The 144,179-nt window shown below is 37.3% G+C and overlaps 11 protein-coding genes, 2 long non-coding RNA genes and 1 pseudogene across 17 annotated transcripts; 5 read left to right on the top strand and 9 right to left on the bottom strand.

Annotated features, from left to right (window-relative positions):
- Window positions 1-2,759: 2,759 nt before the first annotated feature.
- LOC126783867 (uncharacterized) lies at window positions 2,760-18,547 on the bottom strand. 2 transcript variants are annotated; one of them, XM_050509392.1, is made up of 31 exons: window positions 18,452-18,547; window positions 18,250-18,372; window positions 17,972-18,129; window positions 17,834-17,878; window positions 17,599-17,677; window positions 17,430-17,503; window positions 17,151-17,263; window positions 15,985-16,143; window positions 15,569-15,772; window positions 15,235-15,451; window positions 15,062-15,136; window positions 14,630-14,973; window positions 14,097-14,286; window positions 13,752-13,989; window positions 13,333-13,666; window positions 12,869-13,046; window positions 12,634-12,774; window positions 12,010-12,271; window positions 10,603-11,064; window positions 9,906-10,369; window positions 9,554-9,690; window positions 9,288-9,469; window positions 8,806-9,198; window positions 8,449-8,574; window positions 8,203-8,268; window positions 6,381-8,104; window positions 6,028-6,307; window positions 5,148-5,375; window positions 4,143-4,664; window positions 3,878-4,010; window positions 2,760-3,458 (listed from the first exon to the last, which is right to left on the bottom strand). In XM_050509392.1, exons 1-31 carry the CDS (start codon window positions 18,518-18,520, stop codon window positions 3,187-3,189), a joined length of 7,992 nt encoding a protein of 2,663 aa, XP_050365349.1. In that variant the 5' UTR covers window positions 18,521-18,547; the 3' UTR covers window positions 2,760-3,186. The 2 variants fall into 2 exon arrangements, with proteins under 2 accessions (XP_050365349.1, XP_050365350.1); XM_050509393.1 differs by lacking the exons at window positions 17,151-17,263; window positions 17,599-17,677; window positions 17,834-17,878; ... (1 more) ...; window positions 18,250-18,372; window positions 18,452-18,547 and having other exon boundaries at window positions 17,430-17,500.
- Window positions 18,548-56,236: 37,689 nt separating this feature from the next.
- LOC126783873 (beta-galactosidase 3-like) lies at window positions 56,237-62,342 on the bottom strand. Of its 2 annotated transcripts, none has more exons than XM_050509402.1 (19): window positions 62,091-62,342; window positions 61,886-61,981; window positions 61,685-61,797; window positions 61,523-61,589; window positions 61,324-61,416; window positions 60,972-61,115; window positions 60,613-60,701; window positions 60,432-60,537; window positions 60,013-60,100; window positions 59,752-59,870; window positions 59,307-59,471; window positions 58,893-59,071; window positions 58,686-58,795; window positions 58,435-58,544; window positions 57,748-57,858; window positions 57,550-57,663; window positions 57,157-57,362; window positions 56,726-57,062; window positions 56,237-56,638 (listed from the first exon to the last, which is right to left on the bottom strand). In XM_050509402.1, exons 1-19 carry the CDS (start codon window positions 62,250-62,252, stop codon window positions 56,525-56,527), a joined length of 2,523 nt encoding a protein of 840 aa, XP_050365359.1. In that variant the 5' UTR covers window positions 62,253-62,342; the 3' UTR covers window positions 56,237-56,524. The 2 variants fall into 2 exon arrangements, with proteins under 2 accessions (XP_050365359.1, XP_050365360.1); XM_050509403.1 differs by having other exon boundaries at window positions 58,435-58,538.
- Window positions 62,343-63,301: 959 nt separating this feature from the next.
- On the bottom strand, window positions 63,302-71,615 carry LOC126783869 (uncharacterized). 2 transcript variants are annotated; one of them, XM_050509395.1, is made up of 19 exons: window positions 71,462-71,615; window positions 71,320-71,380; window positions 71,196-71,232; window positions 70,948-71,075; window positions 70,371-70,463; window positions 70,097-70,189; window positions 69,926-70,004; window positions 68,814-68,947; window positions 68,274-68,413; window positions 67,628-67,678; window positions 67,462-67,544; window positions 67,321-67,375; window positions 67,130-67,244; window positions 65,716-66,346; window positions 65,423-65,636; window positions 65,222-65,292; window positions 64,649-64,817; window positions 64,389-64,518; window positions 63,302-64,294 (listed from the first exon to the last, which is right to left on the bottom strand). In XM_050509395.1, the coding sequence occupies exons 1-19, from the start codon at window positions 71,567-71,569 to the stop codon at window positions 63,612-63,614; spliced, it is 3,075 nt and encodes a 1,024-aa protein (XP_050365352.1). In that variant the 5' UTR covers window positions 71,570-71,615; the 3' UTR covers window positions 63,302-63,611. The 2 variants fall into 2 exon arrangements, with proteins under 2 accessions (XP_050365352.1, XP_050365353.1); XM_050509396.1 differs by having other exon boundaries at window positions 67,166-67,244.
- Window positions 71,616-79,487: 7,872 nt separating this feature from the next.
- Window positions 79,488-84,913, top strand: LOC126783877 (BEL1-like homeodomain protein 7). Its single transcript, XM_050509409.1, has 5 exons — window positions 79,488-80,232; window positions 80,937-81,906; window positions 82,864-83,243; window positions 83,363-83,423; window positions 84,021-84,913. The coding sequence occupies exons 2-5, from the start codon at window positions 81,004-81,006 to the stop codon at window positions 84,657-84,659; spliced, it is 1,983 nt and encodes a 660-aa protein (XP_050365366.1). The 5' UTR covers window positions 79,488-80,232; window positions 80,937-81,003; the 3' UTR covers window positions 84,660-84,913.
- A 2,036-nt stretch (window positions 84,914-86,949) lies between these two features.
- LOC126783874 (beta-galactosidase 3-like) lies at window positions 86,950-90,897 on the bottom strand (annotated as a pseudogene).
- Window positions 90,898-91,658: 761 nt separating this feature from the next.
- LOC126783872 (protein CHROMATIN REMODELING 35-like) lies at window positions 91,659-96,780 on the bottom strand. The gene is given in 9 exon segments (XM_050509401.1): window positions 91,659-91,887; window positions 91,978-92,797; window positions 92,800-93,739; window positions 94,606-94,679; window positions 94,682-94,757; window positions 94,912-95,052; window positions 95,194-95,723; window positions 96,324-96,396; window positions 96,763-96,780. Coding segments are annotated over 8 exon segments (2,634 nt in total). The 5' UTR covers window positions 96,373-96,396; window positions 96,763-96,780; the 3' UTR covers window positions 91,659-91,883.
- Window positions 96,781-98,659: 1,879 nt separating this feature from the next.
- On the top strand, window positions 98,660-102,152 carry LOC126783870 (uncharacterized). Its single transcript, XM_050509397.1, has 3 exons — window positions 98,660-99,750; window positions 99,852-101,456; window positions 101,540-102,152. The coding sequence occupies exons 2-3, from the start codon at window positions 99,856-99,858 to the stop codon at window positions 102,150-102,152; spliced, it is 2,214 nt and encodes a 737-aa protein (XP_050365354.1). The 5' UTR covers window positions 98,660-99,750; window positions 99,852-99,855.
- An 821-nt stretch (window positions 102,153-102,973) lies between these two features.
- On the top strand, window positions 102,974-108,846 carry LOC126783878 (SUMO-activating enzyme subunit 2). The gene is made up of 11 exons (XM_050509410.1): window positions 102,974-103,300; window positions 103,409-103,498; window positions 104,237-104,320; window positions 104,406-104,624; window positions 105,392-105,493; window positions 105,929-106,387; window positions 106,499-106,728; window positions 107,346-107,439; window positions 107,541-107,723; window positions 107,813-107,910; window positions 108,176-108,846. The coding sequence occupies exons 1-11, from the start codon at window positions 103,268-103,270 to the stop codon at window positions 108,507-108,509; spliced, it is 1,926 nt and encodes a 641-aa protein (XP_050365367.1). The 5' UTR covers window positions 102,974-103,267; the 3' UTR covers window positions 108,510-108,846.
- A 459-nt stretch (window positions 108,847-109,305) lies between these two features.
- Window positions 109,306-110,046, bottom strand: LOC126783897 (protein OXIDATIVE STRESS 3 LIKE 3-like). Its single transcript, XM_050509437.1, has 2 exons — window positions 109,859-110,046; window positions 109,306-109,713 (listed from the first exon to the last, which is right to left on the bottom strand). The coding sequence occupies exons 1-2, from the start codon at window positions 109,930-109,932 to the stop codon at window positions 109,488-109,490; spliced, it is 300 nt and encodes a 99-aa protein (XP_050365394.1). The 5' UTR covers window positions 109,933-110,046; the 3' UTR covers window positions 109,306-109,487.
- A 708-nt stretch (window positions 110,047-110,754) lies between these two features.
- Window positions 110,755-111,105, bottom strand: LOC126783868 (cysteine proteinase inhibitor 1-like). The gene has a single exon (XM_050509394.1). The coding sequence runs from the start codon at window positions 111,103-111,105 to the stop codon at window positions 110,755-110,757; it is 351 nt and encodes a 116-aa protein (XP_050365351.1).
- An 8,331-nt stretch (window positions 111,106-119,436) lies between these two features.
- LOC126783866 (senescence-specific cysteine protease SAG12-like) lies at window positions 119,437-120,223 on the bottom strand. Its single transcript, XM_050509391.1, has 2 exons — window positions 119,923-120,223; window positions 119,437-119,654 (listed from the first exon to the last, which is right to left on the bottom strand). Exons 1-2 carry the CDS (start codon window positions 120,221-120,223, stop codon window positions 119,437-119,439), a joined length of 519 nt encoding a protein of 172 aa, XP_050365348.1.
- Window positions 120,224-125,960: 5,737 nt separating this feature from the next.
- On the bottom strand, window positions 125,961-128,246 carry LOC126783902 (uncharacterized). 2 transcript variants are annotated; one of them, XR_007670902.1, is made up of 7 exons: window positions 128,114-128,246; window positions 127,766-128,038; window positions 127,458-127,673; window positions 127,139-127,374; window positions 126,523-126,869; window positions 126,227-126,321; window positions 125,961-126,089 (listed from the first exon to the last, which is right to left on the bottom strand). It is a non-coding gene; the product is annotated as an uncharacterized LOC126783902 (long non-coding RNA). The 2 variants fall into 2 exon arrangements; XR_007670901.1 differs by having other exon boundaries at window positions 126,060-126,321.
- A 3,862-nt stretch (window positions 128,247-132,108) lies between these two features.
- LOC126783903 (uncharacterized) lies at window positions 132,109-132,996 on the top strand. Its single transcript, XR_007670903.1, has 3 exons — window positions 132,109-132,369; window positions 132,462-132,676; window positions 132,755-132,996. It is a non-coding gene; the product is annotated as an uncharacterized LOC126783903 (long non-coding RNA).
- A 2,650-nt stretch (window positions 132,997-135,646) lies between these two features.
- LOC126783888 (probable carboxylesterase 18) lies at window positions 135,647-136,674 on the top strand. The gene has a single exon (XM_050509428.1). It carries the CDS (start codon window positions 135,647-135,649, stop codon window positions 136,661-136,663), a length of 1,017 nt encoding a protein of 338 aa, XP_050365385.1. The 3' UTR covers window positions 136,664-136,674.
- Window positions 136,675-144,179: the final 7,505 nt, after the last annotated feature.

Here is a 144,179-nt window from a genome sequence, read left to right as displayed (position 1 = left end):
TCGAAACAGTTTTCAGTTTTGATTGACAATTATGCGCATATCTGGTGATAGCAACGTTCATGGTTGAGGTCCCTTATTCCTATATAGGTCGGGAATGATCGATAAATCTATTATCCTAACTTCACTAAGTTTTGTTGTGTAACAGCCCAGTTTGCTTGATAAAATTAAAATTACAAAATCAAAAGTTGAAATAATTTCAGATCCCTATCATGAATTCATTTAAATTTGTTTTTCAAAGGGTATCTTAATTAAGAATGTACGTGAGTTCTTCTGTTCTTGTATGATGAGTAACCCCGGCCCCAACCCCAAAAATATGAAGAATATATGGGTTTCTAGTATAATTCTGGTCTGCTGTAGTACTATGGATCGAGAAGTTCCCTCTGCAGCAAACTTTTTCTTCTCATGCATGCATCTTTTTTTTTTCTAGCTCGGTCCGATCTGAAGTACGTCATAGGGCAATGATCAAGACATAGATGAGGAATATAATTATAATCAAGTTGTCGGACAGTCGGAGGATCGGACCTGCAATTGTGATAGATTTTGAAGCTTCAATGCATGGAAAGCTCGAGTGACTGAGTGAGAACGTTCTAGAAAAACAGAAGCTGCCTTTTGATACAGTGAGCTGGATAAATTAGTTACAACAAAATTAGGTATCTTATACTAGCTGCGCTACAATGTATACATATGGCAAGATAACGCAACAGCTAATTACGTACAGAAGCTATATATAGTCTTGGGCTTGTGTCCAAAGCCACTGCTGTTATCTGAACCCAAACGCACTTTCTATTCTTCAGTTAAAGAAATAGATACGTAGTAATCACCTACGTACGTACAACGCATGCAGACATGCAGGAGCATATGCATTTGGCCTGAAACAAGGTACGTAGCGAAACTGCACCTTATGAGCTACGTACAGTACAAATGTAGACCAAGCTATGGGACGCGCACAAGTTAACCTTAAATGGCGAAATTAAAGCAGCGATCACATCTATTATATGAAATCCAGCTAGCGACGCTCAAGTTAAAAAGTATGATATATATCCAATGGGGTGTAGAATTTCGCAACTACTAGGTTCCATCTGTGGCCGTAAAAATCCTGAAAAAAGATGCGCATGCAACTGATCGATGCAAGGTAAGGCTCGTACGTTGAATTGTGACTCCAGTTCCAACCCGATCGAATAGGCCGGTTATGAAGCGGACTTCTGCAATTCTCCAAAAGTGTGGACGTCGCCGCTTCCGGCGACCGGCAACGTTCGCACTTGCGGACGTCTGCTCTCGATCTTATATATATATAGTCTCTATTCAGAGTGAAGCTTCACTCTAAAATTAAAGAGTGAAGTTCCAATTTTGACACACTTTTCGGTCAGATTTTTTCACCATAAGCAATTCAATATTTAGATATGTTATTCAAGATCATCTATACAAAATTTCATCCAATTCGGACATCGTTAAGGTATTGAAATTAGATTAAATCAATGAATGAATTAAAATTGTTCAACATGAACCGTTCGTGTAAATCTCAATTTTAAAAGCTCAAACCAATGTCGAATTAGATGAAACTTTGTAGAGATGATCTTGAATAGTATACCTAAATATTGAATCACTTATGGTAAAAACATTGACCGAAAAGTGTGTCAAAATTGAAACGTCACTCTGTAATTTCAGAGTGAAGCTTCACTCTGGATATAAACTCTATATAGATATATATATATATATATATATATACAATTTTTCTCAGCTGCGGACGTCCATACAGGTTTTCCGTTATGATTTCCGCCATTTCTCTACGATTCGGACATCAGTGATGCCGTTTCTTATCGCCAGAGTGACATCACAAATTCTTAAACGCTGCAATAATAAAGAAGAAAACGAAAGAGATCGGGATAGGAAGATCTGTGCAGCAACCTCACTCAGAACTTCACCATTGATCATGGTGGACCTCCGATCCCGATCTCTTTCGCCTTCTACTTCCTCGTAGCAGCATTTATGAATGTGTGATTTCACTCTGACAAGAAAAAACGGTCTCACTGGCGTCCGGATCGTGGAGAAACAACGGAAATCCGGACGGATAACCCGTCCGGACGTCCGCAACTGAGAAGCACTATATTTTCGCAATGTAATGCAAGTCCAATAGTTGTGGTGAATTAAGTAATGGAATGTGAAATTTTGTAGAGATTATCTTGAATAACATACCTAAATATTGAATCGCTTATGGTGAAAAAAATTGACCGAAAAATGTGCCAAAATTGGAACTTTACTTTGTAATTTCAGAGTGAAGCTAAGTTATTCAAGATAATCTCTATAAAATTTCATCTAATTCGGACATCGTTAAGGTATTGAAATTAGATTAAATCAATAAATGAATTAAAACTGTTCAACGTGAACCGTTCGTGTAAATCTCAATTTTGAAAACTCAAACTATTGTCAAATTAGATGAAACTTTGTATAGATGATCTTAAATATCATATATAAATATTAAATCACTTATGGTGAAAACATTTGACCAAAAAGTGTGTCAAAATTAGAACTTCACTTTGTAATTTCAAAGTAAAACTTCACTTTAAATAATGACTATATATATATATATATATGTGTGTGTGTGTGAGAATTAAGGGTATTGAGAAACGAATTGAATTGTTCTTACTATGATTAAGATTTAAGAATGTGGGCTCTTCTATGATTAATTGCGGTCGGTAAAGTGAAAAATCTGAGGGTGATTCTTGTATGATAAATTTTAGCTAATGAACTCAAACACAACATACAGCAAATGAAAGCAGAAAACGACAACGCAAAATTTCTAGTAACTCAGTCACACAACACCGAAATAAAATGTGGCCTCAACTGATATGAATTCAAACATCCATTCATCAGAAGTAGTTTCTCAATGTTCAGCTTTTTTCTACTCCAATTATTTTATGGGGTATCCACTATCCACTCCCTAGCTTGACTTTGACGAATGATCAGAGCACGACTCCTTTCTCTACATACAACAAAATGGCCCAACAGGAACTCATCTGACCGGAATCCGATCCCTTTTCTTTAAAGTTCAATGTGTTTCGAATTCAATCGAATAATGATAAAAGAGTTGGAGACTATTTTGAACTGGGCTGCATCCGCAATTTCTAGCAGTCCTCAGTTTGACTTGGACTTCGTAGTGCCACCCTGTCAAGGTCATCTGTAACAAAATCACTTTGACTTGGACTGATGTGCCCATATCCCCATTTTCATTGTCATAATCTTCCTTTTCTTGTTGACCCGATGCTTCTCTGCAATCCTCAGTTTCCTCTTGGCATTCTGCATAGGATTAACAACAGCCAAGCGCTTTACATCCTGTTTCCTCTTATCCCTTTTTGCCTTGAGTTGTTTCCTGATGTCATTGTAAACTTGTACATGATTTTGGCTGCCTACTGTACTTCGTACACGTCCAGAAACTTCTTCTGCTAATTGCTTCATATTTTCTGTAATATATGTAAAGCCCATTTAGAAACATATTTATAAATATAAAAAAAACAAAATGGAACATGAATTTGTGTTTTATATTCTCATTATTCTGGCCTATCAACCAATACACCATAATCAAAAGATAACCACAATTGCAGTGGCATTATATACTCTCTAGAAATTGATGGAGCAGAGAAGACCTTAGGAGAAAAGTCAACTCTCCAATACAATTTTGCATAAAGGCCTCTTAACATACAATAGAACCCAAAATAATAATTTCTACCGGTATAACTATGATTGAATATGACACTAAATTGTCCGTGTAGCAACTTTCAAGTGCAAGCTCTGTAAAGAGGCAATGAGAATGAATATCCCCTATAACGCTATTTGTAATTAACATTGCAACATGGGAAATAGTATGAGACAGAAAACTCACCAGGGATCACAGTCCCAGAAAATCCTTCGCAAACTTTATACAAGGGCTGCAACATTTCATAAGCATAAAGCATGCAATCTTCCCGACTCATTTCAGACACAATTTTCCCAAAACAATCAAAGACAATTTTCATCTGCAAATAACAGAGAATTACAATATTAATAATCACATGGTACATAAGAGATAAACAAAACGAAACTGAATTGGGAAATGTTTCACATATTATCTCAAAATAAGAGTATAAATTCAATCCTTTGATCCAAACCTGGATAGGCTCCATCTGAAGGGCAATCTTTGCCATTTTCTTGAGCAAGTTAGAGACAAGCAAGCTTCGAATATTCTTAGAGAGATTTTCAGCATTCGCGTCACAGATGCCAGAGGTAAGAGATAAAAACATCGCCATTCCTTTTCTAGCTTCGAGCAACTCAAATGCTTTAACAAATCGGTCTTGCTCATGCTGTTCAAGGTTAAACCAAAACTGAACAGAATCCGCATCAGTTTTTCCCATCAAAGAATGCACACCACAAACAGTGAATGCAAGATTATGTGCAATCAGTTTATTGGCTGCATCATCACTGAGTTGCGTCTTCAGTTGGCAGCATAGATACACAGCTATAATGAAAAGTTTATTAGGTTTTATAAGGTAGTAAGTGCCAAATGGAGTTTCATGATCTCCTGAGCAAGACTCTTTTACAGAAGCAAAGTAAAAGGCTACAAGACGGCTTGAAATGCAACGTAACCACATGTGTGGATGCACAAGTAACTCGCAAATTGCTTCCCATATATCCTGGATTCATGCAAAAGAAGAGTTACTTGAGAAACAGAAAAACAAAAACAAAAACTAGTTTTTTCCTAATTCATGCAATACAATATACCGAATTCCCACAAGCTAACATAGAAAACCTACAGATATTGGATTCAAATACCAGTTCATAGATAACTGTCTGTAGATAAACTTAAACTTCATGCTCTTGGGACCTCAAATAAATGAAAAAAATTATAGCCATCCTAATACAATTTGGCATTATGTTAATTTATTTTAAAACTTGAGAGTTCACGTCCTTTCTATAACAGTGATTGACATAGAGGATGCAAAAGAATATCGACCAGAAATTTGGCATTGTCCTAGGATACATCGGCAGTTTTTATTGAATTTGTACTAAACTGCCTGAACTGCTATATTTTGAAGCATCCCACCCAATTCCCACTCCCCCATGGTAAAAATAAATATGTAGACCTAAAAAAAAAATTAGAGAGTGGTGGAGCATACCTGAAGATCTCTATCAAAACACAAATCATCAAACTGATTCAGAACCTTTTCCAGCATTACCAATGAATAAAATGCCTCTTTCCACAACGGAATGACAGTTTCATGAGAATCTTGAGTGACACCCCGAATGGCAGACTGCAAGATGCTTTTAGTCACTTGTAATACACTGTTGAGATGCTTGTGAAATTGTTTCTTCATGGCTTCCACTTCAACCAGCAACCCCAAAACCTGTTTGTGCAAGTACAACAAACATTCAAAACAAAATACGCCAGCCAATTTAAGGCAAATCAATTGTGATATTTTCTTCAATACTTCATATTTTTTTATAATAGCTGTACAAGACATCAAACCCACAAATGACTTGCTTGAATTTCAAAACAATTTTCTTTCTGCATGACTATATGAAATGGGTGCTTGAATGTTTTATGGACTACCTTTGTACTAGTACATTCTTCAGTTAACACAAGATTATAGTATTTCTTATTCCCCAAAAAAAAAGAGCAGAAAAAGCACAGCGAGAGAACAAAACAAGCCAAAAACATAATAATGAATGAATAAAAAATTTGCTTACATCAAGAGAGAGGGCTATGTGAAATGGGTGCTTGAATGTTTTATGTTATATGGACTACCTTTGAACTAGTATATTCGCAGGTTAACACAAGAATATTGTCTTTCTTATTCCCAAAAGAAATAAAACAGCAGAAAAAGCACAGCGAGAGAACAAAACAAAAGCCAAAAACATGAAAATAAATGAATATATAATTTGCTTACATCAATAGAGAGGTATCCATGACTATGAGACAAGGGAAAGAAATTGTGTCCTCTAAATCAGTTGGCTATGTAATTTTAAGTTCAGAAAGAGCCAAAAAGAAAAATTTACCTGTGCTGCTGCACCCCACAGTTGCTGCTTCTCACCCAAATACCACGACAGACTGTACTCAAGAATGGAGAGAAGTGACCGTGGATTTACACACCCAGTGAGACGTTTTATAGCCTCACCAGCCATCAAACGAACTTCATTATCCCGATCATTAGCCAAGCAAACCACCAAATGAACAAAAAACGTCTGTGACTGCTCATCTACAACATTTCGTGGATTTTTAACAATAATTGCATGGAGCATTTCAAGCACAGTTTTTCTTCCACTAGCGTGCTCATACCTGTTAACAGTTAACCAGGATTAAACAATGAAAATGGTACATATAAGTTTCCAGATATATATTAGACCCTCACCTCAGATTAGACAACAAAAAATCTAAATGCTGTTGCAATCGCTTTTCTGAAAGAGGATAATCGTTTAAGAATTGTGAAAGAATCTGGCTACACTTGTGGCGAACTGGTTCAACCTGACTTGTTACCATCAGTTCTGCAACTCTAGTAACAAGATCATATATCTCTGGAACAAGCAGCTTGCGTTTAACTATTGCCTTCAAAAGTGAAAGAGCAACAAACGAAGGGTCCTTTTCAATATCAACAAACACCGGAAGCTGAATCAATAGATGTAGATGATCAGAGGAAAGAGTCATTTTGTTGCCCCGCAAAAGTACGGTTAATAATCTCAGACATGACTCCATCAGAGAACTGCCATTTTTTAACCAACTATGAGCTATATCAAAAAGCACTGCTTTTATATTATCTGCTTGATCTTCAATAGCAGGTAAATTTAGCCTAACCAATGATGTTAGGCATCTAAGTGTTGCAGATAAGACATCTTCATACTTGGAAGTCAGACACTTCCCCAACAGTATGACGAAAGGATCCAACAATGACAATATCTGTACATCATTTTTACTCACTTTCAACTTCTTTATGCGGTTCTGCAATATCCCAAGAGCAAACACAGAAATAAGATGTGAACACACTGATTTTGAACCTGCAAAACGGCCGGAGGAATCAACTTTTCCAACCACATCCTTTCGACGACGTCTGTCTCCCCCTGTAATGATCAAACTCTCACCCTTACCACTTTCTTCATTTATTCCATCTTCAATCAGGCCGTGTACAAATATAAAGAGGTCAGTCTGATCAACAGTTGGATTACACTCAAAACCAGCTGCTACATGATTCAGCATACTTTCCAATTTTGACTTAGCTTTTGGCGTCAGATGTTTCCCAAATTGAGCTGTAATTGGTGATAGAAGCTTCAAGGCATGACTTTTGAAAGTTATACTTTGAGCAATCAATTGTACAGTTTCAAAGGACTTTTGCTTCTTTGTTTCTTTCATTTTGGAAGCAATCTTCTCAACCTCTTTTTCCTCCGCAACGTCTCCAAGAATATCATTCTGAGCAATAGAAAGCAGGTCTTCCAAACAGTAGTCCAATTTCCCGCTGATAGGGGTAACGAGAAACTTCGATAAGATAAAGTTTAGAGTATATCCCAAGACGTGCAACTCAAAACCACGTTTTAAAGTACTTCGCAAAACCTTGACTATAAAGTGCAAGTATTCCAACCCAAGCTCTTTCAAACAGTCAGCCAAAGCACTCCTAGCTTCATCACGGATGCTTTCTAATCTATTCTTCAAAAAGTTTGAAATGCGATGAATAATGCTAGGAAGCTGCGAGTCCATTACATCTCCAGGTAGCAACTTTAGTACTCTCAGTGCAGCAAGACTGATGTTAACATTGACCTTTTCAGAATCACTGAGTAACTTCTGAATCTTAGGAAGCACTGTTTTTTGAAGGCATGTTTGTATTTCACTGACAGAACCAGTGTCAATGGTCTCTGAAAAGTGAAACTGGTGTAAGATAAGGCAGATCAGCCGCAAAAGAAGTTTCTGTTTCAGAGGATTTTTGCTAATCTCATTGAAGCATCTCATCAGCAACATGTAAGATGAACTCCACTCCCTGCTTGAAATTGAAGCAAGCACCTCTATGCACATATTTTTCATATACTCTCCTTTTTCTTCCTCCATCAATATCGTGAAAAAGAAGGGAACAAACAGTTTCTTTGTGATGCCCTGGAATCGTTATCAGCAATATATGTTTCAATGACTTGCTAAAATCAGAGGTAAAAAAAAAAAACAGAACATTCCTAAGAAAAGGAGAAAGCAAATACCTCAGCCAAACAGCTATCAGTCACAGCATTTTTAAAGCGTTTCATTGCCCTTGCTCTCCTATGTTTCTGTGGAATCAAAGGTGATAAAGTCAGATTAAACTGCTCTTATGCAAGACAAGCAATTATCTATATTGACGAACAAATGATTAATGAATATTACATTTAAAGGTTCCAAATCCATAATAAGTAAATCTTAATTCTTCGAAGACATATACATCCTGAGAAGATAATGACTTGAAAGTTCACCTGTATGTGAATAATATTCTTGAAAAAATCTATTTCAAGATTTTCATCCTGAAGATGTTTCAATGAACCAAGATTTGCCACTTCCGGAAGTTTAAACACCATTTCTCTAAGTAACTCGACCCATTCCTGAAGTCACAGCAGTCCATTATGAGCGAAATTTTTTGAGCACATATAACTTGAGGTATAATAACTTAAGCAGGTATGTCAATATTTTTCAATCTCTGTTTGCCTAGCGTTAATTACACAGGCGCACGCGGCAGCATCTGTGCACAACATTTCTTTGTGTAACTTTAATCACGTGGTTAGTTGACTCTGATATATCATTGGCCTTATTAAAGGACATAATAAAATTAATACCTCTCTAACAGCCGTCCCTCTCTTCATAGCATTAGCCATATGCTTCAAGAAAAATTTGCTAATTATGCGCTGAATACAACCTTTTGTCCAGCAATGAATTTCAGAGGCTAACATCGTGTCAGGCATTTCAGACTCATCTTTGCCCACTTTGCTGAGTATGAGAGAAGAAAATTCAACAAATGAAAGCAATGTATCATACGCTCTATGCCTCAAGGTTGATTCGCCAGATGACATGTCATAGACACAGTGAGACAATATGACTAATGCATGATCCTCTCGTATAGTACTGAACATATCAACCGTGATCTTTTCATAAGCATCGAGCACCCTATCATAATCAAGGCTATCTACTTCCGTTTGAGAGATTGCATTCAAGTCCTGGACAAGTTCTGCCTGCATCCCTCCAATTTATAAGAATATAAAGACAAAATAGATATAACAAAATGTTGGGAAGAAAAAGAGCAACAATGTTGACAAAGTACCACAAATTGAACGGAAGGGTTTGTTCTGGCAAGAGCATCTAGAAGATCACAGATAAAATGACGCTTATCTAGACAGGTAGAAGTAAGTAATGGATATACTGCAATCAAGATACTATTTGTAACATCACTCCCTAGTACTGGAACAATATCACAAAGGATTTGCACGGCTTCAAATCGGAATTCTGCACGGTATATAGAAAAAAATTAGCAGTACAGGTCAAAATGGATGATTAAGTACGAAAATGAAGTTGACTAGATATTTGAACCTGAATCTTGAGCTCCATTTGCTAAAACAGGGAGCAAAATATCCACAAATTTCCGGGCCGACAATGGATCATTTATATACTTTGGCAATATTTTAAAAATCCTCACTTCTGTCTCTCCTGGGTGCTTAAGCAATTTCCTAGCACCAATTAAGAGCTGTTAAGTGCTAATGGCCATAAGGTATTAAAAGGAACTAAGACCACTTAACATCAGTTAGGTAGCATTATAATCATCAGTACATTATGCAAATATAAGAAAATTAGATAACAATAATAATAATTGAAGCAAATTCCAGCATATCGTGACAGTGAAGTTTCGTGTGTGTACTACAAAAAACCAAGGCAACCACATTACCTTTTGGCTGCAACATTATTTTTGAAGAGACAATGCAAATTATCAACTAGTGCTTCAAGGTACAGAAGTATAACTCTTTTTCCAGCATTGTCTTCAGCACCCAAGTCATCATCCAGAATGAACAAGTTCTCAACAAAGTTCAGAACACAAGCGACAATAGCTTCAGATGCTGACGTGACAGTTAAAATTGAGAGTATATCAGGGACAAGGTTCTGCTCCCTACAGAGCAGTGATACTAGTTTTTTGCTTTGAGACATAGCAAGAAAGCATGAGAAGAGTGAACTAGGTTTCTGGCCACTGAATCCCTCCTGCTTGAAACCATCAATTAAAGGCTTCGTAGAACCAAAGAAAAGATCCCAGAATTCACAGCTCAAGTCATGATCTTCATACTTATTGAGAACAAAAGACACAATTTTCAAGGATAAAGATCTCAAATCCTTCAACTGCCCCACAGCCGTAGGTATCTGCAGATAGACGAGATGTTTAGTAAACAAGAATGAATTTGCTAAGTCAATTAACAGCATAAAGTATATTTATATTGGAAGCAACACAAAATCATAGCAACACAACAAAAATTATTGCGGCGCTGTATATATGATGGACATCTTCTCCACGACTTTAGACAAATGGTAATCAGCTTATCATAGAAGATATGAAAAAGTTGACCAATAAAAAAGTAACATATATGATGTACTACCAAATCATTGTTATCAACTGCACCATCATATCCAAGTGAAGCAAGATTAGCTTCAGAATAATTTTGAAGGGATGAAGCACCTCTGCCTTTTGCCACATCAAGACCTAAAGTGCTGCTTCCCAATATCCGAACAACACATCCCATTATGAAATCAAGAAAGGGACCAACACGTGGTGCATCAAAAACTCCAAGAACATCTTCTATGACATGCAGGAAAGCACTTCTTTTCTTCCAGGACAAGGCTGTAATATTGCTAAACGTGAAATATTTCAAGAAATTCAATGCTCGAAACTCTTCCAAAGAACCATTTGATGAGCTCCAAAACCAGTTGGCAGCACCTTCACTTCCTATTGAAATAATATGCAAGGGCTTTATCAACATTGCAAAGAAAAGAGGCAGCTCTTCAACATCAAGTTGAGCTATGAAACTGAGCACTGCCTTGCGATGATTCACTCTCGAGTGCTGAAATAAAACATTAAATAAATAAAAGACTAATAAATGTCATTTGGTAGCATGTCATAGAGAACATGCACTGCACATCAGACTGTCAGACTTGTTGAAAAAGTTATAGTAAGATATTAGGAACTGTTCCATCAATAATCAATGTATTAATTATAAAGCATATCTAATACAGGTAAGTGATTTTGGTAGTCCACATCTACACATCTTTAGACTTGTATTTCACCTTGTTGAGTGCACATGTGAAAGTAGACTGCCAAAATCAGTCCTATTTCAATATAGGGTGCGTAATCGAAAAACAAACTTGCAAGTTTGAGTGTCTGACTTTGAAACACAACAATAACATGCAGCGTAGTCTTAAATGTAGCCAGCAAAGTTGTATACCCAGCATCTAAAAATTTATCCTTCAATTCCTGAAATTACCCTTGGTTCCAATCCAGCCAATTTGTTCCACAATCGTCCATCTTCATTTCTCTCTTTTGCTAATTTGAGCAACAACTAGCTTTCTACAATCAAATACATGTAGTTCGAGGACAGACCAATAATTGTAGAGGTTTTGAAGATTGGAGAGAAGAATGGACAATTATGGACAGTCCCTGAAGAACCCATAAACATATAAACTTTATAGATATAACGACACACGCAAGACCCTTGACACTCAGACTTCATTAAACTCTTAAAACACTAGACTCATAATCATTATTCACAAACTGGAAATAAACTTGAAAAGACCCTTAACCAAAAAGGGCTGGGCTTAGCCTTTGGCTTCCAAAGAGGATATTTATTTTCCAGCCAGCTTATGGCTGCTCTATGAGGTTTATTTTTTCTAAGGTATACTTAGAACTTTGCTGGAGTCAAGTATACTAAGAACTTTGCTGGGTACATTTAATAACATCAAACATGCACAATAAAAGGTCCAAAGTTCAATAATTCAGTTGCTAAACGTACCTTCTGAGAAGCATGTTTCTTCAATTTTCGGACGTTGGGAATCAGAAGACGGATGACAATGGGCACAAGGTGAGCTCTATGCTGTTCTTTAATTAGACCAGACTCTCTGGATAAACTCCATCTTGTTAGTTCTTCTCTCAAATTATGGAAGCTGACAAGGTTTTTTAACTGTTGGCTATAAGGGAGCAGGAAATCATCTTTCCATATTAAGAGGCAATCGAGAACCTTCATCTGTATTTCAGCATCATTTTCATCCAAGAGCCTGTCAAACAAAACAACAGGAAAATTAACCAGCTAGTATGTTTTTAGTGAAAAGGAGAAACATTACTTAAACAGTTAAATGAGCCCAATCTTGCCAATTTATCCAACAACCAAAAAATAGACCCTGTCTAAATATTACAGCACCATGTCTATATGATATATATTATGGCCACCAGCGTTAATGTCAATAGTAAGTAAATATTTTTAATATGAAACATTATAAAAAATGAGAAAACTGCACCAACCTATTTTGCAAAACCTCTTTAAGAAACTGATTCTGATGAGAGTGCTTAGCGTTAATGTCAATAGTAAGTAAATATTTTTAATATGAAGCATTATAAAAAATGAGAAAACTGCACCAACCTATTTTGCAAAACCTCTTTAAGAAACTGATTCTGATGAGAGTGCTTAAGGTTGTGCATCAGTTTCAGCAAGTTTAACCATTCTTTCAGGACATGTTTCCACTCTTTACCTTTACAAACATTTGAGTTGAAAGACCCCACACTGCAATCACAAAGAAAAAGAGAAATGAAACCTTAAAATGTAATGCAACATAAGTCAAAGATCCAAAAGCAAGTATTCAGTACAGGATGATTACCTTGCAAAGTTTTCACAATTATAGCCCAAAAATCTCATAAATAAAGGTGCAATCTGATGACACTTGGATTCAATGATTGGGAACTTTTGTAAAGATTGGAGCAAGGAAGATAACACTGTTGCAGGTGGTGTACCATCAGATGTTGGGGTAGCAAACAATTTAAAACGTTCAACAAGATCTGCAAAACAAAAACATGTTAAAGTGAAAATCCAAAGCAATTACCTTGTATCATTTCAATTAAAGGAATCTGCAGCATACCTTACATGTAAAACATGGGTAGACGTCATCTATTATCAATAAACATAACCTACTTATCCTATCAACCACATACAACTAGCATATAGGTTTTCCTCAACTCGGTGACTAGAAACCTACCAAGCAAGAAGACTCTAAAACTAACCATAGTTGTAGGTCAAAATCATTCTGAATAATACCTTAATAGCATGTATTAAGTTGTTACATACCACTTGACTTGCTGGTCAGAACAGTATCTTCAACTTGATTAATAGATGCTTGAAATATGGACTGGCATTGCTCAAAGTACTTGAGAAAAGCTTCCCACACAAGTCCTTTACTTTGGCTTATTAGAACTGCAAGGCACTCTGATACAGGCTTCCAAAGATGACTAAACCGGTTATGGAAGATACCAATCATTCCATTTAAAACAAGGGGAAGATAAGCATCACATATTCTTCCAGCAGAGAGACCCATCTGGATTCTAGAAATGAGTAGAGTAACTTTTCTGCTGGTAGAAACGGAAAGGGGAGTTGACTCTATTGAGAGAAGGATCTGAAGAACCTGATATTTAAAGCAAAATCAGTACATAATTACCCAAATAAAAAGATGGACTTCCAGCAAGACGAGCACAAATAGAGAGGCCTACATTTAAGTCTTTGTTATCTACATGAGAAGTAGGAGAAAGCTCAGTTTTCATCTTTTTCAGGACTGGCTCATCACAGCTTAAAGTTTCAAAGTGGCATAATATTCTAAGAGTTGAAACACGAATCCCTCTGTCTGAGTGACACAAATTGTCAGCGAATATCTTTAAAGCATCAGTAGCCATATCTGCACTAAGTTCTGGATGACATATTTTAAGCTGGGAGTCGACATCCATCGCAGACCTGATATTCGTGATAACAGGAGTTATATTACACAACCAGTTGCAACTATTGGTAATCAACTATAAGAATGTGGCAAAAGAATATCTACATTTAAGCACATTTCTTACCCATACAAAGAGTCCAAAAAATCAGCAACAGCAACCAACACATGTGCACATGATTTGTGTCTTTTTCCAAGAGCTAAAAATCTGCTTGTTTCTGGTTCCAAATTTTTGCCGCAAGTCAATTTGTAATAGGAATTTAAGGAAGTACCAATTAGGCTTTGCCAAGTGTTTTTAGGAAAACCGGCAATATTCCCTGCAAGAGTAGCAAGTGAACATGAAGACCTACAACCCATGCATTTCTGGAAATTTTGTACTTGTATAATTGAATAGCAGATCTGATTCAGCTAGCCAGCTAGGCGTACAGTTCTATGTATTACTCAAACTGCTATGGCATACTAAAGTATTGACAGAAATAACTATCCAGGCATCCAAGAAACAAACCTGAACCATATACTCATTTTCTACAGACACAAGGAATTTTGTAATACCAATTTTTATAGCATTCCTACTCAAACACGATTTGAATAGCAATATAATATTGCCTATTAGTATTCAAGCAATATAAAAGAACGATGACAAAACATGAGGTAGCTTACCATCTTCAATTTTGAGCAGGCAATTGATTGCATCTGTCAAATCGAATAACAATGATAGACCTTTTTGGGAATCTACTATTAGCGGAAAACAGTTTATAACTCCCCACAGCAAGGCCAAGTCAGCTTCATGAATGGAAGTGGATGATAACTTCCCATGCTCGACACACTTTAAAACCCCAACCCAATGACTGACCGTGCCACTCAGAAAACTTTGGATCCTTGAAAATGCGGGTGCTCCATCTAGTAGCGTAAAGCTTTGCACTCCCAGTTGTGGTTTTTCACAGAAAGTGAGTAACAGAGATATGACATCTTCTTTGGAGGTTTCTATTAAAGCATTCATGGCTCTGAAATTTTAATAAGAAGAAAGTGAATAGAAATGCGATATATCATTACTATAAGAAATTCCATAAATTATTAAATGTTCGTCTTTACCTTAAAATGTTTATTCGGAATGTATTTACTGTATAAATATCCTTTTGTAGCAGTTGTTGAATGAAACCCAACAAGCTGTTAGACAAAGTCTCAGGTGTGTCAAATTATCAACCATAAAAAGGGAATTCAACAAAGCAACTCAACAGGCTGAAATAGTATATTGAAGGCAGCACCTTGATTTCTGTAAATCAAATACAGGAGCCCATTGCAACGAACAGTCGGTGATGGTTGACAGATCATCACAAGTGTGCAGCCCACTAAGAATACAGAGAATTAACTGAAAGATCTTATCAACAACTTCACATAAATGTTCTTCTCCCATCTGAATGCTGGAGGGTATAATATACATCCGCACAAGCAACTCCACAATTTCAAGCATTGGTTTGTAATCTGTTGGGTGGTAAACTTGGTCATACAAGGCAAATGCAGAGAAATCCTTACTAAACCAATGGAATGCTTTTTTAGTAATATATAGGAATCAGCAAAGCAAGACATCCTATCACTCACCAGAAACCATTTCGCCGTTCTTCACCTGAACAGTAGAGATAAGCAGTGACAACAGGCAGTTTAAACGCAGTACACCTCCATTAGACACGGAGCCCTTTATTTCCTTATATAAGCTTTTGAACAATAAGTCCAACTCCTTGGAGTCAAAATCCTCGCACAATCTCTGTAAGGAAGAAATTATGACTTCAATTACTGGGGCTGGACCTGCAATGTAGAGAGAGAGAGAGAGAGAGAGAGAGGGAGCCAGATTTTATCATTTATCATATTGATGCTTCTGATGAAATAAGATCAAAGTGATTAATAATCATTTATCAAATTAATGCAGAGCACATTGGAGAATCAAATGCAAATCTACTATACAATGCCAGGTTTACATAACTATAAGAATTAGTTATTGAACAAGCAAACAAACATACCAATCATTGAGTTGTCCAGCAATAAATTTAACACTTGCTTGGCTCTAGAATGGAATCTTGTTGAGGTTCCTGTCATGGCATGATATAGTAAAGCACTAACTCCATATTTTCTGAAAGGTGTTGATTCCTCCACAACATCAAGGATCAGTTTCCGAACACCTGTTCAAATATGGTGGTGAGGAAAAACTACTGTCAAAGAAATCAATTTGAAAAATAACACAGTAATGACAAATGAGACATATGACCAACAATTTAACCTCTGGAGTTCTTTTTTCATATGCTACAGACAGGAAAGACTACTACATGTGATTATTCAGTCCTTGTATAGATGACTAGGATGGCAGGAAACACAATAAAGCATTCAATGACCACAGCCACAAAACCTAAGGGCTTGTCTATGTTAGATTCGACAGAACTGGGTCCAATTTAAACTTTTTTATCTGGGGGCTGGCACAGTCTAGACAATAATAGCTGACTAATTAGGCATGAAATGAAAAATCATGTACATCTTTTCAAATGCATGAAAGATGTCCTTCCATACATTAACAATAAATGATTAAATGTGATATGCTTCTAGTGGACTCGTAAACATAATCATATTAGTTCTTACAAGGCTAAAGCTGGGTACATGTGTGTCAAGGTTCCACCTCCCAGGTGGAAAGAAAAGTTCCTCCAATGATTAAATCATATCTTGCAGAAGTTCTTACAGGTAGGCTGGGGTGACTTGAGAATCAGCACAGATTACTGCTCTAATTTCTCAAAACCATTCTAGCTTTGGAAAAGGGAAGAAAGCTAAAATGTAGGGGCACCGCGTCCTTGCAGTCTTCTGGTTGTTGATGATCAAAGGAAATAAAAGAATCTGGAGTCTTTTTCTTTTCTTTTGAGAAAGAGAATTTGAAGTCTTTAAAAGGGTAAGGGTTGAGAATCTTTGGGAGAGAACTCTGGGCGGTTCCTTGGGACTCATCTAAAGGGATCAGAGAGTAGCAGTGATACAGGAGTACTTTTTGTTTCTATTTTGATGGTTTCATGAGGGACCTTTGTTTCTATTAAGTTTTTAATGCATCGTTGTTTTGTAAACTCATTAACTCATTATCCACTGCGTCTGTATTCATCACCTTTTCAATAAAATCTTTCTTTTTTAAAGAGGAATTATATCAAGCTTGTACCTTTATCAAGCTGCTCAAATGGTGCAGTTCTCGTTCTCAGCAAGAATCCCATCGCCTGTGACATAAATTCTTGGACATATTCCTTTGGGTAATACCTCAACTTTGCAGTAACCCTACCACAATATACCGATGATAGTTTAATTATGTATGCATACAGAAGGAAAATGCAATTCTGGCAGTATGAAAGACTTCAGCAATTTACAACAATTATTGGATCAATCAGTTATAATGAAAGGTAGACTAGAATGACAATGTGATACAACTCATGCAAGTACTTACTCTAGCATATCTACAAGCCTGTGCACAAGATATTTCTGCAAGTCCCTCATAATGCATGACCAGGAAGTAAAGATCTGCATAAAGACACCACAGGCTGTGAAACCCAAACAAACGGAAACCACAACTGGCAAACATTACACAAAGCAATAAATTAAAATAACACTAAAACCTGCTCGACAATCTCAGGCTCCCTATCGCCACCACTTTGTAAGAGAGACACTAGAGAGTCGACAATCCTCGGCAAGAAGCTGGCACAAAGACGACATACAAAACTAACAATAAGTACACCCACAAAAGCGCAAAAGTAACATAACACGGAATTCTCCAACAAACTGAAATATTCATTTCTAATGACCAACACACATCATGATAAGAACATCTTAAAGTCAAATGGTACGACTCACGGGATAAAGTCTTCCAGGAGATCTCTTGACAGAGCTGCAATCAACCTGCGTGGATTGAAAAAGCTACTAAGTCCTACTCTCGAAAATAATTAAAATTCAGATAGCTTCAACAACAGGAAGGCAGCAGCTCACACACACCTGAGAATCGGCTCGACGGAGAGCCTGGCATTGATTTGCAACCTGGAAACCAACTCGGCGAAAATGAACTCCTTGTGCAACAAAATCAAAGGCAATGTCTGGACCAACGGTGTCATCTGCTCGTGGAAGGAGATGAAATCCTCCGCCGTATTCAATTCCTATACACAGAATCCACCAAAATTCAATAAGAAACAAATCGGAATCCACCAAAATTCGATAAGAAACAAATCGAAATCCACAGAACGAATTAAATTGAAAATCAGCGGCGAAAATCATACTCTCCATTCGACGAGGCAGTCCTTGAAGAAAGTGGACCCGGGGGAGGGCTCGTCCTTGACCTTATCGAGGCTCCGGAAGACGTCGATTTCGACTTCGTCTAATCTCTGAGCGACGCTCTTGAACTGCACACAGATAGAGAGATGGATTAGTAGGGGGGAGGGAGAAGAAGAGAGAAAGAGAGGGTGTTGAATCGGAGCTTACGACGAAGCGGCGGCGGCCGGCGGAGTTGTTGAGGGACTTGACGGCCTGAGCTTGGGAAGAGGTGGCCATCGCGACAAGCGAGAAGAGAGAACTAAACCTTCCTCGGCGCCGTTGGTTCTATTAAGAACTATCAATTAGGGGTTTAACAACCCGCCAACACAAGGTTTGGGCCGGCTCGGGTCCTGGGTCTTCAGGCTCGGGTCAAGCTGGTTATTTACTTGTAATGCTCAAAGTATTAGTACTCTGAGGTGTTAATAATATAATAACCGTTGTCTGTTATTAAAAATTCAAATTTAACTATTGAAACAGATGTCAACATGGCATAATATTAATGGCGGATTCTCAATATAATAAAGAGAAGCAGCATCCCTCAACCAATCACAAAAATATATATATTAGTATTTTTTTCTTAAGTAGGAGCATCTCATACACTCACACACACCCAATTCTATCACCCATACTTAACTCTTTCACATGCACCGAATAACAATTAATCAAATTATATTTTCTCTTTGTCTTCTTTCTCGACCCCAAAGACTAAACCCCTAATTTTTAAACTTAATCACTAAATTAGATTGTCTGATTCCACTTGAGGCCTTGGGCCTTAGCTCCACCACAACACCACAGTTGTCCGTTGACGACTCAAGTGCGGCTATGCAGCGCTGCTCGACCTGCTCTCTAGATTGAATTGGGTATTTGGGGTTTCTGTTTCTGTTTGGCAATCTCAAGTGATTGAGATGATGGAATTGAGATTTGGCTTAGTTTTACTTCGTTTAATTGTTTTGGCTCTTTTGATTGAGTTTGGGTTGAGTTGATTTATGTTTACTACTTTCTAGAAGAGTCAAGGGAGAGAACAGAGAATATGCATGTTTTTTTGTCCATCCACTCCATCAATTCAAACTTTAATCATTTAATTAACTTAATTAAGTGTTGATATATGAATTGATGGAATAGAATTATAGATTTCCAAATTGATCTATGACTTTTATGTTCTACTATTTAATTGAATTGTTTGGTTATGTATGTGCATTTATCAATTTTGGTAGCTAGCTGTAATGTCACATTTTAGTAGTTGTCTAATACAAGTATTGTTTTTCAATGATTCTAGGTTATTAGACTAAGATCATATAATGTCAAAACTTTATTCAAAACGGAAGCGTTCGAAAAAAAATTACTTCATGGTTTTCAAGCACCGTTGAAATTTTCATTATTTGCTCCTTCTTCGGTTTAGAACTTCAAGCATCTCCAAGGTGACTATCCAGGATCCGCCACTGCATAATATCTAAACTATAGGTTGGAAGAACTAAGCGAGAGATGGAAAATGAAGCAAATTTTGAGGGCAATTAGGCTTGTGCTTCGGTTGTCAATTGGCAGTCAAGAAAAATGAAGATTTCCAAACTCAAATACTACAAGATACGATCAGATAATCGGCCACAAATGCAACTAACATAAATATATTGATCGATCTCGATTTGTACGTATATGGCTATCATGCATATCTCTGGCAATGCCGCAATGGCGGTACGTGGTTCGAAATATATTCTCAGTCGTCGAACTGAAACCCTAGGTAACGACCCTATATATTATTGATCTTGGGGAGAATCGATCTAGGTTTTTGGGTCGTGATTCGTGACTATTATACATGTTAATTGGCATGGTTGTTATACATTGTCACCTGGAGCAAACCTTAGTACAAGTTATATTAGATCTACCGACACTACCTTTAGCGATATGTGCTTCTATGGTTGATGGTTCTTATATACAAAGATTAATTTACTAATCCGATTAATGAGTTTTAGGGTATTATATTGGAAAAAATATTATTGACGTATTTTGTAGTTGAATCGATTATTTGATATAGATTAGTACGTCCAATTGAGTGAAATTGCATTGCATAACTTTGAACTGCATGAAGTGAAAATGCATTGTGTAACTTTTTCAGTATTTGCACACATCTATTCTAGTTCTTCCTCTAGTTGCAGCAATATCTTGTATGTTGTCATAAATAGTAATCGACATCATGCATTTGGAGCCTTTTGTTATTATGATATGATGATGTCCTATATCATTTTTCTTGTAGTCTTAGGTCTAGAAATAAGCAATGGTCTGAGTGTAGCATTGCTGACTCATTATGCCAATTTTGAGTTATAACTCGAGCCATGCACATTTCCATTAAAAAAATTATGTTAACCTCTAGCTCGCGCTTGTGGTCGTTATACCGTGACAAGGCTATTATGAGCTAGCTGCTTCCTGCAACAGAGCACCACCACATGTGGCCTACCTCCCCGGCTCCCTCACTAGAACTCCACGTACTCCCATTCCCTCTCCGCCGTCATTTCAGAACCATACCTGGGAGGTCATTTTAACCGACCGTCATCTTCATCATCCTAACCAATTCAGTTTTCACCAACACACACCAGTGCCATGATGGACGTCGGCTAACAAGACATACATGGCTGGTATAGATTGGTTCAATGACTCTAACTCCAACAATATCTTCTTTTTTGTGACTCCAACAAGATCAACAACCATGATTTGATCGTCCTCGGTGACAATCACAACTACTTTACTGCCTCTCATCCTCCAGTACACCAAAAAGTGCAACAGACAACAGTCTAGTAACAACGAATGAAAATTCTCCATTGTGTATTGATGAAAATGCATTCCACAACATCTATTACTGTTCATTTGTTGTATAAAACTGTATAAATGGTTAATTTTTATCTACAAGATTTTTGCACAAAGATCATAAAAACGATTTTTTGTCTGATTGGAAAAAAAAGTAGCCACACTTCTCCTTCCCCCAAGCTGCTCAAATGTGCCTGTCTTTTACTATATCACACAACTGTTTACTTATATATATTGTAAGTTTATAACTTTCTTATATTCAGACAATGGTCTATAGTGTTTGTTGTCTAACTTACGTACGTTATTTCGCCATATGCACCAAGCTAACACTCATCATCCCCCTAATGAGTTACATTTGACTCAAAGTTTTATCATCTTCTGCATTCCTTTGTAATAGATTGTACAACAAACACTTGTTTCTATTGTAAGATTAGATTTTGCATGCAATCAGACAATAAACTTTAGTGTTCGTTGTTTATTGAAAGTATAATATTTGCATGCATGCCCCGAAATGACACTCATCATCCCCTAATGAGTTGAATGTGTCTCAAAGTTTTATTATCTTGTACATACCTCTGTAATTCATTGTACAACAAACACTTATTTCTATTGTAAGATTAGATTTTGCATGTAATCAAACAATGGTCTTTAGTGTTCGTTGTTTATTGCAAGTATAATATTTGAATGCATGTCCCGAAATGGCACTCATCAAACGTTATGTTGATCGCCACATCTCTAAAGACAAATAATCTATATATAAGGATGATTTTGTACGTAATGAATCCCACAACAAATGTATTTTGTTCTGTTGTCTGAATATTGACAAATTATACAATCATAAATTGATCCATGTGATTGAGACCTAAACCATGATGAAATTTGTTAAATTTTGTACCATGATGACGTTTCACTACTACGATGGTATCTTACCGTTGAAATTTCAAACTTTTATTTCCTTGATCTTGTTTGTCTTAAAAGATATGCATTTACGTAATCTAGCAATGTGCTTACGTACTAATGTTCTATAACTCGTTCGCTATGTTATATGCAAACAAGATTTTTTTTAAACTAATAAGATCAAGGAAATGAAATTTGAAAAATTTGACCGATAGATGCCATCGCAATAGTGAAATGTCGCTATGGTAAACATTTCACTAAACTTCATTATTGTTTAGGTTTCAATCACATGGGTCAATTGTAGTTATTAGTTATGATCATTGAATTTAACCGAATTCATACAATAGTACAGTATTTACATACGTTGTGTGATTCAGTTTCAGGGTTTAGGATTTAGTGCTTTGATTTTAGAGTTTAGATTTTTCATTTTAGAGTTTAGGGTTTAGAGTTTATGATTTTGTTTTCCAAATATATGTGTTGTTAATCACATAATAAAACCTCATTGGTTTGTTGTATGATCGAAAAATGACAAAATGTATGTTTTACCCTTCAAGTAGCAAGCAGGAATTTTCCCTCTTGTCAAACTTTGTGTTGATCGCTACATATTTGGGACGAGTTTGTATGTAATTAATCCTGCAACATATGTATCTTTGTCTGTTGTCTAAATATTGACAAATTATCCATGCGATCGATACCTATACATGAATGAAAATTGGTGAAATTTGTACTATAGTGACATTTAACTAATACGATGGCATTTACGGTCGAAACTTCTAAATTTGTTTCCTCAATCTTGTTAGTCTTGAAAGATATGCATTTACATATAATCTAGCAAAGTCCTTACGTACTAATGTTCTATAACTTGTTTGCTAGCTATGTTGTATGTAAACAAGAACTTTTTAAGTTAACAAGATTGAGGATATGAAATTTGGAAAATTGAACTGTTAGATGCTACCGTGATATTGAAATGTCGCTATGGTACATATTTCACGAATTTTCATTAAGGGTTAAGTCTTAATTGCATGGGTCAATTGTTATTATTAGTTATGCTTGTTGGTTTTGACCGAATTCATACAATAGTCTAGATTACATACGTTGTGTGATATTTAGAGTTTTGATTTTGGAGTTTAGGGTTTTGATTTTAGAGCTTAAAGCTTTGGTTTTATGGTTTAGAGTATAGGATTTGGGATTTTGAATTGAAATCACACTCTAATAAACTTCAACTTGCAAAGGCGGGAAAATTTCCCTCTTTTTTCCATTACCTGTGTTGCTAGTCACATAACAAAACTTCATTGGTTTGTTGTAAGATCGAAAAATATTAAAAATCTATGGCTTACCCTTCAACTAGTAAGGTGGGAAAATTTTCCTCTTGTTTCTAAGACCTATGTTGCTAGTCGCATAACAAAATCTTGTAAGCGGGATGATGGTGGAAAAATGAGACAAACTAGGTCTCGCATATTCAGCTAGCAAGCGGGAATTTTCCCCCTAATTTCCGAGGCTTGTGTAAATAGTCACACAACTAAAATACATAAATATGTTGTCTGAAAATTGACCTAAAATAAAACCTAACCCACCCCCATTCCCCCCCCCCTTACCATTTGTTCTCCTTTTTTTCTTTCTCGACAGATAGAGAGAGCCTACCTCTCAGTCAATTCCGACCACCTAAAAACCCACTACGTCGTCCCGGTGACACTGGCTAGCACAATACCCTAAAAAGTTATCCCTTCTTCTCTTCTCTAAAACCCTTAAATCAATTTACACACGCACCCACTCTTTGAATAGATCGAAGGATGAAGCGGACGACCCTCTCCTCTGCAAATTCGATCAATTCTTCGATCTCCTACATCACCATGACTAGCATGTGGTATATTCATAATCTCTTCTTCATTTTATACGTCCTTAATCCCTTGAATCATTTTTTATTCAATTGTAATAAAATCTCTCTTCTTTGTCAACTCGGGTGATTCGATCTCTGATTCTCAATCTCATGGTATGAAATTCACATATCTATACACATGCCAGATCTAGGATCGTTGTGATGGCAGAGACGGAGAAAGGCTCCAAGGTCATCAGAGAAACTTTGATTCGAAGACTCTCGAGGCATCGAAATCCTAGTCCTCAAAGCTACGCCATAAGCCATTTGGCAAAGTTCATCTTAAGGTTTATACTCCGTTTAACATTTTTGCATTCAATTTTTGATTTTGTAGTTTTTAATACTTTTATCAGATGAATTGGTTCGTTCGCGTAGCAGGTTGCAACCCAGAATCATATAAATTTCTTACTTTGGAGTTGGTGATTGAGTTTAATCTGACATTGAACAAATAGGAAGTTAGGGTTCTGTGTTGTCTTTGCCTGGGTATATGACATGTTCCTTTTGTAGACACATGAAATTTAATGAAGTAAATTGTCTTCGTTAAATAATTAAATCGACCAAGAGCCCGACAAAACTGCACACGTGGCCTAAAAGTCAACAAAGTTGCGGATCCGAATAAAACTCGTGTCAGCACATAAACGGATGATCGTAATCGAAGCTACGTGATTCCGAATTGCAACAGAAAATTGAATGTCATTGACGATTCGAAATGGTAATCGGACATTTGATTAAATTAATAAATTTCTTAACGGTCATAATTAAATTAATTATTTTCTATTTAATTTAGTTATGAGAATAACTAATTTTAAATTAATCGGAAAATACATATTGATTTAATTATACAATTAAAGAATTTATTATTTTAGTGTCAATAAAATATTCTACAAAATATAAACCTTGACACTATAAATACACCCCTTCAACATGAAGAGAAGAAGAGGATTTTGAAGACTTGGAGAAGAGGGAGGAGAAATCACTTCAGCAAGATCACTCTCGACAAGTCCCGAAGTCTCTCAAATCCACGAAGAATCATCAAGTGGCCAAATCGCTCGTTCTTCATCAAATCCAAATCCAACCTCAAGTCCACGAAGATCATAAAATCCACGAAGAATCATCAAGCGGCCAAATCGCTCGTTCTTCATCAAATCCAAATCCAACCTCAAGTCCACGAAGAATCATCAAGCGGCCAAATCGCTCGTTCTTCGTCAAATCCAAATCAAACTCAAATCCTCAAGATCAAGTGCATGTCACCCTTGAGCCAAATCACATACGGAGATAGAATCAGAGGAGTTCACCAAAGATTGTAACCCCGCGCTTGATATTCAATAAATTACATTTATTTGTACACGTGTCTGCGTTCTTGTTTGGTTTTCAGATTATCGTTCTACAAATTGGCACGCCCAGTGGGACATTTTTGGCCTCTCATCTCATTCTCCGAAGAAATCTTTCATTTGTGCGATGGCTTCCAAGAACAACCAAGCCGTTCCACTGAAGAAATCCAAGTCCACAACCGCGAGGTCAAACGGAGAGACCGAACCGGTGAAGAAATCCAAACAAACATCATCCAAATCAAAGAGTGAACCGATTGCCCTTGTCACTCGGAGCGTGGCTAGAGCTCAACCCACGATGTTCATGGCACTTGCTAGTAAGCCTCGTCAACCAGTCATCACCTTGGAGAGTTTGGGAGCAATAGAGCATGCCTTTCAAAGCGGGAAGAAGCAAGTGTTAAAGGAGAAGGAGCCAAGTGAGCAATCTCTTCTACCCATTCATGGTGATGGCCCTATACTAGAAGACGCTTTCTTTGATGACAAATCAAGCACGGCATCATACCATGGAAGTCCCAAAGGAGATGACCCTATCCTAGAAGACGTTTTCTCTGATGACGAATCAAGCACGGCATCATACCATGGAAGTCCCAAAAAAGATGGCGATAACTTTCATTCTATGACACATGAATCCTCTTCTGACAATGCGCAGGTCTTGGTGACGGGGGCATCCACAGTCGAAGAGCAACTCTCCAATCTGTTGGAGATGGTTGAAAAGCTCACCCGAACGGTTGAAGAAAAGGACGTGCAAATCGCTGAGCTCTATAGCAGGTTGGAAGATCACAATGATGAGAACTCCACCAAAGGATCGCCTGGTAGGAGGAAAGTAAATGAAAAGGGAGAAACATCCAAGAACGATGGCGACTCGCTTGGTTCCTTATCACTCCAACAATTACAGGACATCATCACCAACTCAGTTCGGGCTCAATATGGAGGTCCTTCTCGTGACTCCATCACTTACTCCAAACCTTACACGAAGAGGATCGACAACTTAAGGATGCCACCGGGGTATCATCCACCAAATTTCCAACAATTTGAAGGTAAAGGAAACCCAAAGTAACATGTTGCTCACTTCGTGGAGACGTGCAGTAACGCTGGGACAGAAGGCGATCACCTTGTCAAGCAGTTTGTTCGCTCGTTGAAGGGAAATGCATTCGAGTGGTATACAGACTTAGAGCCGGAGTATGTTGATAGTTGGGACCAAATGGAGCGCGAGTTCCTTAATCGATTCTATAGTACAAGGCAGACGGTGAGCATGATGGAGCTAACTAACACGAAGCAACGGAATGATGAGCCCGCGATCGGCTACATCAATAGATGGCGCTCACTTAGCCTTGATTGCAAGGATCGACTGTCAGAGGTGTCAGCCGTTGAAATGTGCATCCAAGGCATGCACTTTGATTTGTTATACATCTTGCAAGGAATCAAGCCTCGTTCTTTCAAAGAGTTGGCTACTCGAGCCCATGACATGGAGCTAAGCTTGGAAAGTCAAAAGGGAAAGAATGAAACCCTGGTCGACCAACGAATAGACAAAGCCTTCGGAAGCAGATTTGACAAGGTTGTGAAGAAGCCTTCCAAAGAATCAATGAACATCAATACTGCACCAGTTAAGATTTCTATGCGGGATAAGAAAGAGTTCAATAAGGTGGAACCTCCTCGAACCTACGATAGGAGTAAACGCACGTTAATGGAGATGGAGCGAAAGACGTACTCATTCCCAGACTCTGATGTGGCGGGCATGTTAGAGGATCTGCTCGAAAACAAGATAATAGAGCTTCCGGAGTGCAAACGTCCAGAAGAAATGCATCGAGTCAACGATCCGAAGTATTGCAAATATCATCGCCTCGTTAGTCACCCTATAGAGAAATGTTTCGTTCTCAAGGATTTGATAATGAACCTCGCCAAACAAGGGAAGATTGAGCTGGACGTTGATGACATTGCTGAAGTCAATTGCACTACCGTAACATTCGGGTCGTTCGAGCCGGTTCCACTCCCTTTTCACCCGATGAAAGCACTGTTCTGTTTCACAAATGAGGCGTACGAACATAAGAAGACCAAAGAAGTTAAAGAATGTCCTACTTCCACACATATCCTTCAAGTTGCCTCTAATGCCGATGATGAAGGATGGATATTGGTCACCCGAAGAAGAACTCGCAAAGGTATGATGTTAAATTCACCGATTGCCCAACCAAGCCATAAGAAATCACCTCCACGACGGGTGGAGAACGGACGAGGACGTTTTGAGACGAAAGTTGTTCCATATTTGTGGAAGCCTCTTCGCCGGAACTTGTCAAAAGAACACTTGCCGACAAAATAACCGAATGTCACTTCAATGGCCACAAGTTGTGAAGTTAGCTCCAAAGAAGACGAGAAGCCTGAAGCAAGAGAAACGGGTGCAAGTCAAGTGTTAAAGAAGAATGAGGTGTTGAAACAATTGGAGAGTCTACCTTTCCAACTTAGCCTCTCTGACCTAATGCAATTGCTAAGATCAACGAGATGCGTACTTTTGGAGTTGCTTGTCGATGTAGGAAAACACTCTACAAGCATGAAGGAATGTGGCGCGTGTGATGCATATTGTGATACCATTCACTTCACAGATGATGACCTCTAATTGGGCTCTAAGCCACATAATCGGCCTCTTTTGTGACAGGGTACATGCGAGAGCGGAAGTTGAATCGCATGCTCATAGACGGAGGGTCAGCAGTAAATATCATGCCCAAGTCAACCATGTCTCAACTCGGCATCAACGTTGATGAGTTATCAAGAAGTCGTCTCATGATCCAAGATTTCAACCAAGGAGGACAAAGAGCGATAGGGATGATCAGACTAGACATGGACATCGAAGAGCTAAAATCAAACACCTTGTTCCATGTCATCGATGCCAAGACCTCATACAACTTGTTGTTGGGACGACCATGGGTACATAAAAATGGCATCGTACCATCCACTTTGCACCAATGCTTCAAGTTCTATCGCGGAGGTGTGAAAACCGTGGTAGGAGATACCAAACCTTTCACAGAAGCCGAATCGTACTTTGCGGATTCTAAATTCTACACAGATGAGGAGTCAATGAAAGAAGTCATTCCGGTCGGAGTACCCTCCACGGGGAAAGCCACTAAAGTTAGGGAGAATGATGCCAAATCAAAAGACATTGAGCTTCATGGTGAAGTGTCGCAAAAAGTCTCATCTGAAGTGGCAACATCGTCTGGAGAAAGAAAAGCCAGCCATGCCTTTCCGGTCCTTCGCTATGTTCCGAAGTCTAGACGAAGGGAGGGGGAATCTCCATTTGCGGGGACAAAGTCACAAGAGTGTCCCCGAAAATTAGAAGAGGATGATGTGAAATTGTTGAAGGAGGAGTCAACATTGCCATTAATAAATGTGAGCAACCAAAATCCCCCGAAGCAGCCATTAAAGGGGTTTGTCAAACCAAGTCAAGGTAAGACGGAATATGGATCGCTGCCCAAGAAAAGAACAAGTGAAGGGTTCGATCCTAACATATACAAGCTGTTAGAAAAGGCCGGATACGACTTTGGTTCATCAAGCAAAAAGGACGACCAGATCGCAGCAAGGATGGCGCATGAGCTCGATGAGTCACAAAAGAAGTTAAGGGAGCAAGGGGCAATAGTTGATTCTTCTAAAGCTGGTCTCGGTTTCACTTCAAGCAAGCCAATCAGAATTTCAGGAAGGAGGAGGGCGGAGCGAGCCAATGTGCAACATATCAGTGTCGAGGTAGTTGAAGAGAAGAGTCAAGAGGTTCAGTCGACCCCTCGCATTTCGTCATTCGATCGCATTCGTCCAAATTACCAAAGAGCAACATCTGAATGCATTAAAGGATCAATCACAAGGGTGTCGGTTCTAGACCGTGTGAACATGACAACAAGTAGAGGTTCAGTCTTCAATCGCATCGGTAGTACAACAACTCGGCCTTCCGTATTCAATAGGATGTAAAGTTCAGACAAAGATAGGAAAAGGTCAAACCTCATTCCGCGAAAGCCTGCGTTGGGAAGGATCCAAGCACTTGAGGAACGACAGATATGCAAGCGGAAGACAACTTGTAGTCGAGCGGAGAGCAAAGAAATCCGAAGTCTTATCCCGTCACGAATGAAGAGGCATTGTGTGTTGGAAGTGGATTCCACAGATCAACTCAAAGTGAAGCAACATACCATCATTTTCACTGGCCAAAAAGGAGATAACAACACCAGCAACCTCGATAATGACGGTGAGGATGACATTGTTGAAACCTCTTATCATGTCATGGTGGCAGAAACAGATGCCGTAGAGGAAGACGATCATGAAGATTTTGAAATTGAAGTAGACGAAGCTCTTCCAGAACTTGAAGACGGGGGGCAAGCCACTATGGATGAACTTAAGGAGATTAACTTTGGAACAGAGGAAGACCCAAGACCTATTTTTGTAAGTGCGTCTTTAAGTTCTGAAGAAGAAAAAGAACATCTTGATCTGTTGCTCGAGTACAAAGATGTATTTGCTTGGATGTATAAAGAAATGCCCGGCTTAGATCCAAAGGTAGCAGTTCATCGACTTGCTGTCAAACCAGAGGCTCAGCCGACCAAGCAAACACAAACACGCTTTCGAACATAACTTATTCCTCAAATTGAAGCAGAAGTTAATAAGTTGATTGCCGCGGGCTTCATTAGAGAGGTTCAGTATCCCAAGTGGATCGCAAACATTGTTCCTGTCAAGAAAAAGAACGGACAAATCCACGTTTGTGTAGATTTTCGTGACCTAAATGATTTCCCTCTACCAATCATAGAGCTCATGGTGGATGCGACAACCGGGCATGAGGTTTTGGCATTCATGGACGGATCATCAGGTTACAATCAGATAAGGATGGCCTTAGAGGATGAGGAACTCACTGCATTTCGAACTCCCAAAGGAATTTATTGCTATAAGGTTATGCCATTCGGGTTAAAAAATGCCGGTGCAATGTACCAATGCGCTATGCAGAAAATTTTCTGTGACATGTTGCACAAGTATGTAGAATGCTATGTTGATGATTTGGTTGTCAAAACAAGGAAAAGAAGTGATCACCTGCAAGATCTACGAAGAGTGTTCGACAGGTTACGCAAGTACCAGTTAAAAATGAATCCTTTGAAATGTGCATTCGGCGTCAGTTCTGGAAAATTTCTTGGATTCATCATGAAGCACCGAGGCATCGAGGTAGACCAATCCAAAATTAAAGCCATTCAGGAAATGCCAGAGCCAAGAAATTTGCGCGAGTTGAAAAGCCTCCAAGGACAACTTGCCTTCATCAGACGGTTCATATCGAACCTGGCGGGCCGCTGCCAACCATTCAGTCGACTCATGAAGAAAGATATTCCATTTGTATGGGATGAAGCTTGTCGCAATGCCTTTGAGAGCATAAAGAAATACTTGGCGAATCCTCCAGTGTTGGGTGCACTTATCGCCGGGAAGCCTCTTATCCTTTACATCGCGGCTCAAGAGAGATCACTTGGGGCTTTTATTGCCCAAGAAAATGAAGTCAAAAAGGAGAAATCCTTGTACTACTTAAGTCGGACACTCGCTGGACCTGAGCTAAATTATCTGCCGATAGAGAAGATGTGTCTTGCACTCGTCTTCGCCATTCAAAAGTTGAGGCATTACATGCAAGCTTACACAATACACTTGGTGGCGCGAGCCGATCCAGTTAAGTTCATATTATCTAAACCAGTTCTAACCGGGCACATGGCTAAGTGGGCATTATTATTAAACCAATACGACATCGTATATGTGCCCGCTAAAGCAGTGAAAGGACAGGCGCTGGCTGACTTCCTGGCAGACCACCCTATTCCAGCGGATTGGGAAATCTCAGATGAATTCCCGGATGAGGAAGTCTTCCTTGCAGAGGTCCTCCCTACTTAGAAGATGTTTTTCGATGGCTCATCTAGGGCAGACGGAGCAGGGGCTGGAGTTATCTTTGTCTCTCCACAAAAGTAGATATTGCCTTATTCTTTCACTCTTGGGGAATTGTGCTCCAACAATGTCGCAGAGTACCAAGCCTTGATCATGGGATTACAAACAACGTTAGAAATTTAAATCCAAAGTCTCGAAGTGTATGGAGACTCGAAGTTGGTGATTGATCAACTGCTCACTAATTACGAGGTCAAGAAGGAAGATTTGGTACCTTATTTCCAACTCGCCACACAACTCTTGAAGGGCTTTGATAATGTTACACTCATACATGTGCCACAGAAACAAAATCAAATGGCAGACGCATTGGCAAACTTGGCGGCGACCTTGGCATTGTCTGGAGACGAAATTTTGGACATCCCAATTTGCCAAAGGTGGGTCGTGACAACAAAACTTTCACTCCAGTGTGCCAGTTCTCATGTAGTGTCAGTTCACACCATTGATGTTGAAGACTGGAGACATCCTTTTATCGACTATCTTGAGCACAATAAGCTTCCCGAAGATTCGAAGTAAAAGTGGAGCATCAAGCAACGAGCACCGCGCTTCCTCTACTACAAAGAAACTTTATATCGGAGGTCGTTTGACGGAGTACTCCTTCGATGCTTGGGAAAGGATGAAGCGGTGAAAGCCATCGAAGAGGTTCATTCTAGAGTGTGTGGAGCACATCAGATAGGGCCAAAGTTACATTTCCAAGTAAGACGACTAGGGTATTATTGGCCTGCCATGGTCAAAGATTGTATGGAGTATGCACAAAAATGCCAAGCTTGTCAGTTTCATGCCAACTTCATTCATCAGCCACCTGAGCCGTTGCATCCGACAATTGCTTCGCACCCGTTCGATGTCTGGGGAATGGATGCAATCAGACCCATCACTCCGAAATCATCGGCTGGTCATATGTACATTCTGGCAGCCACAGATTCCTTCTCAAAGTGGGCAGAAGCTATACCGCTGAAAGAAATAAAGAAAGAAAATGTTGTGGACTTTATTACTGGAAGCATTATACAACGATACGGCATACCGCGGTGCATCATCACGGACAACGCCAAGTACTTCTCAAATACCGCAACAGAAAAGTTGAGCAAGAAATTTCACTTCAGGCTTCACTTCTCTTCGATGTATAACGCTCCGGCAAATGGATTGGCAGAAGCATTCAATAAAACGCTATGTAACATTTTGAAGAAAACTGTCAGCAAAAAGCAGAGGGATTGGCTTGAGAAATTGGACGAAACTCTCTGGGCTTACAGAACGACGTATCAGACAGCCACAAATGCTACACCTTATTCTCTCGTCTATGGTGTCGAAGCCGTGTTACCATTAGAGAAAGAAATCCCGTCATTGAGAATCGCTTTGCAAGAAGGTCTCACAAATGAAGAAAATGTCAAGTTGCGCCTGCAAGACTTAGAAGCTTTGGACGAGAAGAGGCTTGACGCATAACAACACTTGGAATGCTACCAAGCTCGGATGTCACACGCCTTCAACAAAGGTGTTCGACCACGGTCATTTCAAGTTGATGATTTAGTCCTTGCTGTTCGAAGACCCATCATTATGACGCATAAGTCTGGCTCTAAATTCAAGTCAAAGTGGGATGGTCCTTACGTCGTCAGAGAAGTTTACACCAATGGAGCTTACAAAATTGTGGCGGAAGACGGTTTGAGAATCGGTCCCATCAATGGTAAGTTCTTGAAGAAGTATTATGCTTGAAAACAAAAGAAAATGCTCCAAGTCCGCACGAGTATAAACTGCATATGACAGAAAAAAAAAAACAAAAAAAGAATGCTCCAAGTCTGCATGAGCCTAAACTGCACAAGACACCAAAAACAATTAAAAAAAAGTATGCTCCAAGTCTGCACGAGCCTAAACTGCACAAGACAACACCGACAAAAAAAACCATTGAACTACGTGATGACTTGATTCATTTTTTAGAAGGATACGTAGGCATCTTGAGAATAACAATCTTAAGTTCAGTCACATCAAAAAAAAAAGAGATGAGCAAATCCTGATCATTCAAGTTAGCTGTCACATCCAGGTCAAACCCTTGAAGCTGCTCCGACGTTCTTCAAAACCGGCTCTCAGTTCTGGAATCTCTCGGATTTGGCACTTATTCTGTTCCGAATCAACAAGTCTTGCATCGTGAAGAAACTCTTGAAAGTCGCATGGTGAATGTGATGCGTAAAGTCTAACACGCTTTTATTAACTGCTGTCAAGTCTATGAAATGAGAGCAGTCAAGCGATTAGGTCGTTTACGTTCTTCACACTCTTGAAAGGCGTCATGGTGAATGTGATGCGTAAAACCTAAAACGCTTTTATTGAGTGATGTCAAATCTATGAAGTGAGAGCAGTCACGCGTTTACGTTCTTCAAATCCGACAAAAAAAAATTCCAAAGAGTTTTGAGAATAGTCAAATGGCTGGATTGACCGCAACTCTGTGATCGTTGTCAAAATCCTACAAAAAAAAATCCAAAGGTCAAAATCAGAACATGATCCTACACAAAAAAAAAGTCAAAATGAGACAAAAAAAGTCAAAATCGGTCAATGAGAAAAAAAAAGGGTCAAATGCCGGAGCCGAGCCGAGCCGAAGCATGTCTTCACATGTGCTCCTTCTCCATTCTCTTTAAGTTTGTGGCCGACCATTCCCCTCTTTCTCTCTCCCTCTTCCTTTTCTTTTTTCCCTTTTTTTTCCTCTCTTTTCCCTCTCTCCCTCCAAATCTTCTTTTTTCTTTTCCCTCTTTTTCTCTCTTTTCCCTCTCTCTTCCCTCTCTCCCTCCGAATCTACATTTTCTTTTTCTCTCTTTTCTCTCTCGGCATCTTCTTCTTTTCCTCTCTTTTCCCTCTCTCTTCCCTCTCTTTTCCCTCTCTCTCTTCCCCTCCGAATCTTCATTTTCTTTTCCCTCTTTCTCTCTCTTCCCTCGGCATCTTCTTCTTCTTCTTCCTTTCTCTCTTTCTCTCTTTCCACCAATAAACTCTCTGTCTCTACTTTGAGCGAACATGGAAGCTGCTACATCTACCACTGCAGTTCCACATCTTGAAAAAATTGATTTTCTGAAGCTTCAAAATGGCAGTGATATACGAGGTGTTGCCATTGGCAAGGAATGCGGGAACAACATTCACATTCTCGAGCAAGTCGTCAGGATTATTCATTTGTTGATTGGCGAAATTCAAGAGGGTGATGAATTGATGAGACTGATGTCGAGGAAGAGTACTAACGCCGACGGTAGAGATTGCTTGGATTCTATGCTGGTTGTTCTGCAACAGGGAAGCTCGGAGTCCCAGATCGCCTCGGCTAGTGTTTTGGAATCTATCGTCATCAGCACCGAGTCCAAGCTTCTGATCGCCGAGCGGGAATGAGTGTTGCCGGAATTGCTGGAATTAACAGTCCGAAAAAAAAAGGTGCCAGCTTAATCGAAGCCGGATTGTCTTGCTTGATTGCCGTCTTGGTGCCGAAACGCGTCATGGTGAAGCTGGTGCATCTCGGAGCCGTCAAGTCATTGTGCAAATTGTTGTGTGACTCAAAACTCCACGACATCAACGATTGAGAAGGTTCTGAAACTGCTCAAAATGGTTTCTTCTGTGAAGGAAGGAAGTGCTAAGATTTGCGAGGCGGAGAAGGAGGACAGGAAGCTTCTCGGGAAGTGTATCGAGTTGAAAAAGAAGGAGGACAGGCTGCTGCTGAGGACACCATGCTCTCTTACAAGGCTGCTGCTCAAGACACCATGCTCTCTTACAAGGCTGCTGCTAAGGACACCATGCTCTCTTACAAAGCTGCTCAAGATGACATACGGCGTGCAATAGAGATGTAGCAGTATCAGTGTGATGGTTCAGACAAGAAGGGTATATGTATTTATAAAGAGAAAACTTAGAACATAAAACTAAAAGTTTTGAGGAGAAGCAAAAAGGACATCTTCAACATGTTATTGCCAAAAAAAAAAAGAGTCTAAGTCATGGTGATGCTTTCTGCTTTCGGTGGTAGTGGACAATGATGGTAACCATTTTTTGTAGTGGAATATTGTAGTGGAGAAGGCACAAACAGCTCCATATATTTAAATAACAAGTATGACTTAGATGGAAGGGATCCAAGTTGATATGTTGGTTGCATGTGGTCAATATGCGGTGTTCATGACTAGGGTTGGAAGGAACGACCAATCTTTGGGAAAATACGTTACATGAACTATGCAGGCTGCAAAAGGAAATTTGACGTGGATGGATACATTTCCTATGTGAAGAGTCTTGGTACAACCAAAAAGAGATGTGCATAAATTCTACTACTCAGTAAAAAGGCCAAGGAACTCTGGTCAATGATGAATTTGGATGGAAATATCTTCAAAATTAATTTCATTTGATTCAAATATATGATGGAAAGACTACAAAATTTGCGGAGCCTTTGAAGCTAGCTCTACAAGTTTTCTAAAATCAAAGTACATACTTCAAGCTGCGCTTTCGGCACGTGACAACGACATGTCTACAGCACGACTAGAAGTGGGGTCATTTGTAGACACATGAAATTTAATGAAGTAAATTGTCTTCGTTAAATAATTAAATCGACCAAGAGCCCGACAAAACTGCACACGTGGCCTAAAAGTCAACAAAGTTGCGGATCCGAATAAAACTCGTGTCAGCACATAAACGGATGATCGTAATCGAAGCTACGTGATTCCGAATTGCAGCAGAAAATTGAATGTCATTGACGATTCGAAATGGTAATCGGACATTTGATTAAATTAATAAATTTATTAACGGTCATAATTAAATCAATTATTTTCTATTTAATTTAGTTATGAGAATAACTAATTTTAAATTAATCGGAAAATACATATTGATTTAATTATACAATTAAAGAATTTATTATTTTAGTGTCATTAAAATATTCTACAAAATATAAACCTTGACACTATAAATACAACCCTTCAACATGAAGAGAAGAAGAGGATTTTGAAGACTTGGAGAAGAGGGAGGAGAAATCACTTCAGCAAGATCACTCTCGACAAGTCCCGAAGTCTCTCAAATCCACGAAGAATCATCAAGCGGCCAAATCGCTCGTTCTTCATCAAATCCAAATCCAACCTCAAGTCCACGAAGATCATAAAATCCACGAAGAATCATCAAGCGGCCAAATCGCTCGTTCTTCATCAAATCCAAATCCAACCTCAAGTCCACGAAGAATCATCAAGCGGCCAAATCGCTCGTTCTCGTCAAATCCAAATCCAAATCAAACTCGGATCCTCAAGATCAAGTGCATGTCACCCTTGAGCCAACTCACATACGGAGATAGAATCAGAGGAGTTCACCAAAGATTGTAACCCCGCGCTTGATATTCAATAAATTACATTTATTTGTACACGTGTCTGCGTTCTTGTTTGGTGTTCAGATTATCGTTCTACACCTTTCTCTGTCTTCTTCTTAGTTTCGTTGTTTTGTGTTGGGAAAATGTTATGGTTCAATTAACATTAAGCTAAGAGCCTAAGATACTTTGCTTCTGGTTATGCAACATGCAAGATATTGACGATGCACTTCATTGTAAAAGCTATTCCAGATGGAAATTACGAAGTTACAAAGGGGCACATGGACATGGTTCCGAAGCCTCTGCAGAAGGTCTAATTATCTTTTCCAATGTTATAGTGCCTGCATTATTCATAAGTGATTGTAAAAAGGTTGGGTATATACTGACTAATCAAAGATGATGTCCAACAACTTCTTAACTAATTTGTCAATTTTGAGTGTCTTTTTTTAGGCTTGAATGGATATTTTAGTAGCTTATGGAGCTTTGATTTTGTTGTGTATTAGATTATTAAAATGGCAAAAGTTGATCACAAGGCTACTTTCAAATTATCCAATTTGTGAAGCCTGGAAGCTTTTCATGTGAACTGGACGTCTCCAAATTATCTGAATTCTTCAATTAGGTAACATTTTCCCTTCTTGTGCTTACGTTTGGTACTACTGTGAATTTGAGCTGTGGTGACGTACCTAATTTAGACTTTGGTTGTGATATATGGTTGCGAGGCAACAAACCAAGGAGGCTGCTATTCCATTTTGGGTGTAGAGATAAGTTTTACTTGGTGTGGAACTTCAATGTACCGAATCTTCAAGGAAGACGCTTTGGTTTACAATATTGCAGTGTTGCGGTGACTATTGAATTTGACTTGGATGTTATTCGCTTATTGAAATTAAGTTTTGGCAGCTTTGGATTACACGTAAAGCTTTTTAAGGATGCTACGCCCATTGAACTTGTATAAGTATTCTCAGTATAATGACTATATAGTTGGATGACTATATATGGTCTTCGGTAATTGATTATGACTTGATCTATTTATATAGGAGTTAAAATGTTAGGGACTTGCAACTCCAACATGTAGCAATATAATAGGTATCAACTATTTACTTCCTCAATAATCATCAAACCTGAACAAGGTTGAAGTTCATGGAGTCAATATGAGATCTTTTTTTACACCGGCAAACATACCTACAATGACTCCCAACTGATCTTAGTTATGTCATCCCCCATTTTAACTTAAACTAGCTACAGTATTGTCTTTGGCAAGTTAAAATTAGGAACTCTGATTAGGATAGAGTGATTATGGTAGGTAAACAGCAGGTTTGTATGTTCATACTGAAGTTACTGGTATGAACTCTACATTGATGTATGATAAGTGTTATATTAAGCAAGCTCAGCCTATAACATGATTCAATTGATTTAATTTCCCTTCTATCTATACATGCCTTACTCAAAGGATATGGATGAAAGTTTTGGGGGTGTTTGATGGTATGGTTGCTTATGTATCATGTCTTTGTTTATTAATCTAAAATATATGTTGTTGAAGTTTTGAGAGGGATATCCTGATTACATGACACTAGGAGGTAGCAGTATGACATAATGAGCTTGATATTGGTTTTCAATGTTCATGTACACAAATCCATTATATATAGCACTCTAAATTTATTAATACTGTAAATCACTAAATCAATGTCTGCCACTATTTATAAAAAGTAATTCAGAATGAAGGCCTATAATCTTTGCATTTTTTTTTGCAGAATTGACAGTTCACTGATTTTTGCATCTTCCAAATTGTCGATGGCTTAGTAGCTAGAGGGGAACTGACACGGAAGGCGACAAAGCTCTCTCATTTCTTAAGTACTCTACTATTACTATAATTGTTTCTTTTTGGTTAGAGGTAGTATTGTTTTGCTTTGTTTTTTTTTTTAATGTTAGTTCAAATTGGCTTAAAGCCTTGTGATTTGATGATATATATATATATATATATATATATATATATATATATATATCCTTTCATTTTGATGGATCTCAAAATGGTTATTTTTTCTATATATAAATCGATCTAAAGTAGTGTCACTTCTTTGCATACAACATAATATTAGGCCTCATCATTTAGCCCGCGGAGACCCGCAAGCCCGATGGGCTTTTACCCGACCCAACACGCAACAAAAACCCGCCAAAGCCCGCTTCTGTGGGTAGAGGGCCGGGCTTAAATTAGATGTGTGAAACCCGGCCCGGCCCGTGGGCCCAGCCCACCAAAAGCCCGTAAAAGCCCGCTAAATAATAAAATATTATACATACATATTTTATTAGGTTTAGAATAAAACTATTGCATTATGAAGCAACTATATTAAGGAAACTTCTCGGGATCTATCGACACTAGTCGATATGATCGGTATATATATTTAGTGACCCTGTAAAAATTTCATCCAATTCGGAACTCGTTTGACGGTCGGAATTTCCAGTAAACCGAAAACAACACTAATATGTCATAAGGAAATACCCATTATCAAAATGTGAACACAAAAAGTCGTTTGCATATCTGAAATCACCTAATTTTTGTCACCGATTGTGTGCGGTCGCACCAAGAAAACCCATTTGGCAAAGCCCCGGTCAATGAGGATTTTAATATGTCAAAACATCTTTTTCTTTGTTGACCGTAGGTACGGACGGTCAAACAATATCCAAAACGGACAAAATTTTTACAGGTTCCCTAAATATATATACCGATCACATCTACTGGTGTCAATCGACCATATTTCGAACTAGAGTTATTGATCGCCGAAGCGTCTACTAATGTATTGTAACCTTTATATTTGGTTTATATTAAAACTATCACATTATGAAGCCACTATATGAAAGAAACTTGTCGGGATCGATCGACACCAGCCGATGTGATTGGTATATATATTTAGTGACCTTGTAAAAATTTCATCCAATTCGGACTTCGTTTGACCGTCATAAGTTTTGGTAAATCGAAAACACCACTAATATACCCTAAGGGAGTACCTATTACAAATATGCGAATGCTGAAAGCCATTTGCATATATGAAATCACCTAATTTTTTACCTATCGTGCACGGTCGAACTGAAGAAATATATTTGGCAAAACTCCGGTCAATGAGGTTTAAATATGTTAAAACGCCTCTTTTTTAGTTGATCGTTGGTATGAATGGTCAAACCATGTCCAAAACGAACGAAATTTTTACGGGTTCCCGAAATATATATACCGATCACATCTACTGGTGTCGATCGACCATATTTTGAATTGGAGTTGTAGATCGCCGAAGTGTCTACTAATGTATTATAACCTTTATATTAGGTTTATAATAAAACGATCACATTATGAAGTGACTATATGAAGGAAACTTATCGGAATCAATCGACACTAGCCGATGTGATTGGTATATATATTTAGTGACCCTGTAAAAATTTCATCCAATCCGGACTTCGTTTAACCGTCGGAATATTCGGTAAATCGAAAACACCACTAATATACCATAAGGGAGGACCTATTACAAATATGCGAATGCCGAAAGACGTTTGCATATATGAAATCACCTAATTTTTGTTACCTATCGTGTTCGGTCAAACTGAAAAAATCTATTTGGCAAAACTCCGGTCAATGGGGTTTAAATATGTCAAAATGCCTCTTTTTTTAGTTAACCGTTGGTACGAACGGTCAAATCATGTCCAAAACGGATGAAATTTTTACGGGTTTCCTAAATATATATACCAATCACATCTACTGGTGTCGATCGACCATATTTTGAATTGGAGTTGTCGATCACCGAAGTGTCCACTAATGTATTATAACATTTATATTAGGTTTTATAATAAAACTATCACATTATGAAGCGACTATATGAAGGAAAATTCTTGGAATCGATCGACACCATCCGATATGATCAATATATACATTTAATGATCATTTTAAAATTTCATCCAATTTGGACCTCGTTTAACCGTCGGAATTTCCGGTAAACCAAAAACAATACTAATATGCCCTAAGGGGGGATCAATTACCAAGATGCGAATGCGGAAATTTGTTTACATATTTGAAATCATATAATTTTTGTCACCGATCGTGCGTGGTCGCAACGAGAAAACCATTTGGCAAAACCCCGGTCAATGGAGTTTTATTATGTGAAAACGCCTTTTTTTTTGTTGGCCGAAAATTCCGACGGTTAAACGAGGTCTGAATTGGATGAAATTTTTACACGGTCCCTAAATATATATATCGATCACATCTATTGGTGTCAATCGACAATATTTCAAAACTAGAATTTATTTGTGACTTTTGTTTTAGAATGTTTTATAATAATTCTTTTATTGTTTCGAAACCTTAAATTAGAGTATTATAATATTTTTCTAATACAAGCCCGTAAGGCTCGGCCCGCAAAAGCCCGCAAGGCCCACCTTAGGTGGGCGGGCTTGGATCTTCGTATTTTTGAAAATACCCGGCCCGCCACTTATTTAAATTTATTAAAGTCCGGCCCGGCCCGGTCCGTTGATGAGCCCTACAACACATGTTACCCAAATATGGCAATTGTTGATGTAGCCTTATGGCCATTGTGTGATGTGGATTGTTACATCACACAATGATTATATTTCTCAGACTCAATGTGCAACTCTAAATCTCACAATGGTGATTACTCACATATTCATTGTTGAAGTGTAAATCACACAATGATGATTCCTCACACTCAAGTTGTGCAAAAGTATATCACACAATGGTTTCCTCAAGCATTCATCATGCAATATTAAATCACACAATGGTAATTTCTCAGACTCATTGTGCGAGTTATATCACACAATGATGATTCTATTAAACTTTATTGTGTGAATACCATATCCAACAACATTCACTAAGGAAAATTGATGTATGAATGTCGCGCATGGCTCGGCTTGCATATGCCACGCATGGGTATGGCTTGGCATCTGCCGAGTTTTGTTACAACGGTGATTGTAAACCGTCGACTGTGTACATGGTCACACAATGAAATTTTCACCGTTATCTGATGATTTTGATCAGACAGCGGTCTGATACACAATAGTTGACACTAAAATCAGACAATGGTTTTTCACCGCTATCTGTTTCATTTTTTGTTGTAGTGCTCTTCCACCACCTACCTCCTTAAATCACTACTAGCAAAACAACGTCTCACACTGATTTTAATCAGTCTTAGATAAGGTTATCTCACACTAATATCAATGTGAAAAAACTATTTACCACAATGCAGCTACGAAATGGTTCTTTGTGCAGTTTGGAGGGGGCTAATACTCTTTAGACACAGATTTAAAAGTTCGTGTGAATTGTTAGTGTGAGTCCCATCATTATTGAACCCTATGTCATTTATTTATTAAATGATGGTCTGCGATAAAACTTTTAGAATCCACACCGATTTTTGTGTATAATTATTACATAACTCACTATTATTAGTGTGAAAGTGATTAAATTATAAAAAATATATATGTTCGTCATCAAGACACCATGGACTAGTATACCATGCATACCCTTTTCTACGTCATGACACTCATCAGTCATCATACACCATCATCTTACATACCATCATACACCATGATTAGGGGTTCCTCATTCATACACAACTAGCATGAAACTCAAAGAAATACAAGCTATAAGCTTAATGAAGCAAAACAATATATGTCTTGAGATCCAATCCTTGCTACAATTTGAAACATAAAACGAAAAACAAACCTCATATTAGATCATGGAAATATATAAATCAACCAAAAAATGATTATTAAATATTTTTAACTTGTAGCTTTACATTCAACAATACCTGGAGTTCGAACCCTTTTAAAGAAAAACAAGTTGGGTTTGTTGCAGGTTGGCAATATGAACTGATAACTGCATCATCAGAGAACCAAACAGTTTTTCCAATTACCTATGCATCATTACTGGCAATATGAACTGATAAGTGCATCATCAAAGAACCAAACCGTTTTTCCAATTACCCACGCATCATTACTGTAAAAAATGAAAATTTCTTTCAAGTACTTAACCAAATGAATCAATTCAACAATGAAAAGAATCCATGAAAAAATGGATCAGAGAGTTACCGATTGAGTCTCATGGTTGGATATGGTGATTCCAATTAATCTTAGCAGAAGCTAAACTTGGTATCTCTGAAGCCCCAAGTGGTAGTCGACCGATGTCGATTGAAAAAAGAAATTAATGAATAAGACAATCGGCTTAGTCTAAAATATGAACTCGTTTTGACCGAGAGAGACAACGAATTCTTGAGGGAGAATGATATGAAAACATGCATCTAAAAAATATTTGCGGCAGGTTTGAAAGAAAGGGTGTACATTAGGGTTTAATTAGAGGTTGGTGGTCACAAAATCAGTGTAATTTCTTTATATCGTTACTGTAATATGTGGGGAATGCATTTTAAACTCCAACTGATATTCGTGTGTAGTTAGTTGGGTTTGAACGTAACATGGAGCTCTTACGCGGATGTTTGTGTGTTTTATCAGTTTATACAGAAATCTGTATAAAACAGTATTGTCCACAAAAGTTTGTTACCTTTAGAATTTATTTAACACTTAAAACAAAGTTTTTATACAAACTAATATATTATGCGTACTGAAAATGGTGTGAAATGTGATTTCCACGAATAATAGTGTGAGTTACGTTGATCATAAAATATATTAATTTACACACGAAAATCTCTCTGATGTTTTTCCACACGGATTTTCGTGGTTTTTTCTAGTGCATAAAGTCTTGTGGACCCAAACATGCTTACTTCACATGATAATATATTTGAATTAGTGTTCCACACTGATATATGTGGAAACAAATTTGCCGATTATGTGCCCACCTTTTTTAACTCATGACATGTGTTTAATTGTTCAACTATTATCAAAATATGAGTTGGAAAAAGACACATGTCATGAGTTTAAAAGGGTGAACACAAGAATAGTGGTCGGCAAATTTACTTCCGATATATCTGGCTTATAAACAATTAGTGTGAAGATACTTTTTGCTAGTAGTGAATCTTAATTTCATTCCAATATCCTCCTGATTTCATCTCAACTGCCACTCCCACTTCTAGTGACAACCAGTACCGGTGGTACTTCTCATGATTCGAATTACTATTCTGGTCACGGTGCGGCGGCCACCCAAATGTGGACCTCACCCTGCGCTTATGATCGGGCGACGTACCAATTGATATCCTCTGGGAAACGGCACTACACGTTTAACTGCGCGCCATTCAACGACCAAAAACAAAAGAAACATGCATTTAGTCAGCTAATTACACAAGATATATAGCAAATTAAAAGAACGAGGATAAGGATTACGAGGAAAATTCTAAAAGAGGATCTGAAAGAGCTGAGAATAAATAGTTCCATGTCACCTTTAATTTTCTTATATGTGGAGAACCGATCGATGAAATAATAATAGGGTAAATTATAAAAAAGTATAATCTTTCAAGTTATATTAGAAAAAAATCACTACTTATGAATTAATTATAAAAAAGGCATCATATTTAAGTGAAAATTATAAAAAGGTAAACAAAATTAGAAAAAAGTCACTTTAAAAATATTTTCTAGACTGTTTTGCCATTTCTCACTCTTTATTTTCCTTCTTTTTCTAATTTCGGCTATAACTTTCTCGTTCGGCGATAGATTTTGACAAAATTGGTAATGTTAGAAAGATCTTGCTCCCCTCTTTCATTTGATATACTAGCCACTCCGAATAGACAAACGTACAAGGTGCAACAATCATCGCAAAAGGTTTCCGCCATCGATGGCGGTGCTCCAAGCAATTCCAGCGAAACCGAAGCTCAATGTTCCCTAATTTTAGCTATTCTCTTCATTCTGAGCATACTTATACCAATCTCATTTGAATTTTAACAAAATTTCGCATATTTCCACATTTCCTCTCGGCATGTCACACCTCCTGTCACAACCACTATCACACTACATGTCACAACTGTTGTCACAGAACCTGTCACACTATCTATTTACATTAATTGTCACACTTACTGTCACAACCTCTGTCACACTACATGTTACAACTATTATCACACTACCTATTACATTAACCTTCACACTTACTGTCACACTATACGTCGCACCTGCTGTCACACCCGATGTCACACTGCATATCACACGAACTACCGTTGTCACACCACTTATCACACTATTTGTCACACTACCTGTCACACTCACTGTCACACCCACTGTTACACCCTCTGTCACACCCACTGTCACACCCACTGTCACACCCACTGTCACACTTGTTGTCACACCTCCTATCACACCCACTGTCACACTACTTGTCACATTACCTGTCACATCTGCTATCACACCTCATATCACACCTGATGTCATACTACCTATCACACTTGCTGTCACACTACCTATCACACCTCCTATCACACATGCTGTCACACTACCTGTCACACCCATTGTCACACTACATGTCACAACTTCTATCACACTACCTGTCACAACCACTGTCACAACCCCTGTCACACTACTTGTCACAACCTCTGTCACAACCCATGTCACAACCTGTGTCACAACTCATATCACACTATATACATGTCACAACACCTGTCACAACTCATAACCCCTGTCACAACCCATATCACACTATATACATGTCACAACCATTGTCCCACTACCTATCACAACCACAGTCACACTTTCTGTCACACCTCATGTCACAGCATTTTATGTGACTGTTGTGACTAGAAGAAGAAGAAGAATGACTAGAAATAACGTACCTTTGTTTATTATTATGTGATCTTGAACTTCTTAAATCAACTCATACAATCCAAATATCGACATTAATGTGATGTATTACACTACATATCCTAATAGTTATCACACTGCTTATCACATTTCTTATCACACTACCTGTCACAATTTCCTTTGAATTTTAATATAATTTTGCATATTTAGATATTTCCTCTTGGCACACCCATTGTCACACTACCTATCACAGGCGATGTCACACATGCTGTCACACTATCTATCACAACCGTTGTCACACTTACTGTCACACTCGTTATCACACCTGCTGTCACACCCGTTATCACACCTGCTGTCACACCCGCTGTCACACCCACTGTCACACACATTGCCCATGTCACAACCTCTGTCACACTACTTATCACAACCCATGTCACACTACATGTCACAACCCCTGTCACAACCCTGTGACATGCAAAAAATTTGCATATGGAGGAAATTAGAAACTTCCAACAGAAAGAAGATAGTTATACAAATGAACACATAACTAGCTAATTAAGCCTTAATTATCAAACTCATAGTAGTATAGTTCTTCCATATCAAATCCATGACTCTCTCCCTTACACGTACTCATCTACTCTTTCTTATTCTTCATATCTTTCTGTCCTGAAACTTCTTATTCCCCAAAGGCCAAACTACCACCATCAAATCCTCGAGTATATATATATATATATAATTCAAATCAATCAAGTTGTGTAGTTAACAGGTTGCGGCATAATCGATCTTGACGGTAAGGAATTAAAAGAATAAGGAAAAGCCAGAACTGCATCTAATCGAATAAGAAGACCCAGTAAGCAAGTCTCCCGCTGACGACAATGGACTCTCTGTCTCTTTGAAAAGAAACTACAATGGAGTGACGACGAAGAGATTGAAAGGCTTCAGTGGCGACGGATAAGAAGATACCCGACTCCGCAACGTAGATCTGGTTTTTAAGGACCAGTGGCACTCGTGTAATTATTGCGACTTGTGGGGGCAACGCTTTAAGAAAAAAGAGTTTTAAGACATGATTTTTTTCTAATTTTCAAAACTTAAGTTATTATTTTCTTATTTATTTTGTCAAAATAGACTTTTTTATAAGAAATCCGTAATAATAAAGGTTGCAGTATGTGTAGAAAGAAATAAAAGATATGACAGATCGACGATTTCTTGTGAGACTACATCTTGAATGATATGAAAAATCAATTCAGTAATATAGATATTTATAGATTTTTTGGTGAAATAAAAGCCATGCATACTTGCATGACTCACCCAATAGCACTTATTATTTGGTTGTTCATATGATATGGATGCATGACCGAAAGACGTGATATCACCGGAAAAAAAAAAAAAGCAAAGACGTGCTTAATTACGCTCCATTCGTGTTTTGCTTTCTGGTTCTCTCTTTTGTTAACTTATTCATATTAGAAGTTATATGAATTATGGAAACATGCAGACTATATATATGAAATCGAAAAATTGCACTGACGAATGACTCGATTACTTTAACATTACGTAGCAATTTTAGCCAATACAGGAAATGCTCAAGGCCTCAATATTGTATGTGTCATTTTGCTATTGCAAAGCTCAAGTTCCGTCTGCGAGTACAATATTTATTAGAACAAAAAGCTCTGCTGGAGGCACCCATAAAGAAATCGAGCAAATAGATGACCCTCAGACTGTGGCACACTCTGCTGCCCTAGCCAGTGAGTACTGATCTAATGATATGATCAAGATCTCCTTCCCAGTTAATTTGAATAATACTAAAGGGATCGATCCATTGATACAATCGGAGTCGACCATCTAACGTAGAGAAGATAAGTACTGTAGATCTCTCTAATTGATCGTAAGTAGCTAGTGTATTCCACAAAACACAGTATATACATGGCATTTCATGTGCGGACGTCCGTACCGTGCGGATTTCCCGATTCCGGCGACGGCGCAGTAGATCAGTACAACCGCACTACCCACCTCTCGGCGATCCTATATGTGTTACCGGAGCTCCATCGGCGACCCACGGCAGCCGGAATCTGCAAAAATCAAGTTTCTAAGCAGATTCCGGCGATTTCGCGATTCCGGCCGACGTCCGTCGCCGATGGAGCTCTAACCGGCACAGACGGGACCGCCGAGAGGTGGGGAGTGCGGCTGTCGTGGTCTGCCCCGCCGTTGCAGTCTGCCATCGCCGGAATCGGCGAATCCGTACCTTTACGGACGTCTGCACTTGAAAATTCTCCTATATATATATATATATATAAATTCTCAGAAGCGGACGTCCTGATGTGCTCGTATTATCCTATATTTCTATGCATCATATCCTTAGTTTATTTGTTTAGTTATCTAATTTATGATTGATTTATGTTATTTTAGTGTGTTTATATGTTTGTATCAAAAAGAGAAGAAAAGAGACTAAAATGAGCTAATAAAGATTAAATGGCGATTATGTTCTTCATGTGCAGAACGTCCAACTTTGCCGAGCTACCGTGAGAGTTTCAGATCGAATCAGACCATGAACCTTATACCATTGGAAAGCTACGGATGTCTATTTTCTGTAGGATATTACAGATCTTAATTTCAATACTCTGAGAAAAAGTTATGATCATTTGAGTGACGAGAGGCAGAGCTGAAACCTACCCGGGTTCATTAGCATTCATGGAGAACTCAAGTTTCATGGCACAAATGCATCAATTTTAATACATTATTCAGATGGAGATGTAGATAGTGCATGGATTCCTACTTTTACATGACACATTACAAGGTTTTCCTATTCCATATCAAGATAGGAGTCTGAAACCAAGTCGTACAAGGAAACTGAAGTTAAAGATGAGCAAGAATCTTCCCTATATAAAGGAGCACGAATTTCATATGAGAGGAGGTCTCGAGAGCATAATGTAGACGCCAAAGGAGCAGAGACCATCCATTCATCTTCATTATTCTATTCTTTTATGTTTTTACTATGTTTTTCTTAGTCGTACTTTGTTAAACTTTTTTTCTAGGATTATGATGATGCCTTATCATGGTTGTTTAGATAGTTTGATATTTTATTGATAGATTTATAATTTCTTTATAATGAATGTTTAGTCACTATTTGAATTGATGCTTTATATTTAAGTTCTTTGATTGATCACCTTAGGGCTTTGCATATAGTAATTTGAAGATAAATTTGAAACAGAGATGCAATATAGTTTATGAAGCTTCTTGTGATTAAGTGTGGTGAATTACATTGTCACTCGAGAGAGAATAATGGTTTGCTTGATTTCCTTGTTTTCTAGAACGTAATGAGTCTTGCATGTTTAATTTATACTTGAGAATGATAGACTGCATAGCTAGGATATACGATCTTTAAGATAGCGGAATGGTAGCAAATAGTTCAGAGACAATTAGCAACAATGTGAATAGAACATGTCATCACAATAAGTACGGGCCAATGAGAAAGGAAAGCAAGTCTGAATGCAAATAGACAGACTACGCGACAATGCGTTTATTGAAGAAGGAACAGAGATCGAGAAACAAGGAAATCATACCAGAAGCTGCCTCCTTGGTATCGGAAGTGAACCATGAGCAATGCAACGCCACTAGTACCTAGTCCAAGTCCTCGTAACCCGACTGCCAGGTACCTGAAAAGTAGGGGTGAGCACTCGTCCTCGCTAACCCGATGCGGGTGAGACGACCCAACCGTAGTAGGTTCGAAAACCATTTATGTATACATATATATAAATATAACAGTATATATATAGACCTTTAGTTTAAAAACTCGTAACGAAAGTCAAACCGAGACTATAACAAGTCTCGTAAAGTTTAAGGCAAGTCAAATAAAATCATGCAGATGTAAATTATGCAACTCGGCTCGAAATAACAAATACGCCGATGGGTTATATCCAACCCGACTGGATCTAAGGTTCACCTTCGGGCAAACCGAGAGCTAATAATGTACTACGGTGCCAGACATCATAACACGGTTATCACCGTAGTAATAAGTCACACGGTGCCGGACATCAGGACAACGGATTTACCGTGATGGTGCCCGAACATCAAGACGCAAGATTCACGTTATAATAATAAAACATGTGGTGCCAGACATCAGTACTCGGAATCATCGACTTATAATCATGCATAAAATAAAAATGTCAGTCTCGAGACAATACGACCAAAGTAAAATGCAAGCATGCGATAAAGACGTATAACATATATATTTTATATATAGAAAACCACTAACCCGGAAGGTACCGGCTCACCCTAGCAGGCGGCTCATCCTACCTGAGATGGCAGTGTCGAAGTCCGCGCTCCAAGTCTCGCTCCTCGTGCCTCGCGTAGAATCATGTCCCTCAAGTCACTAGGCAAGTAGCGAAAAAAGAGGTAGTAAGGTTTAAAGTGCTTTGGTCAATTTAAAACAGAATTAACTGGTTTAGTAAGTTGGTTATTCGAGTTGAGGTCTCGAAATTTTCGGTTGTTTACTTAATTGTGAGTGTGAGTTTCCGATTAACATAAGTTCACAGATTAATTTAAAATGTGAGTATTACTAAATTGTTGAAAGTTATTTTATTCTTCCGGCAGACTAATTCTTACATTTACAACCCCTCAATTTCCGATCTGGGCAGAAATCGAGTTTAGCGTTTTAACTGAATTTTAAAATGGTAAAACGTTGGTAAAAACCAATTATTTTTCCTATTTACCGAAGTAAATAGTTTTAACAAAAATTACCTAATAGTGCAAAGTTAAACTGCTTAGGTAAATAGATTTATTACCGAAATAATAAAAAGTAACAGTAAAACGATATATTTGAATTTATTATTGTCAAGGTAAAGTAGTAATAGTAAAAGGGTAATTGCATTGCGGTAAAAACCATGAAAATTACCCTTTCTCCTCCGACGGGTTTCTCCGGCCACAACTCCTCCCACACTCAACTAAATTCGATATGCAACTATACTACGATCATCAGAACAAGATTTCCAACCCAACCACATCAAAAACAAAGAGATTCAAGCTTGATTGATACTCAACCAAGATCCGAAGTCGATCTCGTCGCCTCCAAGCTCCAACACCGCCGGTTCAAGCTGCTGCGACCTCCTCCTCACCTCCCGGATCTTTCTAGTGCTGCTGCAAGCTCTAAAATTAACCCATAAAATGAACCTCGCCTCTAGAATCGACGATTGATGCCGCCAGAGTTCGAACGACATGCCAGAGGCAAAACCCAGAAATGGGTGTGTCCAAGGTTCTAATTTTTTTTTGTTAAAAACTAGCATATCGAATAGTACATGAAGAATGGGGAAGGTTTTTTTACCAAGAGGACTCCCCGAGGTCGTCGGAGCTCGAGATATCGATGTCGGAGTCCTGCAGCTTCAAACCTCGGACTCGCCGGAAGCAGCGTGCATGTCAAGTTTGTGGGAACCGTCGGGGAGAGGAGAGAGGGGAGGTCACGATGGTGATGGTCTTGAGGCGTGGTGACACCCGACGGTGGCGATTCGGCCTGGAGAAAGTGGCACGGTGCTGCTCTGTTTTTGCCACTGAGGAGAGAGATAGAGAGATGTGATGGGGGAGAGAGGAAGGTGGGTGAACAATGATTTTGGATGTGGGCTGCTACTAGAGTTGGGCCTATTTTAAAGAAAAACTAACGGTTGGGATTGAATGATGAAAATCAAGGGCTGAGATTTAAAATGTAGGATATGTATTTTCTGAAAATACAATTTAAGGATGCATATACTTTAAAATGGCGTAGAAAATTAATCGAGCGGCGAAAAAATATTCCGCGAACATTTATGCACTCGTGACGACGCGTAGTCTAATGCAAAAAATAAAATTTTGACATTTCGGAAAAATGTCGGTAAGTATGTGAGAAACGCCGGAAAAATAAAAATAAAAATTGTAGGGGCTCATATATATATATATATGAATATTAGTTCTTGGCTTCTTGGGGAATAGTTGAAGTCTTGATGAAGAGCTGCCGGGAGTAGTTGATAGGAGCACAAAATGTGACGTTCTTAAAGTATATATGTCATATTCTTACTCTTTGTTACTCTCTATTTTCGTATGTTTTAGTTCATTTTGTTAGAATAAGTGTTTAGGCATTGCTTATATCGAATATGTGTGAATATGTGCTGAAAATGTGCTAAGTGTTGAGAATCCTTGTTGAGATATGATTCCTTGTTCGAGTAGGATTTATCCTTTCCTATTTCCTTATTTCTAACTTACTTATTCTTATTAGGAAAGACAAATCCAAGTTGAAGAAGGAAAACAATCCTAGTTGTGCAAAGAGGAGAGAATGAAAATCATATTCCTAGTAGGATAAGGAGAGGCCGTGCGACTTAATGGATTCCCATTCGAAAAAGAAGTTTAAATCCAAGTTGGAGAAGGATTCCCAAGGTGTTAAGGAAGAGATTTTCGTGCATATAAATCAGAATTATCAAGGAGAAGAAGATATGCACTTAGAAGCCCAATCCATATCAGAATCAGAAATTTGTCAGATTCGTAGTCCAACTTCGACTGGCTCCCATGGACAGCTAAGAATGAATTAGAATACGTGCCATATATGGATAGAAAGATCTACGAGTCTAATTTCTGTAGAATATGGAACTGCATCAATATATATTTCCTACATGAAGTTATGACGAAATTATTACTCAGAGATCCAATGGGCTCGGCAGAATTATCTTAGCCATTGATTTTCTTTTGATCTAATGGCTGTGAGGGAAAGTTGAAGATTTATTTCTTCTATATATAGAGGCATGAATCTACATCATAATCATCATCAATCCTATGCAAAAGTCTAGCCAAAGCTCTGCATAAATACATCCTCATCGTTCCAAGAACCCTAGCATCGATTTTCCATCAATTCACCATCTCTTGCTCCGAAACACGAAGCCTAGGACGTTCATCCCCTTAGTAGTCTTGGACATACCCTTGTGAACGCCCCGAAGGATTTCTAAAGTGTAACTGACTTACTATTTATGAATTTATGTTGTGTTCTTGTGTTCAAATGATGTTGTTGTCTGTTTTGGTTTTATTTATCTCGACTTTCTCTATGAAGTTGCTGTGAATTTCAAGTTTATATAATGACAAAGATTCTCAAGTTTTGATTCAATGATTTTTTGGTTTCTTCCGTGTATGTTCTTAAGTGATTTCGAGAGTGCTTAGTTATTGTGTTTGCCTGAAGTATATCATGATATCTAGGTTGTTCGATTTATAACTTGTGCTATGAACATGTTTATCTTCTCTATGTGGCTCATAAATGCATCGTAGGATATGCGTGGCTTTTGAGTTGTATGGTAGGATTAAACATGTTAGATGTTAAGTAAGGCCCAAAGTCGTGCTTAATTGTGTATAACGTGTCTATGTATTTAGGATAAACCTGAAGGCTCCTAATTTCATGATCGAACCTTAATCATTTATGAGTGTGCTCGGCATGAACCTTAAGGAGATTAGAACTTGATTGTCGTTGGCTTTATATTACTTGTTTGGTGAATGCTTGTGTGTATGTTTGATTGATCACATGTATATATTAGTTTAGGCTTTATTTTATGTTCTTAGAATTCGAAACCTATCAAACTTATAAACTCTTTGTGAATTAGTTGTTATTTGATTGTGATTTGGTCTCTGGTTGGATCTTCTATTTGTAACGATATCATCTTGATTTATACTATTAACGATGCTTACAGGGTTAATATTGATGTCGAGTAATCAAGCCGGTCAAATGTACCCCCAATGAATGGCTTGATCGATGAGTCGAAGGAGAAGAGGAGTTTGAAAACGGCAAGGCCAAACAAACTTGATCGAGAAACTCAAAAAGGCTAACCCAGCTAGAAGAATTGAGTCGAGGTAAAAGGAGAGGATGATAATTAAGGAGAACTAATAATGGGAGGAGAGAGATGAATGAAGCTCATGTGTTATGCCCTATTGTCTGCTACGTAATATTAACTACTTGCAGATGCAATGATGTCCGAAGCTGTAGATTTCGTCACCTGCGTTTATTTTCAATCCCTCTTTCGTAGTGCTGCCAGATCGACATCTTTGAAATTATATTGTAGCAAGAAGAGTACTGTAGGTATTTACTGATGTACGTAATTTTTTTGGTACAAATAGGGCCATTAGCCCAAGCAAAAGAAAGCAAATAAAAAACTAGCTAGAGCTACAAGCCATAAACTCCCTAGCTCTAGAAAGACCAACTATGTCATCCAACAAGGCATCAAAACCAGCGTAGGAGGGTCATGTAAGATACATATTTCTCTATCATTTGAGATATTATGCTTAGCAAGGATATCAGCTACCATATTCCTCTATGTGGACATGTTTCACATCAATAAAGTCAAAGACACACATTAAGCTTATGCAGTTCATTATTAAGGTCTCAAGAGGATGCAAATCAGTATTATCATGTTGAAGAAGATTGATAAGCACTAAAGAATCAGACTCAATTTCAAGTCTTGAAATCTTTAAGCTACGAGCTAGGTGTAGACCAAAAAACAAGCCCTAAGCCTCAGTGTGCAGGACCTCCCTAGTCCCCATGTTCACTATAAACCCACCCTGCCAACAGCCAACCTCATCCCTAAGCACACCCCCTGCTCCAATATTTCCATTATTCATCCTGGAGCCATCAACATTCAGTTTAAAATTTCCAACAGCTGGTTTAATCCAATATAGCATCTCCACATGTTTAGGCAAGTTTGTACCAAGTTTAGTATTAGCTTTAGCACATTCATCAGCATAACTAAAAACAACTTCAGAAATATTAAAAGGATACTTAAAGGAGCTGTCAAAAATGGATTTGCACCTCTATTTCCATATGAACCAACAACAATAGATGAAGAAGATATTCCAACTGATATTATTCATATAGTACCCTTTCTGATGCAAATTAACATAGATCTAATTTTCCCAACTCAGAACAAAAGTAGCAAAGATATTAGGGTGAATCTTAAAATTTTGTCAAACCTGTTTAGACTTAGAACATTCCCTAAAAAGGTTAATCATTATTTTTGGGGTATTAGTGTTGAATTTGCAGTGAGGATTGAAGACAAGTTTCATTTGAAACCTATGCTCATTATTTAACAATTTACTTGAAACAAAGGTCCATAAGAATATTTTAATCTTTGGAGGTATAGGAATAGACCATATCTTCATCCAACAATACTTTTGGAAGCCATGTTCATCACATAGCACATTGTAAGTAGATTTTACGGAGAAAATTCCAGTAGAAGTCTGCCCCCATATAACTTGATCAAGAATATCACATTCAGCAATAGGAACAGATAACACTTGAACAATTATTTCTTGAGGAAGATTTTCACCAAGCATGATCATATTCCAGCTACCTTCAATCCAAAATTCATTCACAACAGAGTTAGTATTGACAATATCATGATTAATAACATGGTTGAGAAGGATACCAGAAGGAGCCCAATTATCAGTCCAAAATTTAGGCTAAAAACCATTGCCAACTCTCTAGGTAAGTCCTTTTCGCAATAAATTAGCCACATACACAATACCATACCAAGTACTTGAGCATTGAGCAAGCTTTTTATAAGAATTTTGCATGAGAGAACCAGAATGAAGATACTTCCTCATATAAATCTTGCTCCAAAGCCCTTGGTCTTTTTGGACAACTCTCAAACTAGATTTAGCAAGCATGGTCATGTTCATATTAGCTGACTTTTTAATTCCCAAGCCACCATAGCATTTAGGCCTGTGGACTGTTTCACAATTAGTAAGATGGACTTTTTTTCTGCTCAGTATCGCCCCATAGAAAACCCCTATTTAGTTTATCCAGCTTATCACAAATTGACATAGGAAGCTTAGTAGTTTGCATTGCATAAATTGGAATGGAAGCATTAACAAATTGAATCAAAGTTAATCTTCCTGCCATATTAAGAGTTTTACTTTTCCAACTAGCCAACCTGGCTTGAACCTTGTCAACAATACTAGCATAGGTGTTCTTATTAACTCTTTTATGAAGCAGAGGCATACCAAGGTAAGTTCCAAGATCATCAGTTAGCGGAGAGCCACAGATCTTGCTTATTTCCTCAGCAATCCTAATTGAGACATTAGGAGATACAAAAACCATAGATTTCTCAAAGTTCACAGTTTGTCCTGAGAGGCCACAAAAGAGGTCCATACATTGCTTCATCCCTTTAGCATGAACACTGCTAGCCTCAGCAAAGATAATTAAATCATCTGCTAAGACTAAGTGGGAGACAAAAGGCTCATTTGTAGATGACTGAATTGGGAGCCAATGTTTGGAAACAACCACAGTTCTAATAAGATGAGATAATTTTTCCATGCAAAGGACAAAGAGATAAGGGAGAGAGGGTCCCCCTACCTAATTCCTCTTCCCCCTTTAAAAGGCTCCAATAATTCACCATTTACGATAATTTGATAGCTAGCAGAAGTAATACAACTCATAATCAACTTAATAATATTGCACGGAAGTTTGACCTCATAAGGAACCTGCTCAATGAAACTCCAGCTGAGTTTGTCATAAGCTTTCGAAAGATCAATTTTCCAAGCCATGAAGCCTTTAGCACCCTTAGAGTTCCTGCATTTATATAAGATTTCTTGAGCAATCATAATGTTGTCAGAGATATACCTTCCTGAAACAAAGCTAACCTGATTAGGGCTAATCTATTTTCCCAACATAGGTCTAATTTTGTCAACAATGATCTTAGAGATAATCTTGTAAACAGTACAACAGAGGCTGATAGGGAGAAAAATGTGCATACGTTGAGGGGCTGGCACTTTCGGAACAAGAGTAATAAGAGTATGGTTTAGACCGGGAGGAATAGAACCCGAATGAAAAGCAGTGGTAACAACTTTAATAATCTCAGAGGAACACAAGGGCCAGTGATGTTGGTAGAATAAAGCAGGAAACTCATCAGCTCCAGGAGCTTTAATCTTACCAATTCTGAATAAAGCACTATGTACGTAATCTTTTGTGAAACTGACGGACTCAATTCACAATAATATGAAAATTATAATGCATCAGATAAACTTAATAAGTGATAGCATATGGAAGACCTGTCTTCTTAAACGACGTATATACCAGTTGGATTATGATGCGCCACAAAAGATGACTAAATTTTGTTTGTTACGTGCCAATTGAGGAAATGAACTCAAGTTAGCCCCAGTTAATTAACTAATTAATTAAATCAGGTAATTAAGCAATCTGGTGTTCTTTTTCTTGTTCATACATGCAAAGCATCAACGTTCCATGCCTACTTGTGTAAATAAGATAGATATACTCGTATGTTACTTGCATAAAATAAATACTACATTCAAAATTTCCAATTTGTCGATACTTATAACCTCTCCAATACTACTCCGATCGTGATTCTTCAATATTGGAATTAGCTAGATTTCCTCAACTGACTTTTAAAACCCTTTTATCTGGGTGTGCAATTCTAGTAGTTTCAGGGGGCACAAACAGCTTCAACAGATAATTTTTTCAGCATGCTTGGACATGGATCCATTCCAAAATTTGCGTTTGATATGGTCAAGGAACATCTCTGCTTACCTATACACTCCTGTAAAAGACAAGATAGCAAATATAAGATGCAAAAAAAAAAAATCAGAATCTTGGACTTACAATTCTAATTCAGTCTGAAGAGTACCTTCTCAATGACAGCTTTCGAGTTAGGGGCGTGACATGTACCGTGCTGAAATTTCCCACAGCTTCCAGATGGAGTTCCAAAACTTGAATATCTAATAGCTGAAATAGAGTATCCATCTGTGCAGTGCAAGCTCATTATAGGTTTCATTTCCTCTTCCTGTTGGCCACGACTCTCAGTATGCCCATTCCTGATATGTGGGTGACTTTCAGAAACCTCAGCACAAACAGTGCTCACTGAACTTTTGACAAGAGCAATCCTTGATACATCTCCACCAATCTCCTCAAAAACTACCAATAGGTTTTTAGATTTCTTTACCCAGGACCTGGGAACATGGTACCTGAAAATGTAGGACAATAAATCTATATTATTGAAGCAATTTTGTAAGGCTTTTCCTGATTATTTTACCAAATTGTGGTATAAGAAATATGCACCATTGTTGAGTGGGATGGTTACAACCAAACTGACACTTGTTCTTAGGCCTATAGGTATCAGCATAACTGCATGCACTGCAATCACCGTTTGCGTAAGTAGTCCAGTATCTTCCTAGGCTTTGCCCATTGATCCATAGTTGACCTTTGCCCATACTTCCCATGTCCAAAGCCAAAGGTTCATCTCCTTCAGGTGCATCAAAATTGACCTGAGAGTTGAACTACAACAGTTAACAATTATGTTCCATAGCTATAAAGGAACTAGCCATCAATTTCAGTTAGTGATGGTCCATTGGAGCAAAAAAACAACTCTGATACCCTCTTCAAACCTCAGCTGAGAAACTAATTCTAATTAAATAAATAAGAGCTTCAGTATTTGAAGTTGCATTTCCATACCTTATACCATGTTAGTGGCTGTTGATTCTTTGCCGCTAAATTCACACTTGTCCAATCCACAGCTGAGATTGCACTTGGAGAACCCAGGTTCATGGCTTCTCCTATCAGCCCCACCTGTAGTTGGGAACAGAAATGACTGAGCATTGCTCGAGGACACAAGCAAGTCACCACAATTTAATGAAAGTAGTACTTATAGACCTTGTGTGACCATTTCTGCCATGACAAATCTCTGCTTCCTTGGTCTAGTCCATGTAGAGAAATTGGTCCCATTACTCCAGCATTCCGTGTCTCAAAATGAGGACCATTGTTCTGAGACAAATAAAAAATAAACTAACTGGAATTAGGGACTCAATTCATAGACAATATCAAATAAGCAAAAATGCATAGAGCTGTTGATTAACAGAAGTTCCAAATGCATATGATCTAGAGAAATTCTAGAACCTCCACTAGGATCTTATGACAAGCAGCCAGACCATGTTAGTCCAGCATGTGAGTTTTACTGACTGAACTTTGTATGGTATCGGTATTAAATGAAAATGAAATGTAGCTTCACAGTTGGCATAGATCAGTCAAAGAGTCATGCAGTATCTCACCTACAAACGCTGTCTTCCTTAAAGTTCATCCACTAGATTAACAGTACAGAAATTACAAAGATATAGTACAAATACAAAAATAAAAAAATTGAACCCAATCCCCATATATCCATATACCAAAATTTCTAAGCCAATTTAAGAAAAAGTCGAACAGGTCACAGCTTGGCAGATTACTGTCACCCAGATACAAGTTAGAATATCAAGTCAAACTAGACCAACATAGGACAAATTTATTTTTCCATGTATCAAAATACAAGCAGTTACAACAAGAGGATATATGTGTGGAACTAACCGGCAATCCAACAGCTATACTGAGAAGTGAGATTGTATTCAAGCCAGCATGCAGGAGGACATTTCCGGTAAAAGTAAATCTCTTGCTTTTCCTAGTCCCATACGCTGATCCTAACAGTACAGCAAATTCTTACGTTTAGGCACTGGGGGCATAGTTCTTCTGTTCAAAACTCAGAGATTCAGAGTACTATATTTCTTTTAAGTCATAGCTATGGTGTATTTCTCCAGGAAATAAGCATATCATTGATCTACCTGCGAGCTGTCCATTGATAAAGACATGCATAGCATCGCCAGCTGATTGCACTGTCAGAGTTGGATGTTGACCGCCACGCAGAAATGATTCAGATGATTTTATGTCGACACTATAAACATCAATTATGCTCAATTAGTTGCATTGATAGGATTTACATGTTCAAAGAATAATGTTCAAAGAGCAGGAATCAGATGATTTTATCTTACTTGGTTGAGTACCATAAGTAATCACTTGAGTCTCTGGTGATGTTCAACTGATCTAAGAGACCAATAACTGTCAGTTTTGTATTTCTAGAAACCGAAGAAATGTCTTCACTGAAGGTTTCCCATGACCGCAACTTAGAGTTAGATGGATAAAACTGTTTTTGGGATGTTTGAACTCCCACCTGCAATGAAGAGCATAATGACCGACTCTATCATTACTGTGCATGCACTATTTTAAATAATAAGGAAATAGAGCTGTCCAATAATTCGACACTCCTGACATAATGAATTGTTGGAATGAGACTATTTCAGAGTTTTTGGGAAAGGCACTGGTGGCAGTTTATGCACCAGTGTGGAAATTATACAATGTTGAGTAAGCACTGTAGACAATGTAGTTACCATATTTTATCTACTTACTTGGGCAGTGTTGTATACAACATTCTTACAATCTGGAAGGATGCTGATGGACCAGGGTGGGAGGCTGTACTTCATCTCATTGAAAGTCACCGTCGCAGCTGACTTTGTATTGTAGTTTGAGAGAAAAGCTGCACAGCCTCCTGACTTGGATGAGAAAACGTGTGCCTGGAATTTGAATTTCTTCAATGAACAAGCTCTAAAAATTTTGGAGGCCAGTTTTAAGACAATAATACATATGTTTCTTGAAAAATAACAAATATTATGGTAAAAATTGTTCAGCATAGAGCTCCTTTGACTTCTGATAGCTTTCTCAATCTTTCTGGATAATTTTGTTTATCAACTAAAATATAAAAGCTGAAGCTGCTTTTAACTTGTACCATGAAAAAGAAAAAAAATAATTGTTGTTTTGTAGCACAATTTATTACTTTTGGAAAAGCCAACAAACCTGTTCATAATTCCCCAAGGATGTAACAGTTGAATCAGCGTTTAACAGGGCATGCTCACATAACTTAACAGCCTTATGGAATTCCTTTAAGTGTCCATGTTTGGGTTGCCTGATCAAGCCTATCATGCCAGCCAAGAGTTAAAAGACTGCAAACTTAAAAGTATTTGCATATTAAGATATACCTATGAAAAAAATTACACTACAGAAGAAATTTATTATAATATTTCAAAGCCATTGCCATTACCGGGTCAATGTTCTTACCGTATTCGTCAATGGGAGCGTCATAATCATAACTGGTAGTAATAAATGGACCTCCCGCAGTTCTTCCAAAGTTTGTTCCACCATGGTACTGCAGGCAATGATTAGCAGTTTAGCCCAAATATCTTTTATCTTTTATAAAAAAATTGAGAGAAAGCTCAAATATCTTTTTTCTGTGAGAGAGGTACCACAGAAATATATGAAGATTCAAGAGTTCAAAGTCTAGCTAGACCATAAAGTTTACTTAACCACACATAATGCTTCATTTGATAACTAAAATATTTTAGAGTAAAAAAGTTTAAGCTTCTAATACAACCTTCCTTTTTATCAGACTCAGCTATGATTTCTGAATAGAACAATACATAAATGGCGTATTCGAGGTAGGATTAGTGACAAGTACTTTGTTAAACAAATTAACTCACCATGTAATAATTTATGAAGGAGCCTCCGTTTTGAATGAATCGAGCAACTCCAAATGCCAAATCTTCAACTGGTCGCTTATAAATTGGACCACCGAATTCTGTAAACCTTTAAGGTCACAAATTAAATTGTAATAATCCAATGCAGAAGGTTTTAAGAGCCAAAGATATTTGTAAAACTTACCAGCCGGTCCAAGCCTCAGTCCAAAGTGAGGGTTTGTATGGTTTGTTTGGAGAAAAGTAATCGCAATAGAAACCATTGCAAGTGTTTATCTGTGAACAAGATTATGCAAATGTTTAATCATTACATCTCCCCTTTTCAGTAATTAAAAGCAAAACACTTTAACTACTTCGACATATATTCTTTCGCTTTGTAATTTACGCAACTGTTAGGTAATAACATTACTCAAGTTACCTAATAATGGGATGCATAAAACTCCTAACAGAAAATAAGACAGACAAAGATGGTAATTTAATATAATTTAGTGTGATATATGCAAACTGGTTTTAACACAACTTCAAGGGTAATGTTCATATGCTCACCACTGGGTCTGGGGCATCCTGTTGCTTGCACATGACCCATGGAACACCAGTATCCATCCCAACAGCCATCTCCGCAGCCCATGTCATGTATGCATGACCAGCAGAACCAAAAAGCTTGCTTTCTGGCTCATATTCGTTCTCAATCTGCAATACATAAATATCAATTAATGAGGTTAGAGCAATACCAACCTAATAGTGAAAGCCTTCATATATCCCCATTTATTTTCTCTTTTATCTCAGTTTTATCTTCTAAGCTGATAGTAGTGTCAAGTTAAACCTCACCTCTAGAAGTGTTCTACAACTAAACTGATGGTAATTACTCAGAAATAAAACATTTGTAAGAGAAGACTACCTGAGAAAGGATAATGGGGCCACCTTGGGACTGAAATAGCTTTTCATGCTTCAGCAATTTAACAATCTTCTTGGTAAATTTTTGCATTGCTGACTGCAATACCAAGGCGAGCAAGAGCCTAAGTTAGCTCACTATATTCATGACAACTTGAATTTTCAATCACATATCCTTACTGATCACTCCACACACACAAACAAACCTTGAAAGGCTCATTATCTGTTCTGAAGCTAATGCCTGGAACATACTTCAGCCAAACTGGAAAACCCCTAAGTAATATAAAAAGAAACCATCCAATTTATTAATATATGAAGCAGATAGGAACATTAACCATCACAATTTGTGAGTGAAAAATGATCATTACCCAAAATTCCATTCTGAACAAATATATGGCCCAATGCGAAGATTGACATAGAGCCCCGCCTCTTGGACCGTCTTAATGAAGCGAACCAGATCATTTCTCCCTTCAAAATTGTACTGCAACCCAATAAAGACAAATTGAGAAGAACGAAATGGATAGTTTGAACGAAATGCAGTCTCTAAGAATAGCAGAAAATCACAGTACATTGCCAGGAGAAGGCTCATGAAGATTCCAAAACACATAAGTGTCTATAACATCCAACCCACCATCTTTGGCCTTCTCTATAAGACCCTCCCACATCTGCATTACATTAACACCAATAGGGTCATCAAAACAGTTCACAAATCAATCACATTTTGCTTACAGAATGTGGTACTGAGACTCCAAAAAGATGGGGGGAAGATAATACCTCAGGAGTACTTCTAGGATAGTGTATGGACCCAGAAAAGAGAATTCTCCTCTGCCCATCAATGACAAGAGCCTTCCTGTCATAGCTAACACTGCACTGTATCAGCTGAAAGCACAGTGACAGCAACACTGTGCAGAGCAGAACCCAGCTCAAAGCTCCCATTTTTCTCAGACAAAGAAGTGTGAAGTGTGAGTGTGATGAAGAAAATGGGAAAGTGGATTGGAATATGGTCACTACCAAGCAGCAAAGGGCCAAAAGAGTTCAGTTGTATAATACATGCACAGTGACTCAGTGAGCAAATGGCTCCAAAAGAGAAAAGAACAAGATATTTACTCATTTAAGGGTAGAGGGTATCACCCAAACTGTAGCAAAGACCAAAAAGTCACTTCGCTCAGATTCACTCTGTGTTACAGAGAATGTATGGAGCGCAATGGGCAATGATAATGGTAATGGGAGACTGGACAGAACCCATTTTCTGATAAGATATGACTGACAGAGGTCGAGACACTTTAGTTTGTATTTCTTGGTGGCTGCATGCAGAGATATCGACCTGGGTAGATTTTCGAAAGCGCCATGGCTATAGCCCATAGGCAACTCCTTGTTTACTATTTTTACTGCTAACCAGTTATGGTGAATTACTGGAAGACCAGAAGTCATTTTTTTGTTTCAGACTTCAGATTGTAAATTAAACCCCCCCATCCCAAGTAGCGTGAGTATGGTATTGAAGTATGATGCCCTAGACTGATCCATCTCGCTAGGATGTAACTATCATGAATTGGTCACTTAGTTGAAGTCATGCTACCACGAGTTCATTTGTTCATCTGAGAACATTTTGCACTGCTGATTAAAAGCAAAGCCATGAAGAGTTACCAGATGGGGACGAAAATGATAAGAGCTTTTCTGTCTCTGACCATCTACCACATTCAATCTACAGACACACTCATAATGAGTAAAGACACACAGATGCCCTATTATAAAATATAAAGTGTGTTCGTAAGACGCACCATGCCTTTGTCTCCCTTGGCCCTTGCTCTTCATCTTGCAGTTAATAATTTGATATTACAGCTGCTTTCATGACATTGGTAGTGCTATACAGCAAGTTACCAACTCAAGCAGCCTCCAATATTAATACCCTGTTTGAGACTTTGAGCCCCATGCGAATGTCAACAAAGTTATATCGCATTCTTGTGTTTGTGTGTAAGTGCGCGATATTCCTCTACAACTGGTTCATCGATTGGATAGAAATGGCCAACATTTTGGCATACAAATGTCCCAAGGATCAGATGGAGCGTTATTTTCCTGTTTTGGGCACTACATAACACACGTGCGCAAATGTCCTAGGCCTCAAGGTGGCCGTGGCCTAAACAAAAAGGGCTTGAAATAATGTTGACAGTGAGAATGGAGCATATAACAGATTACATCTCAATCAGTATTGTCAAAACTTAACAAACACAATTTATAGCAGTTGCTTTCTAAACTGATAAGACATTCATCATGGAATTTAAAATAATTGACTCACAATTAATCGATCCATTTTCTAATGCTTCCGCCACCTTTTTGGAAGGAGTTCTGATGTGAGAACGTGGATCTATATTTTTCAATCAGCAGGTCGAGTTTATCTGTAACATCGCGCCCTATTGGGTCCTTATTCTTTGGCCGCCGTCTCGTCATGTTCTCTCCTCCCTGCATGTAATTTTGCTCCTGCAGCTTCCTCTTCTTAGGTTCCACATTCGTCTTTCTCAAAGATGCTGATGTGGTCGCATCAACTGCCTTGATTTCATTCTCAAACGATCTGCTACCACCAGCCTTCCTGCCATCCGGATGTTGGCTTTTACGTTTTAAGGCTTCCACTGATGAGCCTCCCAGTTCTGTTGATGATATCTTTTCTGCTTTTTTATCTGACCCATTCTTCTGCCTCTTAGGAAATCTCTGCCTTTCAGTGGCAGCTCCATCACTTGCCCTATTTTCCACTTCACCTTCTTTATTTGGAAATACCTCATCCAGTTTCCGCTTGTCACCTTTGTCTCCCCCTTTTTCAAACTTCTTACCAGGTTGGGCATCTGCTCTATTTGAGGGATCAAATTTCCGCACCTCTTTCTGATGGCCATGCTGCTGAGTTTGTTGTGAAACCTGACGTGCTCTCAGTTTCTGGACATTATCAATTGCAAACTCCACAATTGGACGATGTTCTGGACCAAAAGTTTCTGCAAGTATCACAACAAATTAGAATATGTTGACGCAGTTACCAAAAAGTCCAACATGATGAAGTGGTCAATAACATTGACGATGTAAACTTGCCAGGATTGTTGTTAAGAACTCTCAAAGCCACAAGTGCATGCTGATGCTCTGTAAACTCAATGAAAGCAACACCACGAGAGTGATTCTTTGTGACAATCTTTCCCTTTTTCACATCCTTCAAGCACTTTATCTGCATGCACATATACGAATGAAAATTTCAAATTATATGTTTTTAGACAAAACCAGGAAATTTTTCACAAAACAAAAATAAAAACCACCATGGCACCACTCATAAAAAACAAATGTAATCACAATCTGACCTGTCGAATCACTGGTTTTTGTAGCTTAGCTCGTGAGGTTACAGCGTCCATACAAAGTTTCTTAAGCTGCTTTTCAGTCATGGACTTTGGCAAATTGTACATAACTAATCTTGTTTTCGAAACATGAAAATTTGGAGATTTAAGCTTCATGGCCTTGCTCCTCTCCAACCTGCATGGTTTCAGAAAATCAATAAATAAGAATTTTGAAACTTTGGAATACACCATCTTAATGCCGAAGCAGCACCAATACAATTTTCTCATAACCTGATAAGAACTACAAAGCAAGATAATTCTCTCGTTGTCAAACTTCTAATCAAAAGTCTTTTCCCTTTTAGACAGGATACAGGATGTTCCTAAGCTTGTGTAAGTCTCAAATCCGCGGATAAAACTCATTAGGAAATATGGTTAAAAGTAGATGAAAACTCTAAACAGAAGAAAAAAAATGAGTACATGTTTTTTTTCTTCAAAAATGTAGTTAAAAGTTAAAATAGAGTTGATAATCACATGAAAACTGATTTAGAGATCTGTGCAAAGAAGACTGGTAAGAACCAACAAATCAACAACAAATCTTACATTTGGCGTTTTGACATATCAGTAGTTGAAACCCCTTCTGCGGCTGGAGTTCCAGAAAGAATAAGACCTTCCTGTTATGATTTGAAGGAACAATAATTCCAACCATTCAGGACGGTATATTACAGTTAGAATGGGACACAGAAAACTACAAAATAGAAAAACCAAGTAAAGAAAATGAAGGTGGTTTCTAGAAGTAAAAACCTTTGCCAGATAAAGATTGCGCTGGTCTATATCCTCCTTCTTTGCCATATTTTCTTCCTTCTCGTGAGCTGATTTTCTATCCAAAGCCTGGAAAACTGTCAGTTGTCTACCCTTGAGAAAAATTCCCAAGCCAGATGCAGCGCTACCAGCTGAAACAGCAGAATTCACTGCCTCTACTGTCTTAAACTTCAGAAAGCCTGTTCCTTTTGGTCGCCTGCCACAACATATTTCATGTTCAGTTTCCATTTTAATAGAAAATAGTTAATATTATATTAACAAGGAATAACACTTACTTGGTAAGTGGATGAAGGACTGGGACAAAAGATTGCACTTGCCCAAAAGCAGAAAACCGTTGTTTGACTTCATCATTAGTGATCTCAAAAAGAAGGTTGCTGATGAAAATTGTTCTATGCAAATCATCTTCTTCTTCAGTTTGTGGTTTAGCAACATCTGATGCACTAGCACCTTCAGAAGATAATTTATCAGACAGAGTCTCTGGAGCTAATTTACTTGGCTCATTAGCAGATTCTTCAATAGTTGGCTCCTCGTCTCTTCTGGGCAATGCAGAATCATCAACAGCAGTTACTGTACCAGAGGACATGGTAAACTTTTTTAAAACTTTTCTGGCAATGTCTGATTCCTCCTCAAAATCAATAGTCTGCTCATTGTTCCATTTGGGCAAGGCAGAATTATCAACACTAGTTACAATTTCAGAGAGAGTGGTCAAGTTTTTGAGAACTTTTCTTGCTATGTCTGCTTCCTCCTCAAAATTATTTTCAGTAGGGTTCATCTCTGAAGTATTAGAGTCATCTGAAGCACTGTCAATCTCATCAAGGTTTTGGGATTTTTTACATGCATCTCCAGCATCCCCCTCAAAATCATCACCGCTGCTATCATTTCCTCCATCTCTTCCATCCTTTTCTCCTGTACAAACCAGTGTTTTACTTAAGCCCACTCATTGTTCTTTGCACATAGACACTCCTAGCAATTCCAAACATCTAATATAAATTTTGAATGAAAATTTCAATATGTGGCCGTAAGACGTCTTACTCGTCATAAGCCATACAACCAATATTTAAATAGCAGTAGTGATCAATATATAACCATCACAATAACGAAAAAGGGGGGAGTATCAACTGAACCCAGAGTAGTTCAAGGCTACACTGAAATAATTAAAAGTCTAAATACATAGCGTGCGGTTTCATTTAACAAAAAGGAAAGCCTAGAGACATCCAACCCCTTCATGAACCAGACTAGGCATTCCCCAAGTCCTTTCTCTATCAGATATTCAGATTTTAGAAGAACTCAAAGAGAGAAGGGCATAGTAAATGTTTATTTTCCATCTTCATTTTTCTCTTCCTTTTTCATTTTGCCAGTTTTTTTCCTTCATCTTTTTGGGGATTTGGGCCAACATATCAAAGTATCTCCTATATTTAGGCCATTTGGGGAAGTTCTGACTTATTGCTGGGTGGACTCATCAAAACAACAGAACATTGGCTATTACAAACCTAGGTCATGACTATTTACTGTAAAGCTTGGATGTACTTCTAGAGTATGAAGAAACAAGGACCACAGTCCATAAGAACAAATCTTTTTTTTTTTACAAAGCACGAAATGCCCATGAATTGGTTATTATTCATGCAAGATTAAAAAAGAAAAAGCAATACTGAAAGCGTACTAGATAGGAATGGAGTTACGGTACACTACCATCTTCTGAAACAAGAAGGGCGTCATTGCCACTACCATATATCTGCTTTGAAACAGCCCAGTCCACAGCTATTGGTCTTTTAAGAAGTTTTTGTCCATTGAACTTTTGTATTGCCTAAAAAAGGAATAAAGTTAATGCATTGTAAACAATATGAACTCTACTCTAAACTAAGTATCAATCCCACACATACATTTTCTGCATCTTGTTTGCGTGTGAATTTGACAAATGCAAAACCTTTAGACAACCTGCCAACAATTAAAAAGATATGAATATAGACAGAAAGTTGTATTGCAACAAGAATGAAAATCAATACATGACGGTAGAAGAATACCCTGTATCAGAATTCTGTGGTATATAAACATCCCAGACAAATCCTGCAGATGAAAACATATCTTTGATATCACTGACTTTGGCCTGCATTTGTGTTGGAAAACTTGTTCAGATAATGCTTCTCATCATGAAGAAAATTGCATATGACAAAACAAGTAGTAAAAGACCTTGAAAGGAAGATTCCTAACAATGAGCTTCCACTTCCGAGTCTTGGAACCCTGGCCCAAAAAACAATCAAGCTGTTAGACTTTCTACTGTTATCTATAACAATTACCACATTGCCATTGACTAAACATCAATAAACAAACATCTTCTTTACCAACCCTTCACTTCCCAGAAAAGATAGAAAACTCCTGCATTTCTAATAAATTTCTCATTATTATTATTATTATTATTTTGCTCGGAGGCATTCCTAATCAATAAACAAAATAATTTCCTAGGATATACACACACCCCGTTATGTTATGGAAGAATTAAACAACTGGTTATTCAGAGCCAGCAATAGAAAGTAACCACTTTCATAAGGAAAGACAAAAGTATTACAAACTTATCAGAGCCATGATATAGTAATTCAAAGTAGCTTATCATTTGGTTGCCAAAGCAGCCATACACACTAAGAAAGTAATTGATTTCCGTATTCAACTTGTTTCATTTTCCTATTAGCATCCGAATTCAGGAAGAAAATATAGTGTGAACTTGATCTGATAGCAACATATTCCGAGACTAAAATTTACATAAGAAAACACAACAAAAGAATTACAAGTAGTTGTACAGATAAAAGAGATGTGATTGAAGCAGTTGACATTCCATTACCTCCCCACCAAGTTGACGTGCCCAGACAATTCCTCCTTTTATTTCCTTTTGGTGTAACATTGCAACAGAAGCATGAGCTGATTTAACACTGTTGTAAAGTACAGCTGAAGCATCCATTTTACATCCATCTTGTACAAGACCTGAAAAGACACCAGAAATTATGGTCATCCCAACATTCCAAATAATAATATTTTCTGAAATTACTCTCAACAAGGATGGAAACTGGTTCATATATGTTTAGCAACATTCCATTGGAGAAATCTCATCTAAGAGAGCCGTATCCCAAATACGACTACAAAAGCCAAAAGTATCAAGTTTTATGCAATAATCGTGAAATCATAATTGTTGTGACAAAGTTGTCAAATCTACTGATTTAGTCATTCTATTTGTCAATGATAGAAAACATCTCAATGATGTCAACAGAATTTTATCTAATTTGAATGTTAGGGACTTCAAACGCGTTTCCAAGTTAATATATTAAACAAATCATTACTTGGACTACGTTAAAAAAGGACCTCCATAAGGCGAGAAAACTCTTACCGTGTTGTTGAAGCTCTTCTTTGGGAAAAGGATATGTTATCGAACACACATCGCCAACCTCCCTGGCTTGGCGATGAACATCTTCTGCCATACCAGCATTGATAAGGCCACCAAATACAACAGTCCTAGCAACCCTTCATACCAACAAAAAACTCAATACATCAGGATACCATATGAAGATAATAATTTTCATAGGATCCCAAACACTTGCAATAGAACACATTAATTCGGGGACAAATATCATTTATCAAATCAAATTAAACTGCGAACCAGGAACTTGGTAAAGTAAAATCCACTTTTGACAGGAATTTTATCAAATCACAACTACACAAGAATGATTTTTATTGTTCTCTTTACATCAAGTTACTTGATGGCCCCGTTACGTAGTGATGAAATGTGAATTGGAATACAAACCAAGGAAAACACATAGCTACCTTACTAAGTAATAATACTTGAACATAAAGAAGACAAGTCTTAGAACTTAGATGGCTCTCCTATATATTCAGAGGCCTCATAAGTCACATTTGATCAAATCCACTCTAAATGCATATGTCGACAAAAATAAACCGAAGATGGAGACCTATGTCAATCATGCTTGTAACCCAAAAAATTCCATTTTTTGTCGTTGAGAAATTCTTTTTCTTTTTGAATGAGATACGAAAAAAGATTTACATTAGGAATCTTGAAGGATAGAAAAACTTATAAACAGGAGTCCTGGAGAATATCTCCCCCATCTGATAACTAATAAAGTAACCCCTAATGAAAGGAAAAATATTGCAAGGCAATATGATGGCACAAACTATCTAGAGAGTACATGAAAGGAATGCAGATGGCCCTGAATTGAGCTGACAAAGCCCAATTATCTTTCCAAGATTGAGCTGCGAATCCCAAACTTTTCTATAATTTCTGACAAAGCCAAATTATACTTCCAAGATTCTACTGTCCAGTTTCAATTTAAAGTAACACCTTTTGTTAACATAAGTCTACAAAGTGGATATAATTCATGGTAAATGCGATAATGAAACACCTGACTCACTTCAGGAAAAAAAAATTTAATAAAATTGGGAGTGAACATATTTGGCCTTGACCTTGAAACGAAATATACTCCATACCTTTGCTTTTCAGAAGCGCCCACTTTTGCCACCACATCTTTACCAGAGGTTACTGTTTTTTTGGATTTCACATTTTTCTCTGCATTTTATTCCAAGGAAAAATAAATCCAAACACTTTAGCATCATGAATATGAAATCAGAGCAACAAGAAATACAAATGAGATTAGTGACCTTTTTCCTTCAAGTTTAAAGCATCCTTTTCTTTTTTGAATTTGCCCACATCCTTGTCCTTATTTGACTTTATGGTCTTCTCCAATTTGATCTCTACAACCAAAACGTCATAAGATTATTGCAAAAAATGAATTGCGAACACTAAGACCAGTCTTTATCATTATATCTTTAATGAAGGAAAGGGCAGTGGAAGATAAGATGAATCCTAACACAACCAAAACAAAAAAGTATATACACAAACAGTATCATTGATTTCTATCATAAGAGTCACCACCTCTTGTATCCAAGTTTGAAGCACCCTTTTCCTCTTTGACATTGCCACCATCCTTGCCATTATTTGAATCTGTAGTCTCCTCCAATTCAGAACCTGAAACCATAAGATGAATAAAGCATTTATCACAGATCCGGTATTCAAGATCAGTGAGGACAGTTTGATAACTCTATATGGTTTACTTGTTATGGGAAAACAGAGTGTATATACATGAACGAAGGGAAACAGGAGAATACATAATCATCCTTTATTTTGTGGTTGAGAATACACAATCAACAATGATGGTTTTAGAAATTAGATTCTAGCATTCCAAGTAGTCAGAATGTCAAATCCTAGAAGCTAAACAATTGTATCAATAGCCGGCCAAACTACTTAAAGGTTTTTTCTGTTTTCATTTTATAAGCCATTCTATGTATTCTGTTCCTGTCACCCTAGGTTCCTATTTTGGTCATCATCTGACTCCAATTCTCCTCTCCTTTCCCTCTTGGTATTCTACTTGAAATAAAATATCACAAGTGCCCTTCAGCTAAGAAGTAAAATTCATTCCTAGATCCCTACTAAGATGAGCAGTACTACCAACCTTGATCTTTCCTCGTTCTTCGTTGCTCAAACGGTGCGCGATGCATGGCATGCTTAACAGCAATTCTCCTACCCCCAACAGACACACCATTCTTCTCAAGGGCGCGATCAGCATCCGTCGTCACAGCACTACAAAACACACACAAAAACACAAAATAAAACAAATGTCCGAACACGTAACAGTCTAAAGTTCACTAAATAAACCAATGTCCAACTGCAGGAAACACTAATCATCAACTCAAGACTTACAACTGCACAAAGCCGAAACCGCGGTGCTCCGTGGAACCTGTAAGCAATCCAACAGCAAGTCATTTAACAAACATTATAACTGAACTTCAACCAGTTAGTACTAGATTACAAAAAATGAGCTCACCCTTTTTGGTGACCATGAAGCAGCGCCGGATCGGTCCGACATCACTGAAGGTCTCCTCCAGCTTCACAATAGAAGCAATTCTTTGTATGAATACAAAAGCGCACATGAAAATTATTACAGACAAAGAAGAAGAAGAGAGTACCTGGGAATTGGTGAAAGAGTAAGGCAAGTTGGAGACGAAGACGGTGGAGGAGCAGTGCTCGGTTTCGGCTCTGGGGTGGCTGCCATCGTTGCTCTTCTTCTTGCCCATCTTCTCTGTCTCTGCTTGGAGGTGGGCGATTGGAGTTGGACCTAAACCCTCTCACCTTTCCCGAGTTGTAAACCCTTCGGTTTCGGGTTCGCATTTGGGCCTGGTAACTGGGTTTCGGGTTATAACCCATAATACGACCGGGCTATTGTGATTGTCATTTAGGATATGGAGTGTCGAAAGTTGTTCGGCTCGTACATTTTTTTTTCCATCTTATTGGGATACATGATTAGTTGGACTTGGGGCGAGCTATGATCTTATCTCTCATAAAATTGTTAGAACTAGAGTGAACTCATTATCATGATTTAGTAAAGTATTAATCTGAACAAGAATCGAATTTTATGAGATATAATCTTTGTCCATAGTGGTTTGTTTTAGGACCAAGTATATTTAGTCCTAAAAGATAAGTAAATCCATAAATCAACATGTAATAAGGTAAACGTGTTGTACTGTTGGTATTGCATCAAGAAACCTAATTAGAGTCAACTTATGAATCAAGTCGTGTCTTTATGGGAGAGAGAACCTTGATGCCGAGTCGATCTCTATATATAGGGTTATTGGTCCTTATTCTCTCTACAACAAGATATTCAGTTTGTATGCCCCATATATGGTATCTAAGTCTAGAGGTTAGCATAAGATCAACACTAATGTTGTTGTCGATTGCTTAACTGCACAACTTGGAACAATGTCAATCAATCAAACTGAAAGTATAACTTATTCCCTTTCGGTCAATTCATGATGTAGTGATTAGTATATGGTGTGTTTCTATATATTGCACTGGATTCTGGTTAATGCTCATTCATTTTTTTTTCAGAAAAATGTAAATGTCAATGAGTTTATATTTACTAAAAAAAATCTTAGTTTGGTAGGTGACAAAGTATTGCTCGAGGACTATATAACTTTCTCTTTTTGAATCTCATGGCGTCGAACATGCATATCTCTTTCTTAATTATCGATCAGGCATGATCTGGTTAGTTAAGTAGCTTCGATCATTAATTACATTGAGGGCATGTGTTCAAACTTTATTGACATATGTAAGATTGTGTGTTATTTATTATTAATGGTAAAAAAATTCTTAATTTTAATGATGCTACGAATATGTTACTGTATGTGTTTATTAATATCATTCATTGTGTTATATTTCGGTCTTACTAAGGTACATTCTAACATTGTGGTAATGTAGGTAGGATTTTGGAACTTCTTATTTGACATAATGATAGTAAAGAGTAATTTTCTAGTGTTTTTAAATTGTGATTCCTTACATATATAATGTCGAATGCCAAGAAAGTAATTACTACCCACCTGGACGACAACAGAACTGATAAAGACTTCATGGTATTTTGGCAAACCTACTATAATCAAAATTGTGGTCACTAAAAAGTGAGCCTACGTACTACGTAGAACTATGAAAACCATAGTTTATCACAAAACTGAAGCTATGTGCTACAATTCCTAATACAAGGCAATTATTGTTTGGACAAACCTACTATAATAAAAATTGTGGTCAGTGAAAATTAAGCCTACCTACAACTATGAAAACCATAGTTTATCACAAAACTGAAGCTATGTGCTACAATTCCTAATACAAGGCAATTATTGTTTGGACAAACCTACTATAATAAAAATTGTGGTCACTAAAAAGTGAGTCTACCTACAACTATGAAAACCATAGTTTATCACAAAACTGAAGCTATGTGCTACAATTCCTAATACAAGGCAATTATTGTTTGGACAACCCTAAACATAGGGTTGGGACAAGTTAGACAAAGCCCAAAAGCCTCCAATAGGAAAAATTTAAGATTCATAGTTTACCAAGCCTACCGGCCCCGGCCCCTTTACCTGAAATCCCTAAAACTCGATATTAATTTCTAGTGTTCTTATATATGAAAAGTAAATAAAAACTAAAACTAATCTAGCGATCTCAAAAGGAAAAATTATCTATTAATTCAAGAAATATTTTCACAAATAAAGAGGGTGCAAACCGTGTAATTATAATGTTTATTTTGAAAATACTAGTCGTCAACACACCATATGAGTGAATAACATTCCACATTTTACATAGTGACTTGTAACTTCCTTATAAAATAGGAGATTATTTTTCTATTTTTTTATGTTTTAAAAATTATTATTTATCTTTCTATCTCTTGAGTATTAAGCAGAATTTGAGATTAACATATATTGAAAAGATATATGCGTAACTTCACAAGTTATTTAAGCGATAAAATGAGTTTAATTTATAAGAATATAAATAATAAATAATTAAATAATAAATTGCAAAAACAAAAGGCCCACAACCATTATCTTGTAGCTCCAACCATGTCACAGCTGACGTAGTTTGGGTATGAATTGGATTCCCGCTTAAACACGCATCACTTCTATTTTGTTTTCTTCTTTACACTAAAATAGAAAAAAGTTAATTAATCATTGATATGAACACCAATTTGTGGAAATAAATTTGCCGACAACCATTCTTATGTCCACCCTTTTAAACTCATGGCATGTGTCCAATTGCTCAATTATTATCTAAATATGAGTTGAGAAAAGACACATGACATGAGTTTAAAAGGGTGAGCACAAGAATGGTGGTCGGCAAATTTGTTTCCTCAATAATTTGATATGATGGTTAATCTCTAAGCTAGGTTTTGAATCCCACATCCAAACAAGACTCTCACAAAGCGTTTTAAATTATCATTCTACGTTACACTACCTATATCATTATATGTTAGACAAGAAGCAAAGAAATATCAAATATGATATAGACTTATGGTACGTACTTTGGTTCTTCTTTGATATAAATATTATCATGGTTAGTCTTATGAATGTAACAATAGACTCTGGAAAAGAAAATAACTTCTTCATTTTCATTGATATAACTATTAAAATTATCAGGCTATCGTTTCAACTTTGCTCTAAAATTGTGTAATTATGATATCATTCGATAAACGTTAGAAAATGTAAACTTTACTCACCACCAAGGTTCTAAAAAGCGTTAGGCGGTATGCAGGCGGAGAATCACCTCCTAGCGCCTAGATGGTTAGGCGGTTTCCTAAGCGGTGCTTAGGCGGTTTCGAATTATTAAATATTTATTTATTTTTATACATATTTAAACTATTTTAATAATTAAAATATATAATGATGTTTAATATTAATTTTAAAAATACTTAAAATAGTCTAAATTCACATAACTTAAGTAGAAAGTGCATAAAAAATATTTGAAGAAAAGATAAATAATGAAACAAATGCAATAATACTATATCTCAATTTATTTCTCTCCAAATTATTTCCTAACTCATTCAGTATCAGACTCAAACTTAATATTCATATTTATTTCATCTTCTTCTGTTGATGAGATTCAGTTTTCAGAAAATAGACAAAGAGTGAGAGTTGCGGCGTCTTTGAGGTTTTTTTTAATGTCAAATGATGGTTGACCGCCTATGACTGAATAGGGCCGCCAAGGACTGATAGGACTGAATAAGGCCGCATAGGACTGCTTAGAACCGCCTAGAACCGCCTAGGCGGCTGCTTAATTCACAAAACGCCACAGATGGCCGCTAAGGCAAAAAGCGTGGCGGTGGGTGACTTCCTAGCGCCTAGGCGCCACCTAAACCGCTGTTTAGAACACTGCTCACCGCATTAGCCTGTTTGTCACAATCATCTGAACACGGTTATTCATTTCACATTACACCCAACAAAAGAGATCATTACTCGTGAAAATTAAAACAATAAGATAGAAGGAGTCCTTTTCCATTACTTTCTTACTAGGCTGCATGAAATCAAGTACGGGTATGTGGAAGCGAAACGTTTGGAAACGCGGAAGTGTGTTTTTTAAAAATTTTAAGAAGCGGGTATGTTTTAGAAACGTCGAAAAAAAATAAATATAAATTATATAAAAAATAAATATAATAACAAATTTGTAGTTTAAGTAACTCAAAATCTCAAACAACTTAAATAACTTGGTGTTCAACATTCAAAATAATACAAATATAATGAGAGATCTATGTATCAACAAGAGATAAGGAGGGTCGGCGACTCAGGGGAGGTTAAAATATGTCGAAATAAGTCATTTGACTCGACGAAGGTAGGTCTGGCACTTCATTAAAAAAATATAAAAAAACATAAAAAACCTTATTTTTTCTATAACACGTTTTTCTGTAACACGTTTCCGTCGCGTTTCTGGAGTGTTCAGCTTCGGAAGCGGGAAACGTGACCCGGAAACGGGAAACGTGAGTGCACGTTTCCGTACTTCCTTAACGGCATATTTCGATATTTCATTACATACGATGCTTAATATCACCAATAAGCTGGTGACTACTACATTTGCAAATGAAATAATCTTTAATCCCATAAAAAAAAGGACTCATAAAAGTGATAAAACTATTTTTTCTGAGCAGTCGGAGGGTAACGTGTCCCCTATCTTAGAAGTTAGAAGCATCCAACAATTTCATTTGCCAACACATTTGTCAACTTGGCTCTCAAAATAGACGATCCCTTGGCCTAGTCCCCAATTAGTTTGTTCATTATTCAAACCAAGCTATATTACTCTACTAATTACTTAATTAGTCACACAAGGTAGTCTCCAGCTGGCACTTCCTCTCATAATTTGTACTAATCTTCTAACTAGTCTTTTATATAACAAAGGATAAGGAGGTGGCTAATCACGAGTTATAAAAGAATAGTTATCAAATGGTTACGTGCAAATGTTTTCTACAATTTTCAGTTATAAAATGAGGGACTTCGTGACTAGCTGATCCTTTCACACACAAAAAATCCGGCTTTAATTATATTATTTGATTGGTCGCATATTTCATTTTAGTTAGGCCAACTTGGATGGGGTTACATAATTAATGTACGGTTTGATGTAAAATGACCCAAGCAACAAAACCTAGAAGATTACATGAATTCCTGCTAAAAAAATGTTACCTAAATTTATAATAATGATAACACCCGATAGATGGAGACCATGGGCCATATTGAGACAATAATGGACATATAGCTTAGGTAAGGTTACCTTTTAGCTTTGGTCACGACCAAATGTCTAAATCTAGCTAGGGAGTTGGATCGTGGTCTTCACAACTTGTTCAACAATTAATGATAATGTTCATGCATGCATGTTTAGAGACGACCTTCATTGCTCTAACTGAATTTTGGGCGTGATCAAACATTCATGCCATAATCAATACCACTTAAGCCTCCTTAATAGTAGCTGGAAAAAAGAAGTCGAAATTGTTTTCGTCATTCGTAATAGTACCACATTGTCATTCAAAAAATAAGTACTATTTGACGAAACAAGAAATTCATCGTTGATCTGAAGCAGGCAATGCACTGCTACTACTCGTTAAGATGAAGAGATTAATTTTACTGGCTTTATTTTTTCTCATATATAACCCTCAATGGTGTAATTGGTAAGAGTCTGATGCCCTAGTATTATGAAGTACAAAAGCTCTTGCCCACCATTTCACAAGTACTTACAAGCAATTGTTAGAATAACTTTAGGTCTTTTGCCGGTTACATTTTGATGAATCCTATGATCCTAATTAAGATTGTTATTTCGGTATAAACTATAGGCTTGGAGGGACTTAATTATCTACATATTCATTAATAAAAAATCATATTATCACACAAAGAGGAGTTGATTTTGATCTCAAAAAAAAAAAAAAAAAAAAAGAGGAGTTGATTTTCATATGGGTTTGTGTCTTTAATTTGTAATGGGTCATTATATAAATATCCTAGACATTTTTTTTAATCTAAATATCCTAGAAACTTTAGAGATGGAAGTAATAAAAAGGAAAGGAGCCCTGCTGCCCCTTAGGAAGGGGAAGTGCTCAATCCATCGATCATTTACTTCACTTTCCTTTAATTTTGGGTCAAAAGAGCAAATTTATACAATAATTACCAATTAGGCTAGTGTCAGAAACCAATTACGTCAAAAAAAAAATCAGACTGGCCAGAAGTGTCAGGTATCCCACCAGCCAATCACATCCGTCCGTTGGATATCGACGTTCGGGAGTCCCGAGGTTATTAGGACTAGTGTGTCCTTTCCCAGGTCAAGCTGCCCCTTCGCGGAGTCAACATTTTTCCTAATTAAATGTTTGACCCGGACCTAATTACCAAACTCGTGTTTTTTTGAGGTTGTTGGTGGTATTTCAAGGCTTGTACCATGCAAAGTTACAAATTATTGATGCATTAATTGGTGGCTTTGCTTTTATGTTTATTAAGGTATGCCTTCCCATCACATTGGTTCATTTAACAAACTTAGAAAGAAGTTTTTTTTTAAAAAGTATTTTAGACCTGTAAAAGGGGTTTACAAAAAGAAAAAACAACTAATTCAAAAGGTAAAATTTATAAATTTCACCAAATGGGCATCACTGATGTCTAGTTAGTTAAAAATTATAAATTTAGTGCTCTAATTATTTTGAAAAAATCGGTAAGATTGCTAACTGTCGGGATTATTAATCGATATATCAGTGAATTGATTAATTTAGAGCGTACTTTGTAGGTCGGTGAGGTTGGCACTAGTGAGGTGCCCGTGAAGATTGTTAATGTGAGCTTACTTGTCGCACATGTAATTTTTGATTAGTTGTTTAGGAAAAATTTCCTGTAATGTATGACTACAATGGTTGATTTGTTGTAGAGACGTGACTGTCATATGAACAAGATGACATAATATTGTTTTTCTCTTGAGAATGAGAAAATTGCATTATACACAATTGGGATACCAATATAAGATAAAGTAAGGGAGAGTCAACTATGAGAGTCCCACGATCTAAATTGAAAGGCAGGAAACAAAAGAGAAAGACTATTGTGTGATTTCCCTTTTTTTTTTTTTTAAGTTGAGGGTGTGATTTCCCTTTTTTTTTTTTTTTAAGTTGAGGGTGTGATTTCCCTTCACCGCACTCAATTTGTTTTGTGGTTTGTAGTTTCTTTTCCAGCAAGAAGTAAAGTAATCCCACTAGGTTCCAAAAGGGCTACACTTTTTTTTTGCCCATATTTCTAATGACTCACTTCACTACTCATGAAATGGATGCCTTTTTCTTGTTAGCATCTAAAAGATTATAACATCGAAAGGAAAAGCTAAAGGTGGGGGAAGGGAATGCAAATATGTAGTATACTAGCTAAGTAGCTAGTGTCAATTAGTGGGTTAGGCAAGTTCTATCTGCATTCAAACTCTCCAACCCCATCACTACGATGAAGTGTATATATATACCTATATAAAATATTTTTTGGGGTAAAATATAAATATATAATATAAAACTCAAATTTAATTAATAGTTTCATATTTCAAAACTACCCTGAATTATTAGATTGTACTACAAGAGAGAAATTTTAATCCATTATCAAAAGATGTTTAGAAAGATAATACGGTACAAGTATCAAAAGTACGAATCTTACTTAAGTATCTATTTATTAGTAGTGCTTATAGTAATTCTTGATACGAAATAATGCCTAGAGTTGTATTCACATATGTTTTGACTGTTTAATTACCAAGAACGCTCATCATAAGAAAAAGTGGTAATTTTCTCTCATGTAAATAGTTAAATCAAAAAGAAAGAGAACTAGGATGATAGAGACAAATATGCAATATCATTAAGAATTGGGAGAGAATTAGAAATATAAAAAGATGAAGGGACCACTTGTGCAAAAGTCTGATATTAGTTGGCACTAAACGACAATTACAGTGATATGGGCACCTACTGCTAATGGTGCCGACCTTCTTCACATTTAATAATTTTTATTTTCTGAATATATTGTTGAAGACAAAAGTAAAATCATGAAATTAGAATGCAAAATTTAGAGCCTAGAAGCTAGAAGCTGAGGACAGAGAAATTATAAGAATAAAAAAAAGTGGAATATGCAATTATATGGTGGATATTGCAGCAGCAAAACCAGACCTTCCATGCTGTGTATGGATGAGAGAGACAGCCATAGAGGTTCAAGTTAGAGAGAGAGAGAGAGAGATGGAAGGGGGTTTAAGAGAGGGTTTCAGGTCCACCAACTGGTAGTTAGAGATTGAGCTCCTTAACCAAACTCTTGATTCATCATCAATCAAAGTTCAAGTCTTTGAAACAAGGAAGAAGAAGAAGAAGGAAATACAGAGAATTCTGAAACAGAGCACCAACTACAGCTTTGGTTGGTTTTTTTTTACTCAAAGCTAAACTACCAAGAAGAGCTAAGAAAACCCACCAAAGCCCAAAAATGGAATCCCATTTCTGGAAAAAAAGCAAAGCCATCATCTTTCCTTGAGTGACATAGTAAAACTCCTCTCTTTTTCTCCGTAGTTTTTCTTTCCCTAGAGAGAGAAGCCTCTGTTTCAGACTCTGCTTCTCTTTCTCTCTCTTCCGTTTTGCGTGCGTGTGAGTCTCACGTGGGGTTTTGAAGCAGTGATGCTAATGGATGAAGAATATCTATGATTGCAAAGAAGAGAGAGAGAGAGAGAGAGAGAGAGAGAGAGAGAGAGAGAAGAAACTAAAAGTGAAGAAACTCCCAAGTCTCTTTTGAAATAATACTCTTGTTTCACTTGTCTCTGTATCTTTGGTTGGATAAAGAACTTAGTTCTTGGGATCGGAAAGTGTTTCGGTTCTGAGAGGGACTCTGTTTAAGCGATCGGGTGTTGTTCTCTAAGACTTTTCTGTTCCCTCAAACAACCCACAACTGTTGCAGGTTCCCAGGTACTTTTTTTCTTTCTATTCTCCTATAAATCTTTACTGTCGTTAATCTTCAATATTATCCTTTTGCTTCTTTATGTCTCTAATTTTTGCTTCTAATTTTGGTTGTAGTACGTGGATTTAATTGGTTCTGTCTTTGTTTGTTAATATGATGATCCTTTGTTCTTTTCATGCTGTTTATCTCTTATGTTTTCTTCTTGCCTTTCAAATATCTTGTTAGGGTAAAGGTTTTTTGTTAATTTTTTCTTGATTTAGATCTTGTATTGGGTTGAATTCTGTTCTTGTATGCATGAGGTTTCTAGGTTGTTGCTACTCATTTGTACTTGGAAGACTGTCGACATTCATTAACTAATAGTAGGAAATGGAGAAAATGAGTAATTTCCCAAACCCTTCTACTGATTCTTAGTAATTAGAAACTGACCTCCTCTCATTTTTCCCATTTCTTTAAACGAGAGTAATTTCTAAACCATGTTTCTCCCTTGAAATCTAAGAAATCCATATGTAACTATTAGCTCCTGTTTGTGTTGCTTACAGTCAATTCTTTTCCGTTTTGGGAGGATGGCGTGGGATCTAAGTAATATATTTTTGATGTTTGAGTAGTTTGTCTTCAATTGCTGGATTACTGGTGGGATTAAATTTATTAGATTCTCAACTATAGTGTTAAGTACTAATTATGGGAAGTTGTGTGCTCGTTTTCTGTTTCTCAGCTTTGGGGTCAAGTATGTGATCTGTGTCAAATACAACTGGGCAAGAAGATTTCGAAGTTTAACAAAGATGGCAACTTATTACAGTAATTCAAATGATGAAAAAGATGGTACACCAATGCTCTATTCAAGGGAACTCTCAACTAGTACATATCCAGAAACGCCTGTTCTTTCTGGAAACATGATGATGTATATGAACTCGGGGTCATACTCAGATACATTAGCTGGAAGTTCTCAGAACCAAAACAACTGCATTGAAGTTGTTTCTTCTGTGGGGGCTTTGGATGGTAACACCCAACAGCAGGATATCTTATCACATCTAGGTGGCTCACGTATAGGAGAGCTGAATCCTTATGCATGGAGAGATAGTAGAAATGAGATGCCCGTAACGAACCCAATAGATGGTTCTGCAGCTATTCTTCATGGTGGACAGAACTTGCAAGGTCAGGGATTGTCCCTCAGCCTCTCATCAGGAATGCAAGTGCCTTCTATGTCATACCGGAATCCCAATATGGGTTTTGCCTCATTCGCAAGTCCTAATTCATCATTTTCAAGTGAGGGCAGGAATGGCTCTTTCAGAGATGATCAGCCAAGAAATGTCGAATATATGCAACCTAGTTTCCCTGGAGGCAATGCAGATTCAAGTAAAGGGGACTTGTCTCCATATGGGATGTCGAGTATTGCAAGGAACATTCCTAATTCCAAGTACCTGAAAGCAGCACAACAACTACTTGATGAAGTTGTCAATGTCCAGAAAGCACTGAAGCTGCATGATAGGGAGAAGAACGAAGGTGCAAGTGATCATACGATGAAGGGTTTCAAGGAGGGTGATGATAGATCAAAGAACGAGATTGAAAGTGGAGAATCTTCAAACCCCCAAGAGTCCGCCAGTGACTCACCGTGTGAGCTTTCACATGCTGAGAAACAAGAGTTGCAAAACAAGATGACTAAACTTCTGTCTATGTTAGATGAGGTATGAGCACTGCAGATATCTCTTATTTGATTAATTATTCTTTAACTTCCTCATTTGATCACAATGTTTAACACCATAAAATGATCTTTATTTTTATTATGTGGTTAGGGTTTTTTAAGTAGTATTGTTCACTAGATTCCTACAACACCTGTCTTGATTACTGCTTATATTTTTCTTTGATTAAGAAGGTAATATTATATTGCCTAGTTATTAATCTTATTAGTTTCAACAGGAATTGTGATGCTTTTAGTCTAAGATGTAAGTGAGGTGCATAACATATTGTAATCAAAGTCTAAGTAAACAAATGAAAAAGGGTTTACAAGTGATGATTGGTTATGGGATGCCACTAAGTCTTGGAATTTCTTTCCACCTTCCCTGTGTCAAATAGATTCTAAAAAGATGAGGAGCTTAAACCAAATACTATCTGTTTAACATTTGTCAAAAGAAACTTACCCAGTAATGAAGATGACAGGATGATAGTATATCTGGTGCGGCTGTGTTTCTTTTTTGTGGATAATAATATTTTTCTATCCAGTTTGATGTTGGAGTTGATCATGCTAATTTACTTGAACCAACAAAATGAGTAGAATTCTGGTTGCGAATTCCTATTATATGATTGTTCTAGGTATGGCATTTTTCACCAAACCTGAAGTGGGATGTCTATGAAGTATGAACTTGGTCATCTTTAAAGTTTTTGCTCCTCCCGTATTAGTTCTGTGATGGATTTAATTACCCTTTCTTATTTATCTTGCTACTGCTTTTAGTGTTAAGAACTCACTTATCGAATTATTTAAAATTTCATGTCTCTCATGAACTATGCCTACATGATATAGGTTCATATGGAAACTATTTGTACTTTTGAGAGCTTGGATACATGAGGTGTTCAATTACATCACTATATTGGATCTTCTCTATTTTCCATGATTTGTAATTGTGTTCACATGTCCATCATTACAGGTTGATAGAAGGTACAAACAATATTATCATCAGATGCAGATTGTGGTATCATCGTTTGATGTGATAGCAGGAAGCGGGGCAGCTAAACCATACACAGGAGTTGCTCTTCAAACCATTTCTCGCCACTTTCGATGCTTACGTGATGCAATTACTGGTCAGATACGAACAACCCAAAAAGGCCTTGGGGAGCAAGGCACTTCAGGAAACATTAAAGGGGTTGGAATTACTCGCCTCCGTTACGTGGATCAGCAGCTCAGGCAGCAAAGAGCCCTTCAGCAGCTTGGTATGATGCAACAGCATGCATGGAGGCCACAAAGAGGTCTGCCAGAAAGTTCTGTTTCCATTCTGCGAGCATGGCTATTTGAACATTTCCTCCATCCGTATGTCCTCTTGATTTTTACTTTTTTACTCGATTTTTTTTACTTAAACATGTATTTACTTTGAATCGAACCGGATTTTGTCACTTCATAATCTAAAATTGAATGTTGATATTTGTCAGCTATCCCAAGGATTCTGATAAGATCATGCTAGCAAGGCAGACAGGCTTAACGAGAAGTCAGGTAATGATGAAGTAATCTAATTTAATGTAGCATTTTGCTAGCTAGGCCGTAATAAAGAAGACAGACTGACTGGGGGTAGGATTATTTGTTTGTATCCTCTTTGTTCCTTGCTAAATTGCAAAATCAGGAGATGATGACCTATACTTTCATGAGATACAAAGTGGAATTCAGTTGTGAAAAAAGTAGACACATATCTAGTTGGGAAAGAAATAGAGAGCAAAGTAATAAGGGGAGAAGAATAGTTTACTTTTCACCTATCCTTCAGACCTTTCCAAACAATGTCTTTAGGATGTGCGTGTTGCAGTTCTGAGGGGTATCTGGATATTCTTTTCTTTTACTTGGCTAAAAAGAGAAAACAAGAAAATTTCTGTCTATATCAACTATCAAGGGGTGAGGAAGTAGCAGTTCTTTGCTATACATGTGACCCTAATTTAGTCATTATCTTTTTCCTATAACTTTTATTGTTGATAAATATCGTAATTCCACGTTAAATTATTCATGAAAGTTAATTTCAAATATGAGATAACATACCAGTTTAAGTTCATGTAACTTGAGATCAAGAAGTTCATAACTGTACTTTTTTTTATTGCTGAACAGGTCTCAAATTGGTTTATAAATGCACGGGTGCGTCTCTGGAAACCCATGGTTGAGGAGATGTACAACGAAGAGGCTGGTGATGCTGAAATGGAATCTAATTCTTCATCTGAAAATGCACCCCAAACCAAAAAAGGTGAAAAGAGGACCCTAGAAGATGCAGGAGAAGATGTGCAGCCTAGTTCAAGTTCCCCAGGAACTGATAGATGCAGCACAGGACGATTTATGGACTCCAAATCTGATCATTATGATGTGGAAATGGCTGGATCCACTGGGACCGTCAGCTTCCAAAATGGGACTCGTCGTGACGGTGAAAGGCCTGGTATGGATGAAAGTAGTTTCTTTTCTGATGGAATGGTTCAGTCTGATAGGAACAGTGAAAGATTTGTGACTGCGTACCACATGCCGGAACTGGGGAGGTTTGAAAGTGGAAGCGGCGTGTCTCTAACATTGGGGTTGCAGCATTGTGATGGTGGTAACATTCCTATCTCTAGTGGGACTCCTCACAGTTTTGTTGCCGTGAGAGACGATGATTTGTACAATGCAGCAGCTTCTTCCGTTGGTACAGAGACCACAGATTTCGACCAGCAGCACAGATTTGGTTCCTCCCATCTATTACGTGCGCGTGATTTTGTCGTATGAAAGATCCTTCATTGCTTATCCACATTGGTTATGTTGATTCTTAGGGGGAGAAGACAACAGATAGTGTTAGGGTTTTGACTTGTGACATGCTTGCAAGTGTTGAAAGGAAAGATTATTCTCCTTGAAACATTGGAAACATAAAAGTCAGTTGTAATATATGATCGAAGAACTTGATCGAAGCTCAGCATATTTGTAAAGATAAGATCCATATTATTTCTTTAATGTGCAAAGGGAAAATGTACAATCGATGCCAACTGTTGGTGATGGTACTCAAGAGAAGAAGAAAACAAGAAACATTTATATATAGTTTGTAATAATAAGGCTTCTGTACGTGGAATTGTCTGACGATAATTATAATGTTGCAAAGTAGTCCAATTCATAAGTGGCAACAGAGACACATTCTGGCATATGTTGTTTTGCTTGTTTATCAGCTTGGCAGACTTTTGGTCCTACTAGGCTACTATTCTCAATCTGTGATCATATATGATTTATATTATCTTCCACCTACAATCCAGAAGGTAAGGCTTGTTTGGTGAAAGCTAGCACTCTTGGCGAAACAAAATAGTGAAATATTACCTGCGGATTATGTATAGATACGAATCTCTCTAGTTGAAAATCAGAAGGATAAATGGTAGATAGTAGTTTCTTATAAAGTTAATGGTTTTGAACATATGAAATTAGGCCAGCTCATTTCAGGTAAAGTTGAAATGTGCAGGGATTTACCATTTCCAGAGCCAAGTTTTAGAAAGCATTGAACTGAAGCCATAGCTGACTTTGATATTTCAGAATGCATTCTCAAACATCACTGATCATAGCGGATACCAAGTTTTATTATAAAGACGGTAGATCAGATAACAGATATGCAAAAGATTGAACAGGATATCCTATGGAAATGAATCCATATTAGTTCTAGAATTAGTAAAATACCTTTGTTTTGGCCAAAACATCTTTTTTTATTGCATAAATATAATCATCGATTCACATACTCATGAGAAGAAACATCAAGTTTTATTATGAACGTCGAATATCACATGCATTTCGCAGCTAGCAAAGACATTGTCTATCAGAGCTAGCTATATATTTAATTATCACGTTTTATTTTACGGAAGGAAACCAACTTCTTATGCTTTGTGGCTACATCTTCCGTCACCGTGGCCACAACGGAAATAATATCAGGGTGGCCTTCAATACTGATGACAAATCGGAAAGTGTGGATCCCAGTTTCCCTTCCCTTGTACTCCGCGAATATCAAGTTTTGGAACGGCAAGTTTTCGCCGGATTCCTTGTTGTGTTGGGAAATTGCAAACTCCGCGAGTATAAACGTATGGAGGTCACTGTTTGGTATGGGCGTCCAATCACCGCCACCAACACCAACGTCTGCAGTGGAGAAGAGAGGTAAGAGAAGAGCAAGGATTGCCAAGAGGTGGTAAGTAGTGGCCATGATGATGAACGATAAATACCAATTCGAGTTTTACTAGATAGAAGTGTTGAGAGAGATAGGGAGAGTTGTAGTGCATGGTTTTATATATACATGTGTGGCCGTGTGGGTGGAGTAATATGGCTGGATTCAAGTAATTTTTGAAACTGATAGATTCATTGTTTTACCGGATTCAAGTAATGCAGTAAATTTATGGAGTCTACGTTCTAATAATCAAATCAATTACGTATATGGATAACAAATTAATTAATTACTTACGGTACGATACTACAATATCTTACTGATTAATTAGTTTTCTATGAATATTAAAGATGGTCCAACTGTTGTGAGTTTTGTGCCTTACTTGGTTGACTGGAATATAGTATGAAATGTGTTTACGCAGTTTCCTTTGGAGGATGAAATGGAATTGATCTTTCCATTTGTAATGTTTGGAAGAATTCAAGACTTGATTAGGAAATAGCTTAAATTATTTTTTTATCTGAAAATTTCCAATCAAATTTATAATTTACTGACTTTCCAATAATACCCAACCAGATTAATATGATAATTAAATTAGAAAATAATGTGTCTAATTACACTACCGTAAATTGATTAGATTTTGTGAAGGACAATATAAGTAATATTGAATTCATTTCCATTGAATTAATGAATTTAATTTATACTCCATACTATCTCCCACCATCCAAACGGGTCAGGAGCTAAATCATTCTCTGGAATGAAGCAAAAATTATGTTTGCAACCACTTGGTTGGCGATCCATCAAACCCCTGGACGCAGCTAGTGTGGTCATGCGAGAAAGTTGTCATCGGTAAACTTCAATTTTTAGTTTTACAACTTAACCAGCAATTACGAAATGTTTTTTTCAATTTACAATCTAACCGGCACACAATTGTCAGGTGTGTTTCTATCCTTCAAACAAACCTCACACATATTCACACATGTAGGATCTACTGGCCCTTTCTTTTCCGTCTTTATCCAAATCATCTACAGCCCATTCATCTTGTTCCCAACCAGCATCACCGAGTATATGAGGAACTAACCGGCAATCCAACAGCTATACTGACAAGTGAGATTGCAGGAGGACATGTCCTGTAAACGTATATCTCTTGTTTTTCCTAGTCCCATACGCATACGCTGATCCTAACATTACAGCAAATTACTAGGTTTAGGCACTACGAGCATAGTTCTTCTGTACAAAACTCAGAGAACTATTTCTCTTTTAAGTCATAGCTATATGGTGTATTTCTCCAGGAAATAAGCATATCATCAATTTACCTGAGACCTGCCCATTGATAAAGACATGCATAGCATTGCCAGCTGATTGCACTGTCAGAGTTGGATGTTGACCGCCACGCAGAAATGATTCAGATGATTTTATGTCGACACTATAAACATCAATTATGCTCAATTAGTTGCATTGATAGGATTTACATGTTCAAAGAATAATGTTTAAAGAGCAGGAATCAGGTGATTTTATCTTACTTGGTTGTGTATCATAAGTAATCACTCGAGTCTCTGGTGATGTTCAACTGATCTAAGAGACCAATACCTGTCAGTTTTGTATTACTAGCAACTGAAGAAATGTCTTCACTGAAGGTTTCCCATGAGCGCAACTTAGAGTTTGAAGAAAAAAACTGTTTTTGGGATGTGTGAACTCCCACCTGAAATGAAGAGCATAATGACCGACTCTATCATTACTGTGCATACACTATTTTAAATAATAAGGAAATAGAGCTGTACAATAATTCGACACTCCTGACATAATGAATTGTTGGAATGAGACTATTTCAGAGTTTTTGGGAAAGGCACTGGTGGCAGTTTATGCACCAGTGTGGAAAATATAAAATGTTGAGTAAGCACTTGAGACACTGTAGTTACCATATATAGTTTCTTTACTTACTTGGGCAGTGTTGTATACAACGTTCTTACAATCTGGAAGGATGCTGATGGACCAGGGTGGGAGGTGGTACTTCATCTCATTGAAAGTCATCGTCGCAGCTGACTTTGTATTGTAGTTTGAGAGCATAGCTGCACAGCCTCCTGACTTGGATGAGAAAACGTGTGCCTGGAATTTGAATTTCTTCAATGAACAAGCATACACATATATTCCGGACTGACATAAACGCGATTCCTCTGAACTTTACGTTAAAAAAAAAAAGCAGTAGTTCCTTTCTAAAATTATTGCAGGCCAGATTTAAAACAATAATTCATAAGTTTCTTGAAAAATAAAAAACAATACGGTAAGAACGCATAGAGCTCCTTCGACCTTCTGATAGCTTTCTCAATCTTTCTGAATAATTTTACTAATCAACAAAAATTTAAAAGATGAAGCGGCTTTTACCTTGTACCATGAGAAAGAAGGAAAAAAAATTGTTGCTTTGAAGCACAATTTATGACACTTGGAGCCCTTAGAAAAGCCAACAAACCTGTTCATAATTCCCCAAGGATGTAACAGTTGAATCAGCGTTTAACAGGGCTTGCTCACATATCTTAACAGCCTTATGGAATTCCTTCAAGTGGCTGTGTTTGGGTTGCCTGATCAAGCCAATCATGCCAGCCAAGAGTTAGAAGACTGCAAACTTAAAAGTACTTGCATATTATGATATACCTATGAAAAAAATAACATTAGAGAAGAATCAGAAGATATTTACTATAATATTTCAAAGCCATTGCCATTACCGGGTCGATGTTCTTACCATAATCGTCAATGGGTGCATCATAGTCATAATTGGTAGTAATAAATGGACGTATCACAGTTCTTCCAAAGTTTGTTAGGTACTGCAGGCAATGATTAGCAGTTTAGCTCAAATATCTTTTATCTGTGAGAGAGGTAGCACAGAAATATATGAAGATTCAAGAGTCCAAAGTCTAGTTAGATCATAAAGTTTACTTAACCACACATAATGCTTCATTTGATTACTAAAATATTATACAAGTAAAAAAGTTTAAGCTTCTAATACAACCTTCCTTTTTATCAGACTAGGCTATGATTTCTGAATAGAACAATACATATATGGCGTATTGCAGGTAGGATTAGTGACAAGTACTGCGTTAAACAAATTAACTCACCGTGTAATAATTTATGAAGGAGCCTCTGTTTTGAATGAATCGAGGAACTCCAAACGCCAAATCATCAACAGGTCACTTATAAATTGGACCACCAAATTCTGTAAATCTTTAAGGTCACAAATTAAATTGTAAATATCCAATGCAGAAGGTTTTGAGAGCCAAAGATATATGTAAAACTTACCAGCCGATCCAAGCCTCAGTCCTAAGTGAGGGCTTGTATGGGTTGTTTGGAGAAAAATAATCGCAAAAAAAAAAAAAACCATTGCAAATGTTTATCTGTGAACAAGAATGTGCAAATGTTTAATCATTACATCTCCCCCTTTCAGTAATAAAAAAACGCTTTAACTACTTTGACATATATTCTTTCGCTTTGAACCTTACGCAAATTGTAGGGAATAACCTTACTCAAGTTACCCAACGATGGGATACATAAAACTCCTAACAGAAAATAAGACAGACAAAAATGGTAATTTAATGTAATTTAGTGTGATATATGCAACAGGTTTTAACACAAACTTCAAGGGTGATGTTCATATGCTCACCACTGGGTCTGGGGCATCCTGTTGCTTGCACATGACCCATGGAACACCAGTATCCATCCCAACAGCCATCTCTGCAGCCCAAGTCATGTATGCATGACCAGCAGAACCAAAAAGCTTTTTGGCTCATATCCGTCCTCAATCTGCAATATATAAATATCAGTTAATGAAGTTAGAGCACTACCAACCTAATAGTGAAAAAGCCTTCATTTTTCCTCTCTTTTCTCTTATATCTCAGTTTTATCATCTAAGCTGATAGTAGTGTCAAGTTAAACCTCACCTCTAGAAGCGTTCTACAACTAAGCTGATGGTACAGTAATTACATAGAAATAAAACATTTCTAAGAGAAGACTACCTGAGAAAGGATGATGGGGCCACCTTGGACGGAAATAGCTTTTCATGCTTCAGCAATTTGACAATCTTCTTGGTAAATTGCTGCATTTCTGACTGCAACACCAAGGTGAGCAAGAGCCTAAGTTAGCTAATTCATCGACAACTTGAATTTCCAATCACGTATCCTTACTGATCACTCCACACACACAAAACTTTGAAAGGCTCATTATCTGTTCTGAAGCTAATGCCTGGAACATACTTAAGCCAAACAGAAAATTCCATTCTGAACAAATGTATGGCCCAATGCGAAGATTGACATAGATCCCCGCCTCTTGGACCGTCTTAATGAAGCAAACGAGATCATTTCTCCCTTCAAATGTTTACTACAACCCAATTAAGACAAATGAGAAAAACAAAATGGATAGTTTGAACAAAATGCAGTCTCTAATAATAGCAGAAAATCACAGTACATTGCCAGGAGAAGGCTCATGAAGATTCCAAAACACACAAGTGTCTATAACATCCAACCCACCATCTTTGGCCTTCTCTATAAGACCTCCCACATCTGCATTTCATTAACACTATACACTATTAGGGTCATCAAAAAAAATTCAAAAATCAATCACATACTGCTTACAGAATGTGGTACTGAGAATCCAAGAAGATGGTGGTGGGGGGGGGGGGGGGGGAAATAATACCTCAGGAGTACTTCTAGGATAGTGTGTGGACCCAGAAAAGAGAATTCTCCTCTGCCCATCAATGACAAGAGCTTTCCTGTCATAGCTAACACTGCACTGTATCAGCTGAAAGCACAATGACAGCAACACTGTGCAGAGCAGAACCCAGCTCAAAGCTCCCATTTTTCTCAGACAAAGAAGAAAGAAGTGTGATAAAGGAAATGTGAAAGTGGATTGAAATGTGGTCACTACCAAGCAGTGAAGGGCCAAAAGAGTTCAGTTATACATGCACAGAGAGCCAATGGTTGCAAAGAGAAAAGAACAAGGTATTTACTTATTTAGGGGCAAAGGGTATCACCCAAAGTCCCAAACTGTAGCAAAAGACCAAAAAAGTCACTTCACTCGGAGATACTTCGTGTTGCAGAGAATGTATGGAGCACAATGGGCAATGACATTGATAATGCGAGACGGGACAGAACTCATCATATTAAGCATAAATCAGACAAGAGGAAGAAAACAAAGAGGTCCTAAACTCCTAAGTTAGCTCACTCCAACGCATTCACTTAGTTCTCCTAGAGCTGTGCTGTTGCGGATAGTGAAGTGCAAAAACTAAAACCGGTTCAAAATTATTCTCATACAATGATAAGAAAGTCAACAACAGCCGATTTGAACCCAGTGCTCTCTTCTCATGGGTTCTCTAATTGAAAAAAAAAATGAAATTAGGATTCTACTTTAACCTTTCTTTTAATATCAGATATTTCATTCATTTCTCCATCCCAGTACTTCCTGCCTGATTTGCTTCACTTCCATACTGATGATGTTAGTAGGATTCAAACCCAAAAGTTGGTGTATAAACCAGCTCAAAAACAAAACAAAGAAGAAAAAGAAACAGAAAATCGCAAAAGAGCATAATCCCTGCAGGGTAAACAGCACCATCATCCGAAACAGTACCCTTTGATTAGTCTTTTCAAAATTTTCAATAATTTTTTACATGTGAAAATCCACTGTTCTCATTCATTAGATACTTCAGAGACGACTCTGATTAAAAAAAAGAATAAGTAAAACCTGCATGTACCAAGATATATCAGAACCCCGCCGACTAAAGCTAACAGCACCTTCTGTGACAACTTTCCCTACTCTGTACCTCAGTTCTACTGTAATGGAAGGGCCTACCTGAAACAATGAAAGAATATAGTCAAAACTCAGAAAGATATGGCTGTTGGAACTCAAGGAAGATAAATTTGGTAGTACAAGCACACAAACCTTCTGTACAGAACCTTCACATCTTCCGCCAATGCTGGACTTTCAAGAAAAAGATCACCACATTCTTTCACATCATCAACAGTATCCACTTCAAAATCCTGATAGCCACAATATTCATTCCATTCAAACCACATCTTGGCAATCAACTCTTTCTGGAAGCAAGTACCATGATCTTCTTCTTCGGGGGAATCAGCAGCTACCAATCTATATACAAATACTTTCCTCTTCTGACCAGGTCTAAATGCACGGCCAATTGCTTGCCGTGTCACAGAGGGATTAAGATGGACATCCAAAATCAGGACTCGTGAAGCTCCTACTAAAGATATACCCTCTCCACATGCCTTGATCGAACCAAAGAAGACCTTAGCATCAGGGGAATTGTTAAATCTCTCCATGGACCACTCCCTGTTCACAGGCTTTGATTCCCCTGTGATCACAAACATTTCTCTCCCAGGACTCCAACCCTTTGTTTTGGCAGTTAATCTCTCTAAAAACTTCAAAGGTGGGAGGTATTGACTGAAAACCAATAGTTTCTCACCAGATGATTCGCACAACCTAAGCATATTCATAAAGAATTTTGCCTTGATTCCTTCATTCAGGTCTATTGTCTCGACCAATTCATCCATTTTTTCATTTGAATCAGTGTGTTTCCAGTCCTTAGAAACGGAGTACAGTTTAGGGTGCAGATAAACAGCACTGCCAACTGAACTTTGCTTGAACTTCCTTGCAATCTTCTTGAATTCCTTCTGGATTTTATCCTTCTGCCGAGTGCTTAGATTGAGTACCACAGTGAAATCAATGAGTCCGGGAAGCTCATCAGGGAATCTCCTTTATAGTAATGAAGAACCCTGCTGGTCATCTCACGCAAGTCATGTATGACTGTCACTTTCCTTCTAAAATCCTTGTCCTTCTGGAGAGTGTCCTCCACTAGACCATAAAAAACATCATCAGCACCAGCTTTGAACTGGTTCCTAGCACCTTGTATATGTACCCTACTCATTATTCGCTTGACGATGGGTCGGGAAGTTTCTGATCTTAAGAACTTGGGACGAACCAGATTCAGAATGTTGAATACTTCCTTCACATGATTTTGATAAATCGTTCCAGAAAGTACAAATTTTCTAGGTGTCACCAATCTTGCAATGGACTGGAACACATCAGTATTGTCATTCCGAGGGGTGTGTCCTTCATCCATGATAAGAATTGACGGAGCCTTAAGCAATATTTCCTGACACAAAGTTGATATCTGGTTAGTTTCTCGATCACAAACAATAGAGAACTGTTTGTACCCTAAGAACATGATACTTTTCTGATTGACCCACTTCTTCAACACCTCCAGCTGCTGTGACTGATTGTCTGCTTTGGCCTCATAGAAGTCATACAAAGGAATATCCTCCACTTGCCAATATTTGAACTCCTTCTTCCATGTATCCAATATTCCTTTAGGAAGAACAACCAGTGGTCTAGCATTTGGATACTTAGCTAGGAAACTTTGCATGAAACTGATTATCATAAATGTTTTTCCCGAACCTGGAGCATGCGCCAAGATGCAACCACCAGGATTATCGCCAACCAAGTTGCTAACAAGAAAATTGAAACCCTCCACTTGATGAGATTTCATTTGCTTCATGTGTCTTGGGTGAGCAGATATTTCAGTTATGATCAAACCATCTTCTGAAAGTTTAACACCATCCATTTCAGCTGAATCTCTGTCTTTCCCATTTCGAGAATCTGGCATGTACGTTCTTGTACTCCTTTTGACCTGAAATTGTAAGGGATATAGAACACAATGAAAATTTATTTCCAACAGAGAATATGTAGCCATTAGCACTAGATAACTAGTCAATTAGTTTAAGAAGACCTATCTAGTGATTTTAACTAAAAACTTAACAACAAGGCAAGCATAGAGGCTCGAATCCAAGGCATAATAAACAGTTTAACTCAGTACAACTTGAATCCAAGGCATAGTTAAGAAGTTCAACTCAGTACATTGTTACCAGAGAATTCCTTTTCAACCTGCAATAAAGTATTATGTATTATACACCTTCACCAAATTTCATTATCAATTATTGCAGTCTCCTACTCTCAATAATATGATTAACTCATTTTACTCAGCAATGTAAAACATTGTCAGATCCTTGAAGATGGACTTTTAGATAGGAGTTTAACATACTGTAGTGGATCTTAGGAGTAGTAAGAAGCCACCCCTTATTTTGTTTTCCAAAAACAAAATTACTTTTTTTTTTACTAGAGGAATGACTCATATTCAAAAAGTGTTGGGAACTTGGGATGGACTGAAGCTTCAGAAGGCCCAACATTTATTTCAGCATACCAATTCCTAGCACGATTTCTATATCAATAGCAGTGAGTTAAAACTAAAGCTGGTACAAAACTTGGTAGCCCCAGCGTCTATCTAATTAATCTCAAAAGAAAGACCACCCACTTATTCAAGGGATGGTATCATTCTCTGTTTTCCTGGAAGCTTAGCCCTACTACTAACATTCTACATCACCACTACTTGCTCAGATGAATATTAAAAAAAAAAAAAAACTACATGACAGAAGCAACTTAGCAGGCTGATGATACTAAAATGATGGTATTTCTAGGTATTCAAGGGGGAAGCTATACCTTGTTATACTGAAACTCAAATATTTGATCAATTCCTCTGTCAATGACTCCACAGATGCGGCAAACATATCCAAATCATCTTTTAAGACAAAAGAATGATCACAGTCATTTTCACTCGTTCTTTCTTCAGATAAAGGATCCACAGCGACCTCCTATCAGAAGGAGATGGAAATCAATATAAGATAATGATCGAATACCACAACTGCAGCTTTCAATATGTTCAGAATTCTCGCACAAAACAACCCGATAGCTCATACCAAACACTTGACATCGAAACACTTAATAAAGATAGAATATAAACAATACCTTTGAAGATTCTAATACCATGGACATTTCCATCCATGTATCTCCTAAACCATCATCCTCTTCTGTACTTTCTTCATCTTCTACACCCACATAAACACCTGGATCTGTATTTGATTCAGTTTCTTCCACTTGACCCTTCACCTGAACAGGGCAATCCAATCACTTAATCGATACCAAGAATACGGATGACAATAAATGCTCACCAAGTACAATTAAAATTGTCATATATAAAAAAACAATTGCACTACTCATTATCTCATAAGACGTATGAGTCGAACATACCCCAAGGTTCCTCCTCAAAACTTGTTCAGATGGCTGTGGCAGAATGACATCCTTGAAAGACGGTTGTGTCATAAAAATCTCCTGGAAAGAGTAAGAAGGCCTCCGATCTTCACTTGGTTCCTCATCTGAATCGATGATTACAATAGCCGACGATGCTGCTGGGGCATTTATGTCAACAGTGTCATCCTCCAAATCAATGACATTAATTTCTGCCGGAGGAGCTGGTTGAACTGCTAATTCAGGATCCAATTGACTTTGCCTTCTTTCCTCTTTAAAGTATTTGTTTGACAAAGGGGGGTATCTTGCAAATAAGGGGTTCAGTACTTGATGAATCTGAGCATTAAATGCCTTAATGTCTTTGGCAACACTTCCATATTTACCATCATAATCTAATCCATCCAGCAAGTTTTGTATAGCCAACGGATCAGAGTAATCAACAATTGCAGCGGTTGAACTTGGTTTCTTCTGTAAAGTTTCTCTGTGCATATCATAAGATAACTTCAACCTCTTATGCCCCTTGGAATACAGACTTGATTTCAGATAATAACATTAGCAAGATATAAGAAACTCGTGGGGAATACAAAAAATCATTAAATCAACAGGAAAACCACGTATCTAAGGTATCAAAACAAACACCAGAACAGGAAACAAGATATTATTTTGACAAAACTTCCATTTCTGATTTGTGAGTACCATAACTGGTATAAAAATGCCGTACAAATTGGGCACATATAATTGCATTTAAAGCAGCGTAACATAAATGCATTGACACAAGCAGAGAAAGTATATCTGCTCCTCACACCTCCTAAGGCCCGATATATTTGTGCGGAAAAAGATTAGTTTGACAGATCACAAAACTCACTTTAAACAGAAATATCTTCTTACTCTTTAACTTCAGACCCAATCAATCATCACCTAATCCCCAATATCGCCCATGCAAGTTTGGTCCATTTGTATGATGACAAAAATCAACAAGGTTTTACTCACACCATAGCTAAAAAGGCTGCAAAGACTATGTTATCAACCTAATACAAATTCTTCTATAAAGCCATAGAATCCGCTGTGCGAAAAACTTGTGCGTGCAAACACAATCGTTATACACAAAAAGATGCGAGTCAGGAGAGTTATACCTTCATCAGTGGAGTCTTCACAGGGCCTTGTATCCAGTGCCAGCTCCATTCCTCACCAATTATGCACAACACACTAAACGCAAGACCAGCAAAAACACCAACACATAGTTTAGTTTAATTATTATTACTGAAAAGATTACAAATTCACCAGCTTTAATGGTGATTTAGGGTTCAAACTAATCAAGTTAATCCTTCAAAATTGAAAAAATTACGAGGAAGAAAAGAATTGGGGGATCATGTTCCTCTGATAAGAATTCGGAAACAAACGAGACAAAATCAGCTTGATTTTATGAAGCGAATTACAGAATACGAATCGCCATTGGCGGACTAAGAGCTCTGAAACTGCAGCTATATATAGGAGTGATTTTCACTTTCAGCGAGTGAAAATCAATTTGAAAAAGCTCGAAATGGGGGGTGGATGGAGGAAGAGGGGACTCACATTTGGGGTGATGAGGCGAGTCGTTGGTGGCTCTGTGAAACCCTAACAGAGACAGAGACTGAGACTGAGACAGAGACTGATCGCGTATGTGTCTGTGTTCTCCATGCCGAGAGAGGTGGCAAGGCTAGAGTGTTTTATGCTTAGACGGTGTGAGCGTGTGAGCTGGTGTGATTGGTTCGATGTTTCGATGTTTTTTAGTGATTTCTGTTTGTCACTCGATTGAATCGATAATTTTAATAAATATTTTTAATGAATAAGCGTCGGTATTGCGTCTTTATATTTTCACATGACTAACACTTGCTATGTTATGTAGGAACAAGCTCCGATACAAGCTACGAGCACAACTCATAACTCATATTCAACCAAAACTATGAGATGAAAGGAGTACCGAAAAAGCTACATCTAGAAAAAGTATGCATCAACTATATTAAAAAAAAAAGAAAAAAAAAGTTTGACTCTTACTCTTATACGATAGTGGGTTTAAGCATATGTCTAGACGAATTTGATGCATAAAGATCTAATTGTGTATGTTTCTACTATTATCTACTATTACAATTTTGTTAGATGATGCGAGGAGTTAGTTATTATCTCTTATTTAGTATAATACACGTGGTTCGTGGTGGTTTAATAATATTATTATATACTTTCCATTGTAGTATATTATTCAATTCAACGTATGTTACAAATGTAAATGTCAAATTCAAGTTTTAAAATCTACAACTATTGATGAATAATTCTTAGACAGAAAATAGTAACCAAAACTCAAAAAATGTGAAATAGGCTAGGTAGCACGGAAGCTTGCCTGCAGTCGCGCTTCGCGCTTCAGAAGCGGAAGCGAAGCGGAAGCGCGTTGGAAGCGGTCGGAAGCGGCCGGAAGCGCGATTCCGAGAAAAAGGTGGTTTGGAAGCGATATGGAAGCGCGGGCTTCCAAATTGGAAGCGTCAAATAGACCGGAAGGAAGCGTGGGTAATTTTGTAATATTGATTAAAACCTAATTTCTCTCTTACCTCCCTTCAGCCTCCCCGTCTCTTCCCTGATCATCGAAGTCGTTCACTCGTTCGTCATCTCCAGTGTGTCAACAATCAACTCTTGCCTGATCTCAACGGATTGAAAGAGCTCATCTCTCAAGTCTTAATCAGCCACTCACAATCCGACCTCTCCACCAGGTTTGTGTTTTTCTTCTTTAGTTCTTCGATTTCTGAAAACAAAACGTAATTTCAATTGAACAAAAATTTCATGTATTGTAGATTCGTAGTGGGTAGTCAGAACTCAGAAGTTTTCCTGTATAATCCGACGCTGAGTTTGTCACCAAAGGGCAAAGGCTCCTCACCTAGATTTGTAGTTGCATACCTGAAAGCTAAGAAAAAGGCAAAGTGAAGGTACGTGCCTTTGCCCATAATCCGATCTCAAAATTTTCTTTTTAGTATGATGATCAACTTTGTGTGCTTGATTAAATTGAGTAGGAGAGTTTCTATTGCTTGCTTAGTTAACTTTAATGTTGAATGCATGAACATGCTATAGAGTATAGACTGGGGTTTGCAGAAACTATATCAGGCAGAATAGCATAAAAGATAAGAACTTGAGACTCACCAAGAACATGGTAATCTAGGAGCTCCCTGGAAACTTGAGACTCATCAGCTAACTCAATCATTGTTCTGATCTTCATGTAATGTCATGTTATGCAAGTGATCTAGCAAATGCATTTGACTGCAAGATATAACCATTTCCAATTGTTTAGACCGATAGGGCATGAGGAAGAGCCAGAATTGCCTTTACGATACTCCAACATAATACTAAGAATATAATGTTCTCACGTACCCATGATTCTCCTCCCAATTCTTTAGTCGGCAACACACTTCCCCTCATAAATAATAATTCATGTACTAATCTTGCCCTTCATTTTTAATTTACAAAGCATGCTTCTGACATTAACATCTAGGCAATGTCTCCCTCATGCATGTTGCTGAGTGGGAGCAGGCGTGCCAATTGTGTTTGGAGAAGATGAGAGGAGAGATCGAGACACAAGTAAAGTTGCTGCCGGCGTGCCTCATATCATCGTTATCAAAGCCACCACCATCGATCATTGTGATCGAAAATACTAGTATACTTGCTTAAAAGTTAAAACCTACTGCCTCCTAAGCCTCTCATTCAAACCCTGCCAAAATTCCACCTCTTTTTATTTCCTTTCTAGCTGTTAAGTTATAAACCCCCATACACCAATGTCATAGAGCCCCCCATCATATGCCGATGGATAATACCAAAGCTGGGAAGTCTCTCATCAAAAGAAGATCCCACCGCACTTTGGTCTGTTAAAACTTAGATTCCTGATCAAAGAATTTCTTTTTCATTATCCAGTAAACAAATTGTGCCTATAAAGAACACGATGATTGTGCGGGATGATGTTCAAAGCTAAGCTACAAATATATCATATATTCAAATCAATCATATGTAGTGGACCACTATGGAAAAGCAACTACGCACTTAGCAAAGGTGAATGGAACCTTCATATGTTACTAATTTAGAGACTCTAATCTACATAATACACCGTACCCACTTAGCAAAATATGATTTTATATTAGTTATAACGTCGACCAATGTTAACCTAGACTCTTTCAGGTTTCAGCCTTTATGTTTCCAAACAAAAGCTCTGCGTTTAACACTACATCGATCAGCTGGACTTAATTTACAATGTCATTGTCTAAATTTCAAGGACAATTCCCCTTAAATACTTGATTTAGTACGTACCATGTTCTAACTATGCGTCAGAATATTGTTTGGTGCCTATATACATATATATTTCACTACAATTCAATGACTAATCCAGGTGTATACATATATATTTCACTACAATTCAATGACTAATTCAACATTACATCCAAATAGCTGTTTAATTAAGAGTTAGGAAGCCAACATCAAAGGTCCACAAACACACGTACTAAAAGATTCCACCAGGAGTCTTCAAATTACAGACTCGTGGTATATAGACATGTACGTATTTAGATCTTTCAAAAATTTTGCTTTTGGATTTCATAGAAATATATCATACGTAATTTTGTTGATGTTGTTTTTTTTTCTTTTTTTTTCTATAGAAATATGAGCCACCAACCTAGTAGCACTGGTTCTACATCTGCTGCAAGTATTAATGCCGAACAAGGTGATGTGGATGATAAAGCTCCTTTGTGGATTTATGCAAATAAGATTGAAAAGATGCCTGGGGGAGGATCTTGGAGATTTCAGTGTAAGTTTTGTGAAAAATCATTTGTTGGATCTCACAATAGAGTGGCTACACATTTGCTAAAGGATGGTGGAAAAGGTATTAAACATTGCTTGAAGGTCACTCCTCAACAACATGCTAATATGAGCAAGTTACTAAATGATTGCAAACAGAGAGTCAAAAATGCAGCCCCTAGACCAGTTCCATTGCCTTCATCATCGAGGAATGCATCAACTTCTTCACTTGATTATGATATGAGTTATCATTCTAGTATTCCAACATCAAGTGCAGCGGAGCCAAAGAAGAGGAGGGGAATGGGTACAGCTTTGGAGAAAGCATTTCAAAATAACTCTAGGGAGCAATGTGATGGTGAAATAGCAAGAATGTTTTACACAGGTGGTTTGTCTTTCAACCTTGCAAGAAATCCTCATTATCGCTTGTCATATGTGCGTGCTTCTAGCCTTCCAGGATATGTTCCACCTGGTTACAATGCATTGAGGACTACACTTCTTCAAAAGGAAAAGAAGAACCTTCAGCTTCATTTACAACCGATCAAAGACTCATGGAATGCTAAAGGGGTGAGTATATGTAGTGATGGTTGGTCTGATCCGCAAAGAAGACCCATCATTAACTTGATTGCTGCAAATGCAAATGGTCCGATGATGTTGAGGGCAGTAAATACTCAAGGTGAAATAAAAACTGGGGATATGATTGCTGATTTGATTATAGAATGCATAAAGGAGGTTGGTCATGAAAATATTGTTCAAATAGTCACCGATAATGCTGCGAATTGTGTGAAAGCCGGTGCAATTATTTCATCCAAGTATCCTTCTATCTTCTGGACACCATGTGTAGTGCATACCTTGAACCTTGCTGTGAAGAATATATGTGCACCTTCGCTGCAAACAAGAAACAATGACGATGTGTATGATGCTTGTAAATGGATAGGGCCTCTTGCAGATGATGTTTCTTTCATCAAGAACTTCATAATGAACCATGGGATGAGGTTGGTGATGTTTACTGAGCATTGTGATCTTAAGCTCTTTACAATTGCTTCAACCAGGTTTGCCTCCACACTTGTGATGTTTAAGAGATTTAAGAAAATAAAGGCTGGTTTGCAACATATGGTAATCAGTAATAAATGGGATGATTACAAGGAAGATGATGTGAGGAAGGCTGCTGCAGTGAAACAGAAGATTCTAGATGAGATGTTTTGGGATGAGCTTGATTATGTTATATCTTTTACTGAGCCCATATATAGTATGATTAGACGTTCAGACACCGATAAGCCGTCTCTTCATTTAGTGTATGAATGGTGGGAAGATATGATTCAGAATGTGAAGAAAGCCATATATAGGAAAGAAAGGAAACAACTACATGAGGATTCAAGCTTTTGGAATGTTGTGCATAAGGTGTTGATGTCTCGTTGGAGCAAGAGTAGCACACCTCTTCATTGTATGGCGCATTCATTAAATCCCAAGTAAGTGTTCCCATATGATTTGATTAGTGTTACTTTTCAATATGATATGGATTATGATTGACTTTGTCATGGTAATTAATTAGGTATTATAGTCCGGAATGGCTATTAGAAGATAGCACCCGAAAGGCTCCTCATCAAGATATTGATATTACTAGAGAAAGAAAAAACTGCATCTTGAAGTATTTTGATGATGCAGATCAGCGGAGAGAAGTTAATGTGGAGTACTCCAATTTTTCCTTGTGTATGGATGATTTTTGTAATGTTGATGCAATGCATGATAGGTCCATCTTACACCCTTTGAAATGGTGGGCTGTTCATGGAGCGTCTTCACCAAGGCTTCAAGCCTTAGCATTCAAGTTGCTTGGGCAACCATCTTCATCCTCTTGTTGTGAAAGGAACTGGAGTACTTACAAGTTCATACATTCGGCAACAAGAAACAAGATTACTCCACAAAGAGCAGAAGATTTGGTGTATGTACATACCAATCTTCGCCTTGTATCTAGATGTAGTGACTCTTACAAGGAAGGTCCGTTTCACATGTGGGATGTTGGAGGTGATCAATTTGATTCATTAGATGAAACTAATCTTGGAAGGCTTGAGTTTGAGGATCTTTCTCTTGATGAACCGACTTTGGAGGTTGTTTTGTTTGATAATGTTCAGGAGAATGTTCATGAGGATGATGTCGTTGATGTATAACTAGTATTGTCTTTATTTTTATTGAGTTTATTTGGTTGTGTAACAATAACATTGAATTTGCTATGAATCGGATAATGACTTTGAATTTGCTATTTTTTTTTGTAATATTATACATTTATATATACATGTTGATATCTTTAATTATATATTATTTTATTCCGCGCTTCCGAAACGTCCCCGCTTCCAAGAAATTTTGAAAAAAAACGCTTCCGCGCTTCCAAACGCTTCGCTTCCACGTCCCCGCTTCCGATTCCATGCAGCCTAGGAAATAGGTATTGTATTGTAACTGGCCGTTATAGAAAACCAATATATCGAGATTTTGGCGAAATTTTCAATCACGAAAATAATGGCAAAAGATTCAGAGAGGGCTTGGATCTAGAGACGAAATGTTGATGTACATGATGAAGTTGGAAATATGATGATGCCGATGTATCTAATAGCTTAGAGTTGAAGTGTATTAGAACGTTTTTGTTAAGTATTTTTATATTAGTCGAGCACAGTAAGTGACGTACTTACAGTACAAATTTACTGAATATGTAAATTTGGACCACCAATTTGCTCATTAATCGTTTAAAAAAAAAAACCTATAAGAACTTCCACAAATATGTAAAGCATGAATGGCAAATCCTTGTGGGCGTTCAAAATGTAAAATTAGATGAAGCGGGTAACATTTTTTCAACTTTGTTACAAATGAATTATCATCAATTTTTAACTGGGGGGGGGCAGAGCAAGAGTCAAAGAAACCACCACTACCTACAGTACCTAGTCCTCCCTGTCACCCCCGCCGGCCCTTCTTCCATTTTTATTGCAGAAGAAGAAGAAGGGAAGAGAGAGAAACTAAAGGTGTAAACTTTCGCTGTGTTTTTGGCGCCTCTCTCTCTCTCTCTCTCCTTCCTGGAAGAAACCACCATCCCCACCCACCATTCCAGATTCTCTCTCCACCCCCACGTACCCAGTTCGATTCCCCACAACCCCACCCTCTCTCTCTTCTTTATGTACTTTGACGAAATTGCTACTTGTATTCACTTCGATTGACTCCTCCTCTCTCTCTCTCTCTCTCTCTCTCTCTCTCTCTCTCTCTCTCTCTCCCTCTCCCTCTCCCACCTCCTATTCCCATGGCTACCCAGAAATACTCGCCTGCTATTAAGGTACCCACAGCCCCTAAACCCTAATTTCGAGTTTTATTTTTTGTCTGTGCTTTTGAATTTTGTGTTTTTTTTTTGTTTGGGTTTGTCTGCTGCTGTTGTTGTGGATAGGGCGCCAAAGTTCTCATGGTCGGAGCAGGAGGTATCGGCTGCGAGCTCCTCAAAACTCTCGCTCTCTCTGGATTTCAAGACATTCATATTGTGTGTTCCCTCCTCTCTCTCTCTCTCCCTTTAAATTCCTTCAAATTTTGATAGGGTTTCTAGGGTCTTATTGCTGTCTCATTTTCTTACTCTTTGGTTTGCTGTGTTTCTAAATCTAATGCTACCAAATTCTTAACTAAGTTTTTGTGTGTGTGTGTATGATACTATGTGTCAATTTAGTGTAAAGGTAACAGAGTCATAACTGCGTTTGTTAATTTCCATGCCCTGTTGATATAGAAACTCAACTCGGAGATTATTAGGGCTATGTATGAGTTGGATGATTGCAAAGAATTTGCATAGGAAGACTATGACCTACTGCTAATAGTTGTGTGTTGAAATTGGAGTGTTTGTCAGGCTGCTTATTCTAACTGTTCCTAGAGCGGTGGGCAAAAGTGTTTCTTGCAATTCTACTTTCGTTGATGTCAGTTTGTCTTGGCGTCTCGGCCTACTCGCATTTTGTCAGTGCTAACATAGAGTAGGATATTTCAACAAGAATGAGTGGTATTTCCAATTTAGAATTGCATGAATTGTAGGACGAAAGTTTATAACTGGGTATGTTGGAATTTGGATTTATTAATTATGAGATACTACTACATTGAATCCTCTGTTGAGTTTTCTATTTATGGTTTTGGAATTGAACTAGTACCATATTAGGTTCTAAATGTTGTGTTTGGCTAGAGTTAGCTGGATTACTTTGTTGCTTTTGGCAGTTATTCATTTTTTAACTGTTTATGTTAGATTGACATGGACACTATAGAAGTCAGTAACCTCAACAGACAATTCCTCTTTCGACAATGCCATGTCGGGCAATCCAAGGCCAAAGTAAGTGTAACTGTGATATTGTTTGTTTCTGTTTGTATATGGATTTGTGTCTGTATAAATATTTATGTTTGAATATATTCAACAGGTTGCTCGGGATGCTGTCTTGAAATTTAGGCCTCACATAAGCATTACTCCATACCATGCAAATGTCAAGGACCCTGACTTCAATGTGGACTTCTTTAAACAGTTTAATGTTGTTTTGAATGGACTTGACAACTTAGATGCAAGACGACATGTGAATCGCCTATGCTTGGCAGCTGATGTTCCTTTAATTGAAAGTGGGACTACTGGGTTCCTTGGACAGGTAATTTATTGCCAATTTGCCATAGAGTTGTTTTGCAAGAGTTTTTATTTTTATTTTCATATATTGAAAAGAGTATTACGTGGCTTAGCCATGATGATTGTGATGTAGTTTGTTTGCTTATTTTGAAAATAGTTTTTGAACTTTCTTTGCGTCATGTGTAGCTGGTATGTGGAGTCTTGTTCTCAAAGATTCTTTACAGTTGCGGAATAAATTTCATTAAAGGCCTCTTTTCATTAAGAGTTCATGCAGTGAACTACTTTTTCTCTTATTGAAGAATTCATGTGTTTCTTGATTAACTTCTTGATATAAGGATGCTTAATGAAGGATGTGATGATATTCTTGGTTATATTTAAATGATAGTTTATTCACTTCTCATTAATTATAACTATGTCAGCTTTATTTCTTTACCCTTCCTCCAGCCATATGGATGAACCACACATTGTATTTTTTTTAAATTTTTTATGTCCTATTATTTACATTAGTTATGTCTGCTCTTTGATACATGCGACATATATGCTGCACAATGCTTAATACCATCAAGTGTGTTGGATGAAGCTATTAATAAGTTTATTGTTATTTTTGTATTATTATTATTATTATTATTATCATGTGAGGGTCCAATGTGGGATTACTTATTCTGTTTGACCAGTGTATACTAAGTTTGACTACTTCGATTGCTCTGACTGTGTACTGTAAAAGACTGAAGTTATTTTTCTGCACCATGATAGATTACTTCCCTCTTAGCTTATTGTTGATTCTGGAAGCAGGTGACCGTACATGTGAAGGGAATAACAGAGTGCTATGAATGTCAGCCTAAACCTGCTCCCAAAACGTACCCTGTCTGCACCATAACTAGTACTCCATCGAAGGTACTGGCACTTTTTTTTTCTTTCTCTTGATGCAAGTTTCTTAGTATGCTTTTATTCTTTTTATTGGTTGTCTCTGAGTATCTATTTTTTGCATGGGTTGTACTAGAAATCAGAATTTTGTGTATTGGTGAAATTATATAAATAGTCTGAACGAAAATTTACAAAGATAACTCCATGGAAGATATTTAAGTACATGGAGAAATATACTGTTGAAAATGGGCCCTAACAAACTCATGTAAATCCTTGATTTTATTCAAGCTGGTTCTAGTAGCCAACATGAAAAAAGGATTTGGCTTACTGTTTCCCTTAAACTTCTTAAATGATGCCCCTACCCAAAAATATTGCTGCTTGTTTTACTTCAGAAAAATTAAGTTATTTGTGGTTTCTGCTATGGAACATATATGATTATTGATGGATAATTGTTTGAATTTGCAGTTTGTTCACTGCATTGTATGGGCGAAGGAACTACTCTTTGCAAAATTGTTTGGGGACAAGAGTCAAGCAAATGATTTGAATGTGCGTTCCAATGATGGTGCTAGCTCATCAGAACAAGCAAAAGATGTTTTTGAGCATAGGAAAGATGAAGACATTGAGCAGTATGGAAGAAGAATATATGATCATGTATTTGGTTATAACATTGAGGTAGCTTTGTCTAATGAGGAGACATGGAAGAACCGCACTAGACCAAAGCCAATATATAGTAAGGATGCCCTGCCTAATGATGTCAGTCAGCGGAATGGAAATGTAGAAAAGAATGGTGCAACCAATGATCCATCTTCAGTATCCGCCATGGTATCTTTAGGACTGAAGAATCCACAAGATGTGTGGAGCCTTATGGAAAATTCTAGAGTCTTTTTTGAGGCTTTGAAATTATTTTTCACTAAAAGGGGAAAGGTTAGACTGATCCAATGGCAGTTCAGTAAAGATCTCATATCTCTATTTTTCCATAGTTGAATCTTGAAGTCTTTTTCTCTTTGCTTCCGTTGTTGTGGTCTTGGTCTGCAGGAGGTTGGGAACATGACTTTTGATAAAGATGATCAGTTAGCTGTAGAATTTGTTACTGCTGCTGCAAACATAAGGGCCACTGCTTTTGGAATCCCATTGCATAGTCTATTTGAAGCTAAAGGTATTGCTGGTAACATTGTCCATGCTGTTGCAACAACAAATGCAATTATTGCTGGGTTGATTGTCATCGAGACAGTCAAAGTGCTGCAAAATGACACAAAAAATTACAGGTGTGTACAATAGCCCCCTGTATATGTTTCTTGTTGCTGAGGCATATATTCCTTGAGTTCTCTTGCCTTATTCAGTTTTTGTAATTATCTTACGACATTGAAGCTGTCTGTGTATATTTGTTTGGTGCAATGTTTCATTTTTCTGATATGTTGTAGTGTTGTACCCGGACGCCCTTGCACGCACTTGCACTTTTGCAAATACATTTTAAACATGTCCATATTTCTGCCAATGGACTCTAGGGGATAAGCCATGTGGTCCATGGTCACAAACAAATTTTTGAAAGAAAAATTCATCTACTGCATATTCACCGGGAAGAAAAAAGCCATGTGATTGCATATTGACTCGCTGACTTTGTCTTTAGTTGTACTTTCAAGTCACTTGAGAGTTTTCTTGTATAAAGGAATATGCTTTGTACACTGCAAGTTTTTACAGGTTTTCTTGCACAGATTGGTATCTGTATACACCTGTTTGGTATGTGTATATTGGGGAAAAATTATGCAGACGTTCGGATTGAATTTTATGTAGAAGAATGTGTGTTTCTGGAATGAATCCAGGAAAGTTTCTGCTATGAATTTTGTAAATTTCATATTTGATTAACCCTGATTTGCTAATGTAGGATGACATATTGTCTGGAACATCCAACGAAAAAGATGCTGCTCATGCCAGTAGAACCATTTGAACCTAACAAGTCTTGCTATGTCTGCTCAGAGGTATGCAAAATGCTCTTTTCTTAATTCTGTCTTTGTGGTCTTTTTCTTTTATGTGAAGTGTGTTTGGTGTGCACTAATGCTATGTAATTGATTTTTTGCAGACACCACTGTCATTAGAGATCAATACTAACCGTGCAAAATTGCGGGACATAGTTGAAAAGGTAGTTAAGAACAAGCTTGGAATGAACTCTCCGCTCATTATGCATGGGACAGCCCTTCTTTATGAAGTCGGTGATGACCTGGATGAACCCATGATAAAAAATTATGCAGCAAACCTTGATAAGGTATGGCTCTCTAAATGTGACTTGTCAAAATCTGCTTACTTGTATCACCCGAGTAATAAAGAACCTTTTATATTTTGAATGAATTTTAGGTGCTGTGTGAGTTTCCTTCTCCAATTACTAGTGGAACTATGCTGACAATCGAGGATCTTCAGCAAGAACTATCCTGCAATATCAATATCAAACACAGGTTTTCTTATTTTTCATTCGTTTTTTTATTTTATTTCATCAAGTACATATCAAGCTCAACTCTTACTAAAAATTTTTTTTTTTAACAAGTTGACAATACATTAGACTTTAGAGTTACTCCAAAACATTTATAAGTTTTGGGTCCTTCCTGTTCATCCCGGCACCCATGAACTAAATTTAGATAATTATGAAGCATTTTCTGATGTATCTCATTGCTTGTAGATTGTATATAAACATGTCTAATTTGATGCAAATTGATTTCTCAGAGAGGAATTTGATGAGGAGAAAGAACCTGATGGAATGGTTCTATCTGGATGGACTCAAGCTACTTCTGTGGTGAAGGATGACAAGAAGTCTAATGCTAATGCTGGAAGCACATCAAGTGCAGCATCAGAAATGGAGGCTGATAAGAACAATGAGATTGAAACTGCTCCAGGAAAGAAAAGAAAACTGTCTGAGCTTTCTGAAACAGATACGTCCACTGTTGCTGGTGATACAAAAAGTCATGGGAAATTGGAAGTTCTTGATGACGACGACGACGATGTTGTCATGTTTGATGATTGGGATTCAGCCACCAACAAGAAGTTAAGGTTGCAATAGCTTTTGGGGATAAATGAGGGGTCAGTGCTAATTTTGTACCATTAGTGAGAAGCATTTATTCTTTGGGGCTGATAATTTGTGTTTGTTAGGTCGAGCCAGTACAAGTTAAGTGGTCATTCCTTTCATCCTTCTCCGTTTTTGGTGGTTAGAAAGTGTAATGTGTATTCTTCCTAACTTAGTTGGTCGAGTAATAGAAGTGTAACATGTAACATGAAGAGAACTAAAAACTTTGGAAATGACAGCAATGACTGAACAGATGACCATCAACTTGGAAACTCCTTCCATTGTGAAAATTGTGCTGTAAACACCTACCTCCATTTAAATGCATCTTTATTGGTAAATCTGGTACAAAGCAGAAAAGACTAGAAATGCAATGCAGTCTGCACTTTCATAGTTGTATTACATCTCTTATTTTGCTGCCAGCCAGGATCAGGAGCATCACAAGGCTTTTCAATTTGCATAGAGGGACAGAGGGTTTGAGTTCTCGACTATTAATTTCAACCTGCTGGAAACTTATGGAAGACGACCTCAAAAATTTGGCATAGATTGTTTCATCATGTCTATGTTTCATCACATGGATTCCACCAAACTACAGCTCATAGATATGACCTCGAAAGGTTGACATGCATTGATGCATATATGTATGATTCATGACTTTCATCACATAGATTAACCCGAAATATAGCTTTAGATATAACGTAACCGTGCTTTTTCTGTATGGGAAAGTCCGATAAACCAAACTAAAAGAAGATTAAAATCTAATAAAGTTATATACTTATTTACAGAGGTATTTGGAGTAGAAGCAGCAACAGATTGCCAAAAAAGAAGGTTAATGTACTATTAGCATTCTTGTTCAGCCTTTTGCCCTCCAAAACGAACATGATGTTCAGGAAACTAAACTGGAGTAATAGCCAAAGAATGATGGAATGCCTTTCTATGTTTCTTTTTTTACATTTTCTTTTTTCATGGGGACATACTTCACACACCAACACAAGGTGTAGCAAATTGTGTAGTACTAGAAACTCGTCGACAATGAACGGGAGGAAAGGGAGCTGGAACAGGATAGTTCTTCTTCTCCGTATGTTTCTTCCTCTTTTTCACGTCGGGATGTTCCGGTTTCTTGAGATCTTCTAGGCATCGGACATCGGCGATGCACGTAAATGATCGTGCTTTTCCAGAGTAGTACCTTGACAACCCTCTCCGGCTGAGAAAGCATAACATTCTTTACGTTAGTATTCGTCGTATAACACAAACAAGTTTAAACATCGAGGAGAAATGAATTAGAAACTACATAAGTTTAAAACGTGTAAACGATCATAAAGCTGAAGAAAGAGAACTGTGTTACTTACATCTGGGGAAGACTTGACCTAAGTGCACCCATGTCGAAAGTTCTCATGTTGTTGTCACCTTCCATGACCTCCATGATTGAAGTTGGAGAATTTCGATGAGGGTGAGGAAGAGATAAAGAACTAGAGGAGGGTGTTTTTTGATGATGTTGAATTAGCTTAACCTACGTTGCAATATATGTGGTTTATATATATATATGAGAAAGGAAGTTGGGAGTTGGGGGATAAGAGCTCACACGTCGTCGTGGGGATTGGGGTTGAGTTTAGGGGAGGTTCGATCGATAAATGTGGAGTAGTTTGGAGCCTCTCAAAGGACGCTCCCCCCACCTTGTTTGGTTTAGGATGTTGATGCCTACCTTGGCCACATTCTTATCTACATTCTCTCTTGTTCATTGCCTTATTTGGCCGCACTTCCCCTTTGTTTCTATTCTTTTTGGGGAATTTATACCCTTTTTAAGATAAGAGTAGACACCACCCTATTTTGTCTTTTCAACAAGAAAAAAAATATGCGAAAGATATTTGGTCTGTGAAAAATTGGAAATCAATAGTATGAATGGAGAAGGGGGAGAAATATACCAGAAACAGAATCTTATCTTCAATTTTTTTTGGGAGGAAGACGACAATGGGTGCATAAGTATCGAAAGGAAGAACTGAAACTATATAACACGACGCGCAAATTCAGTTATAACTAAACATACAGTAAATAATAACACGACGCACAAATTCATATAGAATTAAACTACTAAAGGACTCAATGCATGCTAGATGTGCATTCTCCCACATATTAGTATGCAACTTTCTATAAGACTATCAAAGATGTTGTCTTCTATTTCTTTATTATAACAAAACAGATAGACTTGAAGTTCATATTGAGATCCAAAGATCAATATCCCCGATAATTACTTTTTAGTGAAGGAGGTCAATTTTTTAATTTTATCAAGATTCTCATACACAACGCCCTCATAATTCGCGGTGGAGGATCCATCCTTGACACTTATGAGAAGCTTATAATTTATTCCAGCTACAAGTTGATCCTGGCCCTGAAGCACAACTTGGAACACTAACCCCTTGTGATTTATCCGGTTGTACTCGGAGACCGCCCAGTTAGCGATCTCTTGCACATGTGGATCCTTGAGATCTTTGATGGGTGACCAGCCACCTGCAACCTGATCTACGGCTGGGCCTCTGGCAGCTGCGATCAGAGGAACGAGGAGAGCAAAGAGCACAAGGAGGCGGCACTGAGTACGCATCATTCTGATCTCTTTTTTTTTTTTTTAAGTTGTTCACTGGCTTAGTTTTGTAGTGATACTGAGGATGATGGATGAACTATAGGGTTTATATACTACCAAGAAGTTATAATATTTCTGTTTTTGTTTATATGTATTCAATGTAATTTTGATTTTCAAATCGTAACCTCCCCTTATTATAGACTCAAATTAATTCTATAATACATATTTGTATTATATATAAATTGTATGAAATATGCATTCTGATATATTTCTATTTATATCTTGATTTTCAATTTACTTTTCCTTTTTCAACTAATGGATACATTTTATACACATGGGTCGGATCTAGGGCATTAGTGGGGGGACTCAAGTCCGTCCAAGAATTTGAGAAATACTTACTTAAGTACATGCCATATATTCATATGGTGTAGTTTTGCAGGCTTGATTTTGAAGTTTTGTTAATATCAAGCCCACCTAAGATCAAATCCCAACAAATGCATATTTGTGTCTCTATTTTTCCATTTACTTCAAATCATCTTTGATTTCTTGAACATGTAATTAATCTATTTTATTTTCATTGTGTATTAATTTTGATTAAAGTCTTTGATCAATTTCAAAAATTTCATTTTGCAATTGACTAAACTTATGATAATTTTGAATGGATTGCTATTTTCACATCAATAAGATATACATTTAATATATTATAGTTGAATATTTTATGCGTTACAAATTTTTATCACTTCGGCCGTTGAGGAAAAAATTCAAGTCTCCCCGAGTTGTGAATCCTGGATCCGCCACTGTATGAATGAATGAATGAATGAATGCACTTAATTTGTTCAAATGCATATGACAATTTTGTCCAAGGGAGGTGCTACGGCATTTGGTTGGCTATGCGTTCCCCCCAAGACTTTAGAAATCGCTAATAATCCAACCGAGTTGTCAAAAAGAGGAGAACTTTGAATTTCTTCGGTTTAACATTTTACGGTTAGGTATGGATTGATCTTTTGACATGCAGAAAATATATTCTTCAAGAAATTTCAATTACTTCCCATGCGTTATGATTCAATTAAAATAAATTCCGAAAAATTTCCTTATATTTTCTGATTCGGAAGGACCGAGGGAGTAGGCAGAGAAGGCTATTCACCAAAGCATATTCTAGGCATATAGTTTCATGATTACCTAGCAAAATAAAAAAAATAATGACCACATTGTACAAAATCAAAAATTCTGATTCGGGGTTTCGTTAAATTGTACATGCCCCAAAAAATTCCTTCTTTGTATATTCAAAGGGATGTATTCAAAACTTTACGAGCTCGAGACTGCTCCTCAAGCTGATCACTCTTTTCGTGATTGAAGTCGAAAGAAAATGTAATTAGAGCCTTCTCCCATTCTTTGCTTCAAGTTGTACTCAAGAGTGGTGTCAATTAATAATAATAATAATAATCAAGGGCTACTTATACTACTTGCTTGCAGTCTTGCTAATATGCTATAGTACATGATTCGTGATCGATTGCACAGTTTCTTTCGGAAGATACTCCAACTGGTATATTAACTTGTGCATGGTTACATCATACGTGCATATCTATGTCATACAGAAACTCAACCAACATGATTGTCCATCTTGGCCTCTTGGGGTATATCTATTATGTATTTATATAAGCTGAACCGCCTCTTGCTAAGCTGTACTTGCATTTGGAACAAATAGTCTTTTATGTTTGCCCTAACGCAATGGTGGCCATATCCTTGCACCGGTCCTTGCGATACATCGATCAGCAACGATGCCCCTTACCAACATCCTCCGGCCATCTCCCTCTTACATGCGCTGAGCTCGACGATGCCGGCGGTAGGCGAGATGGACATTCTTTTTCCTTAGGTTGAGAAGGGAAATTATAATTAATTAATTCCTTAGGCCTGTTGGAGTTAGTGGAAATTAGTGGTTGGAGTTAGTGGAAATTAGTGGAATAGTTGGTGAGAATTAGTGGGTAGAATAGTGCTAGAATTAGCCTATATAATGAAGTGTAATCTGTAAATGAATTATTCAAGCAATAATCTGTTCAATTCAAATTGGTATCAGAGCCTCTTGTGCTCTGTTTTTCTCCTGGGATTTTTCTTCCCGTTTTTATCTTTTTTTCCGGCCGGTTATCACCTCCGCTGCGTCACTGCCTCACCGCTGCCCTCCGGCCCTCTCTGACATCGCCGCTGCCTTCCCGACGTCGCCGCCTGCTGCTCCGGCCCTCTCCGACCGCCTGTTGCTCCGGCACCGCTGCTACCCCCCAGGTGCTGCCGCTGCTGCTGTCTCGCTCCTGCTGCCCCGCCGGACGTCGCCGCTCCACGACAGACGTCGCCGCTCCACGCCAGACATCGCAGCTCCTCGCCGGACGTCGCCGCTCCACGCCCGACGTCACAGCTCGCCGATACTCCCCGAGGATTCTTCTGGTTCTTCCCCGACGTGCATGTGGGTATCCAACCCGTTTTTTAGCCCAGCCCAGTTCGTTGCGACCCGGCCCAGCCCACCTCAGTGCTACCTGGCCCAGCCCACCTCAGGCCCAGCCCAGCTCAGTTCCAACCCAGCACAGCCCAGCCCAAACTGCGTGTAACCCGACCCGGTTCGTCGATCCGACCCGACCCGGTTCACCCGACCCGGTCCGGCAAGAATCAGTCGTCTTTTTCCTTATCTGTGCATCCTCCCCGTCAGTGCAAGTGCACCAAAGACAGATTCTTTTTTAATTGGTATGGCTTTCAATATTTCTCACTCTGGTAGTTCTGATACATGGATTATTGATTCTGGTGCATCTGATCATATGACTTATGACAAATCTTATTTTACCATATTATCCCCTCCACCCGTACCCTATGTTACTAATGCTAATGGTGAGCCATTTCCCGTGGTGGGGACAGGGTCTGTTCGTATTACTCCTACCATAGAGCTTCACAATGTACTCTATGTACCTGCTCTATCTCATCATTTGATATCTGTTCCCCAACTGAACGCTGACGCTCAGTGCTCTGTGACCTTTTTTCCTATGTATGTGATATTTCAGGATCTTCTCACCGGACGAGTAATTGGTCGGGGGTATTTGCGGGGCCGGTTGTTTCATCTGGATCTGACGTACGCAGGGGAAAAACCAGGGGGGCAGTCTCGGACCGCGTTACTCTCCACTTCTGACAAGCTAAGTGAAATTTGGTTATGGCATCGTCGCTTAGGGCATCCATCTTTTAGTGTTATGAAAAATCCATGCCCACTTTGTTTATTAATGTGGACGAGTCGTGTTTATGTTGTGAGACATGTGTTTTGGGCAAGAGTCATCGATCAACTTATTTCCCTAGTATTTCAACTAAAAGTTTTCTTCCTTTTGAATTAATTCATTTTGATGTTTGGGGACCTTCTAAAGAATCTACTGTCTCAGGCATGCGTTATTTTGTGTCATTCATTGATGAGTGCACACGTCTTTCATGGATTATTCTTCTTAAAAATAAAGATGAAGTTTTTCCAGCTTTTCGTACCTTCCATGCCTCTGTCCAAACCCAATATAATGCCACCATTCGAGTTCTTCGTTCTGATAATTGGGGGGGGGGGGGGAATATGTGAATCATGTCTTTCAGGAGTTCTTTAACACACACGGAATTGTTCATCAAACAATGTGTCCTTACACACCTGAGTAAAATGGGGTTTCTGAAAGAAAAAATTGTCATTTACTTGATATGGCTCGATGTATTCTTTTTAGTGCCCACATGCCTAAATACCTTTGGGGTGATGCTGTCATTACTTCCGCCCACCTCATCAATCGTCTTCCATCTCGTGTTCTTCAAGGGAAAGTTCCCTATGAGGTGCTTGCATCTCATGTCTCATTACCTTCTTTTCATAATCTTCCTGCCCGTGTTTTCGGTTGTGTCGCTTTTGTTCATCTTCCACAACATCAGCGTTCTAAGTTGGATGCCCGGGCAGTTAAATGTGTGTTTGTTGGGTACAGAGGCCATCAGAAAGGATACCGGTGCTATCATCCTCCTACTCGGAAGTACTATGTCACTATGGATGTTACCTTTTTTTGAGGACATGAGTTACTTTTCCTCTTCTGATACTGCTCTTCAGGGGGGGAATTCCTATTTTGAAGAGTTGTATCATGGAGAGGGGGAGACAAATGAGCCAGTCAATATGGTAACAAGTTCCGTTGAGATTACCAAGGTGTCAGCCACACAGGCACCACCAGAGGTCGTCACTCAAGAGATTCAGGCACCAGAAGCTGACAACACAACTGCCCCACATGTATCCCGTACTACTGTTTATACCCCTGACCAAAACTGATGAGTGCTCGATTACTCGACATCAATATTTAACCCTGTAAGCATCGTTAGTAGTATAAAGCAAGAGGGTATCGTTCACAAACCGGGGATCCATCCAGGGCTTAGGATCACATCAATTAACACGAATTCATAAAGATATAAAAGATTTGGTATAGGTTCGGTATCAAAAATAAAAACAGAAAATAAAACCTAAACTAATATATACATGTGATCAACCAACCAACACATAACAATCACCAAAACAAATCATACAAAGCTAACGAAAATCAAGTTCTAGTTCTCCTTTAAGAGTCATGCCGAGACACTATCATGAATAACTAAGGTTGGATCATGCAATTAGGGTTCTAAGCAGTAACCTAAACACATAGACACTTAACACATTCGATTCATTCCAAGCGGTCTTAATCGAAATCTAACATACTTATCCTACTATGAAACTTCAAAGCCACGCATATTGAATTCATTAAGCATGTCACCTACTTAACCCCCAATCATGCAATTTCGAAAATCACATAGGAAAGATAAACATGTTCATAGCATAAGTCATAAATCCAACAACCTAAATATCATGCTACAAGCGTATACATAACATATAGATATCGAAATCATTCAATAACAAGGCACGGCAGAAACCAAAATTCATAAAACCAAAAACCTAAAATCGAAACTTTATATAATTTGAAACAAGTAACTATCTCATAGACAAAATCGAAACAAGTTTACTCTACACAAAACGCATGCTTCATCCAAGAACAAGAACAAAACCAAAACCAAAACCGAATAGACATAGAGAGAATCATGGTTACACTTCATAAATCAAGCAATCCACAAGTGTAGCCAAGACTTCTATGGATGAAACCTCCTTCACAAGCGTGTTTGAAGGCTATTGATAGGTGGGGAATGATGGAATCGGTTTTAGGATTTCTTGGAATGGTGAAGAATGAATTCGGCAAAGCTAGGCTTGTGTTTGTGTGTAGGGCTGATGATGCTCTGAATGGAGAGGCCGAGCCTCTATATATAGGAGAAAATAAACCCTCTTTGCCGTCCCAAATAGGAGATATAATCCAATTGGGAAACTGAAATCTTCTTTGATATGGATTTTGATTCATGTACTCCAAATCCAACTTGATGTAGGAAACCAAGTCTAATAGGGAGATCACTTTAAGGGCTGCACAGCAATCTCTTGGTCCAACTAGGAGTAGCTAGGCCGGCCTCTTCTTCTCCTTCTTCAACTCGGACATGATTTCCTTGTCTCACTAGGAATGCATCTCGACAACTCTACTTTCTTTCCAAATATAATTTGTCTTTCCTGAAAAGAAATCGTCGATTAAGAAATAGGAAAGAATGAAGATAGGAAAGTAGAGTCCTAGTCGAGTAAGGAATCCTAGCTCAATCAGGAGTTCTATCACTTAGCACAATTTCATCATCAAATCATCTCAATTCGAAATAGCTCTACCTATAGCATATATATGACAAATATGAACCTAAAACAACTAAATAGGAAGTAACAAAGCATAAGAATAGGGCATATATACATTAAGAACGTCACACTTTGTGCTCCTATCAAAAGCTCTCCTGGTACAGAAGATCACTCATCTGAGGTTAGTCATTCTATTGAGGCTAATAGTAGACAATATGTTTTGCCAAATAGGTCTACTCGAGGTCAACCCACAAAAAAATATGAACCTACCCTTTAGACTAAAGCCAAGTATCCGGTGGCCAATTTTATATCTACCAAAAGATTATCTAAGTCATATGAGTCATTCGTGAATCAAATATCTACTGTATCAGTACCTAACAAAGTGCAGGATGCATTGGGAGATCCAAAATGGAGGAAAGCAATGGAAGAAGAGATGGAAGCATTACAAAAGAACAATACTTGGGAGCTTGTACCTCCACCATATGGCAAGAAGACTGTAGGATGTCGATGGGTGTTTACAGTGAAGCACAATCCAGATGGGTCAGTAAGCCGGTATAAAGCACGCCTAGTAGCAAAGGGGTTCACCCAGACATATGGCATAGACTATGATGAAACATTTGCACCTGTTGCAAAGATAAACACTATCCGGGTATTGCTCTCTATCGCTGCTAACTTGAACTGGCCACTTAGGCAGTTTGATGTTAAGAATGCATTCCTTCATGGTGAACTAACAGAAGAAGTATACATGGATCTTCCACCTGGATATGTGGCCACTTCTCCAAGTAACTCCGTATGCAAATTAAGAAAGTCTTTGTATGGTCTTAAACAGTCACCTCGTGCTTGGTTTGGAAGATTCTCACAATTCATGAGGAAAATTGGCTACATGCAGAGTAATTCAGACCACACATTGTTTCTCAAACACCAACAAGAGAAGGTAACAGCTCTAATCATATATGTTGACGATATGGTAGTTATTGGTAATGATACTATTGAGGTGGACAGATTACAAAGACAGCTTGCCACAAAGTTTGAAATGAAGGACCTAGGTACACTTAAGTACTTCTTAGGAATTGAGGTAGCCCGGGGAAGTGATGGTATCTATCTGTGTCAGAGGAAGTACATCATTGATCTACTAACAGAGACAGGTATGTTAGATTGCACTCCAATTGATACTCCTATTGAGCAAAACCATCGGTTAGCAGAGTACCCAGATCAAGTGCCCACTGACAAAACTCGTTATCAGAGGCTAGTTGGACGCCTGATTTATTTATCACATACCAGACCAGATGTTACATATGCAGTAAGTGTAGTGAGTCAGTTCATGCATAATCCCAGCGTGGACCACATGGATGTTGTTGTAAGGATTTTGAGGTACTTAAAGTCAGCCCCAGGAAGAGGAGTAATGTTTTCTAAACACAAAAATATCTTTGAGGTTTGTGGTTTCATAGATGCAGATTGGGCTGGAAATATTACAGATCGGAGACCACATCAGGGTACTTTACCTTTGTTGGGGGTAATCTTGTTACATGGAAGAGTAAGAAACAAAATGTGGTAGCTCGATCTAGTGCTGAAGCAGAATACAGAGGTATGGCTCAGGGAGTGTGCGAATTGTTATGGCTTAGAAGTTTGCTACAAGATTTGGGTATTAAGCCTGAATGTGCTATGCAGCTGTACTGTGACAACAAGGCAGCCATTGATATCTCCCATAATCCGGTGCAACATGATCGTACGAAACATGTGGAGGTTGATCGTCATTTTATAAAGGAGAAGCTAGACGCAAAGATCATCAGTTTTCCTTTTGTTTCTACAGAAGAGCAACTTGCCGATATGCTCACAAAATGAGTGTCTAAAAAGGCCTTTTATGATTCACTTAGCAAGTTGGGCATGGTTGATATGTATGCACCAACTTGAGGGGAAGTGTTGGAGTTAGTGGAAATTAGTGGTTGGAGTTAGTGGAAATTAGTGGAATAGTTGGTGAGAATTAGTGGAAATTAGTAGGTAGAATAGTGCTAGAATTAGCCTATATAATGAAGTGTAATCTGTAAATGAATTATTCAAGCAATAATCTGTTCAATTCAAGTAGGCCAACATCCCCTATTTTCCCCTTCATCAAGAAACAATCCAAACATGTGAAAGAAGGCTAGAGTTACGTTTTATGAAAACACTTAGGTAAGCTGATCACATTTTTAGAACACACAGTGTGGACGGATGGACCCATGAATTGTGTCTATTCGAAAATTATTGGTCCTAGCTATTGCCTAGACAATCATACTCTACAGTTGTCAAAAGAGTTTGAATTGTTATAGCTTAATTGATAGATAGTAACGTCGGCATACGTATGTAAAATTTTATGGAGAAGAATTCATCTTTTAGCCTCTCAAAATGGGGGTACTAACAGATGGGAGCATCTAATACCGGCTATCCACCACCATGACTATTTTGCTATACTAGTACAGACGTGAGACACCATATATACTTCCTATTATGGTTGCTCAGTCCGTAAACATTGTTGGTGCCTTGGTGGTAGTGGCATGCCACCCAAAAAAACACACTATTTGGTTGGTAAAGGTGCTAACATGGCACATGTTAATTGTTACCAATAATTAGATTATGACTTCAGATGTCACATCTTAATTGTTACCAATCATTTTCTCTGCTGCTCTCTTCATTAAAAGTAACCTTAGAATCTCTTTCGGATAAGAACGACTTGTATATCTAAGCAATATAAGAATCAAAAGACATACCACCCTACTAAAACAAAAAGAGAAAGAGCCAACAAATGGTGATAACCCTAGAGGAAATGGAACACCGTTCACAGCTGCTACAGCTGAAAATGCCCAACAACAACCTACATTTACACAAATAAGTTAGAAAAGTATAGAGAAATTTTTTCCTTCAATCAAGGTTTAAAAAGTTCAAACTTTCCTTCAACAAAAAAAGCTCAATAAACGGCAAGTTACTGAGCAGTTTGTTGTGTGGGTCTAAGATGAGATGACATGTAAGATTACGTGTTTTGGTTCTAAACCTTAAGATTATCTAAACGGACAAGATGTTATAGTATGCTGAAAAGAGGCGCGCGAAAACAAACTCTGTGAAAAGGTCGAAGATCGACTTACCACATGCTCCTTGATTTTTCACCGGCGTGACTGCTCCTTGTTCCCTCCAATCGATGCTCTCGAGCACATCATCCTCGATGGACAATTTTTGATTGTTAGACATTGAAGAGGTCAGCATTGTTTCGAATCGTGTCTGGGGTGCGAACATCTCCTCAATCGTCATATCGGAGAACTGGTTCAAGCTTAACTGGAACGCCTTGCTCTGTTGCTTGCTCTCAACATATTCCAGGTTGGCTTGGAATAATGCAAAGCGTTTTCCCTTCTCCTCGTCGTTGGGGTAGTGTCGGTCTTGCTTTGCCATCCATTGCTTAAAAACTTGAGCAATCAATGGCGGATCCAGCCCAGATGAAGATTAAGCCCGGAGAAAAAAAACCAATTTCTATATATATATATATATATATATATATATATATATATATATATAAGTGAAACTTACATAGAGCAATGAGCCACCATTCCACCAAACCCTTTCTTTCTACTTATCTCTATCATTCACTCTTTCTTCTCTAATCTTTCTTCCTGTCTGGACAGATCGGCAAGATCATTGGCAAAGAAAGCTGCCGCATTGAAAAGATTTGTGAAGACTGCAAAGCCACCATCAAGATGGCCGAGAGACGCCGACACCATTGCCGTGCCCGTGAGTATATCCCTCATTCCCTCTGTGACGTCATTCACTCTTGCGACTTGTTGCACCTGGTCGGCTGGTCCCAATCATAAATCAAAGGAGGACTAGAGGACTGGAGGATTTGTCATTGCCGATCACCAAGTAAGATTCCCGAATCTCGAGCTATCTTATATATGTCTCATTCATGAACTTCAGATCCATGTTATGATTGGTGTATTAATGTATTATGTATAGATTATGTTTCAATCTACATGTGTGAGTATAATCTACATATATTTTGTGAAGAAATTTGGCTCTGTTTGGACTTTGGAGAGAGTTGTGCATTTTGTTTTATAGTGTATGAGGAAGAGAATGCAAAGTCATATCAGTATCATCTAAATTTTTTAAATTCTTTAAATTCTTTATTGGTGCTTGTTTATTTGTTTTTTGTGAAATGATGGATTGATGTTGGTTGAACTGGGTATTTGTCTAGTGATTGTACTCTTTTGTATCATTGCTACTGTTGTAGAGCTTAGTACTTAATCATATGTGTAAATGTTTCCTCACTTCTGCCTCTTATGTTGAAAAATGTTGCATTGTTGGATTTATGAAATTTGTAGCTTCCAAATGGGACCATAAGACACAAAATCTTCAAAATTAGAACTTCAGGATGCCAAGCCCCAAGGTTACTTGTGTATTTTGAGTGAAAAATATATAGAGCATCATATACTTGTGTTTGAGTAAGAGTCATACGTACGCCGATCCTTCACCATGTTTCAATCTAGATTAACTTCTTCATATCAATTTTTGTTGCATAGATTCTTCACCATGTTATATAAATTGGTCTAATTAGACAAGAAATGACTTGTGAGCTTGACATTATTCGGCTGATGTATAGGTATCTCGAAATATTTAGTCTTGATATGAGGATGTAGGATATTGAGTCTTGATATCGAACCACACTTCATTGAGGAATACCAACGTAGTAACTTTGTCATATTTCCATTCAGCATGAAGAGATAAGTATTTGGGCAGGTGAAGCCGACACTGCAAGTATAAACCCTATAATATATCTTTGTTAGGATGCGTATGAGAATTAAGAATATAGACTCACTTTATGGCGCAAGGTCTCTCAATAAACGCACTGGAATCGATTACGAGAAAATATTTATTTGTAATGGACCACAATGAGATATTCTCGTAATGGATGTCATTGCACTCCACTACTTTATCAGTTTAGTAGTTTTCCGAAAAACTGATAAACATAGCTTATGAATGTTGAAATAAGATATCTCTATGGGGATCGAAATTAAGAGATATACATGAAAGTCATAGAATATACTTTATCTACCCAATAAATGGTTCTAGACCACATAGTGTTACAAAATAAATTGAAACGTTCACGAAGTAAAATACTTGATTATGAATAGGGATCAGATGTGCTATGTCATTGCGTGTTCAATATAGATTTGCAGTGTCTTTTGATGAACTAAAAAGATGTTGCCATTACAAATCCTAAATCGAGAATGAAAAAGATCATTGAGAAGACACAGCCTCAAAATGGATCTTGAGGACTGTAATATTGATGATTAACCATCAATCGGCTTTAAGCACTCTAAAGGTTAAAAGTGAGGCTTCTATAGCTCCCATGATTAGTCGAAGTCTTTAAAGATAGATCTGTTTTCGTCTAATTGAAAGATGACAAATAAGTGTTGGGAAATGAGATTCCCTATATAAGTGCAAATACACATTATTGCACTTAACACAATATACATTACTCGACCTCTCATTCGTGGTATAGTTTTGCGCCCACACAACAACAATACCTAAAAGTTTAGGCTTATTTAGTCTCTATACAGAAAAGAGAAAACGACATAGTAATGATGAACACTATCTACGTTGTCGCCAAATGTGCTTAAAAGTAAATATGCAAAAGTTATCAAAGCTCCCATGATTAATGTAAAGATCAGGGGGATGTGCATACATCAGGGGGAGTCTAGCACATATATTTTTATCTCAATGTAATAGGTGCGTTGTGCTCTTTTCCCCTTCGACCAAGGTTTTATTTTCACCCATTGGGTTTTGTTACTTGGCAAGTTTTTTAATGAGGCAACACCTTATGCACCATTATATCTTCAACTCGTCACAAGGGGGAGTGTTGAAAGAAAAACACCATTAGTGTGCCTTTGTTAAAGCAAATAAAAAAATAAGTTAATGACGTTTATGATCAACGGATGTAACGGATCAATCACCATTATGTAGTCTTAATTACCATTGTAATTACCATTTACTTCTATTGTAATCATGACCCATATATAAAAGGGATTATCAATGAGATGTAGAACCAATTCCATATTTCCTACAACAAAACCTACTATTTAGATAAGTTATTCTACTATATAGGTATATTAATTAAACCTACTATATATGTAAGTTATTTATTTCTACCATATATGTATATTATTTAATTAAACCTACTATATAAGATTCTGCCATATAGGTATATTATTTAATCAGTCTTGCTATCTATGTACGTTATTTAATTAGTCGTACTATATAGGCAAGTTTGTTTTTTTAAATAAGTTGCTTTAGGTATGTTATATTTTACTATATTAAATTAGTAAGTTATCTATTTTTACTAGGAAAGTCACATATTTCTACTATATAAGTATGTTATATGATAGAGCGTTAATTAAAATGTCTATAATAAACAATGTAAAACATCATCGTTATTATAAAATAAGCAGAGATCGTTCAGTCCGGGAAATTGAAGGGAACTCTAAACTTTTAGTGTTAACAAATAATGAGGGGTTTTAGATTGATTATTAACTACTAATGAAAATAAATCATAAATTACTATTTACATGATAGATTTCTCTTTAACAAACTTAAACCAAATTTACCATTACACCACATAATTATAAGTTCGAACCTATCATGCATTCTAATTCGACCAATTACATACTTTTTAGACACCAATAAAATTAGAGTCTTAGGGGATCATCTAATCATACAAGATTTCAATTAACATTTAGATTGACTTAGGGCCTAATCTAAATTTGCATGCAATCGAATTCAATAACACATAGAGTAGAAATCAAACAAGATTACATTTAAGCACTAAATCTTTGTTGGAGACATGTTCCATGTATGGCGTCACCGACCATGGTTTCACATGCAAATTTCCAGAATTTTACCACTTTTAATCAACACAAACCGAACCTACTTAGGGCATGATTCGATTTGTGTCAATATGGTTGATGAATCTAGCACTCAAACACAATCTTAGGGACTACATCCAAGCACTAAATTCATATGCACATATCTGAAAATTATCTAAAAGTATGAGAAAGATGATTAGAACATAACAATAGAAATACAAACTCAATAATTATAGGAAACCATCAATTCGACAAAGATCCAAAAATCCAATAAAACAATCTGAAAATTTCGATTCTTAATACAAAACAATAATCTCACACAAACATCATACTACAATCTTTATAGACAAAGTATTGTAAAAAATCAAAAACGAACAAACTCATGAAGAAGAGTTGCGAGAATCACACGTTGTAGGAACCTTGGAGGTGTGTCTTCAATGGTGATTTCAGTGGAGATGGAATTGGTATATGGGGAGAACGACTTCCTATTTTTGTGAAGGATGTTTGAGGTAGTATTTTGGTAGAGTTTTGGTTCTTGAATGCAAATGAGAAGTGATGTTATTTGAGAGGTGAAGCCATGTATATATAGAAGAAAGAGGGAGGGTTTGAACCTGCCTATTTCTTCCTATAATAATGTCATGTTTTATTTACCTAAATCATGCCATGCTTTATTCCCTAAGTCATGCCGTGTTTTATGCCTTTAATGATCATCTTCTATTTAATTGTTGCATGACTTGGCTCCATCTTTTTTTTAAATTATCTCTTCAATCCAATCTGAAAATAAGAAAATAAAATCATAAGTACGAGATAATTAGTTTCGAAACCTAACAAGGATTCCTAGTCAAACTAGGACTCTAGACCAATTATGAGTTTTTAACTCATGTAAGCACAAAAATGCATCAAATACCGCCCAAAACTCTTACTACGACTCAATGACTCAATAGTACAATAATAAGGGCTAAGCAAAGTATAAATTGAGGTAAAAACATGTTAAGAACGTCGCATAAAGTGCTCCTATCATTATCTATTCAAAAGGTAACTCTAATCCTTTGGGTTTTTCTCAATATCTTGTCAAAATGTATATTAGTTTAGAGTCACATAGTTGTATGATTTATTAGTAAACTATAATAGAGATTTGTTTAAAAGATAACGATGTATACCTAAATATTAGACAAAGTAATCTAATAACAAGATATGTACCTTATGATAAGAAACACAAAGTGTAAACATGTTTGTGGAATACATGACTTGTCTTGTATTATTCAAAACTCTTCCTCAACTATCACTCGAAGAAATGACGGAAAGTACCGTATACATAGTCAGCCTCATCATTTATTCAAAGTATATCTCTCCATCTTCATATCAAATTCTCTCAATTTTACAATATTGGAAGGAATATACCTACTAATGAGATCAAAAACTACAAACTTTTGTTTCCAATGAAATAGTTTTGTAATGACTATATATATGCTCAAGTCACCAAATTAAGATAAATTAATGGATGCAATTGATTGAAATATAGTTAATAAGATTTAAGTTTAGTTAACAATTTCAAATTCAAATAAATAGATGCTAAAGGGCAAATTAGACTTGGTAAAAATATTAATTACAAACATATATTTTATATGGAAGGTTTAAAATATAAATTGGGTGTAAATTAAAGGTGTGAGTTTATTTTAAAATGGATCTCCTAAATTGGGGTTTTCTTTAATTTTCTCGAGCTTTAAACTAATATGCTAATATGATGTTGACATCGGAGTAAAACCAATGAATCCGACTAGCTAGGTGTATTTGAAACTGATCTTTGTGATATTCAGAAACCTCTTTAAATTAACTGATAATGTCATTGCCCGAAACTCAAGATCCTAATTTAAAATAATAATAATAATAATTACATAGAATTATGTTATCATCAATGGGTGCGTACGAACGTTTGTGCATGTTCTATAACATTCCCTTATTTCCGTCATTGAATTCCATGCCAAGTGCCATTGTGCCAACAAGGCATCTTTGTAGTTCGCTGCAGAAAATGATGCCATTGCCTTGAGGTTTCTCCCAAATTTCAACGGAAAAACAAAAACTTAAAGTAGAATTGCAGGGTGAAGGGGCCTGAATGTGGGAACTCAAGCATAGAACTGGTATAGCTAGTTTGCATAAATGATTAATTAGATAGTGAGATCAGCTTTCTTTATCTTTCTGGATAATCTTGGTTCTCAACTAAAATTTAGATGATGAAGCTGCTTTGAGCTTGTACTTTGAAAAAGAAAGAAAAAGCGTGCTGCTTTATAACATAATAAGGATGTAACAGTTAAATCAGCGTTTAGCAGAGCTTCCTCACACACAGCCTTATAATGTTCCTTTAAGTGGCCATGTTTAGGTTGCCTGATCAAGCCATCATACCACTGATGGCAGCCAAGAGTTAGAAGACTACAAAGTACAAACTTAAAAGTACTTGCATTTTAAGGCATACATATTACGAAAATTTTTCATTAAATATAACATTTCAAATTCAATGCCATTACGAGTTCAATGTTCTCACTGTAATCGTCAATGGGTGCGTCATAGTCATAAGTCATACATGGTAGTAATAAACGGGGCTGCCGCAGATTTTCCAAAATTTGTTCCACCATGGTACTGCATCAACAAATACCAGTATATAAAATAGTAAGTTACCACATAAATATAAGAAGATTCAAGAGTAAGAAGTCTAGCTAGACCCTAAACTTTGCCACACATTATTGTACAAGGCTATAATTTAGAATAGAACAACACATAAATGACGTAATGGAGCTTAGATTTTCAGTGACAAGTACTGGGTTAAACAAAATAACTCACCAAGTAATAAATTCTGAAGGAGCCTCCGTTTTGAATAAATCGAGCAACTCTAAATGCCAAATCTTCAACAGGACGCTATAAATTGAACAGTCTAAAGTAATAATTTATGAAGGAGCCTCCGTTTTATTTGACCCGAGCAACTCCAAATACCAAATCTTCAACAGGTCGCTAATAAAATGGACGGCCAAATTCTGTAGACCTTTAAGGTCACTGAAGTTTGTAAATATCCAATGCAGGGTTTTGAGAGCAAAAGATATATGTAAAACTCTCCCGCCAGTCCAAGCCTCAGTCCAAAGTGAGGGTTTGCATGGTTTGGTTGAAGATCGCAACAGAAACCAGGTGTTTATCTGTGAACAAGAAAATGCAAATGTTTAATCTGTCATCCCATTTCAGCAAAAAAAAAAAAAAAAAAAAAAAAACTACTTCCACATCTGCCAATCTTTCAATTTTTAATTTAAGCAACTGGTAGGGATAACAGAGTTACCATTCATGGTGTGTATAAAACTCCTAACAGATAGTGAAACAGATAAAGATGGTGATTTAATGTCATTAAGTGTGGATGCATATTGGTGTTGACACAAATTTAATGGGCATGTAAGTATGTTCAAATGCTCACCAGTGGGTCTGGGCCTCTGGCATCCATTTGCTTGCACATGACCCATGGAACACCAGTACCAGTTCCAACAGCCATCTCTGCAGCCCCAGCAACCTTTACCCCTTGCACTAACACGAACTGCTACCTTAACATCCTATGCTTGAGTTCTCTTTCCAGCTATTTTCATGATCCAAAAAGAGTTTAATCAGATATTTCCGGAATTCCCTTATTCTGTGTTCTGTGATCTTTCCTTCAAGCTGAAGAACAAATTATAGCAATATGTTAGTAGATGTTATATATAAGCTTGATCTGTTTCCAAAATCTTATCACAGGTGCTTACGACTTGAAGTTCTTCCGCGGACATATATCGCCATTCTCTAATTTAAAGTCGATATTTTGATTGATCATCCAGGTTAACATTCTTATTTCGTCTTCATGAAGAGGCACTTCTGTCCAGTCTTCCTTGTTGCCCCTCCTCTTCTCTTCTGTTCCTCTCAATAGTGCTTCTTCAGCTCCTTTTTGGGTTAAAAGCAACCATTGTTGTATCAATTTTGTGCTGTGCTTCAAACAATACACCATTAGTACATTACACATTAATCTACATGCACATTTACTTCTATTAAAACAATGAATGCAATGTCTTCTCACCATTTTCTTGGCAGTCTCATAGCATGGATCAAAATGCAGTTTTGATCTCTTCCTGAAGGGGTTGTAATGTATCCACCTCTTCTCATTTTTATGTCGAACAAGAGGACTGAAGTGGAACTTTGCCACGACTGGAAAAAATACATAATCACTTTTTGCCAAACTCCTCAGTATCGGATCTAAGACTAATGAATTAAATCCCCCTTCATTAAGAATTTCATCTTGCACTTGATCTTTCTTTTCTTTCTTCTGTGCATCTTCCAATCGCACATAATTCTGTAAACAGTGAATTTGTTGAGCATTATATTGTGTCAACATTTAGCTCTCATTTTCTGCAAGTTCTGCACTTACACAGGCACCCAGCACAGAGTTGATATGTAAGTTGATGTTTTGACCCTATTTAGGTCTTGCTGTTCTTTCAGTAGCTCCATGAATGCATCAATCACCTGGGATGAGTGAGTTGAAATACAAGCAGTCAAATATCTTTCAATCAAACAAAAAAAAAGGCCTCCCAGGGATAGCAATATGGACAACCCAAGTCACCAACAAGAAGAGATGGAAGTCAATTACTAATTACAAGTTAAAAAGAATGATGGAGCAAAAATTGAAGTAGTCACTTAGCTTGTATTCAGAAATCCCAATTGCCAGCAGAATCCTTCTTGAACGAGGATGCCCATTGGCTATTGTGCCGTCTTCGAATTTAAACCCATTCTGGACTTGAACTCAAGCAATTAAACAAGATATGAGGCTCGGTCCATTTGACTCTCGTCAAATCTTCTGCAGAGTTCCTCCTTGGCATTTCATCGAACGGATGATGGGCGCCTAGCTGCTCCTTTGCAAATGAAAACAGAACAGCAATTTCAATGTCACAGGGGTTTCTCATTTGCTCTTTGATCGCATCACTATGGAATCTCTTTTTCGATTATATGATTTGTATTGACTCTCCTGAACAGCTTCATGCCCCAAAGAGAAAAAAAAAATTTACCCGAACGAAAAAAGGAGTTGGAAACAAAAATGTAAGAGCTAGCACATGTGAATCGTACTTATATGGATAAAACCATACACAACTGACACAAGAGATACAACTGACACTATTAAACCCACTGAACCAAAAGCCATAAACACACACACCAACCAGGCAACCAACCCTGAACAACAAACGTAAATACCCTATCTTAATTATTGAAATCAATTTATATTTTTTTATATAATTTCTTTTAATTTAAACCGTTTATACCGAATGAATGTGAAAATGCAGCCCGTTTTTACCGGGACAAATATCTCAACACCCAAACTAGAGTCGACAAAACCTTAGTTCCCTTTCCGCCGACAGAAAATTCTGGGTGCTCTCCAACCCCTACGGAAGTGTCTGCTGTCTCCAAACCCAAAGGTACATTGTGTCTCTCCCTTTGGTTCTGATTACATGTTCCTTCCTCATACATGTTTGCTTTGAAATTCCTCAAATTTCAAGGAATGCTTCGTAATTTAAAAGTGATTATGTCATACGGATTAGACGATAAGTTCTTCTGAGTAATTCCTTTGCAGTAGTATTTCTCTCTGTAAATCGATTTTAAAACTGTAACATTTGTTTATGGTTAAGTTGTTCAGTGGAGATTGTTATGCAGATGAGACTGATCTGCTCAATTTATATTAACACAGATAGCACGCATGTATTGATTAGGGCAACGTTGAATTACAGATTTACAGGGTTTGGTTCCGTATTGCTGGTTGTTAATTTGGGCATTGGGTTTTATGGAGTAGTTCATCTACACTTTGGAACAAGATTCAACCCTTTTACATATGAATATCAGTACCTTATATCAATTTGGGTTGTGTTAGAAGTAATAGCAGAGCCAACAAAACTACAACTGTCAGTGATATTGTGATACTGTGTTCTGATTCCTTTCATATATATATTATTATGCAGATCAGAAAATGAAACCCAAACAGAGAGTGCGCAAAGACTATTTTCAAATTCGTTGCAACATGTCGCTAATGTCGAAAACAATGAAACTGCTCAAGGACTGTCACTTGGATTTGCTTAAGGGAACTCCATTTTGGCCCTTATTGGAAGCATTTCGCTACAACGCTGTTTTAAGATCAGAAGCCAAGGATTATCGGGCTGCTGTACTTTATATGCTCCGAGCCTTCAACCCAGAGACCATGAGCTTTCACTTTGGTACGAGGGCTGCATCCATCACTAAGGAACATATCGTTCAAATCCTTGGACTGCCAGAGCAGGGCAAACCAGTAGAGTTTACAATGAAGAAATCAAACCGGCCCGGTTTTGCTGCGAGACATTTCAAGGGAACAAAAAAGATTACTCACACAATGCTTCAAGGGCTGCTAGTAAAATTAGTTAATGAGAAAGACCAAACTGATATAGAAGATGTTGTTCGTCTCACACTAATGGATTTGTTCGGGACATTTCTGTTTGCCCGATCAAGTATCGGACTCCATCTAGTGAAATATTGTGATGAGTTTGGCCAACTTTCAAGATATTCTTGGGCAGAAGCAGTGGAAAAATTCCTAAACAACTCCTTGAAATACCAGAGCAAATTTGAAGTTGAGGGATGTGTGCCTCTCATCCTAGTAAGTGCCATACAGTTTTATACGATCATTATCATTTGGACTTTTTCTTGGGTTGTCATTATGACATTTCTACTTTGTTTTCGTACATTTACAGTTTTGGTTTTGTGAGCAAACAAATATCATTAAACCAATCACTGGGAGGGAGGTAAGTGAGGTGCACAAACCATCCCTAATCAAATGGAGCCTTCCAGAGCTGAATAACAAATTGCAACAGACAACCATTTCCGAAATAGAGGTAAAAAAATGAACATCAACGGTGTCTGTTAATTGTAGAGACATAAAACTTTATGTATTGTTATATTCTGGTGGATACTAGTATCTAATTCTTTGGCTCATAAAATTGTGCAGTGTTTGTTCAGACACCAAAGTGGGGTTGAAGTAGAAACAAAATATGGAAATGAAAATCAAGAGCAAGGAAACGTGAAAGGGAAAGAAGAAGAACAAGATGAGGTAATAAGAAATTATAGAATCACTAAATCAGATTTTTATGTACAATTTTGGTTTGTCAATTGGACTCATCCTTTACCTTTGAATCACTAAATCAGATTTGTATGTACAATTAGACTCAACATGAAAATAGGATCTTTAGTCGGTTCATATTACTTGCTACTTTCATATACTACAAGCATTTGAGATTTGACTGAATGTCACTGAAACTGTTATTGTGCCTAATGTAATATGCCAGCTAAAGAAGTACAAGAAGGGAAAAGGAAGAGCATCCAACCAACAATTGCAAAAACAAATAGAGGAAAGAAAAAAGATCCAAACCAACTGCAAATTATCAAACGTGGCAAACAATTTAGAAGAAATTAGAGTAGAAATGATTGATAACATCGAGTTGATGGAACATGATCCGTTAAATCCTCAAAGGTTCTACACTCTAGTTCCTTTGAGTCAAAGGGATGAAAATGAGGGAACTCAAATTGGGCATCAAACAAGGTCTCCTACCAAAGACACTGGAGTAAGAGTTACAGATCCCGATCTTGTGCTTGATGTAATGCTCAAAAAGAGAAAAGCAAAGAAGCAATATGCTGCCTCTGATCCAATTCACGTCATACCTTCACGGGAATCACATGATTCTGCCGGCAGGAGAGATGAACCGATAAAAATCGATGATGATTTGGTTTCAGAAGAACAGAAGAGTACTACGAGTGTGAAGAGACCAAGGAAAGAGTACTTCCTTTTTGAAAGGTGTGAGGTATTCAAGTTAATGGATGTTGAATATCAAAAAAAGGTGAAGGCATTCTGGAATATGTCCAACTCCAGGTAAGTGATTAAAAAATTTGAAGTGTTTTTGTTTCAGTTATATATTATTGATTGATTTTTCGTGTTATCTGAGGTGGAATACTTGCTGCACTGGGACAGAAAATTGCTGTAACCATTTTATATTTCCAATGTCAATAGGGATATATTCTGGAATGGGAAAAATTCGAGTGTCTATCGGGAAGATGTCAAAAAAATTATACAAGATACTGCAATTTCAAGCGGGGTACGAATTACTTTTCTATTTCCAAGAACTATATTGCTTTTGTTGATTGAAAAATATATGACTGCTTGTATTTCAACACCCTCATCCCAGGTGATTGATGCATTCATGGAGCTACTGAAACAACAGCAAGACCAAAATAGGGTCAAAACATCAACTTACATATCAACTCTGTGCTGGGTAAGTGCAACACTTGCAGAAAATGAGAGCCAAAAAGTTGACACAATATAATGCTCAACAAATTCACTGTTTACAGAATTATGTGCGATTGGAAGATGCACAGAAGAAAGAAAAGAAAGATCAAGTGCAAGATGAAATTCTTAATGAAGGGGGATTTAATTCATTAGTCTTAGATCCGATACTGAGGAGTTTGGCAAAAAGTGATTATGTATTTTTTCCAGTCGTGGCAAAGTTCCACTTCAGTCTTCTTGTTCTACATAAAAATGAGAAGAGGTGGATACATTACAACCCCTTCAGGAAGAGATCAAAACTGCATTTTGATCCATGCTATGAGACTGCCAAGAAAATGGTGAGAAGACATTGCATTCATTGTTTTAATAGAAGTAAATGTGCATGTAGATTAATGTGTAATGTACTAATGGTGTATTGTTTGAATCACAGCACAAACTGATACAACAATGGTTGCTTTTAACCCAAAAAGGAGCTGAAGAAGCACTGTTGAGAGGAACAAAAGAGAAGAGGAGGGGCAACAAGGAAGACTGGACAGAAGTGCCTCTCCATGAAGACGAAATAAGAACGTTAACCTGGATGATCAATCAATATATCGACTTTAAATTAGAGAATGACGATATATGTCCGCAGCAGAACTTCAAGTCGTAAGCACCCGTGATAAGATTTTGGAAATAGATAAAGCTGATATATAACATCTATTAACATCTTTCTTTAATTTGTAGGTTGGATTGTGGCATATTTGTAATGTACTACATGAATCAAATCTCTAAAGGTCTTCAGCTTGAAGGAAAGATCACAGAACACAGAATGTGGGAATTCCGGAAACATCTGATTAAACTCTTTTTGGATCATGAAAATAGCTGGAAAGAGAACTCAAGCATAGGATGTTAAAGTAGCAGTTCATGTTAATGCATGGGTAAAGGTTGCTGGGGCAGCAGAGATGGCTGTTGGAATTGGTACTGGTGTTCCATGGGTCATGTGCAAATGGATGCCCCAGATCCACTGGTGAGCATACTAACATACATACCCATAAAATTTGTGTCAACACCAATATGCACCCACACTTAATGACATATTAATACACCATCTTTATCTGTTGCACCATCTGTTTGGAGTTTTATACACACCATGAATGGTAACTCTACTAATTTTATCCCCTACCAGTTGCTTAAATTACAAAATGGAAGATTATATGTGGAAGTAGTTAAAGTTTTTATTTATTTGTTTATATTTTGCTGTAAAGGAAAGATATATTAAACATTTACATTTTCTTGTTCACAGATAAGCAACTGCAATTGTTTCTATTGCGATCCCCAAACAAACCATGCAAACCTTCACTTTGGACTGAGGCTAGGACTGGCCGGAGAGTTTTACATATATATTTTGCTCTCAAAACCCTGCATTGGATATTTACAAACTTCAGTGACCTTAAAGGTTTACAGAATGTGGCCGTCCATTTTATTAGCGACCTGTTGAAGATTTGGTATTTGGAGTTGCTCGGGTCAAATATAACGGAGGCTCCTTCATAAATTATTACTTTAGACCGTCCAATTTATAAGCAGCCTGTTGAAGATTTGGCATTTAGAGTTGCTTGATTTATTCAAAACGGAGGCTCCTTCAGAATTTATTACTTGGTGAGTTAATTTGTTTAACCCGGTACTTGTCACTAAAAATCTCAGCTCCAAAACGTCATTTACGTTTTGTTCTATTCTGAAAGTATAGCCTAGTCCTTCAATACTTGTACAATATTTTGGTAATCAAATGAAGCAATCTGTGTGGCAAAGTAAATTTTGGGTCTAGCTAGACTTCTTAGTCCTTACTCTTGAATCTTCTTATATTTATGTGGTACCTTCCTATGAGCTAAACTGGTATTTGTGCTGCAGTACCATGGTGGAACAAACTTTGGAAAATCTGCGGCAGCTCCGTTTATTGCTACCAGTTATGACTTATGACTGACGCACCTATTGACGATTGCAGTGAGAACATTGAACTAACGGCATTGAATTTGAAATGTTATAGTAAATTTCTTCTTTAATGAGATTTTTCTTAATATGTATATCTTAAAATGCAAGTACCTCTAAGTTTGTAGTCTTCTAACTCTTGGCTGTCATCAGTGGATGATAGGCGTGATCAGGCAATCTAAACATGGCCACTTAAATGAACATTATAAGGCTGTGTTAAGTTATGTGAGGAACCTCGGCTAAGAGCTGATTCAACTGTTACAAACTTCTTTTTTTTGAAAGTTTTTATGTTATAAAGCAACACTCTTTATTTTTCTTTCTTTTTCAAAGTACAAGCTCAAAGCAGCTTCATCATCTAAATATTAGTCGAGAACCAAGATTATCCAGAAAGATAAAGAAAGCTATCAGAAGGTTAAAGGAACTCTAAGTTGAACAGTTTCTATTATGAGGAGGCTATGTTGAACAGTTCATACCATACTATTTGCAAATTTTGAATGTAGAATATCTTAAATTATGCAAGTAATATATGAGTATACTATCTTATCACTCTAGGCATGGAATGGTGATGATTTGCGTGTACAAGAAAACGAGCACCAGATTGCTTTGTGCTAATTACAACGATACAATACGAGGTGCATTCATGAAAATAATTAGTACTGAATTTATGGATCCTTAAAAAAAAAAAGCCTTAGAATGTACTTGTAGACAAAGAATTGATTTGTAACAAAGAAGCACTAACAGCGAAACTGTGAAAACACCAGATGCCTAACTGTCTAAGGACGCCATACACATTGATCAGGGATAGGGGAAGCAGAATAGTCAAGAGTTTGGCAACAGCAACTTCATTATAGATATGAGCACGCCTAACTCCCAATGTCCTTAGGAGTAGCAGCATGGTCCCAAGAGACCTAAGAGTTGGGTAACAGAGTCCAACGTAGATAAAGTACCCGTACATTTTCTCGGATATTTAGAGCACGAATGCACGAGGATATTTGATTTCACCCCACAAAAAAGACATTTTAGGTGATAATAGCCGCATTTAATTGAAAATTGTTTAAATCTAACACCATTTAAGTTATTTAAGTGTTATTTAAATCACAATATTGTGAGACAATAATCTTTCCTATAGTTTCACTAGTCGCTTAAACCACTAAACATTAATAATAAAGATGTTTAATCATTTAAAGATTTTTTGTACTGTCCGTCTCTAAATTTTGCACTTAGGGTATTTTCGTCAATTGTTTTGTCAAATAGGCTTCACTTACAGAGACGAATTCTTTTTCCGTCTAGTAAAATTTTTTGTCTTGACATAACTCTTGTTTTCCACTGTTGAGTATGCTTAGTAAAAGGAAGAAGAAAATATACTATAGTCTTGAGAAAGTAAATATACCTTTCACCCTTGTGGCTGCAACTGCAAATTGCTTCAAACAGCAGCAGCCACCTAATTTTTAACCTTTCTAACAATTTCAACCCAACTAATAACCATCTATGGTAAACTTGAACCTAACACACACCTACTGCATTGAATTGCTGGGACTCATCATTCTTTATATCCCCATCAAATCGAACCCACTGGTTTGCAACCCTTTGGCCTTTGCGATATATCCCACACTCACTCTTCTACTCTCTTCCCACCTCACTCAGAAAAGCCCCATGACGACGTCGTTTCATTCGACCCAGACCCCGGCTTCTTCATGGGCTTTGCTCCCATGGAAAACCCGCATCTCGTTAACGATTCTGTCAAAGTTAACGGACGCCACTCGCCGTTCTAACGGCTCCGTCAACCGCCGTCTCATAAGCTTCTTCGACTTCCGCTCCTCCCCCACCCCCTCCGCTCCCTACAAAGGCGTCACCACCACTGACGTCACCGTCGACGCCTCCCGCAACCTCTGGTTCCGCCTCTTCGTCCCTTCCTCTGCGACGTCGTCTTCTTCTTCATTGCCCGTCGTCGTTTTCTTCCACGGCGGCGGATTCAGCTTCCTCAGCCCCGACACCTTCGCCTACGACGCCGTCTGCCGCAAATTCGCCCGCCGCATCCCCGCCGTCGTAGTCTCCGTCAACTACCGCCTCTCGCCGGAGCACCGCCACCCATGCCAGTACGACGACGGCCTCGACGTCCTCCGATTCCTCGACACAACCCCCGGCGCTCTCCCCGCCGTCGCCGACCTCTCCCGCTGCTTCCTCGCCGGAGACAGCGCTGGCGGCAACATCGCGCACCACGTGGCGGTGCGGGCCAGCCGCGACCGGCTCCAGCTCGTGAAGCTCGTTGGGCTAATCTCGATCCAGCCGTTCTTCGGCGGCGAGGAGAGAACGGAGTCGGAGATTCGACTGGAGGGCGCGCCGCTGGTGTCGATGGAGAGGACGGATTGGGCCTGGGAGGCGTTTTTACCGGCCGGGTCGACCCGGGACCATGAGGCGGCGAATGTGGTCGGGCCGAACGCGGTGGATATATCGGGTGTGGAGTACCCGAGTACAGTGGTGTTTGTTGGAGGGTTTGATCCGCTGCGGGACTGGCAGATGAGGTACTGTGAGTGGCTGAGGAAGTCAGGCAAGGAGGCGAAGCTCGTTGAGTATCCGACTATGGTTCACGCGTTCTATATGTTCCCGGAGTTGCCGGAATCGAACCAGATCATCTCGGAGGTCAAGGATTTCGTGGGCTCTAGAATTTGAATCTATTAGAGGACAGCTGTTGCTGTGTGATTGGCTAAGATAAGTTGGTTCAAGTGTTTAACTGCTACCTCTACGTTAGTTGTCTTTCACAAACGAAGCGAGTGACTGTGAATCCATGCGTTGTACTTTTGTAGAAAATTTTAAGGCCTCCCGAGGGATTATGATGTAGTCCTCCCATCAAATAATATTATGACACCTACTTTCTAATGAATCAATGAAAACTCAGTTATATGCATGTTTAATGGAAAATACATTTTGGGTTCTGCGTTCATATTCATCTTCTTGCCTGGGTTTGGTGCCTGAGCTTTGAGCATTATTCTTAGATATACAACGATGAAATGGGGAGGTGAAACATACTGTGATAGACTTGTTAGACTTATGAGCAAGGACTCCATCCTTTCAAGGTTTCATGGGACATGGTTCATAATCATGCAACCATAATTTGACACGGGGATTTCTACAAACCTCTCTTCTCTTTGTATCGATGGCACTACAGATCTCCTCATCTTCTCTAACACAATTCTTATTTTATCCCATTGTTCTTTCACCAGAAACTTCTACGTGAGCAAATAAAATTGGGATTGGAATTGGAATGGCTTCATTTGCAAAAAAAAAAAAACAAAAGGGAATTGCACCCTGGCAGTTTGGCTCCTTCAATCAATTGATTCGTGGAACTCCAGTAATCAAATTATCAGGGAACATCCATATTTTGCACTCGATCTTCGGGATATTTGTAAATTGCACAGTTTATTATATTCGTACCTCAAAAAATGGTAATTAGATCTCCTTACTCAGTGATCTCCATTTTACTTTTACATATACCTAAAATTCTATTTAAACCTCCATAATTTTTCTAAAATGTCCATCAATAAATTTGATACATCAAATCAGGCTACAATCAATTAATTTATTTCCTACTATATTTCAAATTTATTTATTATATACAACTCGAAAAATGTATAATAATCATACAAACTATCTTAATTATCAAATTAATGCACTTCCACTCGTTTTCTAAATTCATAATAAAATTGATAAACTATTTTTTTCCATTTATTGATATATATTACACACACACACACACACACACACACACACATATATGCAACTCACCAATAATTAATATCAACGTATATGAAATATTTTAATCTCTAGTTTTATTCTTTGGCTCAAATCAAAGTTTATGAGAAATTTTAGATAGTTAAATAGTTTATACATTAAATCATCTACATTCAATTTGATGTTAATCATCTACATTCAATTTGATGTTAATCATCTACATTTAATTTTTTTACTTATGATGTTTATCTAAAAAGAAGGTAATCAATTAAATCATTTTATGCAATTTGATATCCGATTTTGAGATTTTCTAGCAATAAATATAAATGATAATATCTACATTTTTAATTTAAAATAGATAAATTAAGAATTATTTTCTGATAATTTCATATGCATTGACTAAGTCAAAACTATCTAAGAAAAATATGGAGATATAAATGTCATTTTGAGAGGTATGAATAGAAACTTCCATAGCATATTTATCGAGTTCCATTGTTGGACGTGATTGCATCACCAATATCTTATTAATTCGAGAGAAGTTTTAAATACACCCATAAACTCTTGATACATACCCTTATCATTCAATAATTTAAATAACATTTTGCATGTATGTTGAATGAGCAAAATAGGTGCATGTAATAATTCAGATAATTAAAAACAAATTAAATTATCAAAATTAAGAATTTATTCTTAGAAACAATTAAAATAAGAAAATATACAAGGAAATTTAAATTAGTATATATTTTGATAGAAAATTAAGTAGGAGATTCAAACAATCAATTCATTTCTTAATTTTCACCGAAAAATATCATTTCTATTTTTAGAGTCTCAAACAAGGTAATTTATGAAAAAGAATTATGATTTTTTATCCTTCATTAAATTTCATCTTCATACATTCTTAACAAATAAATGTTCAACTTCTTCAAACAATCAATTCATCCACTTCTCTTATATATATATATATATATAAATATTCGTCATGTTGTTTATCTTTTTTATGGTTAAAGAATTTGAAAAAAAACAATTACAATCTATAATGATTCGTAAGAACAAACAAGAATCGATATAGATATCTATATGATGTTAATATACTAATCACTGTAAAAAGTAGTCTTGTATATCCAAATAATGACGTATTTTGTGATTTTTTTATTTCAAGGGTATTTTAAGTTTTTTATGTGGTGTATTTAGTAAAAATATTGGATTGAATTGAAATAGGTGATGTATTAAGTATTAGTGTGTATTACGAGATTTGGGGTGTGTATTTAAAATCTCTCTTAATTCGAGGAGGTGTATATACAAATAATAAGATAGATACATAATTGGATAAGGTTTCTAACAGACATATGGAATTATGGATAGATGAAGAACGAACCAAAAGGCAAGAGTCCATAAATAATCAGAGAAATTTTTCAGTCCTCCCGGAGAACCACGTCATCGTACCTAATGGTCCTCCCTCACCAATAAAAAGTTTACAAGTGGCATTCTCCCTAAAATACTGATTACTTGGATTAATCTACTGATTTTATTGATTAATCTAATATTTTAATATGTTATTTATTAATAAAATAAAATTTAATCAACCTCCGTTCCTCTCCGTCGTCTCACCTGCCATCACCACCCACCTTCACAGTACAGAGGAATTGAATATGAACTTAACCCTAAACCCACCTCCACAGTACAAAGTAATATCACAAAGAAATTAAAGTTATCAAGTTCTTGGCAAATTATATGACCCTCTACAAAATCCAATTGCGTAACCACTTTTTCTCTCACGTTTCAACATCAGATCTAAAAGACTTGCTAAGACAAATCCTTTGATTCCTTAAAACCACAATCAGTAATCAGTATTTTGGGAGAATGCCACGTGTCAACTTTTTATTGGTGAATGCGGACCATTAGTACGATGACGTGGTTATCTGAGATGACAAAAATTTCTCAAATAACCACCTACATAGAATTAGTTTTTCATTGATTCATTAGAAACTAGGTGTCATAATATTATTGGATGGGAGGACCATACATAATACCGTATGGTCTTTCAAGAGAACGAAAAATTTATCCACGCGGTGAAAGAAAAAAATATTATTTAAATATAAGTAACAAATCAAAATAAAATAAAATAAAATACACCAATAATATTAAAACGTACGTCACATAGACTATGTATCATAGAAGAAATATGTGTCACCATCTTACGACTCAAAATTTTTGCAAGATAAGAGGTAAAACAACCACGGTGAATTAGAGATGAAGGAAAAAAGTCAGTTTCAGTTAGTATTATGGTTACGAAACAAATTTTCTTTAATATCTTTTCAGAAAAACGTTTCGGTGAAGAAATTATCATTTTAATTGTCTTGATATCTGATGTAGTGAAACTTATAACGTTAATTAATTATTATTTTATGTGGTTTGACTTCATGTGTTATTTTTATATGTTTAGCTTTGTGTAATGTGGATACATAAATCTAATGAAATGTTTTTTTAAGTAGGGCCAAACGGCAACCCTAGGTAATAACCATTAATGAAATCATAAAATACAAAGAGGAACATAGAACCTGAACCACAAAATACAACCACTCAAAAAAGAAAACCCTGAGATTACAGCATAATTCTCAACTAAACTACTGATGCATTCTAACAAACACCAATTAGCAAAGAGCGTAGCATTGACAACTCCATTTACTTCACAATTTTGGCAACATACCAAGAAAATAATGCTCACTCGGAGCCATAAATTTCTACTACGAACAATTTTCTCACTATGTTTCCACCGAACCAACCATCCGGTGACCTTAGATTTCATCCTGCAACTGAGCGACAACAACCAATTGGCAATGCCCGGTACTTACTACCATCCTAGAGCAGACACTGCACTCAAAGTGCTAAACCCGAGACTACACTTAACCGTACTTCTTAAGAAATTGAAACCAACTAAAACAAGGAAATAATGTTGTCTGCTGACCCAAACCATGAAATTTTGGAAAAGATCCAAGCTCAATTTATTTAAACACAGATCCCAGCCGTTGCAAGCCAGCATTTGCATCAGGATGATCCACGTAATGTGGCCGCCACCCCAACCCTCACGATCTAAATGAACCAAAACTTTAAACTAGGGTTGTATTCAGGTTTTAATTAATTATTTTTAGATGGACTTGAGATCCAATCCATTTTAATTATTCAGTTCGGGTTTTGTGTTTTTCAAGATAGGACCCAAGCGGATTTGGGTCCAAAATGAATCGGTTCGGTTCTCGATTCCAAAGTGAATACGTAACCCTATAATCTCCGTAATACATTCAAGCATTTGATGCAATATATAATTATATAACTCTATCAATAAGCAAGAGAAATCAAACAAATTACAAACTATCTCACAATATAATATATAAAGTCTTAGACATTTAAACCAACATTCAATTTTAAAGTAAACACAAAATGATAATCCCCAATAAAATTCTTAGTTCTTTCATTTAAAGCCTCTCGCATGGAATCAAAGGAACTAGGAGATTTCTGAAAGTGGAATGACAAATTTGATTCTAAATAACCCATCACAAAAATTACCCTAATAATCTAACGGTTCATATTATTCTAGTATAGGTATAATAGTAATCGGTTCCTATAATTTTTGTGGAATAAGATCCGACCCGTATCCAAATTTTCTTAATCGGTTCGGGTTCTAAATAAAAAACATTTATTTTTTAAAAAACCCGACCTGACCAGCCTTATTTGGCTCAGATAAGATAAAATCTGTTCTGTTTGGACTCGATCCACATGCACAACCCTACTTAAAACTCCATGTACTAACCAACATGGATTTATTTTTAGCAAATAGGAAAAAGAAAAAATAATTATTAAAAGAAGAGATCATAAAAAGGTCAAATTAGAGTGTCTTAATTACCATGGACTTAAAACAATTAGCATTTTATGACTTAAAAGTTTCAACAATCACAAAAGTGAGTTCTAGTAAATTCTAGAATCCATTAAAAGCTATGACACATAGCTATTGAATATGCAAAGAATAGAGAGGTTCATGAACAATCACAAAATTTCATATTACATCTCATGAAGAAGTACGTATAGGCTAAAAAACTCACAGGTTGTTATGCACTTTAAACTAACTAAAAATGTATGTCATAATCAATCAATCCAAATCTCACATGTTCATATCAAATCCACATTATCAATGAAACTTACAATTCAATTCTTATGGAATGAAAAACCAACATCTATGTATTTAGAAACATAATCATCCTAGACTTTAGGGGCATCCTAAGACTCAATTGACTCAAATAAAGCAAACAATTTTTTTGTTAACTCTTTTTTTTTAACAGAAACAAACAAACACAAAACAGATTTGTAAACCTACCCCATACTTAGAAAATTACATTGTCCTCAATATAAGCTCAAAAGTAAGAATGTAATTCACAAGCATAGAATAAGATCACATATCAATAAATATACAATTCAACTATAAGAGTGAATGGATTAGAAAATTCAAACTCCCGTAGACGACTTCTCCACAGATATGGTTGAAATGGGTTGCCTCCCATGCAACGCTTGAGTTTTATAGTCTCTCAGCCTAGAGTCTCTCATGTTCATTCTCCTTTAAGCGCATCTCTCACAATTGTCTCCTCATACGTGTGCTCCTCAAATGGCTCATAGTAGGGCTTAAGTCGATGCTCATTCACCTTGAATGTCTTCCATGTTGTATCACTTTGAATCTCAATTGGACCATGAGCAAACACGTTAGTAACAACAAATAGGCAAATCCAACGCGAACGAAGTTTCCCTGTAAACAACATAAGCCTCGAATGGAATAACAGAACTTTTTGGCCCACTTGGAATTTCTTTCCTCTAATCATTTATTATTATTATTATTATTTTCTTTTTTTCTTCATTATTTTTTTTATTTTTTTTATTTTTTATATTTTCTTTTTATTTTTTTATTGTTACGAAATCTACAAGTGTAAAGTATTACTAAGTCTAATTTATTTTATTCAAACATTTAAGGTATGTGGAGCAGAGGAGCTAACTGTGCAATGGATGGAAACAGCCCCAGGTAAGGGTCTTGCTTTATCCGATATACCTTAAAAGTTAGAATATCATTTTCTTTTGAAAAATATATACATCTATTTATACAAAGTTATTTTCTAAGTTATAAAGCGAGGTGGACGTGCGGCCTAAGTATGTCGTCTAGACACAAACTCATTCCTTTGTTTCAGAACGCTGGATAGCTAGAATCAGAAATAGTCACAAGGTATGACTCATTTGTTAGACACCACGGGGGCCATATCCTCGAAAAGATGCTTTCACAATCGACTCCATCACTGAGATGTATGTCTGTCTATGAGCCTCTGAGATCTAATTTTGTAAACTTTAAACCAGGGTAATGAAAATAGCATGCCCCTTACTTAGCTCGGAATAACTTTGTGTGTTAGACTGCCCCTAAAATGTTAATAAAAGCCGCTCTTAACTCCAATAAAAATAACATGCTAATATTAACAAAATAGACTTTACCTATTCCGTTCACTTTATAACATACAATAAACTAAGCATAAATAAACATTTTAGCTTCCATAAAAATTTATCTAAGTGTAACAAGTATCCTATATGCATACTATAACAAAATTAAAACATTTATCACAAAAATATAGAATAAAACTATTTTTTATACATTTATTTTATTAATTTTTTTGATTAACTGTTTACTGTACATAAAATTTATTTTTACAAAGATAAAGTTTTTTTTATTTTTTTATTTTACACTTTACAAAAATAAATTTTTTTTTTAAATTTACAAGTATTTTTACATTTTGACAATTTACAAAAAAAAAGTAAAAAAACATTTACAGAGATTTACTTTTTTTTCCTTTTTGTAAAGAAGTAAAAAAATACTTGTAATTTTTTTAACAGAATATTACTGTTCACCGTATTGTTCACATGAATTTATTTTTACAAATATACAATATAGTACAAATATTAACACTTCAAAGAATTGAGATTTTCTCAATCCCCTAGCAACGGCGCCAAAATGATAAGCGTTAATTACAACGTATATAAGAAACCCTGTAAAACATCATCGTTAGTATAGAATAAGCAGAGATCGTTCAGTCCGGGAAATTGAAGGAAACTCTAAACTTTTAGTGTTAACAAATAAGGGAGGGTTTGAAATTGAATATTAACTACTAAAATAAAACCTAAATTACTATTTACATGATCAACTTCTCTTTAACAAACTTAAACCAAATTTACCATTACACCACATAATTACAAGTTCGAACCTATCATGCATTCTAATTCGACCAATTACATATTTTTTAGACACCAATACAATTAGAGTCTTAGGGGATCATCTAATCCTGCAAGATTTCATTTAACATTTAGATTGACTTAGGGCCTAATTTAAATTTGCATGCAATCAAATTCAATAACACTTAGAGTAGAAATCAAACAAGAT

Source organism: Argentina anserina, chromosome 2, assembly GCF_933775445.1.
Source record: "Argentina anserina chromosome 2, drPotAnse1.1, whole genome shotgun sequence".
NCBI classification, from domain to species: domain Eukaryota; kingdom Viridiplantae; phylum Streptophyta; class Magnoliopsida; order Rosales; family Rosaceae; genus Argentina; species Argentina anserina.
The sequence above is the reverse complement of the archived record's forward strand: the minus strand, read 5'-3'. Positions and strand labels throughout refer to the sequence as shown.

Coding starts and splice junctions, on each gene's coding strand:
- LOC126783869 (XM_050509395.1), bottom strand. CDS start 71,569: ATGGGCAAGAAGAAGAGCAACGATGGCAGCCACCCCAGAGCCGAAACC. Junction 71,381..71,461: donor ACTCTTTCACCAATTCCCAG/GTACTCTCTTCT, acceptor TCTATTGTGAAG/CTGGAGGAGACCTTCAGTGA. Junction 68,414..68,813: donor AGAAGAGCTTCAACAACACG/GTAAGAGTTTTC, acceptor GTGTCTTTTCAG/GTCTTGTACAAGATGGATGT.
- LOC126783866 (XM_050509391.1), bottom strand. CDS start 120,223: ATGGCAAAGCAAGACCGACACTACCCCAACGACGAGGAGAAGGGAAAA. Junction 119,655..119,922: donor GAAAAATCAAGGAGCATGTG/GTAAGTCGATCT, acceptor GTGTAAATGTAG/GTTGTTGTTGGGCATTTTCA.
- LOC126783868 (XM_050509394.1), bottom strand. CDS start 111,105: ATGCGTACTCAGTGCCGCCTCCTTGTGCTCTTTGCTCTCCTCGTTCCT.
- LOC126783888 (XM_050509428.1), top strand. CDS start 135,647: ATGACGACGTCGTTTCATTCGACCCAGACCCCGGCTTCTTCATGGGCT.
- LOC126783878 (XM_050509410.1), top strand. CDS start 103,268: ATGGCTACCCAGAAATACTCGCCTGCTATTAAG. Junction 104,625..105,391: donor CTACTGGGTTCCTTGGACAG/GTAATTTATTGC, acceptor TTCTGGAAGCAG/GTGACCGTACATGTGAAGGG. Junction 107,440..107,540: donor CTTGCTATGTCTGCTCAGAG/GTATGCAAAATG, acceptor GATTTTTTGCAG/ACACCACTGTCATTAGAGAT.
- LOC126783897 (XM_050509437.1), bottom strand. CDS start 109,932: ATGGAGGTCATGGAAGGTGACAACAACATGAGAACTTTCGACATGGGT. Junction 109,714..109,858: donor AGGTCAAGTCTTCCCCAGAT/GTAAGTAACACA, acceptor ATGCTTTCTCAG/CCGGAGAGGGTTGTCAAGGT.
- LOC126783870 (XM_050509397.1), top strand. CDS start 99,856: ATGAGCCACCAACCTAGTAGCACTGGTTCTACATCTGCTGCAAGTATT. Junction 101,457..101,539: donor GCGCATTCATTAAATCCCAA/GTAAGTGTTCCC, acceptor GTAATTAATTAG/GTATTATAGTCCGGAATGGC.
- LOC126783877 (XM_050509409.1), top strand. CDS start 81,004: ATGGCAACTTATTACAGTAATTCAAATGATGAAAAAGATGGTACACCA. Junction 83,244..83,362: donor TTTGAACATTTCCTCCATCC/GTATGTCCTCTT, acceptor GATATTTGTCAG/CTATCCCAAGGATTCTGATA. Junction 83,424..84,020: donor CAGGCTTAACGAGAAGTCAG/GTAATGATGAAG, acceptor ATTGCTGAACAG/GTCTCAAATTGGTTTATAAA.
- LOC126783873 (XM_050509402.1), bottom strand. CDS start 62,252: ATGGGAGCTTTGAGCTGGGTTCTGCTCTGCACAGTGTTGCTGTCACTG. Junction 58,545..58,685: donor TATCAATGGACAGCTCGCAG/GTAGATCAATGA, acceptor CTGTACTGTTAG/GATCAGCGTATGGGACTAGG. Junction 57,363..57,549: donor AGCCACTAACATGGTATAAG/GTATGGAAATGC, acceptor TTCAACTCTCAG/GTCAATTTTGATGCACCTGA.
- LOC126783867 (XM_050509392.1), bottom strand. CDS start 18,520: ATGGCCACCTCTTCCCAAGCTCAGGCCGTCAAGTCCCTCAACAACTCC. Junction 9,199..9,287: donor ACCCTTCCGTTCAATTTGTG/GTACTTTGTCAA, acceptor GGAGGGATGCAG/GCAGAACTTGTCCAGGACTT. Junction 8,575..8,805: donor GAGGGACGGCTGTTAGAGAG/GTATTAATTTTA, acceptor CTGTGACTTCAG/GAATGGGTCGAGTTACTTAG.